The following is a 133169-nucleotide window of genomic DNA, read 5'->3' as shown; positions in this document are numbered from 1 at the left end:
TGGTTGCTTTCTTTATATTTAATTTGTAAATTGACTTTGACTTTATAGCTGCACAAGAGGTGTAAGCTTGAGGAACTTATGTCTTTTTTAATCATAATTTATGCCTTGTTTAATAGTTTAAAAAACAACTTAAGTCAACACTGGGAAAACAAAGCAATTTAAATTTTTTTTATTTTAAAAAAGGACCATCATTCCATGATTGGTGGAGGCAAGGAGATAAAGGGATTTCTCCTAAGAAAGGCTACTACCTTTTGGGAAAGTGACCTACCATACAGTTCTAGACTGCAGAGATAAAGCAACAATAGGTAAATAATATTCACTACGGTGTTGTCTGGAGTGAAGGAAGGGAGGTAGTGAACCACTCAAGTTTCTACCTGGTCTACAAAGATACTTTATTTAGCTTGCAGTATATTTAAATATTTTTTAGTTACCAAGTTGAAAAGTATAGAGCGGTACTGTCCAAAAGAACTTTCTGTGCTGATGGAAATTTTCTAAACCTGCACTTTCTGATATGATAGTCACTAGCCACATATAGCTGCTGAGCACTTAGAAATGTAGCTAGTATCACTGAAGGCACTAAACTCTTTATTTAATTTTAATTAAATTGAAACAGCTACGAATGGTTAATGACTACCACACTGGATTGTAAATCTAGAGATTTCTCATTAAAGTTAGGCTTTCCAACTCCTATTTGAAATTTTGGGGCTGGTCCCATGGCTCGCTCGGGAGAGTGTGGTGCTGGTAGCGAGCGCCGAGGCCGCGGGTTCAGATCCTATATAGGGATGGCCGGTGCGGACGACACTGTGCCGAGGGTCGTGATCCCTTTACCGGTCAAATAAATAAATAAAATTTTGAAAGAAAAAAAATCTGAGGATCTGTCAACACTGAGTCCACATTCCTGCAAAGCAACAATTGGCTGGAGCTGAGAAGCTATAGCTACCTTTAGACAGGCATGCAATTCTCCAATCTGTCACAATCCCTACCATTCCCTATTCTTTCATACCCTCCCACCTTACTCATTTATATGCCCTCCCAGGCGCCTGAAGGCATCTGAGTTTATAAGCATGGCAAGTGCAGTTTCCCTTAACCAAACCCTGTTAACTCAGCTCTACCAAATGAAACGCTTCGAAATCAGGCCTAAATGCCATCTCCAATGTAGACAACACTCCCAACAGAACAAAGTCTGAGATTATTTCTCCCTCCTCTGAACTCTATTAAGCATTCGTCTTATCCACTTAAGGTTTATCCTAAATAGCCTCAGAGGTTAATTATTTTTCAGATTTTTCTGTTTTCCCCAGACTACAAACTCTAGGATGGTTGGAACTCTGCCTAATGCATCTATAATTCTCACAGCATCTTGCTTGGTGCAGAACTTTGATCACAGAAGGCTCTCTGCCCCCTTTTCTTGATGAGGGACAGGATTCCATTGTGCCACTTCTTTGAAAAGCTCCAACGTGTTGTTCTATCAGCCTTTTTGTTTTGTTTTGTTCTGTTTTTTCCCAAGCACCACCTTCACATTTTCCTCTCTGCATCCATATTACCAGGGAGAAAGGTGATCAAGTCCGAGTAATATCAAGTTGTTGAGCTGAGAGACAGGAACTGAGAGACGAGAGACTTGAAGCTTTTATCCTAGCTATGCAATTCTTTCCTTATTTTACAACTCCAAATATTATTATAAACCATTTTGTTTGGCCCATTTTGTTTGGCCTATACAGTGTTTTTACAAATTGAATTAGTCACCAACATTCTTTAAAAATGGGGAGATTTCACCTAAATATATAGATTTCTGGCTTCTATTGGAAATTGTTAGATTTGATATTCTCTGACAGGTAACAACAGGATAGAGCTGAGGGGCAAATGTCATCTCCGGTTAGGGCTTATGGCTTCCAGTTCCCACAGTCCTCACTTATTTTCCTGCCCAGGCCTTATAATAATCATTATAATAGTAATAACAATAATAGCAGCAAACATTTATTGAGGCTTTATTACATGCCAGGTACTACTGTAATCCCTTACATATCATCTTATGTAATTTCCATAGCACCTCTTTGAGGCATATACTATATTATTAACCCTATTTCACGAATGAAGTAAAGTCCAGAGAAGTTAAGTAACTGGCTCAAAATCAGAGTTAGGATTCAACCCTACATAATCTGATTTCAAAGCCTTTACACTTAGCTCCACTATGGTATTATTACACACTCGAGGTTTAAACTCCTGCCCTACAATTTGCACCTATTTTTAAATTGAACAAACAAGGAAGATACCCTCCTCTAGCCATGTAACCAATATATAATTTTAACCAGAAGGTTAACTCATTTCCTCTGATTGCTCATTGAAAGAATGGATGTAAAAGCTTACATTGAGAAAGAGAAACACATGGAGGAATTATAAGGATATTTACAAAGGAAAATTCTTACATAGAGTTAACTAAAAGAGAAAAAGAGACATCAAAGTTTCCCAAAAGCTGATACTAGCAGAAAATGCAAATAAGCATTAAAATCTAGAATAGTGATTTTCATAGTGAAGTGGATGGGGGGTACCCACCGGCATCCTTAAAACTCTTTCAGGGAGTCTGCGAGGTAGAAACTATTTTCATTATACTATTCAGACACTATCTGTCTTTTTCATTCTCTGTGAAGTTTTCCAGAAGTTTCAAGACATACACCTCAAGAGGCTGAATGCAGAAGCAAATATGCGAATCCAGATAACTGTAAAAATGTAAATCAATGCTACTCTTCTCACTAAATTTTTCTCACATATTTTTAATAAAAAATATGTCAATTTGGCTCATGTGTAATGGGTTTATCATTATTTTAAAATCAATTAATAAATACTTTGAAATTTTATTTCAAAAGTTTAAACTTCTAACACAGCAAATATCAGCAGATACAGTTCACATAAAAATTAGATTTTTAAGTGTAAAGCAGTCTTAAAAGTTTGAGAACTGCTGCTCTAAAGAGAAAAAGTCCTGCATGTACACTTGCGTGTATACATGTGTGCTCAAGTGGGTGTGTATCTAACACAAAAAGAACCCTAAACCAAAAATTCCAAACTGGTAGCCAGCAGACATGTTTTGTAAGGCCCCCACATTGTCTTATTTAATTCTTAAATTATTAAATTTGTTGCCAGCATTTAAAAATCAGAAGGGTTCTTTTGCTTCTGCCGTTTCACCACGTGATATCCTGCTTAGCTGGAGTCACCACCAAGAACAAGGCCCTCAGAGAGAGAGAGAGACTCTCCTCTCTCTTCTTTTAAAGCCCTCAGAACCACACCCTTGACCACCATTTTTTAATCCATTCACTACAGCATGGTCCTACAATCTAATCATCTCTTCAAGGCCCCACTTTTTAATTACCAGAATAATATTTCCCACCCTTCCAACAGTCACAGTGGGGACCAAGTTTCTAATACATAAAACTTGGGGGACACAATTTAAGCTTCAATTAGTTTTGAGGGGCCATAATTCAATCCTCTACAACATCAATGAAACAACGTCAATCTAGTAAATGCCTGCATTCATCCAAAGAGGTCAACATGCATGGTAACAACACTTTTCCTTATCTGCCTTCCCAAAGAAGCAACTTGTATGGTCTCACCATTGGTACAGAGACTCTTGGATTGATTAGAAGAAACCCTTCTGAGAAAGGGATCCATCTGTCAAAGTAAGTCTCTGGACAAGTGCAAAGGAAGGAAACTCACCAGGAGAATAGCTGGTGAATGAATCTCGAGGCAACAGACAGGCCCAGTTTAGGCCCCACAGGGAGGGGGTTCAGGTGACAATCAGACTATTGGTATTTCCTCCTGGAACGCTGGGTGGTAAATTCAGGAAATTCATCCAATTTCTTTTGCCCTGAAAGCAGGCAGCGGAAAGGAAGGGGCAGTGAGAACTTAGGTCCCCAAAGAAACAAGGACACAGATGTGAAATTGGGGGAGAGGGCCAATTTTTGGACGAAGAAAGCAATATTAAACTGGGGCGATCTAGGTGGGAGAAAATGGGTTTTGTTGGTAAGAGGAAATTATTTTTCTTTCTTTCATTATTTCCACCCCCCCCACCGGAAGAGCCCTAGAGAGTTTTGCTGGAAGAAGCCTAATTGGGGTTGAATGAGTGATGAAAAGGGACTTTTGTTAGAAAGATGGGGTGAAGGATTGGAAAAATAAATACTAGATGAGAGAGAAACTGGAAGGACTGATTTGGTTTCTTGTAAGTGGGAAGATGTTCCAAAAAGGGAGACTCTAGGTGGGAAGAAAAAACTTTTGCTGGAAAGTGATCCTAATGGGGGAAAATCTGGGTAAAAAAAAATATTTAGCTAGAGGAAGTTCCTAAAAGGGAGAGGGGCGTAACCAAGGAAGATAGGAAAGATTTTGTTTTTGCTGGAAGATCCTAAAAAGAGACAAATCTGGGACCCCCAAAAAGAGACTAAGGGATGGAAGGGGGATTTTTAGCAGAAGGGGCCTGGAAGAGGGCGCAGAGTGCAAGGCCGAGATGCAGAGAGCGTGGAGGTCGGGTAGGGCCCACGGCGGCGCGAGCTGGCGGGCGCGAGCTGGCGGGCTACGAAGGGGCAGTTGGGGCCTGCGGGGCGGGGTAATAAAGAAAAGGGGGTGCAGCGGGTCAGGAGCCCCTGAGGAGAGTCTTCTCCAAGGGGGGAGGGGCTGTGGGGGTGCAGCGGGGTCGGGAGCTGTTGGGATGCAGAAGGTGCGTGCGTGACGCGGAATGAGGGGCGCCCACGACGCTTGCTGCGCCTCTCGAAAGGGAGATGGATCCCCTAAAAAACAGAGAAACGAACGAGATTGTAAAAGAGGGGAGGGGTTGAAAAAAGAGGAAGGGGCGCGAAAAGGGGGTATGGAGGAAGGTGAGGGGGTAGGGGCATCAGCACTGGGTTTTACCCGCCCCCGGGGGCTCCCGCGCCGGGCCTAGCGCCTTGCGTCTCCCGGGGATGCCAGCGACCCCCCGCTTCCACAAAGCCTCCTGCCCACCCAGCGCGCACGCGCAGCCCGGCTTGTCCTCGGAGTGCTTCGCTCACCCGCGCCGCGTACCCGCGCGCGCGCGTGCGGGGCCGCGGGAAGCCTCGCGCCGCCCAGAGCGGCCTCGCGATCGCCTCGCGCCGCCTAGGTTCCCGGCGCGTGCGGTTCAGCGGCGGAGTCTTAGCGGCTTGCGCAAGGGGTGGGGCTTCTGCGGTCAGCTGACACGCCGCGGGCGGGAAAGGAGGCGGTTGGTCGCCATTTTGGGGGGAGGGAGGTGGAGGGTGGGCGAGTGTGAAGGCGGAGCCAGGGAAGGGACTGTCGGGAGAGTGGCTGGGAGCGGGGAACGGGGCGGGCCCTGGGTCCCCCACCACCAGCCCTCGGGACCGAGAGTGCTGTGGTCTGGCCATTGTTCCTGGAGGGCGGTGTTAGAACGCAGCGGCGGTGGCTCCCTGCGGGCCGCCCTGAGGTCCTGCGGTGGGGGGAGCCGCGCTCACAGTGTGGAGGTGCCCCAGGAAAGCCGCCCCGAGTATTCCCGAGCAGGCTGTGGCGGGGGTGGGAGTCACAGAGACCGGCCCTGCCCCGGGGATGGGGGAGATGAGGCTCGAGAGCCAGGAGAGCGGACTCGAGCTGCTGCTCGTCCGCCTGTGGGCCCAGCTCTGTCCTGCGGCTATGGGGAAGCGCAGTGGACACGGGGTGCCGACTGGTCCAGCAGCTGAGAAGGGGAATTCATTCCTTAGAAATTGAACGCTGAAGATCTGTAGAAGCTAAAAGCAGATTCGTGGTAGCTGGGGGTGGGAATGGGCATTAACTGTTAACGAGCACGAGGGATCTTATTGGGGTGATGGTTGTACGACTCGATAAATTTACTGAAAATCGTTGAATTATACACGTAAAATGGGTGACTTACATAAATTATACCTCAATAAAACTTAACAAAAAATTATCCCTAGGGGAGACAACAGAGAGGAAAAGAGAGACTGGCATTCTGCTTTTGGATTCCTTCATTTAGCAAATACTTACTGAGTTCTGTTTTAGGTGCTGAGATACAGCAGTGTCTTGGTCCTGCCCTCAGGGAGCTCATGTGTTAGAGCAGCACTGCCCAATGGAAGTGTAATACAGTGTCCAAGCGCCAGCCACTTATGTAGTTCTACATTTTCTAGTAGCCATGTTAAAGGGAGAGGGGGAGATGAAATTAATCTTAATGACATATTTCACCAAAATATTATTTTACATATTATTGATACAAAAATTTTTGATAAAATAATTTATACTTTTTGGACTAAGTCTAAAATTGGTGTATATTTTACATTCACAGGACATCTCAATTCAGACCAGCCATCTTTCAAGGGCTCCCACTTAGCTAGTGGCGCTGATACTGTGGACAGCATAACTCTGCATGAGGGACAAACAAATAATTTGTAATACAATGTGGTTGTACTTTTTTGAAAAAGGAAAGAGAATAGAGAGTATCAATGATTGCTATTTTATACAGGTTAGTAAAGGACTCTCTGGAAAGATTACATTAAGCAGAGACCTGAAGGAAATGAGGAAGGGATCTATGAAAATATCTGGGAGAAGCTGAGAGGGAACAGAAAGCGCAAAGGCCCTGAGGCGGGAGATGTGGAAAATACAACAGAGACCAATGTGGTTAGAACCATGTGAGTAAAGGAGAGAAGAAACTAGGGGCAGATCACGTAGGGCCTTGTTGGTCACGCTAAGTCAGGAATTAAACACCTAGGAACAATTTAAGAGGGATTCTTATTTATTTAGCACACATTTTAAAAATACTTAATTTCAGCCATGTAATCTATCTCCTTGATGGAGGAAATAGTGACCGTAGCTGCTGAATAGATGAGAGTTTAGTTAAGAACTTAAGCTCCTGAAATAAATTAGCATCTTTTGTCCTTTGATAAACATTGAACACTTTATGAACGGAGACAGAAGATATTTGCAGCACATAACACGAAGAATTAGCATTCAGAATTTATTTTTAAAGCCAAATGAATGAGACAACCTAATTAAAAAAGATTAAAAGATATGAAGATGCACTTCATACAGGAGGAAACATATGAAATGAGGGCTAACCACAATAACAAGGAAATGCAAATTAAAACCACAGATACTGTGGAACACCCACCAGTTTAGTAAATTTAAAATTTTTTCTATCAGGTTGAGCAAGGGAAACTCAGGCACTACTGGTAACAGGTAAAATTGGTACTGCCACTGAAGAATAATTTTGTCAAATAAAATTAAAGATGTAACATGTCCCATGCCTCAGCAAATCCCACACCAAGGAATTGACTCTAGAGAAATTCTTAAGCATGTGATGTGCACCAGGAAATGTACACGAGAACAGTCATAAGCAGCAATATTTGTAATAGAAAAAAAAAAAAAATCCTGGATTGGATGATCCTAGAACAGAAAAAAAAGGATGTTAGAGGAAACCCAGTGAAATCTCAACGAAGAATGGAATTTAGTTAATAGTAATGTATCCATGTTGTTTTTGTAGTTTTGACAAGTTTACTATGATAATGTAAGATGCTAACATCAGGGAAAATTAGGTGAAGAGAGTGTGGAAACTCTGAACCACCTTTCCAACTTTCCTATAAATCTAAAATTATTCCAAAATAAAAAGTTTGGGGGCAGAGAGAAAGAAAAAGAAAAGAAAATGCCCACCTATAGGACACTAGATAAATTGTGGTATATTTATTCAATAGAATTTTATACAACAGTGAAAATTAGTCAATTTCTGTTACATATTAACAACACAGATGGGTTCTCATTTACTTATAAAGTTTCAAAACACAGGTAAAACTAAATAATATACAGTTTAGGGAAACAAATATGGGTGGAGTTTTGTGTGTGGTTTTTTGTTTGTTTTATAAGTAAGGGAAAACATAAAAACAAAGTTTAGCAAAGTCATTATCTCTGAAGGATGAGAGAAGGGAGTGAGATGGAGAGGGCCCACAGGGGACTTCAAAGAAAATAGAAAAAAATATTTTTCTTAAATTGAGTGATGAAACCAACAGGTGTTCGTTTTGTTCTTATTCTTATACCTTATGTATAGTTAATTTTTTGAAATTTATACTCCATATTAAAAACAAAAGTTTCTTTTAGAGAGAAATAAGAGTTTAGCTGGGGAAGCAACACTTTGGCCTCTGTAACAATTCAAGTAGTTCCTCTGTCCCTTCCCAAACCTTGAACGTCTTCTAGGTACTGTTCTTTGAGGATGACAGCAAAAAAAAAAAAAAGAAGAAGGAACACTGATCACAGGAAGATGGTGGTCCAGTTAGACAGGCAGGATTTTGACCATGGGAACAATTTTTAAAAGCATTTGTTCCTTCCGATATTTAACAAACTTTAAGAAATACTGAGACTCTCCCTGTGTGCCACACCTGAGCTGGGACAGATTAAAAAATAAGGAGAAGGGACCCTGGCCGAGGAGAAATAGGACTTAGCCCCTGAGATGATTCAAAAACTGAGCCACTACTTCTTCCCTTTACCAAACATTGACTGTCTGCTTTGTGCCCAGCCTAGTGATACTCTTTTATGTCAAAGGGCCAACACTAAGGCAGGAGGGGCCCCTGGACTAGGGAGATGCGGTTCACTTAGGCAGATGGGACTGAAACCCTGGTAATGAATTAACAAGGACTTATTTTCAAGGTTTTTGTGTGTAAGAGTGTTTCCCATCAAGACAGCCCTTATGGATAAGAAGTGCCTCAAAAACCTGTTAGTACTAATCATAATAGCCAAAAGGTGAAAACAACCCAAATGCTCATCAGTGGTTGAATGGATAAACCAAAGTGGTCTGTCCATACAATGGAATATTATTTAGCCATAAAAAGGAATGAAGTACTGATACTTGCTACAATATGGATGAACCTTGAAAGCATGATGCCAAGAGAAGAAGCCAGTCACAAAAGACCACATACTGTTTGATTCCACTTATGTGAAATATTCAGAATAGATGAATCCATAGAGACAGAAAACGGATTAGTGGTCAACACGGGGTGGGGGACAGGGAATGAGGAGTGACTGGGTATGGGCATGAGGTTTATTTTCAGGGTAATGAAAATGTTCTGAAACTAGATAGAGGTAATAGTTGTACAACATTGTGAATGTACTTAGTGCCACTGAGTTGTATAGTTTAAAATGGTGAATTTTTTTATGTTAGGTGAATTAACTTTAATAAAAAATAAGCTTTAAAAACCCTCAGTATTTTTTCAATTTATGAAACTTATTGAACTTACTAAACCTATGAAGGTGAGCACGGTGCTTCTCAAAACAAAGCCTACGTCAGATTCACCTGATGTAGTGAAGGCTGACTCAGGAGGTCTGGAATGGGGCCAGAGAATTTGCATTTCTAATGAGTTCGCAGGTGATGTGGCTGCTACTGGACTGGAGACCACACTGATAATATCACTGTGTCTTATACTGACAGCCCACTAAAGTTTTGGGGTACTCTGTTAGACTCTTTGAAAGGAAGGGGGTAGTCCCCCCATCCCCAACTCAGCGCTGCACTCAGAACATAGCACAGGTTCCCATTTGTACAATGACTGATTCAGTGGGGTGATTGTCTACATAACAAAAATTACTGGCCAGCTTCCAAAAAAAAAAAAAAAAAGGAATTATTACTGGCTGTCCCCCTACCCTGAAATACAATTTCTGGAGATATTGGCTAGATGTTTCCAGTGGAAATTAGGACTTGTGCAACCATGATACCAAGAAGAAAAAAAGAAAAAAGAAAGAAAGAAGCTCTGCTTCTTAATATTTGGGTGTGAAAATGCCAAGCCTGCAGAAGTGGAATACTATTTCCCTGGCTCAATAAGCAAACTGTAACTGGTGGCAATTATAGAGGCAAAAAGGAAATGGAACAGCATCTTTGACTGGATAAACACTGAGGCCTCTCACAGCATTATTCCATTTGTGCCTTATGATTTTGCAAGTTACTCAATAAATGCCTTTTCACTGTCTGCTGTGAGCAAAACACTATTTGGGGGCAGTGTATGAGAATAACAGCACTCTGTCTCCTACGGAATGTATGAGGGTACTTTGAAAAGTTAGAATTAAAGACAATACAAATCTTTCCATGAAATTTTTGAAGTCCCCTCATATTTATATTTAGAGGAATCTTTCTAACTATTCTATATGTTATAAAATATATTTCATACATTCTATTTTCTATCCTGGGTTACTTTTGTAATTCTTTTACTTCTCCTGCCAGACTATATGCTCCCTGAGAGTTTCATATGCTCTCATTCAACAGTGTATCCCACATTGCACTTAGCAAGACATTATCTTTAATAATAATACATACTATTATTAATAATATATATCAGGATGACCAGCTGATCCCAGTTCTCCCAGAACTTTACCAGTTTTAGCACTGAAAATTCCATGTCTCCAGAAACTCCTCAATCCCAGGCAAACCTGGACAATTTGCCATGCCAATTATATAATATTATAAATAGCTAACATATGTAGAACTCTACATGTATTAATTCACTCCTCACAACATCCTGGTGAAATAGGAATATTATCATCACCCCAATTTTCCAGATGAGGAAATCAACTCAGAGAGATTAAGTAACTTTCTCAAGGCTACACAGCTAGGAAAGGCAGTGGGGGAAAGAGCCCATCCTTTTGATGACCCACTTATATCACCTCTCCAGGCCACATGGGACTTGAGTAAATATTTGTTGATTGAATGAGTGGATTAAGAATTCTGGGGCAAGAGAGCACTCTCAGGGTCCCAGGCAAGGAGCCAAGGGCAGTACACCCTGCCCAAAGCAGGCAAGAGAGCATGCTGAAAACACCACTTCATGTGGGTGGCCCACCACAGTCACCACCACAGCCATTGCTGCCAAAAAAACGGCCCAATAACACAGCAGCAGCCACAGCCACCATGCAGGTGGCCCACTGGACACTCACCTGCATTGAAACAAAGAGTCACCAGTGGAGATCAAAAAAAGAAGAGGACATCTCTCTCCTCAAAACTCACTCCAGAGTAATAGAAGAAGCAACTGCTCTACCAGATGATCAGACATCAACATAGAGATACTAGAAATATGAAAATCCAAGAAAATATGACACCACTAAAAGAATATAATTCTCAAATACCAGACCCTGTAGAGCAGGAAACCCTTGAAATGACTGAAAAGGAATTCTGAGCATCAATCTTAAGGAAACTCACCGAGATACAAGAAGACTCTGTTAGACAACATAATGAAATGGGAAAAAAAAAAAATCCAGGATATGAAGGAAGAAATATACAAAGAGATTAATACCTTAAAAAAGAATGCTGCAGAACTCATGGAACTGAAAGATTTACTCACATAAAAAACACAAATGATAGCTTAAGCAGAAGGCTAGAACAAGCAGATGAAAGAATTTCTGATCTTGAAGATAGTCTTTTCAAAATAACCAAGGTGGACAAAAAGAGGGAAAAAACTATTTTGAAAAATGAAGAAAACCTAAGAGAGCTAGCAGACAACCTTAAGCACACAAACATTTGCATCATGGGTGTTCTAGAAGGGGAGGGAGAAAGGAAAAGGCATGGAAAACCTGTTCAACAAAATAATAATGGAAAACCTCCCAGGTAGAGGGAGAGACATGGACCTTCAGATCCAGGAGGCTCAAAGATCCCCCAACAGATTCAACCCAAAAAGTTTGAATTATATAATGTGTCTCTCCAAGACACATTTTATAATCAAACTGGCAAAACTCAAAGATGCATAGAGAATCTAAAAGAAGCAAGAGGAAAGTGACAAGTGACATATAAGGGAGCCTCTATCAGACTAACAGCAGACATGTCAACAGAAACTCTACAGCCCAGAAGAAAATGGGATGATATATTCAGAATACTGAAAGAAAAAAACTGCCAGCCAAGAATACTGTAGCCAGCAAGGCTATCCGTCAGAAATGAGGGAAAAATAGTGTATTTTCCAGACAAACAAAAGCTGCGGGAGTTCACTACCACATGACCAGTCCTACAAGAAATCCTCAAGGAAGTCCTGCATCTGGAATCTGAAAAATGATAATCACTACCACGAATACACAAGAAAGAACAAAACCCCCTGGTAGAACAAAAATGCAAACAAGAAAGAGAAAGAATTGGGCCAAGCCCGTGGCACACTCGGGAGAGTGAGCTGCTGGGAGAGCAGTGACGCTCCCGCCTCAGGTTCGGATCCTATATAGGAATGGCCTGTGCGCTCACTGGCTGAGTACCGGTCACGAAAAAGGCAAAAAAAAAAAAAAAAAAAGAGAAAGAATTAAATCTTACCCAAATAAAAAGCCATAGTGACAATGTAATAATATCCCTACTTTATTTCTTATTTTAGTGATTTTGATCTTCTCTCTTTTTTCTTGGTCAGTCTAGAGAAAGGTTTGCAAATTTTTGTGGCCTTTTTAAAGAATAAACTTTTGGTTTTGTTGATTTTTCTCTATTGCTTTTTAATTCCCTGTTTCATATATTTCTGTTTTAATTTTTGTTATTTCCTACTTATATTTGCTTTTGGTTTAGTTTGCTCTACTTTATCTATTTTCTTAAGGTAGAAGTTTACATTACTGATTCAAGATTTTTCTTATTTTTAATATAGGTGTTTACAAGCATAAATTCTCCTCTAAGCACTGCATGAGCCCTGCATCTTATAAATTTTGATATGTTGCACTTTTATCTTTATCTCAAAGTACTCTCTAATTTCACTGTGATTTTTCTTTTTACTCATTGTTTATGTAGGAGAGTATTGTTTAACTTCCACACGTTTGTGAATTTTCTAAATTTCCTTCTGTTATTGTGGTCAGAGATGGTATTTTCTATGATCTCACTCTTTAGAAAAAAAAAAGGAAAAATTTAAAGAAACAAAAAACCAAAAAGTTCATGGAAAGAGTTCCATTATCTTTCAATCCTATTTTTCCACAAACTTTTTGAAGTGCCCTTCTGTTTATATTCTGTTTTATTGATTTTTAAATGCAATTTATGTAGCTAAATTTAGATATTTAGTTTCTGTTCTTGATTTCTTTTTATTAAGTGGACTTGTTGATTTGTTTAGAAACTAATTTGCCTTTGAAAAGTTTATTCATCTTCCTCTGTTGAAATCAGTTTGATATTTGCATGATTCTGGAAGACTTTAAAGAGCTATTTCAAAAAATTGTAGAGATTACAAAATGAAATACATGAATTTTAATAAGTTTTACATCTCCAGTTTTGTGAAAATTTGAAGCCCTACTGTCTACAGAGTATTCTGTTATTCAGCTATTATTCAGTTTATGTATTTGTTATTTAAACAAATAAATGTACATTTATTTATTATTTTGTTAAAAAAAAATCCTTTGTACCTTACTCTCTGACCACACAATTTAGCTTAAGAAGGATGCTCTCTTACTCATCTTTGTATCTCTCATTATCTAGGAGGGTCTGGCATAGAGTAGGTCAATGCTGTGAAGTCACACATCTCCAAACATTCGAGGAGCAAGACCAGCAAGCCTTGATTAACTACCAAAAGAGGAATTTACTTCCATGGACTATGGGACAGAGGAGAAGTTTATAAGGACTAGAGCAGATTTTTAAAAAGTCTTTGGATCTAATCTGCATCTTAAAGGGCTGGTGATTATGGATTTAGTTGACCCAATAGCAATCAGTTGCTTCCCATGTGCAAGACACTTAGCTACAAAGTATCACCAAAGCTGGGTCGGACAAAGGGTACAAAGGAGGAAATGAGCCTGGTAAAGTCAAGAGGGGTCAACCTCAGCTCTCAGTGCAGCAGATTGAGGCTCCAAGAATGTAAGGGACAATAATAATAACAACAACAATAATAATAGCAGCAGTAGCAACCAAAATAGGAAATACTTCAACAGTGTTCATCATGCACCAAGTCCAAACATTCTGTATGTATAATCTCAATCCTCACAACAACCCAATGACAGGAGTACTATTGCTCATCTCATTTCAGGGAAGATGATACTTTTAACAAAATGTGGCAGGTAGAGGAGTTTTAGACTTTGTTCAGTAGGCCATGGAGAGTCCCCAGAGCAGGGTTTTTCAACCTCCACACTATTGACATTTGGGGTCAGATAATTCTTTGTTGTGGGGCTGTCCTGTGAACTGTGAGTGTCTAGCAGCATCCTTGATCTCTACCCACCTGATGCCATTAACACTGCTTCTCCCCCCTCACCATGTGACAAACAAAATGTCTGCAGACATTGCCAAGTGTGCCCTTTGGGGGAAGATTGTTCCTAATTAAGAACAACTGCAGTAGTCATTTTTGAACAGTGGAGGGATATGCTATATGCTTGGGTCTGGTGGTATTTTTCTAGGGGCCCAGAAAGACAGGTCTGATATGTGACCCTCAGCACTGGGATCTCAGGACTCTGCCGCCCACACTTCATTTATCACTTGCTCAAAACTCCGACCTTCGGCCACGCCAGCTCAAGGCTTTTAAAACAAGAATCAGTGTTGAGTCCCGAGTGTAAACGAGTTTTCAAATTTTCTTCTTCTATCTTGGATAAAGGGGAGGTGAGACCCTGAGGGCACTGGGCTTTCTCACAGGGCATGGAGAAGGTGGTTTGGCAGGGTGGGCAGGCGTGACTGGGAAGGGATGACACAGTATGTTAAGGACCGCAGTTCAGGAGTTCCCAAGACCATGCTCAGGTTCAAGGATTTGCTAGAAGACTCACAGAACTCAGCAAAGCTGTAATACAGTTATGGTCTATTATGGCAAAAGGATACAGATTAAAATCATCAACAGAAAAAGGTGCATGGAGCAGAGGCCAGAAGAGACCTGGTCCAAGCTTCCAGTTGTCCCCTTTTAGTGGAGTTATATAGACAGTTTTTACTTCTCCCAGGAATGATGTATGACAACAGGCAGGGAATACTGCCAACCAGGGAAGCTCACTTGAGCCTCAGGGTCCATGGTTTTTATTGGAGGTCAGTCACATAGACATGACTGATTGCCTGTGTGCTTGACCTTACTTTCCAGCACCTCCAGAGGTCAAACTGCTACTGAGTGGGCCAAGACCCCATCATAAATTACACTGTTAGCACAGACTATCTGGTGTGGCTCAAGGCCTCAGGTAAACAAAAACACTTGTTAGTTGGAACATTTCAAGGGCTTAAAGGTTTTGCCTCCTAGAAGCCAGGGCTAAGGCCAAACTTTTCTTTGGAATATACAGGGTGTGGACAACCGAGACTAGCTAATTTAATCCTATACTACACAAGAGCAGAGCCAGGTTTAGAACCCAGGTCTCTGCTCTTCTAATTCAAGTTCTTTCCTCTCTAGGCCCCTGCCCGCATGAATAGAAGTAATTTCAGAAGCAGAATTTGAAAACACACCTACATCTCAACTTCTGTTCCTTTTCCAGTATCTTTGACAGCTGTAATGACACCAGATTAATTCAGCACTCCCATGGCAGTGAGTGAGATGCCTGGTCCCCAGATGGAGCTCAGGTAAGTGAATATTCTGAAGCTCTTAATTAATCTGTAGCCTCACGCATCTATCACTCTTTGGACTTTGGCTCACTCAACCATGGTATATTGAGTATCCCCTGGTCAGCAGGCCTATGGTAGGACCAGGAATTTTAAAGATGAATGATATATCATGCCTGTCTCCAAAAAACTTTTCAAGATCCATCATCTCCTGTTATGTAAGAATATGGATCTGAGTATGTCAGTCTCACCTGTTTAAAAAAAACCCAGTAATGCCCACACAAAAACCTGTACACAAATGTTCCTAGTAGCATTATTCATCATAGACAAAAGGTGGAAACATCACAAATGTCCATAAACTAATGCATGGATAAACAAATGTGGTATGTCTATAGACTGGAATTTTATTCAACCATAAAAAGGAATGAAGTACAGATGCCTCTCTACTTATGCTGGGGCTATGTCCCTATAAACCTGTTATAAGTTGAAAATATTGTAAGTCAGAAATGCATTTAACACACCTAACCTACAGAACATCACAGCTTAGCCTAGCCTACTTTAAATGTGCTCAGAACACTTACATCAGCCTACAGTTGGGCAAAAGCATCAAACACAAAATGTATTTTATAACAAAGGGTTGAATATTTCATGTAATTTACTGATGTTCTACTGAATGTATATCACTTTTGCACCATTATAAAGTTGAAAAATCACAAGTTGAACCATTGTAAGTCAGGATTGTCTGTATTTATTGACACATGCTTCAACATGAATGGACCTTGAAAACAATAAGTTGTTTCTGCCTTTTGGCTATGATGAATAATGCTGCTATGAAAATATATGTGCCAAGTTTTTCTTTGAATATCTGTATTCAGTCTTTTGGGCATATACCTAGGAGTGGATTGCTGGGTCATATGGCAATTATTTTTAACTTGTTGAGGAAGACTGATTTTGAAGGAAGAAGATTTGCAGAGGAGAGAGAATGAGATGAGTCAATGATGATTCCAGAATTTGAGCCAAGAAACTGGGTGAGTGCCATTCACAGAGATGGGAACATCAGAGGTGTGTAAGGAACAGATGACAGAGTGGGGACAATCATGAGCTCAGTTTTAGACTTGTTTGGACCCAATGAACCAGGTCCTAGAGGTATGTACAACTGAGTATGTCAGGTTCTGCCCACATGGTCCATAGGGGACTATCTTAGTCTGTCTGTGATATTATAAAAAAAAATGCCCGAGACTGGGTACTTTATGAAGTGTGGGTATTTATCTTTCACAGTTCTGGAGAATGGGAAGTCCAAGAACAAGATGCCAGCAGGTTCAGTGTCCGGTGAGGGCTGCTCTCTGCTTCCAAGATAGTGCCTTGTACCTTGTGTCCTCTAGAAGGGAAGAATGCTGTGTTCTTACATGACTAGGCAGAAGGGCAAAAAGGGACAAACTCCCTCTGTCAAAAACCCTTTTATAATTGCATTAATCCATTCATGAAGGCTGAACCCTCATGACCCAAATGCTTCCCAAAAGGCCCCACCTCCCAACACTGTTACATTGGGGATTAAGTTTCCAACACATGAATTTTTTGGGACACATTTAGACCATAGCAGAGAGACAGACATTAAACAACCATGCAACTGATGTTGGTGACAAGCGCTACAAAGCAGAAATTGAGGGCCAATGAGAGTATGCCATGAGAATCTGATCAGAACTGGATGGGGCATGAAAGGCTTGCTTAGCAAGGGATGTTTGAGCCAAGACTTGAAGGATGAGTAGGAGTTACCCAGTGTTCCGATTGTTATACAATGAACTGCCTGACTTAAACAAGGTCATTCATTTTGTCACAAACCTGGGAGTTTACTGGGCTCAGCCTCTCTCGGGCAGTTGTAGTCAGATGATGGCTTGGCTGGAGTCATCTAAAAGGCTTCTTTACTTAATATCCAGAGGTTAATTCTGGCTATCAGCCAGGACCTCAGCTGGGGCTGTTGGCCAGAACACTAACATGTGGCCTCTCCATGTGCTCTGGGCTTCCTTCCAACATGGCGGCCTCAGGGCCCTGGAACTTCTTGCATGGAAACTCAGGGCTCCAAAGGTGAATATCCATCCCAAGAGAGCTAAACAGAAACCATATTGCCTTTTTATGACCTTGCTTCAGAAGTCACATGTGTCACTTGACAAGGATACATTTTGAGAAACATGTTGTTAGGCAATTTTGTTGTGCAAACATCACAGAGTGTATTTATACAAACCTAAGTGGTATAGTCTACTACACACCCAGGCTATATGGTATAGCCTATTGCTCCTATGTAAGTAATGCATTGCTCTACAACATTACAATGACTATGATGTCAGTAGGTGATAAAAATTTTTTAGCTCCACTATAACCTTATGGATCCCATGATATATGTGGTCCATTGTTGACTGAAACATTGTTATGTGGTGCAAGATTGTATTAGTTTCCTAGGGCTGGCATAACAAAGTACCACTTTGTTTCTTAAACAACAGAATTTTATTGTCTCACAATTCTGGAGGTTAGAAGTCTGAGATCGAGGTGTTGGCAGGGTTGTTCTTTCTGAGGGCTGTGAGGGAGAATCATTTCCAGGACATTCTCCTAGCTCTGGTGATTTGCTGGCAGTCTTTGGTAGTCCTTGACTTATAGAAGCATCACCCTGATCTCTGCCTTCATCTTCACATGGCATTCTCCCTAAGTGCATGTTTTTGTCCAAATTTCCCCTTTTTATAAGGACACCAGTCATATTGGATTAGAGGCCCACCCGATTCCAGGATGATGTCATCTTAACTAAACTTAACTGCAACAACTTTATTCCAGCTGACCAGTTAGCTCCGTTAGAGCACAGTGTTTTAATACCAAAACCAAGGCTTCAGATCCCCATATAGGCCAGCCACAAAACAGAAACAAAAAATGTTATTTTCAAATAAGGTCAAATTCTGAGGCACTGAGGGCTAGGACTTCAACATAAAAATTGGGGAGGGGGGCATAATTCAACCCATAACAAGTCACCTCAGCTATAATCACAGGCTTTCCCTAGATTCAAGGGGGAAGGAACATAGAACCCCAATCTTAATAGAAGACATGTCACACAGTAAAAAAAATCACGTGGAATGGAGGTAGCATTGTGCCTATATTTGGAAAATACAAATGTGGGGTAGAGGTAGGCATTTCTGGACTACAGGCCTGCTTAGCAGCCCTGAAATCATACTATATCCACAAGGATGAGTTTGTCTATAAGAAAAAAGAACACCCAACTAACAAGAGCTGGAGGTCAGTGGCTCAGGGCTGGTTCTGCAACCTGGCCATGTCATCAGCTTTTCATATCCTTCTGCCCTGCCACTGCAGCTCCAGTGGTCACATATTTGCTCCGCTATCCCAAGTAGAAAAGCAGGAAAGCAATGGAAAAAGGCTTTGTCTCGATATTTTTATCCAGAAAGAAAAGTCTGAGATAGCAAGTAACTGGCAAGAGGAATGAAATGGATCTGATTGGCTTGGGCCAATCATAATCGATCTCCTAGGGTTGGTCATGTGACCACCTCAAATGAAACTGAGGTTCTGTTAGCAAGGACAAGGTGGGGGGTGGCTGTGGGTAGGCAGCCAGCAGTACCTGTCATCATAATGACTGAAGATACTATTTATATTATGGGGGGGCTAGACGTATGCAAATGCATATAACAGGCCATCAGGGGACCCAGAAGAAAGGTGGTTCCTTCTGGGGAGGGGACTAGAATGGGAGATGGGTGAAGGAGGACCTCAGCATTATCAGTAAAGGTTTTAATTTTCCACAGATTTAAAATTTAAATAAAAATATATCAAATAAATTAAAATACAGTAATTAAAATTAAATTAAAATGTACTAAAATTAAATTGAGATATATTAATTAAATGAAAACATATTGATTAAAATTAAATAAAAATTATTGATTAAAATTACATTAAGATGTATTAATATAGGGGCCAGCCCGTGGCTCACTCGGAAGAGTGTGGTGCTGATAACACCAAGGCCACGGGTTCAGATCCCATATAGGGATGGCCCGTGGCTCACTTGGGAGAGCGTGGCGCTGACAACACCAAGTCAAGGGTTAAGATCCCCTTACCGGTCATCTTTGAAAAAAAAAAAAAAAAGATGTATTAATATAAATGTGTTGATTGAAATTAAACTAAAATTAATTAAATTAAACATTTTCTACAGATTATGTTCTATAATTAGAATTCTATGATGAAAGGAATTCACACAACATATATGTGAAAATACCAAATACAGTGCCTGGCACACAGGCGATGCTCAGATGGGTAAGTGATGAGGTTGGACCTGAGCTCTGCATTGGAGGGTGAGGGAAGACCAATGTCTTGCCAGAGATCACATGTCGTGGTAGAGAAAACTTGAGATCCAAAATCAGACATTTAACAGCAGTAGCAGCATCACCCCTACTGTGCACCAGGCACTGTTTTAAGCACTTTACATATTTTAACTCTTTGAATCCTTATAAGCATCCTAGGGGTCAGATACCATTATTACCTCCATTTTCTAGACGACTTAACTAAGGCAGAGACGAAGCTGGTAAATGGAAGAGCCAGGATCCAAAGACCTAGATTTGAATCCTAGCTCCCAACTCATTAGATGTAGGGCCTCAGATGAGTCAGTCAATTTCTTCTGAACCTCATTCTCTGTACCACAGATTGAGGACAATGACCCATCTGACTGGGAGACCACAAAGAGAAAATGGGAAGACTTTCAAGAAAACCCTAACTGAATCAAGAACTGCTGAGCATATGTCACTGAATAAACAGCTGGGAGGGAGGCCAACAGTCCTTGCAGGGAGGACAGTATGAGCAAAGGCCCTGAGGAGGCAAGGCCAATGCTGCCGTGCTGCAAGTTGCTGTGGGAGATGGGGAGTGTGATGTGTTTGACTCTGAATCCTGGATGCCTCCTGGATCAGCCTTTTTCCTTCTGGTCTTTAGTACATGTTCCATGACTTGGGGGCTACAGGGCAAGGCACTCCTCTGGAAGTCCTGGCTCACTCAAGAGGGGGCAGTGTGGCTCTGAAGGAGTTGGCTTTCTGAGTCAGGACTTCCCACCCTGAGGACATGTTCTGTTATTTCCAGTAGAGTCTTAGAAGCCCTCAAATCCCCTAGAGAAAGCTCATCTCAATTTAGGAAAGTGAAACAGGATGCTGGAATGTGAGGAGCTGCCCGAAATCGCCATTACAAGATGGCGCTGATTTCCGGTGGAGGGCAGGGCTGCTCGGTAACACGCCTGGGCCGATTAGGCAGCCACCAATAAGGTAGGAGCACGTCCTAGGCAGGAGCAGTCTCTATATAAAGGGCGCGGGTTCCCTCGCTCGGGGTCTCCATTTTTGGCAAGCTTATGCTCTCCCTCTCAAGATGCATTAAAGCTGATCTGCAGAAGGATCCTTTGTGTGCCGCGTCGTTCTTGCTGGCGAGACGGTAGCGCGGGACATCTGGTGCCGAAACCCGGGAAGACTTGTGACATCGTCAGCACCTTCGGAGACCCCCTGGTGACAGGGAGGATTCAGAACTGCAGGAGGGTAAGTTCAGAGAGGTGTGTCTGTTCTTGGTCTGGGGTTAATCAGGTTGGTTTAAAAGGTTTTGAAATCGCCCGTTGGTGTGGTCAGACTGACGTAGATAAGCAGCTGCACCTGAGACCTGTGTGAGCCTCTAGTACGTAAGGGAACGGCGCGTCTCACAGCGCCTCCCACGGAGTGGGGCGCGTTATGGGTTCCACTCAGTCCATGGTTACCGCGTTAGAGGCCGTGCTGAGACAACGTGATATAAAGGTAGGGGGCCGTGTGCTCAAAAATTTTGTAAAAGAGGTAGATCGTGTAGCGCCGTGGTTTGCTTGTTCCGGCTCCTTGACTTTGAGCTCTTGGAACAAACTAGGCAGAGACCTTGACCGCAAGTACGCGGAGGGAGACCTCCGTCAGGGCACCAAGACCATTTGGAAGTTTATTAAAAATTGCTTAGAAGATGAGGGCTGTAAACCGGTAGTGATAGTAGGGCAAAATACATTAGAGGAGGTCCAAGACAGCATGTCAGAAACTGAACGGAGTGAGAGGATGGGTACCCGCAGGAGGAGAGACGTCTCCCATAAGAAAAAGGGCCCTCCCGGTAAGTCTACGGACGAGGGAGAGATTCTAAAACAACAAAGTGACACTCCCGGCACATCTGCCGGTAAAGGAGGGATTTCAAAACCCAGACAAAAGTTGGAAGGGAAAGAAGGAGGCCTCTACCCTATGCAAGAGCTGGGGGCCTTAAAACAAGAATTAGAAGATTTAAATCTGGATGAGTCCGACTCCGATCCCCTCAGCCCTAGTGAGGAATCCGATTTGGAGGAGGAAGCTGCCAGGTACGAGGAGGAGAGATATCATCCCGACAGGCGGCGGAGACCACTCGGGGAGTGGAAATGCCGGCCGCCCCCAGTGGCCCCCGCACGGCCTGCGCCTTCGGCGCCTCCTCCTTACGTGCAGTCTTCTAATCCCTTCTCATTCCTCTCTGATAAAGTGAGGAAAAAGGTTCAAGCTGCCTTCCCAGTTTTTGAGGTTGAGGGCGGAGGGAGAGTCCATGCCCCCGTCGAGTACACCCAAATTAAGGATCTAGCAGAGGCGGTTAGAAAATATGGTGTAAATGCCAATTTTACTCTAGTAATGCTAGAAAGGTTTGCTGGTGTGGCTATGACACCCGCTGACTGGCAAATGTTGGCTAAGGCAGCGCTCCCTACCATGGGTCAATACATGGAATGGAAGGCGCTATGGCATGAGGCTGCACAAGCTCAAGCCAGGGCAAACGCTGCTGCACTGACCCCCGAGCAGCGAGATTGGACCTTTGATATGTTAACAGGCCAGGGCCCATTTGCTGCTGATCAGACGGCTTTCCGTTCCAACCCATTTGATGTTTGGCTGTTGTGTGGGGTAAATGGCAGCTGCACGGACCTTTCACCGTTTGCCTTTTCAAAAGGCGGTGGTTGGGGAAATGCCTCTTTTGAGTGGAATGTGACTGAGTCCTTTGAATCCACTGTGTCCATAAAACAGCTTGGAACAAATTACTCTGTCCCGCCAACACCAGTTTGCCTTTATCCTCCTTTCATGTTTATTTTAACTAATATTAGTGATGAGAGGAGTCAGATTGCTTGTGATAACTATACTTGCTTTTATGCACAGTGCTGGAATGCTACGCTGTTCAATTTGGCCATAGTTGCTCGAATGCCTAGATGGATTCCTGTCCCAGTAGAAGCTCCCAATACTATGGTCTTGTTCAGGCAGAGGAGAGATTTTGGTCTCACTGCGGCAATAGTCGCCGCCGTATCCCTGGCGGCGGGTGCAGCCACAGCTGCTGCCGTCTCCTTGACTACCACGGTACAGACTGCCACCACGTTGAATAATTTGTCCTCCGCGGTAACACAGGCCCTAGAAACACAGACTGCGCTAAACGCTCAGCTGAAGGGAGGATTAATGGTGGTTAACCAGCGGGTGGATCTTGTGCAGGAACAAATAGACGTTTTATGGCAAATTGCTCAATTGGGGTGTCAATGGAAATATTCAGGGTTATGTGTCACCAGTATCCAATATAAAAAGTATACCAAAGCTGCAAATTTGTCTAAACAATTATCCCAGCATCTTTCAACAGGTTGGACGAGAGAATTTGACAACCTGATAAACCAGCTGCGCATGGCCGTTGTGTCCGTGAATTCAACAAGAGTGGATGTCTCCTTCGCAGCCGGACTGTCCTCATGGATTAAAACGGCCGTGTCCCACTTCAAGGAGTGGGCAGGAGTGATTGGGGTTGGCATGTTCTTATGTGGGGGAACTGTGCTCCTACTATGGTTGGTCTGCAGATTAAAAGCCCAGACCCAGAGAGACAGGGTAGTCATCGCCCAGGCATTTCTAGCCCTGGAACAGGGGGCCAACCCTGACGTTTGGCTGTCCATGCTTAAGGATTAGCCTGCTCTGACTCCCCTTCCCCCTTCCTGTTGGCTGGCCTCCCTGAAGCTTGTTCAGAGGAGTTCGCCCTTGCTCAAACAGGTCTATGTGTAACAACAGGCTCCAGTGTGTCCAGAGACGGGCAACTTCCCCCAGACTTGAACCAACCTAAGACATGGTGCCCGGTGGCGATAGGGTCAACCTATGACGGGTAAGGTCAAAGTCTGTGGAGGGACGACCTAGGACAGGAACGCTGGCTAATTTGTCCGCGACCGCCGAGCTTGTACCAGCCGCTTTAAATGATAAAAAAGGGGGAGATGTGAGGAGCTGCCCGAAATCGCCATTACAAGATGGCGCTGATTTCCGGTGGAGGGCAGGGCTGCTCGGTAACACGCCTGGTCCGATTAGGCAGCCACCAATAAGGTAGCAGCACGTCCTAGGCGAGGAGCAGTCTCTATATAAAGGGCGCGGGTTCCCTCGCTCGGGGTCTCCATTTTTGGCAAGCTTATGCTCTCCCTCTCAAGATGCATTAAAGCTGATCTGCAGAAGGATCCTTTGTGTGCCGCGTCGTTCTTGCTGGCGAGACGGTAGCGCGGGACACTGGAATTGTAAAGGACCAGCAATGTCATGTGGTCCAACTCTCGCAGTGTGTACGCATCTGGAAATTGAGGCCCAGAGAGGGCAAAGGACTTGCCCAAGGTAACACAGCAAGTCGGTGGCAGAAACAAGGCCAAATAGAACTATCCTGACTTCCAGACCTGTGCTTTTTATTCTCTCCGAGGGTTTGGGTATGAGGGGATCTGGGTGATTGTATGAGTTGGGCAGGTTGGTGGGAGAGGAGGCTGCCAGCCATATTGCACTAAAGGAGGATTAGGCGGTGCTTGCCTTGACAATGAACAAACACTACTAGGCTATTAAATTTATTTTCTTTTTTAAAGATGACTGGTAAGGGGATCTTAACCCTTGTCTTTGTGTTGTCAGCACCACACTCTCCCAAGTGAGCTAACTGGCCATCCCTATATAGGGATCCCTGGCCTTGGTGTTATCAGCATCACACTCTCCCACGTGAGCCATGGGCCAGCCCTAAGTTTTTTTTTTTTAAAGTTTGATGTTCAGCCAAAACATTAAACATTCTGCATTAAACATTTTAAACATTAAAATGTTCAGTCATTTTTATAAATAAATGATTCAACTAAGTAAGTCTCCACTATGTCTCCAATGATGTGCTAAGCCTGCTGGACCTGGTAAGGAGTCTGGATAATAAAAGAAGGCGGTGGAATCCACTATACAGTCATATGCAGGGGAGGGACATAATCAGATTGACATTTACCCAATCATCCCTCTGGGCCTGTTACAGCTTCGTATTGTCACAACTTAGCTAAGCCAGAAACATCTTTCTCAGAACTCCCTTCCATGTATGGTTCCCAGTTAGGCTTGGCCAGAAGAGAAATCCACATAACATTAAGATTCATTCAGTAATTTTTATGTAATATACAGTCTATATTCAGATTTCCCCTATTGTTCCCCAAATGTCTCACCTTAATAATATTCTGGGTGACCTTTAGAGCTGTCTGGAGGTTGATTATCTGTAATCACAAAGAAAGAGACTCTGTTAAGATAGCAGACTCACCATCTTCCAATAGCTTCTGCTCTCGCTGTGACCAAATTTTACACAACATTTCTACCAAACATAATGGTGTGGTAGAAAGTGCACCCTCTGAGGGCCAGCCAGCCCAGTCTCATGCCTGGAGATTCTGAATTATTTGATCAGGCATGTGACCTGGGCATTGTTTTGCTTTTCGTGTGTAGCGAGATTTTGGAATCACCGCTCTGGCCGTGGGAAAACCTTCCCACTCCAAAGTAGTGGAGTGGGCAGGTTTTCTTTGCTGTCCCTGGGACAATGGAAGATGAAGCTGTCCTCTCCGCCTCCCCTCCCCCACCTTCCGCATGCAGACTACCTGAGCTTTTCCAACAGGTTGAAATGCTGCTGCTCACACTGAGCTCACCTTCCTGGGGGCCTGGAAACTTTCTCTGAGCAGTTTTTTGTTTTTTTTAAAAGGATGACCGGTAAGGGGGTCTTAACCCTTGACTTGGTGTTGTCAGCACCACGCTCTCCTGCTGAGTTAACCGGACATCCCTACATGGGATCCGAACCTGTGGCCTTGGTATTATCCGCACCACACTCTCCTGAGTGAGCCATGGGCCGGCCCATCTGAGCATTTTTTTAACTGAGAAATTTATCCATGGTCACGTCCATGACTTGGGAAGTCTGGCAGAAAAGGAAAGGCACAGGTGTCCCAGGTTTGCACTTTAAGAAGCATAGGCGTTTGAGGAGAAGTAAACCAGTGAGGACACTGAAAGAGAGGAACCAGGGAAGTGGAAGGAAAACCAATAAAAGGGAAGCCCCGGCGAAGCTAAGGGAGCAGGTGCTCTGCAGGAGAGGGGTTCACCCTGGCCTCCAGGTCTTCCTCTCTGCCACCCTTTCATGTCATCTTCACCTATTCGCTTTGCTCCATCCTACTTTCCGTGATTTGTCTTTGTATCACTTCCTCCGAGCACTCTCAGACTCCTCGCCCCTCTCATCCTCCAGAGTTCTCACCTGGCCCGACTCCAGCCATCGGCCAGCTGAACGCGGCAGGAGGGAAGCACCTAGCCAGCCCTACGGTTTTACCTGAATCGGAGAAATCGCAGACCTCAAACAGGCACAAGGCAATGCCTCTGCATCTCTAGTGTTCTGCATTTCCCCCACCGGCCCTCCGGCTGATGACCAGGTCCCACACTTGCTTGTGTAAAGAGAAGCCATCAGATGGGCACTCCCTTTTCAACAATCCCCCAGCACTGTCGTGCCCCCGCCCCCCAGTCTTCTTCCCTTTCATTGCCCCTTGCCAGATTCTCCAACCCTTGGGGTACATCCCCTCACTCAAGGATTGAGGTTATCGCCTTCCCTTCTTTCCTTCCTTCCTTGCTTTCTTCCTTCCTTCCTCCCTCCCTTCTCTTCTACCTCCTTCCTTCCCCTCGGTTGCTGCTTTTCCCCTCCCTCTCCCGACTGCCCCTTTCCCCGCTTGCCCTCCTCCTCCTCTGCTGCCTCCTCTGCCTCCCCAGGTAATGTTAACAATGCAGCCAAGAGTTGGGAGTGCTGGGGGAGGCTGGCAATTTAGCTAGTTGGTTAGATTGTGGCACTAATAACACCAAGGTCCAGAGGTCCATCCCTGTACCCACCAGCCACGAAAAACAAAGTAAAACAAAAGAGGTGGCAACCACCGGCCTAGGTGAAGTATCTCATTCATGGATTTATTTAATAAATATTTATTTAGCACTTATGCTGTGCTAGGTACTGTGCTAAGGTGCTAGAGTTACAAGCTCCTCCATTTTAAAACAAGCAAACAAGAACCTTTCAGCCCATTGAGGCTTCAAGCCATCGTCTCTCTCCTCCCTTTCACAGCTAAAATTCTCAAGATTTGTCTCTACACACATGGTCCTCATTTGCTCCTTCTCTTAAGCTCCTCAACCCACTGTGATCTGGTCTGGGTTGTGTCCCCAGCACACTTGTGGCACTGCTCATGGGAAAATCATCTGCGGCTTCTTTGATGTGTGACACTCTGTGGGGATGCTTACCTGATTTGACTTCTCTGAAGCAATCACCATCTTCTTCTAAAACCCCTCTCTCTGTCTTAGAGCAATCTCCTCTGCCCTTTGAGATACACTCCTGGTTTTTCTCTGCTCTCCTGGGCTCCTCCATCTTGGTCTCATTTTGGATGGCTCCTCCTCCTCTCACTGCCCTTTAGTGATGGGCTTCCATACAGCTCTAGATCCTTGTCCTTGTCATCCTCTAGGCCACAGTGGCTGGAGGGCTGTGAATGGGGTGGAGTGAATTGTGGCTTTTACTTCCAGTGAGGTAGGAGCCATGGGAACGGTTTTAAGTAGAGAAGAAATTTGATCTAAATTTTATAAAAGGATTTTAATATTCCCCCAGCTCCTTATTTTGAAAATTTTCAAGCCTACAGAAAAGTTGAGATATACAACGAATATCCATATATCCACCTAGATTCACAAATTATTGGCATTTTGCCATATTTGCTTTGTCTTTCTTTCTTTAGATGTATTTCACGTGCTGAATCACTTGGAGCAAGTTGCAGACATAATGACACGTCACCCCTAAATATATCAGCATGTATGTCCTAAAAGTAAAGACGTGCTACATAAAGTAGTCCCTCCTTATCTGCAGTAGATATGTTCCAAGACCCTCAGTGGATGCCTGAAACCGTGGTTAGTACCGAACCCTATGTACACTGTTTTTTTCTATACATACATACCCATGATAAAGTTTAATTTATAAATTAACACAGTAAGAGATTAACAACAACTAATGATGAAATATAACAATCATAACAATATGCCAGCATCACTACTCTTGCACTTTGGGACCATTATTAAGTAAAATACGGGTTACTTGACCACAAACACTGCGATACTGTCATAGTCGATCTGATAATGGGGCACTACTGTAACCATAACATAACCTTTGTCCACCTGAAGAACCAGAGAATTTATCGCTAAGGTAATGATATTATCTAATATATTGTCTATATTGAAATTTCCCTGTTTCCCAGCATTATCTTTTATAACTGTTTTAAAATATATATACATACTGGTTACATATTGCATTTGGCATTCATTTCTCTTTGGTCTACTTTAATCTAAGATGCTCTCCCTGATACCGTTTTTTTTTTTTTGGCTGGGGGAGGGTACTGGAGAGGGGACATTGTCATTTTATGACATTAACATTATGAAGAGCCCAGTTGGTTATCCATGTAGAATGTCCCATAATCTAGATTCGTCTCATTGTTTCCTTATGATTTAATTTGGACTATGCTTTATTTTCAGGAATAACACAGATGTGATGTTTTGTTCTATTCTGTTCATGACATCAGAAGGTGTGTGATGTCAGTTTGCTGTTCCATTGCTTAAGACGCTGTCATTGAAGGTGGTTAAAGTGGTGTTCTTAATATCTATTGCTATGCAACAAACCATCCCCAGCTTAGTAGCTTAAAATGACAATTTATTATGATCTCTCATGGTTCTGGGGTTGGGGATGAGGTCATCTGAAGGCTTCTTCACTAGCATGTAGTGCCTGGGCTGGTCAGATACCTGTCTCTCCACACAGCCTCTCCGTGTGGCTAGCGTGGGCTTCCTCCAAGCACGGCAGACTTGGAGTAGTAGAACTTCTAATACAGTGCCTGACTTTTCCCAGGGTGAATGTTCTGAGACTCCTAGTGGAAGCTGCAAGGCTCCTTATGACCAAGCTTTGGAATTTCCAGGATGCCACTTCTGTCCTATTCTCTTGGTGAAGCAAGTCACTAAGGCCAGCCCAGATCCAAGGGGATGGAAAAGAGACTCTGCCTCTCCGAGGGGAGAAGAGCAAAAAATTTGCAGACATATTTAGGGTACTGGAGGTGGTGACCATTAGCTTTCTCCATTGCAAACATACCTCTTCCCCTTTGCAGCAAGCAGTCTGAGAGATGACACTTTGAGACTGTGTGAGTATCCTGCTCTGCACCAACATGCTCCCAGTGATTTTAGTATCTGATACTGATCCTTGCCTGGAAGTTTTCACTGCAGTTACCATGTCAGAGATGACAACGACCTGGACTCAAATAGTAGAGATGGAGATGGTGAGAGGTGCTTGGATTCTGGACTTAATTGTAATTAAGTCACTTACTGTGTAACTACACTCGTCCCTTGGTATCCCCTGGGGATTGGTTCCAGGACCCGCCTGAGGATACCAAAATCAACAGATGCTCAAGTCCCTGATATAAAATGGCATAGTATTTGCATATAATCTATACACATCCTTCTGTGTACTCTAAATCATCTCTATATTACTTATAATACCTAATACAATACAAATGCTATATAAATAGTTGTTATACTGTATTATTTTAAAATTTGTATTATTTTTTATTGTTGTACTGTTATTATGATTATTTTCTGAATATTTTCTATCTGCAATTGGTTGAATCCAGAGATGCAGAACCCATGGACATGGAGAGCTGACTGCAGTTGTTTAATATATGTCTCCTCTCCTTCTTCCATGAGGGTGGGGGGGCCAAGTTTATTTTGGTCACTGTGTCCCCAACACCTACCAGAGCCTTCCAGTAATAATAAAATAAAAGCAACAGGCACTGTTCTAAGCCCTTCACATTGAGGGAAGAGGATTGCTGCTAAGCCCATTGTACAGATGAGGAAACTGAGGCACAGAAAGGTGACTAACTTGCCCAAGGCACACAGCCAGTAGGTGGCAGAGCCAGTACACAAACCTGGAGGCCTCTTTCCAGAGTACTCTTTCTCACTGTATTCAGGCCTCAGAAGGAAGCCACAATAAATACCTGTTGAAGGAGTTAGTGCTGGGGAGGATAATGCTACAGACCATTTCAGAACCCTCCACTTAAAATCCTCTTGGGGGAATTTCTGGTGGTTTTTTGTTTTGTTTTGTTGTTTTACTGTGACAGTGAATGTTCAAGCCCTTGAAGGATGGATTTTCTGAGCACAAGCAGCATCAGCCTAGCCCTGGTAAGTGGGGTCAATGCACTGATACGGCACATCCTTTCAGGGCACAAGTCTCAAAGATTCTGAAGTACAGCTTCTTCCTTGAAGAAAACAAAACCCACGTGTGTCTTGTATCTGAGGAAACCCAGGATATTCATTTTCCTGAGAATTTATCAAGTAAACAGGATCCAGGTTCACAGTTATCCCTGTTCCTTACCAGAGGTCTCCCTGCATGTTGTCCAGAAAAGAAGAAAGGATGGAACAACGTGATGTGGGCCAAAGCCATCTTAGTGTAGGTAACTTGGGAGGCTGAGGTTGGTGCAGCTCTCTTTTCCACCTGTACCTATCATCTTTTTCTGAATTTCAGCAAGATCAGCGATTTCTCTAAAATTATGCTCAGTGTTCCTTTACTTAAATGATAATATTAGCTCCCAGATAATAAATGGCTCAAGCTCCAAAGTTGTTACTCTTTTGCCATGCAATTCTCCCTTTCTTAGAGCATTAATTCAGCATCGCTAGAAAGGGGATATATTATGTTATTTGCAGCAAGCTGCGATCTGAATCTTAGAATAAGAGTTTAAAGGAAGAGAGGGTAAAGAAAGGGTCAGAGAGAATTCTGGATTTCCTTTGTCATTCAATAAGTACTAAAGTACTAGGTGTTGGGGTGCCCACACTTCTATCTCTGATCTTAGTCTTTCCTTTGTATCAGTTAGCTACAACTGTGTAACAAACCATCCTAAAAATTAATGGCATAACACAACAACCCTTTTTTTTTTTTTTCACATGTATTTGGGTCATCAGGACAGGCCTGCTGATCTGGGCCAGGCTCAGCCAACCTTGGCTGGCCTCACTCATGGATCTGTGGTCCCTGGTAGGTTAAGCAGAGGCTGACTGGTTTAGAATGGCTTCATCTGGATGACTCAGTTCTTCTCTACATTCCTCTCACATCCCTCCAGCAAGCTAGCCCAGGCATGTTCTCATGAGGAAAGCAGAGGAGCAAGAACAAGAAGAGAAATAGACAAAGCCTGAGGCCTTGTCTTAGAGCTGGTACAGTCTCACCTCTGCTGTATTCTACTAGGCAGAGTGAAGCTGGCCCCAGTTCAGGGGATGGAGAAATAGATTCCATCTCTTGATGGGAGGAGCAGCAAAGGGCCTGCCTGTAGGGAGAGGTGGAAAAGGTGGCCATTTTTACAGCCACTCCACCATATCCACATGCAGGGTAGTAGTGACGCTTGCTATTTCTGGTCTCTTTCCCATTCACTAGTGAAAGACAGCTCCGTTGGCCACCGCTGCCTCATCTGCTCAACATTCCTAGTTTCCAACTTTGACCTGTTTCTTGCTGCTTTCTGTGGGTCCCTTTGGCATCTTTTGGGGACTCTCTATCCCATTCCTCTGGACTCTCCACGCCCCTGGTTCCACTTTCACCATTTCAGAGGCTCATGACCCCCTCCTACTTCAGCGTGAGGCCTATTCCAGCTTCTCTGCCTAGTCTTTGCTCCTTCCGGCTCCTGCGAGAAAGCGTTTCTTCTCAAGTGTCACGAGGGTTTGGACCTGGACTCCTGCATTCTCACGCTCCTTCCTGGTCAGTCACCATTCCACCTTTCTGTAGGTCAGTCTTCCCGTCTCCATCCCCACATCTCCATTCTGGTCCAGGCCACCATCACCTCTCACCTAGACCAACAAGGACGATGAAACATAAGGGCAGGGGTTGGGGACGCCCTTGGTTGCAGCGCTGGTTCTGCTGTGTACTAGCTGGGTGGCCACAGGGGAGTGACTTTATTTCTCTGTGCCTCAGCACATCACTGTTCTCACAGCAACCCTAGAGGTTAGTCTCATTTTGCTGGTGAGACAACTGAAGCTCAGAGAGGTTCAGTCATATGCCCAAGGCCACAGTTCCTGAGTAATTGGGCCAAGATTTGAACAGAGCTCAATCTGACTCCTAAGTTTCTTTCCAGTTGTGAGCACCAGCTTTCTCCCTGCTTCCCTCTTATTTCCCCTCCAATCTCTTCTCTCCCCGTATCAGCCAAGGGATGTGAGGAATAGGTAAGGCTGATTAAGTTTTCCCCTTCCTAAAATCCTTTGTTAATTTGGACCCAGGGCAATGATTCTGGATTGAAACATGGACTGGGGAAAACATTGCTATAAAGGACTTTATTGAGACAAACAGATTTGAATTAGTGGATTAAACAATAGTATAATTGTATCAGTGTTATACTTCCTGATTTTGATACTTGTCCTGGGTTTTTGAAGAGAATGTCTTTGTTCTTAGTGGTTCCACGCTGAAGGACTTAGGGATTAAGGGACAGGATGTCTTCAACTGCTTCTCAAATGTTCAGACAAGAATAAAATACAGCAAACGTGGCCAAATGTTATCGACTGGTGAATCAAGAAAGGGAGTTCTTTTCACTCTTCTTGCTAGTTTTCTGTCACTTAAAAATTATTGCTGGTGAAAATCAAAACAACAAAATAATCCTTCATTCCACCCCTAGGTAGATACCTAAGAGAAATGAAAACATATTGTTAACCTAGAAAAAACACACTAGAGAAAACTCTCTCCAAATGTGTTGAGTTTATTCGGGAATAGAAAATAGGATTATAATCCAGAAGGCATACCATGGCAAGCCATGAATGCACTCTGAGAGGGAAGGGCAAGAGAAAACTTCTATTGGCAAAAAAGGGGAGAGGTTCACATAAGCTGCTTGGAAACAGAGTTCATTGGTTTTAGAGGCTCAAAGTCAGATTTGTCATCGGTTCATTGGTTGAGATGCTGTTACTGGGCAGTTTCTTCTCACAGCATTTTATCTGAATTACTGAAGTTTTAAAGAATGTCTAGTGATAAACCTTGTCACAGAAACATGCATGTACAGACAAAGCAGGAGATGCATGAAGGACATGTAAAGGGATTTCTGATGGGGTTTTAAAAGATCCTTGGAAACAGTTCTTATCTCAGACAGGCAAGCATGAGCCCCTCCTTTGTGCCTTTCCGAGCTCTATTTTGTCTGAATCTGACAAAAAGTGATCTCATTAACTTTCACAATATGTTCACACAAAAACCTGTACATGCATGTTCATAGTAGCATTAATCATCATAGCCAAAAAAAGCAGAAACAACCTAAATGCCCATCAATGGATGACTGGATAAACACAATGTGGTAGGTCTATGCAAAGGAATATTATTCAGCCATGAAACAGAACGAAGTAGTGATAAGTTCTACAGCATGGATGAACTTTAAAACATTATGCTGCACGTAAGAAGCTAGATACAAAAGGCCACATGTTAGGCTGGCCAGTTAGCTCGGCTAGAGTGCAATGCTATAACACCAAGGGCAAAGGTTTGGATACCTGTACTGGCCAGCTGCAAAAAAACCCCAAAAAACAAAAGGCCATATATTAGATGAATTTATTTATATAAAATATCCAGAATGGGTAAGTCCATTGAGACAGATTAGTGGTTGCCTAGGAAAGGGGCAGGGGTAGGAGATAGTTAGTGACTGACTGCTAATGGGTACAGGGTTTCTTGTTGAGGTGGTAAAATGTTCTGAAAATACGTAGTGGTTATGGTTGCACAACATTGTGAATATATGAAAAATCACTGAATTACAAACTGTAAAATAGTGAGTTTTATGGTATGTGAATTATATTGCAATTAAAAACCAACTATGGGGCCGGCCTGTGGCTCACTCGGGAGAGTGCGGTGCTGATAACACCAGGGCCACGGGTTCGGATCCTATATAGGGATGGCCGGTTGGCTCACTGGCTGAGCGCGGTGCTGACAACACCAAGTCAAGGGTTAAGATCCCCTTACCGGTCATCTTTTTTTAAAAAAAAAAACCAACTATGATGACAACAGCAAATTCTTTAATGACTGTGTATTGCCTTTGGGGTCAACCCCCAAATACCCAGCATACCAGGCCCCTCCCAGCCAAGCCGCCAACATTCCAGCCACCTGGCCTTCCTTCCTTCTTTCCCTGATGCTGCCACCACTGGGCCTTTGCACCTGCTCTTCCCTTCCACCCTTGTATGACTAACACTATTCATCTTGCAAGTCTTAGCTCACAATTGACTTCCTTTAGGAAGCTCCCCCCAACCTCCAGAGTCTAGGACATTGGTTCTCAAGGTAGTATTTGAGATAATTTTCAGGCAGCTTACATTAATTGTTGTGTGTTTATTTTAATGCATCTTAGCAAAAAAGGTAACGAGCCCATCACACCTATGATTTCATGGTTCTTGTTGCTTAGGATGAACCTAAGGTAATCCACAGGAACTCATTTAAGGGAAAAAAAAGTTGGTTGAAGGAACAAATTAAAGCTAGAGGCAGTAATAAAAGCAATACTCTGCAAAAATTACAAAATAATCCTTTAGGAATAATAAAAGTGTGGAAGCCCAAGGGATGGGGTTACCTCTGCCTGACCTCCCATAGCAGCTACTGGGCTTGTAACTATCACAGGGGAGTGATTTGTTTTATATCTGTCTCCCCATCCTGGGGTATGAGCTCCAAGAGGGCAGGGCTGGGCCGGTCTTGGTCACCACTGTGTCCCCAGCACTACCCTTATAGGAAGGCACATAGCAAGTGCCCAGGACATATGTGTTAAATGAACAGATGCCAAGCTACCACGTTTGGACTTTCCCCTAAGGGCACTGGGGAGCTATAAGAGGAGATTAATCACGGGGAGTGTCAAGGTTGGTCTGTGCTTTAGAAACTTCAGGTCTCTCTCTACTCTGGGCCTGGAAAATACACTCCTTCTGTGATATTGTGAAATATGTATTTGGTTGGCCCTGTTTCCTGGCATACAACTCCTTAAATCTTGGAATCTCCACAGTAATAAATGCTAATGAGTTGACTAGTGGCTGGCAGCCCCTAGGTAGCTTCAAGGTGGGGGCTGCTCACTGAAATCCAAGGCAGGATTAGAGGGTTGGGACTTTCAGCCCTACCTCCCAATATCCAGGGAAGGGAGAGAAGCTCAAGGTTAAGTTGATCACCAATAGCCAATGATTTAATCAATCATGCCTAAATAATGAAACTTCCATAAAAACCCAAAAGGACTGGGTTCTGAAAGCTTCCACTTAAGAGAAAGTGGAGGACCCTGGAGGGTGGTGGACCTGGAGGGTATGGAAGCTCTGCGCCTCTTCCCCCATACCTCACTCTATGCATTTCTTCATTTGCATCCTTTGTAATATCCTTTATAATCAACTGGTAAAAGTAAGTAGATGTTTCCCTGAGTTCTGTGAGCCACTCTAGCAAATTATTCAAGCCCGAGGAGTGGGTGTTGGGAGCCCTTATACATAGCCAGTCGATCAGAAGCACAAGTAGAACAACCTGGGGCTTGGGATTGGCATTGGAAGTGGGGGGCAGTTTTGTGGGACTGAGCCCTCAACCTGCGGGACCTAACACTAACTCCGGGTGGATGGCGTCAGAACTGAATTGAATTAGAGAATTCAATTCACTGCAGAATTGATTGCTTCCTTGCTTGATGTGTGGGGAAAACCACACAGAAGCATGTTGGTGTCAGAAGCATGTTGTGAGAGTATAGAGGGAAAAACTGAATTTGTTTATTCTCAGATCTCCCCACACTACCCTTTCCTATCAAACTCCTGTTCATTCTTCTCCTCTTCCAGGAAGACTTCCAGAACTCCAGTCTGGGTCGGGTGCCTGCTCTGGGCTCCCGCAGCCCCTTGACTCCGCTATCCCAGCCTTGTCCACTCTGGGGACAGGTCTGTAACCCCTACAGACTTGTGATCTTCACGAGGTAGGCCCTAGGGTCTCTCAGTAACCCCCACAGAGAAAGCGCTAAGAAACATTGATTGCACTGAACAGACCTCTCTCTACCTTCATCTCTCCATTCTTGCCCTCTGCCAGCCCCTCCCCAGCTATTTTTGGCTCCTTTTCTTGAATACACTGCCATATGTATTATTTTTTAAATCATATATACTCAACATCTCTACTTTTTCACCACCTTTGTAAAAAAATTATTTAAATTGTGATAAGATACACATAGAATTTACTATTTTAACTATTTTGTGTGTGTGACCGGTAAGGGGATTGCAACCCTTGGCTTGGTGTTACCTGCATGGTGCTCAGCCAGTGAGCACACCGGCCATCCCTGTATAGGATCCGAACCGGCGGCCTCGGCGCTCCCGGCGCCACACTCTCCTGAGTGAGCCACGGGCCGGGCCACCCCCATTTCAACTATTTTACAGTGTACAATTCAGTGGCACTAGTACTTTCCCAGTGCTGTCCAACCACCACTACTATCTAATTCCAGACTTTTTTCATCACTCCAAGAGGAAATCCTGTACCTGTTAAGCAGTTACTCCACAACCTCCCCTCCTCCCAGTCCCCGGCAACCACTAATCTCAATTCTGTCTTTCCTGATTGGCCTATTCTGGACATTTCATATCAATGGAATCATACAATATGTGGCCTTTTGTGTCTGGCTTTTTTCACTCAGCATAACGTTTTCAAGGTTTACCATGTTGTAGCACGTACCAGTACCTCATTCCTTTTTGTGGCTAAATACTATTCCCATTGTATGTATATACCGTATTTCATTTATCCATTTATTTCGTGATGGTCATTTTGGTTGTTTCCAACTTTTGGCTATTGTGAATCGTGTTGCTATGAACATTTGTGTACAAGTTACAGCACGAACACCTGTTTTCGTTTATTTTGAGTATATACCTAGGAGTGGTCATATGGTAATTCTATGTGCAACTTACTGAGGACCCACCAAAAACTTTTCCACAGCAGCTGCACCATTTTACATTTCCACTAGCAGTGAATGAGGGATCTGATTTTTCCACATTCTGGTTAACACTAGTTATTTTTCCCTTTTTTGATTCTGGTCATCCTGGTGGTTGCGAAGTGGTATCTCATTGTGGTTTTGACTTGCATTTCCCTAATGACTAAAAACTTGGGACATCTTTTCATGTGCTTGTTGGCCATTTTATCACCGGTATCCTTTGGGAAGCTAACCTCAGTCCCCACCACCTCACTGAACCAACATTTCCATGTTCAACAATCCAGTAGTTTATCTTAATTCTCATTCTCTCTCTCTCTCTCTCAGCAACTTTGGGCATCTTCCTCCCTCTCCAGTCATTCTTGGTCTTCTTCTTCCTTTTCTGAAGAGAAATGTGGGAACTTAGGCCAGTTATTTAACTTTTCTGTGCCTCAATTTCTTCATCTGTGAAATGAAGATGATAGTTTCTATTTAAAGACTGTTATGAAGATTCAATGACCTAATGTATATAAAGGGCTTGGAAGTGTTTCTGGAACACAGTAAGTACCAGATAAGTGTTTAATGGGGAGAGGGGTAGGAGGGCCAAGAGCAAAACTTGCTTTGTGAAAGGTACTTAAAAAAGTTAAAACATTTTCCCTGGTGTAAAATTTTAGGAAAAACCATCAGAAATTCTTTTATTTTATTTTTGAAATTAAAAAAAAAGATTTATTCTTCGACACATATTGAGTATGCATATTTATGGGGTACAATGTTATATTTCAGTACATGTATACAATGCCTGATGATCAAATCAAAGTAATTAGCATATTCATCATCGCAAAAATTTATCATTTCTTTGTGATGAGAACACTTGAACTCCTCTCTTCTAGCCATCTTTGGAATTTCTTTTATTAAAAAACAAAACAAACTCTCTGCTGCAGAAAGTAGATATGAAATTCCTCACCTTCATTAAGAATCTGCCTCTGGAGCTTTTAAAACAATACATCAAAAGAAAAGTTTTCAGGTAGGAGTGTAATGTGGTAGTTAAGAGTATGAATTTTGCAGCAGGACTGCCTGGGTTCCAACCCCTGTGGTGCCTGATACTGACAATTTTGTAACCTCTCTGTGACTCAGTTTCCACACCTGTAAAGCAAAGATGACATTAGCACCTCCTACCTGCTAGGTGTGTTGGGGGATTCAGTGAGTGAATCCATGTAGGTGGCCAGCAGGCCGACTCTGCTAAGCCTTATTTATAACTACATCTTCTTGTGGCGGGGCAAATTTTCACCTTAGTCATGGGTGACTTTCACAGCCATCTACACAGTGTTTTACAAGCCCTGTAGGAAACTCATAGTGGGGGGAGGGGGTGTCCTTACAAGTGAGATATGTAACAGACCAAAAATCCTGACAGTCTCATTGGCGGCAGGCAGTCGTCTCATTCCGTCCTCGAGAGATCTCCGGGAACAGAGAGTAATAATAAAAGTCAAAGCCCGGCCAACTCCTGCCTCTGCCGGTCGCGTTGACCGGCAGAGGCCGGCTTCCCTTCTTAAAGGGGCCTCTCCTCGTTGTGACTCTTTCCTATGGGGGCCTGGCGCGTTTCTCCTCCCCGTCCCCCAAGCATCGCCAAGTAAGTGCCCCCTCCTGCACAGTTGGAATGTTAAATCCCACACTGATTACTGAGAGAAACAAATAAATAAGCCACTCTGTTTGTTGGGTCTGGGTATCCATCTGGTGTTGCATGAGTAATAATGCCCATAAATGAAGAAACTCTGTCCCAGCGTGTCCCCAGCCCCTTACACCACTGCGGGGCGTCCGTGGCCTCTATAGCCAAGTCAAGAGTTTTCTTAGGGGCAGGAAGCAGCAAGGCACTTGGATGCAAAGGTAGAGTTTACAGAACTTAATTTTTAAAATTTGCATTTTGTGTATTTCTTTGAATAGATGATACAAAGTTAAAACTTTACAGAAGGGGCCGGCCCGTGGCTCACTCGGGAGAGTGTGGTGCTGATAACACCAAGGCCCCGGGTTCGGATCCCATATAGGGATGGCCAGTTGGCTCATTGGGTGAGCATGGTGCTGACAACACCAAGTCAAGGGTTAAGATCCCCTTACCTTTGTAAAGTTTTGTTTGTTTGTTTGTTTGTTTAAAAGATGACGGGTAAGGGGATCTTAACCCTTGACTTGGTGTTTTCAGCACCTCGCTCTCCCATGTGAGCGAACCGGCCATCCCTATGTAGGGATCCGAACCTTGGCCTTGGTGTTATCAGCACCTCATTCTCCCAAGTGAGCCACGAGCCGGTCCCTATAAAATAGCTTGTATTTTTTCACCCCCACCTTTTAAATTTTTGTACATTGTGCTCCCTTATTTGCTTTTCCCCCTTGTCTTGAGACATAGCTCGTTCCGTGTCAGTTCACATACCACTTCCTCATTTTACGGCTACTTCTGGTCCCATTGTGGGCCAGACCACAGTTTATTTAATATAGAGTCCCCCATCACTGGACAACCAGATTGTTTCCTGTCTTTTTGGTTTCCTTTGCGCATTTTTACGAAAACAAACAAAAACCATGCTACTTACCCCCACCCCTTTATTAGCGTTTATCAAAAAACGGGCCCCCCTACCTACCCTCCCACCGCAGCATCCTCCGAGGGTACCCCTATTTCTAGGGTCGCAGTGCTATGGGCGGCGCGTCCCACGGAGGCCCCACCTCCCCGAAGCTGTCAGGCGTCGGCCCGGGCCCTCTGGAGCCCCGCCCCGCGGCCCGCCCTCAGTCGGCTCAATTCAAATGCAGCCAATGGCAGCGTGTAAACAAACCCGGGCCCCGCCCCCTGATGAATAATCATCCCAGCCGGCCCTAGGCCCATTTAAACGGGCGAGGAACTGAGGGCGGGACGGAGCCGTGGTCCCACCCTATGCTTGGGCCAATAAGCGGCCAGACTCCGCCCTCCGCACTTGCCGCGCTGAGGACCCGAGGCCGGGCTGGGCTCGCGTCTGCCTGATTTAGTCATGGCTCGTGGGCCAGCAGGGCAGGGAGCTGGGGCAGCGCACTCCGCTGTATCAGCCGCATATAAAGGGCGCGGTCAGAGGGCAAAGATCGCCCGAGAATCAATACCTTCTGATTCCCCTCTCCTTCTGCCGCCCGAAGGCTAAAATCTGGATCCCGGAAAGGTCTTTGATGGAAACTTTCTCCGCTCATCCCCATTTAACGAAACCTGGACGGGCCGCAGGGGTGTTTTAGATTTGGGCAAGGCTTTTCGGTCGTTTCTCCGTGTTACTGAAGTGTTGCATACAAACGGAAAAATGCACGTGTCGTGTGTGCTGCTCGACTGAAAACTAAAACTAACTGTGGTACCAGCATCAGCCTCCCAGATACAGAAACAACTTAGGTTAGCAAAGTTTTCAACTTTACAGCCGCGGGGGGGCGGGGGAGGACCCGCGAAAGGGATTGTTTGGACTTAAAGAAGCACAAACCACTTGTTTAAAAAAAAAAGAAAAACCACACCTTTCTGTAGAGAGATGTCGATCAGGCCTGACATTGAACAGGGTCGTGCTGAGTAGGAGCTGGGCTGTTGGGCGGTTGAGGTGCAGGGCTCAGGTAGGGATGAAGGGAATTAGGACCTGGTTGGGAGAGCTTGGGGAAAGAGCTGGAAATGTGAGTGGGCTCGATGTAGGACAGGGCATTAGAGAAGGGGGTTTCCTGTCGATTTCAGGAAACTATTTTTTTTCCAGCTGCACCTTTATAATTAAAACTATCCATTAAACGTTGAGGTGAGGGGCCCAGAAATCCAAGCACATGTTGGGACCATGGGATTATATCAACCCCAAATTCAATGTCTAGGGCCATGACTAGTGTTGAGTGGTTTCAGGGGCCTATAGGAGAAGCCATTTGCTTCGCAGCAATCTCTTTTGGACCCTTTATTCATTTAGCAAACATTTGTGAGGTGTTCTTCACCTGCCCCATCTTGTGTCAGAAGAGAGGAAATATAGTTACCCTGATGGGATTAAGTCCCACACTGTCATACAAGGACCCTGTGCCAGGAGCCCAGCTGAACAAAGGGCTGCAACATTTTTGCTGGTGGAGAAAGAGTAGGTGTGTTTTCTCTAGTCCTAATTTTCTCACATCTCTATACTGCTTTGTCCCTGTCCCACAAGAGCCTCAATGTCCAGTGTCCCGGTTCATCCTGTCATAAAGTCTGGACTCTGGGGACAGACAGACCTGGGCTTGCATCTCCTGGCTGTGTGACCTTGACGTAGTTCCTTACCATCTCTGAACCTCAGTTTCTTCTTCACAAAATGGGAACAAGGGTAGAATTGAGGTTTAAATGAGAACCAGAGCCTGGCTCAAGGGTTTATTATTACAGTTGTCTGAGAGTTTATCAGAGCTGGAAGTTACAAGTACCTGCAGGGTTAATGATATGCATGTGCCTACCTGTTCAGGGAGGTAAACAGATGTCTGCAACTTACTTTGAAACACGTCAAAAAATAAGATAGATTTGGCGGATGGATAAATGCAGATATGTGATAAAGCCAATGTCAAATCTAGGTGGTTAGTATTTAGGTGTTCACTATAATATTTCTTCTGCCTTTCCATGTTTGAAAATTTCCATAATAAAACGTTTGGAGCTGGGGACAGATTTTAGTTTCTGATTACACACTTCCATTGAACATAGGAGAAAATGAGGAGCTGGAGAAGTGACTTGCCCTTGGTTTATCTAGTGACTCAGGGATAGAACGCCTGGGTGTGTTGGATTAGTCCCCACCCTGCTTGGGTAGCCCTGGGGCTAGTCACTAAACCTGTCTGGGTCTCTGCCCTCTTTTTTTTTTTTTTCTTTTGGTGGCTGGCCAGTACAGAGATCAAAACTTGGACCGTGGTGTTATAACACCATGCTCTAACCAACTGAGCTAACTGGCCAGCCCTCCTAACTCAATTCCTAACCTGGGACTCACAACTTGCATCTAATTTTCAAAGGGAGAGGGTATGTCACCCCCAAAGGACAGCAGGTCTCTTTCCATCTGGGCCCACATTGACCCTGACACTGGCCTTTGGCCATCTCTTTTGCTGCCCCTGACCATAGGGCATTTTTCTGAACTTGCCCACTGTTTCTAGAGCAGTGTGGACAACACCCATCAACTCTGAAGCTTGGACAAGTTAACAAGGATGATAGGAGCCAGAGCAGAAAAGATGGAAGTTTGATCTCCCAGGACTTTGTCAGCCATGGTTAGGTTTGGGGCTGGTCTTTTGCTGGTTTCCTCCACACCCAGCCAGGCCCATTCCAAGTGGCAGGGCATCAAGTCCATCTCTCTAAAACGTGAGGAGTGTGCCTGGGGTGGGTTTGGCAAACATTTCTTGAGCACTTACTAAGTGCTGGGCACCATTCTGGAGGTGGGGGGATATACCACAATGTACCAAAGAAACCTGGGACCTGCCAAAGAGGGCATGACTGAGGGGGGAAACTGAGGCTGAGAAGCTTATTTGCTTACTTGCTCATTGTGTCTGTGTTGCCTAATAGGCTGTGAGCTGTGTGGGAGGCAGGAACCAGGGTGGTCTTGGTCATCATTGTATCCTTGGAACACATTAGATATTCAAAAATATTTCTTGTATGAATAAATAAACTCAAAGTCACCCCGATGCGTCAAGCCTGCTAACCTTGAGCCAGTCAGCCCCCAGCTTCTGGCAGTTATGACAGATACACAAGTGCTGCCCACTTCAGGTCCCACAGATGAGGGAGTGTTGTACAGTGAAGTCTTCGGACAAGCGTTGGTTCCCACTTCCTGGTTGCATGACCTTGGGTAAAACACTTCCTCTCTTGGAGTCAATTTAATTTTCTACTCTGTAAGATAGTAGTAACTAAAGGTCTCTAGATGGGGATAACTAAAAGTCTCTCCCTTGCGGGCAGCTCAGATTAGAAACATTGAGCTCATCACCCAATTAACACTCAAGGTGTAGCATAAACAAGGGCGGCAAATGGATGTGTATAGTTGGGAAGGGACAGACTACACAAAAATAGAGTCTAAGTGTGTATATTGCTGTTTCCCAGAGGGGTCCATATACCTCCAGTAGACCATGAATGACTACCGTGTAAGTTATAGATCTACTGCTCTCATGTTTGGGGCAGTCCATGTGTTCACATTGACAGTTTTCTTTTTACATAATAATCATCAATAATAGTAACAGCCAGCACTTACCTGGCACTTCCTGTCAGGTGCTGCTCTCCCTTTCTCATTTCCTTCTAATGACCCAGTGAAGTGGGGACTATTATTATCAGCATTTTAGAGATGAGGAAATGGAGGCACAGAAAAGTTATGTAATTTGCCCAAAGTCACACAGCAAGAAGTGGCAGAGATGGGATATGAACAAAAGGCTGGCTGGCTTGAATCAGAATCCTTAACTTCTGTGGTCTCTCAAAATTATATTTTTAAAAAAGACAGAAAGAAAAAATATATCTGCGTAAGTAATATTATGGATATTATCTCCAAGAGACTAGCATAAATGCTAATGATTAAAGAACACAGATACGAGCATGTTTCAATCACTCATTTATTCAACACACACTTATTGGACACCTACTGTGTGCACGAGTTTTTCTAGGGTACTGGGAAGACAGGAGAATAAGAGACCAGAATATAAGTCCCCCTGGCCTGTGTGCCCCGGGAGGGCAGGCCCGGGCAGTCTGGGTCCCCCCAGGAACCCCTAGCACGACGCAGGGCACACAGTGGGCGCTCACCAAGCATTCTCTGAGTGAACGTATGAACCTAAGTGTCCCGCCGGCAAAGCGTTCAAGGCTTGATGGGCCGGAAACGGACCCGACACCACCGAGGAGTCCTGGGGCTTCTGGGAATCCCATCAGCGCAGTCCGAGAGGCCCGGAGGAGGCCCTGAGGTAGGATCTACCGGCGTCCCCGGCGCCGCCGCGGCTCAGCAAAGACAGGCTGGGGTGAGTGATTCAGCCACGCCCGGGGTCTCGGCCTGTCGCCCCGAAGTGCCTGCTGCCTTTCACCCTTTCGGCTCCGACTCCGGCTTCCTGCGCAGTGCCACCTCCGGGGGACTGCTCTCCTTCCATCCTCGACTACCGCTATCTTTTCGAACCTTGGCCGCTCCCCATGAGCGCGTCCACCCGCCGGGCGACTGTCCCCCACCTCGGAGGCTCGCCCGGGGCGCACGGCGACCCCTCCCCAGTGGGGCGGGGTGCTGGGGGTCTAGGGGGGCGAACCCTTTTAGCTTCACCCCTACCCCACTCGGAGTACAGCTCGAGGTAGTCGACAGACTGCGCTGGAGCCTCGGCAAGCGCGCCCCCAAACCCCCGGACTGGGACTGGGGGAGGGGGCGGCGCTGGTGCGGAGGGCATCCTCCCCGGGCGTCAGCAGCCTCCGATTCGCTCCCGGGCCCGCCGCTCGGCCCGGCCCGGCCAGGGCTGGTTCGCCGAGGTGCTGGGCGGGGCCTCCCCAAGCCCATCCCTCGGCGAGGGCGGAGGGACGAGGAGGAGGAGGAAGAGGAGGGGGGGCGGAACACAAAACCTGCAAGATTTTTTTTTTTCTTTTGCATTTAATTAAAAAAAAAAATTTTTTTTTTTTTGCACACCCGAGGGGCGCTCCCCGGAGCGGGCGCGGGCCCGGGGCGCGCGGGCCACGGCGCGGGGCGGCGGCAGGGGCCCGGCGGCGGCTGCCGAGCGGCCGCCATGCGATCAGGCAGTGCGCTGACCGGCCCGGCCGGTCGGCCCCTTCTGGGTCCTCCCTGTGCAGCCCGTGCGGGGCCGTCTCGGAGACCCCGCGCCGACGGCTGCTCAAACATCAGGGTGAGTTTCTCACAATGTAGCAATTTCTCTTTAAATCTCTTAACTCTCTCTACCTGCGAGTCGGGGCTGTGACAGGGCGCAAAAGCGAGGGGGGAGTGGGGGTTGGCGGCGAGGGTGTGTGTGGGGGGAGCTGGAGCCGCGGCCGAACCCACCCCCCCGACACTCACACAGCCCCCCAGCCGGGGCGCAGCACCCGCTGCCTCCCTTTTTTTTTTTGCTCGGCGCCCACCACCACCGGCACCCCCCCCACCCCGCGTCTCTCTCACCATCACCGCCGCCCCGATCCTGCGGGGATCCCCCCCTCCGGTTTCCCTGCCCAAACCCAGTGCCCGGTGCCTTCCCGGCCCTCCCGCCGGCTGCCGGGGATACAATGGAGCGGCGGAAAAACGAGACCTAACGTTCCACGGGGGGAGGGGCGAGGAGACCTCCCCCCCGGCCTCGAGGCCCCCTCCCCTCGCCTTGCTCCCCGCCTTTCGGGGAAAGACGAGGGCAGTGGTGTGGCGGGTGGTGATTTCCCGGACGGAGGCGGCGAGTCTTCATCTCCCTCTCTCGCCCGTCCCCTGCGCCCCCTCCCCAAATCCCTCTCTGGGGTGTCGGGGAGAAACCAGGTCTCAGGCAATCAGGGGAGGGATGGATGGGGAAGAAGACTACCAGGTCTCCCCCTCGCCACCGCCCCTAAACAATGAAAGGAGCTGACTTGGCCCCCACCCCCAGCGGTGAAAGGACTTGACCCCTTGCTCCGGCCCCGCACCCCAGCTGGCTAGTCCTGGAGGGGGCCGTTGCGGGGGGAGGGCGAGGGCGTAGGTGAGCCTTACTCCTGTCACCTCCCGAGATCTGGGGCGGCCCCCCATCTCCACCCCCTCGGTCTGGGAATGGGAGGCACCAGGCCCAGCCCGGGCACCGCGCTCGGGTGGTGACCTTTAGACAAAGGCAACACTTTCCCTGGGGTGAGCTCGGACTAGCTGGGCCCGCGGCCTCCCCGGGCCCCTGCTGAAGGCGGCCAGGCCGCGGGCACCGGGAGGGAGGGATGGTGGAGGAGGGAGGAGGGATAGAGCCATCTGGTTTTCCCATCCCTGGCTGCCCCTCGGCTGCTTCTCCGACTCCTGTCACGAGCGCCCGCGGGGACAAGGGACCAGGGGCTGCTCAGGCTTTGGTCCGCCGCCAGCCGAAGAACCGGGTGGAGAACCGGGCGAGGAGACGCGGGAGGGCTCGGGCGCCAGCGGTGATTTGAAGGCACCTTGGCTTCCGCCTCTCCGCGCCCCTTTGTTTTGCTTTGTGGTTCTGAGCAGCTGAACTTCCCGGGAGGTGGGGTCAGAGGCCGCCCTGTCAGCTCTCGGAGTTGGGGGGGGCGGGGAGGTCCGGGTGACAGGTCCCAGTCTTCTGGTGTCCCCAGCCTGTGGGCTGCAGCCTGTGCCCAGCCCCATGTCCATCATCCCCTTTTGCCACCCCCCGCCCCCCTGCCCCTCCCCCTGCCCCTCCCCCCGGTATAATAAAAATCCGGGGATGTATTGAGTGTGTGCATTTTCCTTACACCTCCTTTCAGAAGGCACTTGTCAGGGAAACTGAATAAACACCCAAGACTCCAAAACCTGAGATTTGTGATAAGCTCTCTGTGCTTTCAACCTCTGGGGTGATGGGAAAGCAAGGGAGATGGACAGCTCAGGAACCACTGCCTCCCATGCACCAGTGGGACTTCAGTGGGACTTAAGACACGTTTACCTCCCCTGCCTTCCCCATACCTTCCCCCTCCAATCCGGAAATAATAATATCTCCCTACCCTGGAAGCATTATGAATTGGCTGCTGCTAAGTGCGTTACACACTGGCCACAAGCTGAGGAGGAAGTAGGGACAGTTGTTATTCCCATTTTCTAGACAGCTTAATGGAGGGAGGCTCAGAGAGGTTAAGTGGCTTGCCCAGGGTCACACAGCCCAGGGCCACACAGAGCTCCAATTTGTTACCACCTGGAGTTTCTCCAGCTCATCTCAGAACTATTAGGCTCTTTTGTCCCTTTCTTTGGTACTTTGTCTTGTTGACTTTAGTTGGTCTAGGTCTCAAATATAGATAATACCTGGAAGGAGCGGCCAGATTTTTTCTCTGAGAACTGGTTTTGGGAAGGGGTAAGGAGGATCTGGAAGCTGGCTGAGGGTTAGAAGTGTGTGAATCAGGGGAGGAGGAACCCCCGCCTGGCTGGGTGGGGTATGGGGTGGGGTATGGGGTGGGGGGGTGCTGTGAGCTGGCCCCACTGTCATCCTCCCCTTTCTCCACCTGAGTAGGGACTTCGCCCACCTTGCTGCTGTTTAGCTTCGATGGGGGAGAAGCTAAAGTGTTTGAGACTGTTGTTGTCATTGTTGTTCCTGTTCCTCTGCCCTGTGACCCACCGTGGCACTCTGATGTAGCTGGCAGAGAACTTCCCTGCCCATTCTTCCCTTGGCCTTGGTCTCAGACCTACTGTTCCGCTCTGTAACCTTAGGCAGGTCATTGAACTCACTAGTCCTCAGTTTCCACATCTGAAAATGGGGATAATTTTAGTTCCTTTAACTGACCTCCAGATGGTGAAAATAGTATCCAAAGGTGTTATTTACATTTATCATTCAGCAGACAGGATATGGAGTGCATGTAGGCATGGGGAAAGAATGCTGGGCATTTAAGGGTGAGTACCAAAAGGCTTTGCCCCAGAAAAATTCCCTGTGGGGGGAAGGCAGAGTGTAAATAAACAATTCCACTTCAGGGCCGAGCCCGTGGCGCACTCGGTAGAGTGCGTAGCGCGGCAACGCTCCCGCCGCGGGTTCGGATCCTATATAGGAATGACTGGTGCACTCACTGGCTGAGTGCCGGTCACGAAAAAACGACAAAAAAAAAAAAAAAAAAAAACAACAACAACAACAAAAAAACAATTCCACTTCAGTGACATTCCGTCTTTGAGCTCTGGGGACTGGGACCCCACTCCTTCAGCACTTATTGGTACTGGATAAACATCATAGTGCTGTGAGCTGAGGGAGAAAGCCCAGCTCCCCCAGTAAAGAAGGTACTATACAGGTGATCTTGCCATTTTACAGATGAGGAAACTGAGGCCAGGGGAAGTGACATTTTTTTTTTTTAAAGATGACTGGTAAGGGGATTTTAACCCTTGACTTGGTGTTGTCAGCACCACGCTCTCCCAAGTGAGCCACGGGCCAGCCCTGGGGGGAAATGTCTTCTGTGGCTGAAATAGGCTCTATGTTTGTCAAGGTTGACAGTGCCTCCTAGGGTCTCTGATCTCAGGGGCTTTGAGAGGGCCCCTGCTCCCCCTAGCCACCATCCTCTCCTTGATACGCAATATCTTCCTTGGTGAGATGACAGGCATAAGTCATAATGATTCTTGGGAGTGGCGGCAGGAGGAGAGGGTCTGTAGAAAATACACATCTCTCAAGATTGAGAGTCTCCTGAAAATAGGTATTGTTCTTTTGGTGAGGGAGGTGGGAGAAGCCTGAGTAAGGCCCCAGAGGGGCACTTATGTGCTTTGCCCCTCTCTCTGCTGACTTCCTTCCCAGTGGCCTCTGGGGCCTTCCCCAACCTTCCCTCAGGATGTGGAGGGTCTGCAGAAAGGCTGTGGAAGTACGAGTGGGTCAGTGCCATGTCCTGGGACCATTGGCAGGTGGGGAGAGAGGAGGTCCTGGAGTGTATGTGTGTGTGTGTGTGTGTGTGGGGGGGGGTTACGCAGGTTCCTGGGGGCCACCTTTTAGCTCTAGGTCCAGCCATCAGCCCAGTTCCCCCACCAGCCTTCCCAGCGCCGCCCGCCACCCCCTCACCCCCGGCTGCCTTGACTGGTCTCAAGAATGCAGAGGGCTACTGGTGGGGGGAAGTTAATTGGAAACAGGAAAACATGGCATTCCTTTCTAGCCGGCCTGGGCTTGGAAAGCAGTGAGGGGCTGCAGGGGCTGCAGTTTCTTCTCTCCTGCCCTCCCGGGGAGAGGAGTGGGGGACATGGTTATCTTGTCCTGCTCTTTTTGGATCTTCTCCCCCTGCCAGGCACCCTTACTCTAAATGAGAACAGCAACAGTCACCCGAGCAGAATGAATTGTTTCCCTCTCCACCCCCCTTATTCACCCCTTCACATCCCTCTCTTTTTTGGTGCCATCTTTTGCCTGAGTTAGCTCCCTGGTGGGGTACTCTTTATGCCTCACCAGAGACTCATGGGAATTGGTTGAATGGTCCCCAGGGATTCCCTCCTGGTTCCTTCCCTAGCATTCTCTCCTGCCTGGAGTACCACCATTAGAGTTTTTTCCCAGTTGACTGAAGCCTTTGTGTCTCAGTGACATGCAAGTTCCCCTGATGGAGAGGGAGGGTTTTCTCAGGCAGTTCTAGTTTGGTGACAATTAGTTTTGTGTATGAGTGTATGTATTCATGGAGGGGGTGGCTGTTGGCAGGGGAAGCAGAGAGTGCCTTTGTTTCTTTTATTGTTCCCAATTAAACTTCCTTAGGGCCTACTGTGTGCCAGGGCCCTGGGGATCAGTTATGATATTGGGATCCAGTCCAAGAAGAGGAAGAGAGAAGTGTTGGATTAGCTGTTGTGGGATTTGATTAATTCTTTCTGGGTGGTCTAAGAATGCTCCAAGGAGGGAACAACTTTCTCTCTCTCTTTGCTTCTCTTGTTTTTTTTTTTTTCTAAGTGATACATGCACATGGGACAAATTCAAAACACCAAAGATAATAAGTCACCCCTCCCTCCACCTAGCTGTCTTTCCCAGGGGAGCTCCTCCATTCTGATGTTGTGTGCATGCACATTTATATACATGTGTATGTCTTTATTTTACACAGGTGGCAGTACATTCTTCCTGTTGTTCTGTGTGTTGCTTTTTTTTACTGTGTCTCCCTGGGCAGCCCTACATGTAGGTAGGTCTTTCTCCATCTTTTTCTTGGCTACGTGGTACTCTGCTGTGTGGGCGAATCCTCATTTACTATAATGGACATGGAGTTGTTTCCAAACGTTTCTGTGTGCAGAGTGGGAAGGCATATGTCCTGGGAAATGGGTATGCCTGGGGAATGGACTCTTGGAAGGGGGATTGCCAGAACAGGGGCCTGAGATTTGTCTTTTGATAGTTCTTAGGAGGTACCTTTGATGCCTCTCAAAGAAAGTTGTTCTCCCTCCCTGTTCAAACTCATCCAACCTGTCTGCCAGGCTGCGTCTCTAGGCCATGGGTGTCTTTGCCTCTGGGGACCTCCCTGCCTCTTCCTCCTGCCCAGGGCCTGCATTGTGTGCTTGCCACTTGATGTGGAGGTCAGGAGCATGGTCGCTGGAACCCAGCCATTGGTTCAAATCCTGGCTCTGCCACTTGCTGGCCGAATGACTGTGAGCAAGGGACTTGCTAGCTCTGGGCCTTGGTTTCCTCCTCTCTTAAATGGGTTCATCTCAGTACCTACTTTATAAGGTTGTGTGAGGGTTAAATAACAGCCTTGTCAGTCATTATTGGTGTTATCTGTCATTCTTAGGCAGCTCTTTCTCCTGGGGTCCTTTTCAACCCAGCTGGTCCCTAACTCCCTGATCAACAGGCATGGGATGGAATGCTGGCTTTTCCACTTAATTTCATCGTGACCCTGGACAAGTGTTCCCTTTTCTGGTCTCAGTATCCTTGTCTATAAAACAGGCGCATGGTACTCCCCTGTAGGGTATACTGTGAGGGTTGGACAAAGCAATGCTCTCCCAAGCCAGGCATGCAGTAGGTTTTCAGGAGCTAGCAAATGATGTTGCTCTTATTTTCGCTATGATTACTGTTCTCCCAGGGGACCCATGCTAGGTCCTTCACTCTGAAAGTTCCCCATTGTCTTCCTGAAAGGCACATGAGGAACAATTTTGGCATTCTAAACTGCACAGCAGCAGAGAGTATGCAGCAGGCTGCTCTGGCATCAGGCACAGGCAGGGCTTCTCTACTCTGTGCCTCAGTTTTCTCAGCTAGAAAATGGGCATGAGATTAGACCCATGTCAGGCATGGTCACAGATGTTCAGTGCTTAACAAAATGTTTGGCACATAGCAAGTGCTCAAAAGATGTTACTGGCTGTGATTATAATTAAGTAGCACAGTCTCCCATGGGATCAGATACCCAAGTCCCTATTGCTTTCCCCCAGAACCCTGGGCAATCAGTGTTGGCATTTTTAATGGAGAGCAACATTCAAGGCAATCAGATAGTCTTTGGGACTCAGTTTCCTCTTCTGTAAGAGAACTTCTCTCATTGGGACCTTGTGAAACTTAAATGAGTAATGATGTGGAAAACTTTTAGAATAGGGCCTGGCTCGAAAGAGTGTTCAGTGAAGATTCGCTTTGTTTATTATTATTGCTTTAACTTTTTATTATGAAATTTTTACAGCGTCCACCAAGAGTTGAGAGAATAGCATAACCACCCTCGTATAACTGTCACCAGCTTCTGTAATTTTCTGCTGATCTTCAATTTTTATCTGTTAAGCCCTCCTCCACCCCACAATGGAATATTTTTAAGCAAATTCTAGAAATATTATTTCAACCATGTTTTTATTGTTATTAATGGTGTTGTTATTTCTGGAATCCAGAATCTGTTTCACCACCCTGAGAGACTGTCCTGTTCTGTGAAGGCGTTGTCATTAAGCCCATCTTACAGATTGGGGAAACTGAGGCAGCCTGGAGCAGGCTTTGGCCAGGTTGTCCTTTCTCTGTGTTCCCCTCTTTGGAACCTTGGTGAATTCCCTATCTTGGCCATACCAGGCCTTGCACCCTGGGGGCTGTTTCTGATTGCACAGGTTTGGGGGTTCACTCCTGGATGCATGCAGTGTGGGTTCTGCTCTTCTGTGCATGAGTTCTGCTGTTCTGTGTGGAAATCATACCCACAAAGGGGGAATTGGAGAAGTGGGGCCAGTGGCAGGGGGATGGATCAATGGATGACCCTGGAGGTGAGAGGTGAGCAGTAACTGGGTCACATGCCTGGGTTCGAATGCTATATCTGCCCTTTCTTGACTTGGTGGCAGGTTATTTCCCTTCTTTAAGCCCAGGGTAGAGAACTGAAGTATGGGAACAATAATAGATGCTTCTTTCAAGAACCTTACTATTAAATAACGTCTTGCATGGAAAAGTGTTTTGTAAATGCCTGGCACAGAGCTAAATGCTCAGCACACTGTAGCAGTCATTGTTAGTGTTGTTAGTTACTGCTTCTGTGTGTGCTCCCAAGGTGGGGGACAAAGATGCTCTTTCTAGGGTTTAAGAAGGTCAGAGGGCCAAAGGAAGGGTTGATGCCCCTGGAGCTCCCCAGCCAGACTCAGCTGCCTTCATTTTTTCCCCTTGCCCACCCTATCCTCCCACACTTTCCCTTCTTCTTTTTTTTTTTTTTTTTGGTGGCTGACTGATAAGGGGATCCGAACACTTGACCTTGGTCTTACAACACCACACTCTAACCAGCTGAGCTAACTGGCCAGCCCCTCACACTCTCCCTTCTAAGTGCTTCCTGTGCTTAGAGGAGGCTGCTGACTTCTGAATGACCTCCTTCCAGCCTCTTTTTTCCCCTGTGTCCCAGCCTGGTAGTCTAGTGAGCCGAGTGAACGAGAATGTCTGTCTGAGGCTGTGGACCCCGATTAATGACTACTGGGACCCTTGAGGGATCCCCTGGTGGCCTCTGAAGCCTCTTGTCCACTGCGTGATGTGGAGCAGGCAGCTGCCCACTGCTCCTGCCTCACAGGGTGGTTGTGTCAATTCGCTGGACCTCTCTCTTGCCCTTCACTCGGCATGCATGCCTTCTCACCTATCCTCGAGCACCCAGCCCCCAGCTTAGATGAGGGGGGTCTTAAGGGGAGAGTTCATAGCTCTTTAGTGTCTCATGCTGGGCTCCCCTCAGCTTAATTAGCACTTGCTGCACTGGCCTGATTTCTCTCCCTAGAATATGCCCAATTACCTCCTACTTTTATGTGCACATTCCCCTTTCGTGGAAAGTTTTACGTATATATATTATTTTTCTCCCAATCGTTTCTCATTGAGTTATAATTTAGATACAATAAAATGCACAATTTAAGCATGCCTTTGAATGAGTCCTGACAAACATGCGCACCTGGGTAACTCACACCCCTATCAAGATTACAGCCTGTTCACATCACCCTTGAAAATTTCCCTTGTGCCCCTTCCCAGTCAACACCCTTCCCCAGAAGCTATCCCTGACCTGCTCTGTCATTGTGGATCAGCATTGCCTATTCTAGAATTTCACAGATGTGGAATCCTACTGTGCATGATCCTTTGGGTTGAGCATCTTTGGCTCAGCATCATTCTTTTGAGATTCAGCCTTATTGTTGTGTGTATCAGGAGTGCCTTCCTTCCTTCATGAACTTCTCTCTCCTTCCACCCCTCTATCTTAGCACTCCTCCCCTGGGAATCCTTCCCAGACCCTCAACCCCCTTGTCTAGACAGGGTCTCCCAGTTCACTGACCAACTCCTTGTAGCCCCGTTGTGATGTAGTAAGTCTTTTTGCAAGACTGGTTTTCTCACTGGACTCTAAACTGTAGAAGATGAGAAACAGGGGCTGTGTTCCCTGTGTTCTCAGCTCCTGGTGCACAGTAGGAGCTCTGTAGATGCTTGTTAAATGAATAAATGGACGAATGAATAATGGGCAAGTCACAGGGCTGGAGAAAGGGGAGTAGAAAACTTGTGTTTGGAGTCCCTATCTGTTTCCCAAAAAGTGACCCATCTGTTTCCAAATGACCACAGATGTTTGTTAAAAATGACCATCCCCAGGCCCTGCCCAGACCTCTTTCCTGGGAATCAGTGTGTGGACCCAGGAATCAGCATTTTATCAAGCCCCCTCCTTGAGTAGTTCTTTTGAACAGGCAGCCCACACCTCAAGTCCTAGGCCTTTGCTTATAGCAGCAAAGGTCCCCAGCAGCAAAGGTCCCCTTACCCTGTAAAGGCAGCCATGGGTCTTGGAGTAGCACTTGACCCTTTGTCCAAGAATATTGCCCATCCTGACCTTGGCTTTCTCCCCCGTGCCTGGGTGTGAGCCAGGTGTCCAGTACTCGCTCCCTAGGTGCTGTTCAAAGAGCAAATGAATTGGAGCCAATGGAGCAGGTCAGGATTGTTGGCCTGCCCACTGCTCAGTGGGGTTCAGGTGCTGCCCTCACAATTCAGTCAGGAGACAGACCACATTTCATTGAATCTAAGCAGTCGTAAGTTGTAAGAGGTGTCTCCCTTTTCAGAGATGGTAAAATGTGAAAAATGTGCATCTCGGAGTAGATAAAATGCAGCAAAAGTCTTTATCTTTACTTTCTGGTTTCTGTGGCCCTTCTGGGCTACCTGAAGTTTGCCACATAAATCTCCAGGCTGTTTTGTGCAGGGCTGATTTTTCTTTGTCAAATTTCTGTGTCCTTAGCTGGACCAACAGAATTCTCTGACATCTGCCCAGCCCTTTGTCCCTTCCTGAGCATGTCCCTTGCCGTGGTCCTGTTTTTTATGTAGATTTTTAAGAAGCAAGGAGTCATGACTTCATTTGTCATGGGAGGTCACTGAGCCAACTTCTGGGCCTAAAGAGCCCCTGGTCAGACCCTGTAGCAAAATTGGAAGATTTATTTAACTCAGTTTCTAGCAAAAGTCTGCTTTAAAAAAAAAAGTATATGTGTAGGGGCCTGCCCGTGGCTCACTCGGGAGAGTGCGGTGTTGAGGACACCAAGGCCCCGGGTTTGGATCCCATATAGGGATGGCCGGTTGGCTCACTGGCTGAGCATGGTGCTGACAACACCAAGTCAAGGGTTAAGATCCTCTTACCGCTCATCTTTAAAAAAAAAAAAAAAAGTATATGTGTATACACTCACACATGTATTATACATTATATAATTTAATAATATATAATAAAAATATAATACACTATACATATATATAAAAAATATACTTATATTTATAAAATTCTCTTTTGTTTTCATCTCCTCCCCATCAGTGACCTCCTGACGTATTTAGTGTGTATCGTTTTGTTCTCCTGTGCTCTGGCAAATTGTGTGCCTTGTGGGGTGGGTTTTTGCTTTATATGAAGGATTCTGCTTACAGTTTTCCGGTTTCTTCACCCAGTGTGGTGTTTTTAGGTGCTGCCATTGTTGCTACTTGTCGTCTGCTCTGTCCTTCTCCCTGCTATGGTGCTCCATGGGGTGGAGTCAGCAGTTTACTTAAAATTCTCCCCAGGGCCAGAGCCGCAGGTTTCTACCATCTCCCTGTCACAAAGTCAGAGAAGTAAAGTGACTTGCCCAATGTTCCCAGCCTAAGCTGGGATTGTATCGTACTGATTAATTCAGACTCACACTGAGGCCTCCTTCTGACTTACCTGTGGCCTATGGCCTGTGTTCTCCCTCCAGGTAAATAGCCAGAGCTCTGTCCTCAGGGACAGGGGAGGGAAATAAGCCAGAAGCACACCCATCTTTCTGCAAGGTGAGATCAGTATTTTCAGATTGCCAGCTGAGCTGGTATAGGTCGGGGAGGAAACATTGGTTTTGGGGTATATTGGGGCATCAGGGCAGGCTTTGGGATCAAGGCCATTCCTAGCAGAGAGATCATGTGGAGCCTGAGATGCTTCATGGGGAAGGTGGGCCTGAGACATGGGGGCTGGGACCTGGAGGGCTGTGGTTTTGTTAATGGGGGATGGGTAAGAGAAGAAGGGAGTCTAGCATAATCTTAGGTCATTGGCCTGAGCATTGGGCGGATGGAGGTGCTCTTTCTTGAGGTGGGTAGAGGTGTTATAATGTGGGGAACATAAACCCCAGAGAGTAAAGCTCTAACACTCTGGGCTGGCAGAGAGATGTAGAAATGAAAAAGAGGAGGAATGAGTGAACTGTAGGGGTCATGAGTGAGAGGTGGTGGCACTGAGTGATAACTGAAGTCCCAGGGCCTAGATGATTCCCCAGGGAGAGGACTCAGAAAGGGATGGGAGCTGGACTGGAATATGGTGAGGAGCCATGGAGAAGGGGAAGGATAGCTTTATGGGTAGAGGAAAGGAAGGCAAGAGTTAGCCAGGGATTTAAAAAAAAACTATCTTGCTACCCTCTGTGGCTCCTTAGTGCCCTTGGGTAAAAACCCTTCACCTCCCCCTACAAAGTCAGCACCTCTGGCCTTATCCTACCCTTTTCATCTTGCCACTCCTCACACCAAACTTGTTACTGCCTCCTCACCTAGGTGATCCTGGCTTTGCCCTCTGCCTGGAGTCATCTTCCCCAACTAAGTACTTCCCACCTCCACACTCCTCATCTTGCAGGTCTGTGCTTAAGTGTCCCCTCAGGAAAACTGTCCTTGACTGTGCTGTCCAATTTCCTTCCCTTCACTTAATTTATTTCCATCTTAGGATTCATCCCCAGGATCTGATGCAGAATAAGCCCATAATTGACATTTATTGAATGAATAAGGGGCTGGATAGCCTTTACACAGATCAGGAGAAAAGAAGCACATTGGATTGGTTTTTTAAGGATCTGAGCAGGCTTTGAAGCTTAGGAGAGAAAAGGAAAGAGGGTGAGGGAAGGTTCTAGAAGAGGCAGGAGCATGTGGTACTGGATTTGGCTCAGGAGTGAAGTTTCCTCGCAGGTCAGGAGGCGAGGAGGAAAAGGATGTGAAGACAGAAGAAAGACATTTGTGCAGTTGAGAAGGTGTTTAGGAGGCCAGTGTGGATGGAGAGAGAGGGGGATCAGGTTTTTTAGGAATCTGCTCAGAGGCCACAGACCTTTCCCCAGGGAAACAACACACTTGGCTCTACATCCCAAAATGTGGTGAAGGATTTCAGGGGGTTTTGGATCCAGTTAAGAGTAACTGTAATGATCATAGCCAGCCCTTACCTTGGCTCAACCTGGCCCAGGCACTGGTCTAGGCCCCTTACAAGTATTGACTCAGTTACTCACAGAAGAACGTTAAGAGGCAGGCTCAGTAAGCATCCCCATTTTACAGACAAGGAAACTGAGGCACAGAGTGGTTAAGTGACTTGCTCAGAGTCCCACAGCTGCTAAGTGGCAGAGTGGAGATTCCCCTCGTGGTCTGGCCCTGGAGCCCAGAAGAGAAAGCTCCCTTTCTTCTGTTCCCTGCCTGTTGCCCCATAGCCAACCTGGGTTGCTGCTGAACAATTGGATGCTGAGGCTCAGCTCCCTCCTCCTTCCCTTTTTACCCTCTGTGGTGTCTTTCTTAACATAACCATGTCTTCCCCCCACCCCCAGCTTCCTCCAGACAGCAGATATGTTATACGCTTGTGAGCTAGCCAGGATGGGTGACAAGCTGGTGTGAGTCAGCAAGGCCCACAGGGGACAGAGGCAGATTTGTCTTGGGGACAGCTATGGGACTTGGAGCAAGGCCCCCACCTCTCCCAGCCTCAGTTTCCCCATCAGCTACAGAGGCCCAGTGCCTTCTTGGTGGTTAGACTGATGATGTACATGTGTCAATGGAAGTACTGCATTTATGGCAGTAACTGGTACTGTAGATGTTTCGAAATTGAGACTATTTCAGATTGGAGCATATATGGGATGATGTGGAACACCCTCAGCAAGGTGGAGCAGATCACCATGGACAAATATACTAGTCTCTGCAGCAAATGAGATTTCTGCCACTAATATATCTGTGCCTGTTGACACCAAGAAGGACACCTAAAGACAGTCATTGCAGCTCAACTTTGCCCCCAAATGAGTAAGGGACAATAACAACAAAAAAGGATGGCTTCTAGAGATTTTTGAAGGTTGGAATTGCAGATTGGGGGCCACAGAGCTAAAACACCTACCTGGTGGGATGGTTGTGGAGTTTAATTGAGATAATGTATCATCAGGTGACTGGCACATAATAAGGACTTTGTAAATGCTAGTTGCCATTACTGTCCACTGTTGTTATCACTAGCCAGCCTTCAGTCTCCACAAGCTGGTATAGACAGGTTGGGCTGTGCTATAGATCAGCAATTTCTCAAACTTTAATGTGCATATGAATTCCTTGGGAGTATTGCTAAAAATCGAGTTCTGATTCGGTCAGTGCCTGAGACTCTGCATTTCTTACTAGCTCCCAGGTGAGGCCCCTGTGATTGGGGGACTACACTTTGAGTAGCAAGATGTTGAGTGGTTTTCCGGTCATTTCTGAGTTACTTCAAGGATTCTGCAAATGGAATGGAGGAATTGGATGCTGAGGCTTAAATCAGATTCCTTAGCTCTTAGCTTTTGGGTTTGCCAATTTGGGGGTATTATTATACATGGAAAAAAGTCATATAACACTTACTGTGAAAGTCTTTTACTGTCCCCACTTCCTTTCTTCTCTAAAGATGACCTCTATGAGGAGTTTGGGGTACATTCTTTAGCCTACCATTTCTTCTCCTACATTTTTTTCCTCTTGATCACAAAATTATACTATACAAATTCTTCTACACCTTGCTTGTTATTACTTTTTATTTTTTATTTCTATTTTTTTGCAGCTGGCCAGTATGGGGATCCAAACCCTTGACCTTGGTATTACCAGCACCACGCTTTAACCAACTGAGTTAACTGGACAGCCCAATGCCTTGCTTCTTAAATTGAGCCAATGTTTTAGAATTAGTTCCATGACAGCAACCTAGAACCCCATTCTTTTAGCAGCTAAGGAGTATTCCACAATTTATTTAACCACCACCCTATGGGTTTTTTTTAGGTTTAGCTCCAGTTTTTGCTATGAACCTATATGTCTTTTTTTTTTTTTTTTTGGAGTTGATAAAAAGCACATAATATAAAATTTACCATCTTGGGCCAGCCTGTGGTTCACCTGGGAGAGTGTGGTGCTGATAACACCAAGGCCACAGGTTTGGATCCCTATGGATGGCCACATCCCTATGGATGGCCGGTTAGCTCACTGGGTGAACGTGGTGCTGACAACACCAACTCAAGGGTTAAGATCCCCTTACTGGTCATGTTTAAAAAAAAAAAAAATTACCATCTTAACCATTTTTAAGTGTGCAATTCAGTAGTATTAAGCACATTCATAACATTGTGTAAGAGATCTTCAGAACTTCTCATCTTGTAAAACTGAAACTATACACATTAAACAACAGCTCTCCATTTTCCTCTCCCCCGTCTCCTGATAACCACCTTTCTACTTTCTGTCTCTGAATTTGACTACTTTAGATATCTCATATAAGTGGAATCATACAGTATTTGTCTTATTGTGAATGGCTTCTTTCACTTAGTATAGTGTCCTTAAGGTTAATACATGGTGTAGCGTGTGACAGAATTTCCTTCTTTTTTTAAAGCTGAATAGTATTCCATTGTATGTATAGATCACATGTTGCTTATCCATTCATTCGTCAGTGGACACTGGGTTGCTTACACATCTCGGCTATTGTGAATAATGCTGCTTTGAACATGGGTGTGCAAATGTCTCAGTGAGATACTGACTTCAATTCTTTTGGACATATACCCCGAAGTGGGATTGCTGGATCATATGACAATTCTATTTTTAATTTTTCAAGGAACCACCATGCTGTTTTACATAGCGGTTGCACTATTTTTCATTCTCACCAACAGTGCACAAGGGTTCCAATTTCTCCACATTCTCACCAACACTCGTTAATTTTTGTTGTTTTTAATTGTAGTCTATGTGTCTTTATATTTAAAGTGGGTTTATATTTCAAGTGTGTTTCTTACAGATAGCAAATAGTCTGATGATCTCTTTCTGGTAATTGTAATATTGAGACTAGAGCTGTCTGATAGAAATAAAACTGCAGCCACTTATATGTTATTTTAAATTTTCCAGTAGGCACAGTAAAAAAAGGCAGGGAAAATGTTAATATATTTTATGTAACCCAATATCTAAAGTACTATCATTTCAACATATAATCAATATAGAAATCATTGAGATGTTTTACAGTCTGTTTTCGTTACGGTAAAATACACATAACATAAAATTTACTGTTTTAACTGTTTTTCAGTGTACAATTCAATGGAATTAAATACATTCACAATGTTGTGCAACCATCACCACTGTACATTCCCAGAACTTGTTCACCATTCCAAACAAATTCTGTACCTATTAAATGATAACGCCCCATTCTCCCTTCCCCACCCCCTAGTAACCTTTATTCTACTTTCTGTCTCTATGGGTTAGTCTATTCTAGGTGCCTCTTATAAGTGGGATCACTTATAAGTTCGTCCTTTTGTGTCTGGCTGATTTCACTTAGCGTAATGTCTTCAGAGTTCATTCATGTTGTAGTATGTATCAGAATTTCTTTCTTTTTTATGGTTGAATAATATTCCATTGGATGGATAGACCACATTTGGTTTAGCACTTCATCTGTCAATGGACACTTGGGTTGTGTCAATCTTTTGGCTATTGTGAACAGTGCTGCTATGAACATTGGCATACAAGTATCTGTTTGAGTCCTTGCCTTCAGTTTGTTTGGGTATATACCTTGGAGTGGAATTCTGATCACATGGTAAATCTGTTTAACTTTTTGAGGAACCACCATACTGATTTCCACAGTGGCTGTACCATTTTACATTCCCACCAGCAATGCACATGGGTTCCAATTTCTCTACATCCTTGCCAACACTTCTTATACAGTCTTTACACACACACACACACACACACACACACACACACACACACACACGAGAGTCTTTTTTTTCTTTTCACATTAAGTTTTCGAAATCTGGTGTGTGTTTTACATTCACTGCACATCTCAGTTAGGACCCACTATATTTCAAATGCTCAAATGTCACCTGAGGCTGCTTGTGGTGGACAGCACAGGTTAGATGATTTATGTTTACTGTACTTATTGATGTGGTTGGATTCAAATCTTCCATCTCTCTGTTTTCTGTTTATCTCCTACATTTTTTGTTCCTTTTTTTTCTTTTTTCCTGCCTCTGTTAGATTATTTTAGTATTCTATTTTATTTCCACTGTTAGTGCCATCTCTTTGTTGCTCTAGAGTTTCCATTCTGCATCTTTGACTAAGACTTTGGCTTTGATTCGGAGTGGGAGCCACAGAAGGGTTTTGAGCTGGGGAGTGACCTGACCTGACATTTTTGTATCCCTCTTGGCTTGCTTATGCAAGAGTGTTCCTACCGGCCAGATTCCTGGAAGAGGAATTGTAAGGCAGAGGGGAGCATGCATTTAGCTTTTGGTAGGCCCTGCCAAACTACATTCCAGAAAGGCCTCACCGTTCTCACCCCTTGAAGACAGTGGACAGAGAGTTTGAATGGCTGCTTGATGCCAGGCCTATGCTGGACTCTGGGAACACTGGCAGAATCAGCCTGGGTCCAGCTGCTTAATAACTCTTAGTCCTTGAGGCCTACCTCTGATCTGGAAAAAAGGTGAGGGTTTCAGAGGGGCCAAAAAAAGGAGAAGCAAGAAGATATTATTCTATCCTGAGTGGTCTGAAAGTTGTCTAGGTGCCATGGTTTCACTGCAGGGAGCGTGATCAGGAGGCAGGTTGTGTTGGTCTGGGGTCCACACCTGTGGGCTCCCATCACTGTGGGACATTGTCTGGGTGCTGTTGAAGGGTAAAATAATAGTACCTCCCTCAGGGGCCTTGTTCAGGAGGATTCAACAAAAGGGCAAAGAGCACATGGTGAGAACTTAAGGATCAGGGTTTATTTGGCTAAATATCACCATCATGGGAGGGGGTCATCTTTAGGAACAGATTGACCCAGCTTAAGGGCAGGATTGACCCATGTTTTGGACAGTGTTGAAGGCCTGTGTCAAGTAAACCTGGGCTTAGATCCCCAGTTCTCTCCTTCCTCAGGCATGTTATCTTCTGTTAAATGAGGATCAATAACAGCAGAGTCTGCCTCCCAGGAGTGGTATGAGGGTTCAACTCAATGAGATGATGACCGTCATTGAACTTAGCATTCTTCCTGGACCACAGCAAGAGTTGATACAGGATAGCTGCTCTTATTATGATTACTGTTCTTTTGTTGTTGTCATTATTATTAATTTCAGGCCTGTAAGCAACAGCCACTTCCTCCTCCTTCATCCCCTAAGACTGAGGCCCTTGAGAGGTGAGGGCAGTTGCTCAGGGCTGGGAAATAGCAGAGTAGGGATTTGAAACCAGGTTTGTCTGATCCAGAGTTCGTGGGCTTTACCATTCTGGGCCTTTAGGGAGCTTGCAGACTTAGTGAACAAAGATTCTTTCCCTGTTATAACAGCTAGTGAACAGACATCATATCAGAACACCACCATCAATGATAACAGCAACTTACCCTCAGTGACTCATCAGGCAGCAAGACCTGACCTGAAGCCAGGCTATTTATAGTCTTTATTTTTAATGAAGCTCCATGTGAATATTCATACGTTTGGCTGCAGAAATCTTAATGTTTAATTGCTGAGTGCTTTCTCAGAGCCCGCCAGGGGTGTTCTGTAATAGACACGCACACACCATATCACCTTGCAAAATCTGAAAAAATCTGCATTTCGGAACTCATCTTACCTTGAGGGTTTTGAATAAAGGACCTGTGTGAATATAAATTCTATTTCCCCACCTTGGTACACCCCAGTTTGCATGTTGCACACACCATTTGGCGTCTTCCAGTGCTGTATTTTGTTGTATTTACTACTCAGTTCTCCAGTCCTTGCCAGATGATTCAGAATGAGCAGTGGCGTCATTCCGTGATGGGATGTGTAGGGTGGGCAGTAGGAGTGGGCAGTGCAGCTTCTGGAAGCTTGTTCTCCAAAGGCTCAGAGCCTGGAGTCTGACTGATGAGGAGGAAAGGGGAATGTGATGGTGGGCTAGCCCAGGGCCTGCCCTTGACATAGGATGTTCCTTGTGGGGCCCCGAGTAAGCTACTTTGGCCAGACCCAGTTTGGTGGGAGGAGAGAGAGACTAGGCCTTGTAAGTGGTCCAGTAGAGGAATTCAGGAAGAGTATGCCAAGGAGGGGATTTCATTCACTACCCCCCTTGGTTACTTGTACATTGTCTCCAGTATGCACTGCTTTGCTGAACTCTCTACTGGGTTGTCTGATAGACACCTTGAACTTAATGTGTTCGACACCGAGCTCCTGATTTGCCCCTTCCCCTACAAAAAACACAAAAAACAAAAACACAAAGTCTGCTCCCTTCTAGGTCGTCACCATCTCAGTAAACGGCAGCTCCACCCTCCCAGCCACCTGGGCCACATACTTTGGTGTCATCCCTGACTCGTCTTCTCTCTCTCTTTTTGAATTTAAATTTTATATTTTTTATTGTGGTAAAAAACACATAAAATTTTCCATCTTAAACGTTTTTAAGTATACAGTTAAGTTGTACTAAGTATATTCACATTGTTGCGTTTGCCTCTTTTTCTCTCATCCCCTACACTCTATCAGTCCGGCAGTGTATCCTGTCAGCTCTGCCTTCAGGATATTTCTGGAATCTATCCTGTCTCCCCACTTCCACTGCCTCACCTCGTCTAGCCACTGTCACCTTCCACTTGGACCACTGCAGTCTCCTTCTCACAGGGCTCCCTCCACCACATGCACCCCCTGTCTTACCTCCCAGCCCTCCTCTGCTCAGAGTCCTCCGTTGGCCCCTGTCAAAGTCCAGAACTCTGCTGTCCAATGTGGTTGCCTTGAGCACTGGAATGTGGTTAGTCCAAATTGAGATACGCTCTGTGTGTAAAATACATACTGGATTTTGAAGACTTAGAATGAAAAAAAAATAAATTATCTCATTAATAATATTTTTATGTTAATTACATATTGAAATGATCACATTTTGTATATATCAGGTTACTTAAAATATATTATTAAAATTAATTTTACTTGTTTCTTTTCATTAGAAAATTTAAAATGACATATGTGGCTCATATAATATTTCTTTTGGGCAGCGCTGATCTAGAAGATTCCTCCTCTGTGGAGTTGTTGGAGGAGCAAAAGAGTTACATATATAAAACTTTTAGAAGAGTGCCTGATACATGAAATGCAACATAAATGTTAGCCTTTATTATTATTTTCTTATTGTGGTACAACATATGTAACATAAAATTTACCATTTTAACCAGTGTAAAGAGTATAGATTCATGGCACTACGTACACTCACGTGTTGTACAACTTTTACCACTATCCATTTCAGAATTTTTTCAAACAGAAACTCTGTACCCATTAAATCATAACTCCCATCCTCCCCTCTCTCCAGCTCCTGCACCACTAGTCATTCTTTTTTTTCTTCTGACCCTGCCTCCCTTCCACTATTCTATATCCTATCTCTGAGTCTACCTTTTCCTATAGTACCTCATATAGGTAGAATCATTCAGTATCTGTCCTTTTGTGTCTGAAATATTTCACTTAGCATAATTTTTTTTCTTTTACTTTTACTTGCATTTATTTTATGCTGAATTCATTCTTGTGCCATTAGTTTTTGTTTCTTTAGTTTCTTATGGGATTTCTTTTCTTTCTGTGCAACTTCCTTTTCTGGTTTAGGAACAATTTTTGTTCCTTTTCATTAAGAATCATCTCGATGTGGCAGGGGGAACTCATGTGTGGATTAATCTGAGTGTGGTGGCATAGCCTGCTTGCTTCGTTCACCAGGATATGCTCAGTGACCAGAGAATCCACCTCTAAAACCTTAAGTTCAGCATTACTCTGCATTTTTAAGCATGTTCAGCAAAATTCAGTACTCTTTTTGGGCCACCGACCTTGTGTCCAGCCCTACCTATAGGCCTGGGCACCCCTACCAACTCCACCGTTGTAATTCCAGAATGGTACACATTGCTTTTGAGAAGTGACATTTTTCAGAAACTTGGTGGCTTTTCGGATATGCATACCCTTGATGGCCCAGGCAGTTTCATGGGTGTTCTTAAAATGAACACAAAGATTTGAACATCTCGATTTGCATGATTTTGGGGGGTTTTCTGGGTCAAATGAATAAATAGCAAACCATTTTCACAGATCACCTGAGGCTGCTTAGGGGAAGAGTAGCAGGGAAGAGCAGCATAATGTTTTCAAGGCTCTTCAGTGTTATAACGTATCAGAATTTCATTCCTTTCTGAGGCTGCATAATATTCCATTTTGTGGATATACCACAGTTTATCCATTTTTCTGCTGATGGCACTTGGATTGTTTCAGTCTTCTAACTAAATAATTTATTATTTCTATTTTTACTTTTTTCTCTCTATGTTATTATTTTTAATATACAATTTGGCCCCTGACTTTCCCTCTCACCTATCTCCCACAGAGTCCTTTCCCCTCACTCACTCTGTTTTAGTCTCACTGGCCTCCTTCCTCAAGCAAGACACATATCCCACCTCAGGGACTTTGCACTTGCTGCTCCCCTGCTCATTGGCTGCCTCCCTCCTGTCCTTAACCAAGCCAGCTCTTATCATCCTAGGTAAAGTTGTAGATCCCTTGCCCTTTTCTCTCACTGCTTTTCCTTCATAGCACTTGTATTAATCTGTTTCTGTTGCTTGTAACAAAACACATGGAACTGGGTATTTTATTTTTCAATTTTTAATTTTTTTAAATTTTAATTTTTATTGAATCAAGATTGATTATACATATTTTTGGGTTTCAACATTGAGAGATGTTGATCAAATCAATATTATGAGCATATGTATTATTACAAATTGTAATTATGCTTTATGCCCCTTGTCCAATCCCTCCTCATTCCCCTTTCTCTCCTCTCTCCCCACTCTAATCGCCCTAGATTTCTTCTCTTCCTCTGAAAGAATCATGGTTACTCTGTTGATTTGCTGCCCAATGATCTGTCCAATGCTGAGAGGCATGATCAGGTCCCCCAATACTATCATAGAGCAGATGTCTCTTCCATCACTATGAAATGGGCTCTGTGGAGACAGATATCCTACTCCTTTCTTTATCTCTGCTGGTGACTCTCCTGTGTCAACTCACTCCAGTGGCTGGCAGACCATCTGTGTGGTGGTTGTGGCATCTAGCTGCCTTTGAGGCATCCATGGTTATTGTAGTGGCTGTGGTGGGCCACCCACATGGAGGAGATGTTTTTGGCCTGCTCTGTGGTGCTGGCAGTGTGCCTGGTTGTGGAGAGTGTCTGATCCCTGGTTCCATGCCCCGGGTCACCGAGTGGGTCCCAAGGCACTGGCATGGTGTGCCTGGTTGTGGGAGGGGGGGCTCCAGTCCCAGGCTCCATACCCCAGGTGGGCCCTGAGGTGCTGGCATGGGGTGCCTGGTTGTGGGAGGGGGGGTCTGGTCCCCTTCTCCATGCCTCAAGTCCACAGGCAGACCTGAGGCACTGGCATGGTGTGCCTGGTTGTGGGAGGGGGGTCCAGTCCCCTTCTCCATGCCCCAGATCCCCAGGTGGGCCCCAAGGCACTGGCATGGGGTGCCTGGTTGTGGGAGGGGGGGCTCCGGTCCCAGGCTCCATACCCCGGGTGGGCCCTGAGGTGCTGGCATGGGGTGCCTGGTTGTGGGAGAGGAGTCTGGTCCCCTTCTCCATGCCTCAGGTCCACAGGCAGACCTGAGGCACTGGTGCAGTGTGCCTGGTTGTGGGAGGGGGATCTGGTTGTGGGAGGAAGGTCCCATCCCCTTCTCCATGCCCTGGGTCCCAGGGAAGGCCCTGAGGCACTGTCGGGGGGTGCTTGGTTGTGGGAGGGGGGGGTCTGGTCCTCGGCTCCATACCCTGGGTCCCTAGGTGAACTGGGTATTTTATAAAGAATGAAATTTATTGCTTACAGTTTTGGAGGCTAAGAAGTCCAAAGTCCAGGGAGCACATCTGGTGAGGGTCTTGGTGGTGGCGATTGTGGCCTGGGGTGTCATGTGGATCAGAGAGAAACTAACTTCCCCATTCATTGTCCTTTTAAAGCCCTGGAAGCCACGCCCCTGACCACCATTATTAGTCCATTCACTACTGCACGGTCCTACAGTCCAATCACCTCTTCAAGGCCCCACCTTTCAATCACCATAACAGGATTTGCCACCCTCTTAACACTGTCACAGTGGGGGTCAAGTTTTGGAGGACACTCAAGCCAAGGCAGCACTTAATAATTGTTGACATACCACCTATTATTTATATTGATTTTACATATAACCATATTCTATAGTATTTATAGACATTTTAATATTTATATAAATTAATTTCTATATAGCCTAAAATTATGAATATAAATAATAATATATTTCATTTTTATTCAGTTGATATAAATTAAATGCATGTAAATTAAATATTTGTAAATACTTAATATAATGTGTTATATTATTGTTCTTTTCTGTCTGCCCTCTTACCTTCCTCAAAATGTAAGCTCTAAATGAACAGGATCTTTGTTTTATTCACAGCTATCCCCTCAGCTTCTAGAAGAGAGCCTGGCATGTAGCACATGCCTCAGTACATAATTGCTGAACGTGTGAATATTTATTGAATTAGGAACTTAGGAGAGTTTGAGTGAGCCCAAAGAAAGTGTGTTGAGGGTAGAGAGAGGAGTTGGGAATATCAGAAGAAAAGGCCCAGAGGCTTATAAAAGCTGGGGCTGGTCTGCCTCTAGGTGGATGTGAGGGGCTCTAGGGTGAATGGGGGCTTAGATCTTGACTGAAACCTGGCTTCCTTACTCATTTCCTGGGTGACCTGGAATCAGTGACATATCCTCTCTGATCATCGTTGACTCATCTGTAAAAAGGGAAAAAAACAACAATTTGTTTATTTATTCAACAAATATTTATTGCATACAGTGCCAGGCACTGTGCAGATGAGATAGGCAACATGCTTGCCCCCATTGAGCTTCTATTCTGGGTTCCCTCCTCCTGTGGCTGATGAGTGAGTGGAATGTCCAGCAGTGCTGAACTGCAGTTCTCATTCTTAGGGCAGCTGTTTTGGCCTCAGCTTTCCTCATTCGTAAGATCAGGATAAAAGTACTTACTGTGCAGGGCTCTCCTGAAAAGATTATTAAAGTGCCTGGCCTGGCTCCTCGTTTATGGAAATGGTGGTTTATAAATGGGGCTCCTATTATTGATGTGCAATTGGGTTGGAGACACAGGTCAGGCCTTGACGTGGAACTTCCATTTCTTTTCAAGATACAAATTTGATGTGGCCTAGAACATTTTGTGGACACTAAATCATTGCAGGCTCTTCTGAGTTTGGCACTCCTGTTGTACCTTGAGGTGTGCAGAAACTCAGTATCTTCTTTTCTCTTCTCTTTCTGGAACTTCTGTAAAAAATTTTCCATTCATCCAGCTGTTGACTCTTCCAGCCTTCATCTGGCAACTTCTGTGAGCACAGGTCATGCTAGCTGCTATAACAGATAAGCTCAGTGGCTTAGCATGGTGAAAGTCTTTTTCTTGCATATGTCATAGACCAGTGAGGTGTTCCCAGTTGGGCAGCCTCCTGAGAACTCATTGAGGGAGCTAGACTCCTTCTCTTTTGTGGCTCTACCCTCCTTAAGACTGTGGAGTCCTCTGTAGGAGAGGAAAGAGCAGGGAGGAATGAGTGGAGGAACATTTTATGTGCCAGGCCTGGAAAGTGTGTAAATCACTTCCACCTACATTCCACTGGCCAAAAGGTAGTCATGTGACCATCTCCCAACTGTAAGGGATGCTGAGAGAGGTAGTCCAGACATGTGTCCCGCAAGAAAAGGTTTTGGGGCAAACACACAACACTTCCCCACAGGTGACATGTGTTTGTAAACGTTACATGCATGGCCAGTGGGGTGGGTGGGAAGGACTTAGTTCTGGGTGGGGGTGGGGCTCGGGCTTCTGGATTGGCTGTTTTTCCTGACTTTTTGATTTGTAATCCCCAATAAGACATACATTTTACACCATGACCCAGCATGGATGACACATACACACCTGATGAAAGTTTTGTGGGATACTTAACCTGACCACCTTTGAGTCATTCAGTGAAACCTTTTTCAAATGTTAGTCCACTCTTTTGCCTTTGTTCGTTTAAATGATGTGTGAGAACCACTACATTGATTTCATTATCCCTCAAAGGTTGCAACCCACAGTTTGAAAAACACTGAGAACAGAAATGGAAATATGAGAAAATTTGAACCACATGGGCAACTTTTAGATTCCTGAGAGTACAACCTCAATTCCCTTAGGGTCTCCACCCCAGTTTGAGAAGCGTGTTGGAGGCATTGAGGCAATACTGAAGGTTAGATCACAGAACAGAGTCCACTTGTCTTGCCATGGGCTTTGCCCGCACTTTCCCGGTGCACACTGCTTGTCTGACATTGTTTCCAACCCTCTCCACTGATCTCACAGTGATCTAGTTGTTCTTGGAGTCATCCAGGGACATTCCTGCCTTAGGGCCTTTGTACTCACAGTGCCCTTTGCCTGGGATGCTTTCCGGCAACATGTTTGCTTGCTTCCCTCACTTCATTCCGGTCTCTGCTTCAATGTCACTTTTGCTGAGAGACTTTCCCTGACCACCCTCTTTAAAATTTAAACATCCCCTTCCCATCATTTCCTTATCCTGCATTATATTCTCCTTACCGCTTACCACTACCCAACATTATATTCTAGATTAATTTGTTTCCTGATTTATGGTTTGCTTCTTTCACAAGAATTTAGCTCCATGAGCGGTTTCCCAAGGGCTTGGGACCTAATACTTGTTCACTAAGTATTTGTTGAGTGAATGAATCAAAATTTTTTGTTTATTTCCTGCGCACCTGGAAAACAGTCTCCTCAAGTCAGCATTTTGGGAAGGTGAATTGTATATGAGGTGTTGTACTGGGCAGGATGGAGCTGGGGTGGAAGAGAGAAAAACTGGAACCAGGAAAGCCCTTCCTGGGAATTCTATGGAGTTAATAACTTGGTTGCTTGAAAGCGAGAACATATGTCCGTGGATTATTATTTTTTAAAAGAATTGCTTAGGAACAATGTGAATTTTTATCTCTTCCCTGCTTAATACCAGTCCTAAATCTCACCTTGTGATCAACTTAACCTGCTGAGGGACCACAAAGCACAGTGCAGGGACGCTCTTCTATCCTTTTCCTTGTGTCCCTCAAGTCTGGTTGTCTGCGTGTGTATGTGTGTGTTTACTTATTACTGAAATATAAATGTTTCTTTTTTATTTTATTTTTTGAAATGGAAAGGTGTCTAAGCTTCTGCAGTCAGCACTTTACACACTTAGGAAATTCTGCAAACCTAGGATCTTTTACATGTGGTTTCTACGTCTTCTTACTGGGCTCTTTTTTGGCTTGGGGTCAGAGTTGGGGGGCTTGGTGGGTGGAACATGAGGCCAAAGCTTCGTGACCTCATCTCATTGCCCTTAGCTAGTGGTGGGTACAGAAGGAGACACCCCAGGATGAGCTGGGGACCCACCTGAATCATGTAGGGACACCCAGGAAGTACAGCCAGGACTGGAGGCAGGGGGTCCTGGTTCTGCCTGTTATAAGGTCTCTGCGTATTTGGGGATGGAGGGCACGGCTTGTGGGGGATGTGCTGGGGGAGATGCTTTGAATTGAGTGAATTTGCAGCCTGGGAAGTGCAGGTTGGAATGAAGAGTCAAGGTGGGGGTGGGGGGACCATGTGGCCAGTTTCTTTCTTTTTTTCTTTTTTCCTTGCTTAAATTTTTTAAACAGCTTTATTGACATGTAATTCACATACCATAAAATTCACTCATCTAAAGCGTACCTTTCATTGGTTCTTAGAATATCCGCAGAGTTGTGTAACCATCACCATTATCTTGTTCTAGAACATTTTCATCACTCCAAAAGGAAACCCTATACCCACTAAGCAGTTACTCCTCATTCTTTCCTCCCTCTGTTTCCTGGAAACCATTAATCTGTTTTCTGTCTCTATGGATTTGGCCATTCTGGATATTTTATATAAATATGATTATACAATATGTGGCCTTCAGTGTCTGGCTTCTTTTACTCATCACAATATTTTCAAGGTCCATCCATGTTTGTACCATGTTTCATTCCTTTTTATGGTTTGTACTATGCTTCATTCCTTTTTATGGCTGAATAATATTCCACTGGATGGATAGACCAGATTTTGTTTATCCATTCATCAGTGGATAGTCAAAGGGGAAACAACCCAAAAGTCTATTGTGAATAAAGTTGCACGGTGGCCATTTCTTCAGCCAAGGTAGAAGATGGCATTTCCCGCCCCCCCTGCCCAGGCCTGTTCTTTCATTGTGTTCTTGCAGGCACGAAAACACATACAGGCCTCCTCCCTCCCCCTCTCTTCCCTCTTTCGGCTCTTTTTTTGTGTATCTCCCCCTCCCCCAGCCTGAGCCAGGAAAGTTGGAGTCTGGAAGTAATTTCCAGGAAGCCCTGGGCAGGCCCTCTGGGCATCTCTGCTCTCCCTGCAGGGAAATCTCAGCCTTCCCTGCCGCCCATCTCAGAGGAGGGAGCAGAAGGGACAACCTGATGCTTCTTATCCAGCCCCAGGGGAGGTGTGGGGACAAGGCCAGACTTAGGAAACAGCTTTTCTTTGAGGCTTTAAAAATTTTATGCATTTATTTTGTTTTTTTGGAATAGGGAACACATGTCCAAGTACAAAACTCAGACGGTACCAAAGATTTCTAGTGAAAAGTCTCCTCCCTCCCCGAGTCCCAGAGGCAACATGCTCAACTCGGTTAGAATTTTTAGGCCTCCTTCCAAAGAGATGTTCTATGCATATATAAGCATCTCTCTCTCTGTCTCACACACACATACTTTTTGAGGCATTAATGGCAAGATACTTTAACACCATTCTGCCCTTTGCCTTTTCCTTGTGATAATATATCGGGGAGGTTCTAATTTATCAAACCCAGTCTCTTTCGCAGCTGTATAGTATTCCATTGGAAGGCCTTAACTTATTGAACCAATCCCACTCACTGGACACTTAGGTTAGCTCTATTATAAATGAAGCTATAATGAGTAACTGTGTACAACTGCTGATTTGCACAAATGGGAGTAGAGCTGTAAGTTAAAATCCCAGAAGTAGAATTGCTGGGACAAAGAGTGTGTTACATTAAAAAAAGGTATTACAAAAATTTTCAAATGTACACGAGAGTAGGGAGAACACAGCATAATGAACCCCCATTACTCATCCCCAGTTTTCACATACATCAAAATTTGGCCACACTTGCTTTATTGATCCCTTTTTTGTTGTTAAAGTTTTCAAAGCAAATCCCAGGTGTTCTGCTACGTACTTAAGTATGTATTTAAAAAACAAAAATAAACGTTTTCTTATATACCCACAACTACGTTATCAAATCTAATAAAAGTAACGATTGTTTGGTATTATCAAGGGATGTGCTTCTTTCATTTTTAAAATTAAGATACAATTCCCATACCATACATAAAATTCACCCACCGAAAGTGGATAAATCCAATTCATTGGATTTTTAGTATACTCACAGAGTTGTGCAACCCTCGTCATTTTCTGATTTCAGAATATTTTCGATTCCCCCCCAAAAACCCTGTACGTGTTAGCAGTCACTCCTCATTTCTCCCTAAACCTCCCTCCACACTACAAGCCTCTGGCAACCAACCACTAATCCATTTTCTGTCTCTATGGATTTGTCTATTCTGGACATCTCATATAAATGGAATCATACAATATTTAGCCTCTTGTGTGTGGCTTCTTTCATTTAGCATAATATGTTTTCCGGGTTCATCAGTGTTGTAGCATGTGTCAGTACTTCTGTTCTTTTTATGGTTGAGTAATATTCCATTGTATGGATAGACCACATTTTATTTATTCATTCATCAGCTGGTGGACATTCTGGTTATTTCCACTTTGTGTTTTTATGAATAATGCTACTGTGAGCATAAGCACAAGCTTTTGTGTGGACACATTTTCATTTCTCTTGTGTATGCATGTAGGAGTGGAATTGCTGGGTCATATGTAACTCTATGTTTGACTTTTTGAGGAACTGTCAAATAGGTTTCCACAGCAGATGTGTTGGTTTACATTTCCACCAGCAATGCATGAGGGCTCCAGTTTCTCTATCTTTTTTATTATAACCATCCTGGTGGGTGTGAAATGGTATCTTACTGATGGCTAGTAATGTTCGGCATCTCTTCATGTGGGAATGTGCATTTTAAATTTTCATCTCTGCTTCCCAATGGGATGGGACCACTGTTCTTGACTGCCCTGTTGTTAGTCTGTCCCCCAAACACTCTCCTTCCCTGACTGTTTTCTCTGGCCCTGGTTTCTAAGTCTCTTAGTTTTCAGTCTCAACCAAGTAGTTTTCCTATATGGGGACCCCCAATCCTTCTTGTGCCCTATTATTTAGGGGATGAAGCCTGGGTATCCTTGTGATCTGCAGCTCATGCCCTTCCTTGTGACAGTGTACAGTGAGCAGTGCAAGTAGTTGATGTCATTGTTAAGAGTGAGGGCTGCGGTATCAAATGCCCATTAGATACCCTAGTTCTCGCCTTGCTTTCTGTGTGACTTAGGGCCAGTGCCTTCACCTCTCTGAGACTCAGTTCCTTCACAGGGTGGTCATGAAGTCCATTTGTTTCAGTCTTTCCTTGGGTTTTCTCCCTCCTTCATCTAGACATTATTGAGCATCTCTGCAATTCATATCCAAAAATGGGAGTCACATATATCCCTTTGTTTAGTTATTTCACAGTTATGTGCTGAGTTCCTATTGTGTGTCAGGCTCTATTTTAGGAGTGGGAATATGACATGAACAAGACAAAGATCCCTGTCTTCAGGGAACTGACCTGATGGTGGGGGAGACCCATGATAGGACTTATCAGACTGTGTTGAGTGCTGTGGAGAAAAAGGGGGTGGAGAGAGCTGGCAGGAGTAGTCATTTTCACTAGCCCTTGCTGAAAAGGTGACATTCAAGCAAAGACCCAAAGGGGAGCTTAGGGAGCAAGGCCGGTGAGTATCAACAGGAAGGATGTTCCTGGCAGAGGACAGCAAGTGTAAAGGCTCTGAGGCACAGAAGTGAAGACACTGTGATGTACAACATCACAGCCAGTAAGTGGTGGAGCTGGGAGTTGAATTGGGCAGTCTGGAGTCAGAGTTGGGGTTTGTTTTTTTTAAGTGAACTTTACTTAGGTGTAATTTATGTACACTGTGATATATCCATTGTTGGATACAGTTTGATAAATGTGTACCATTGTATAACCATCACCACAATAAAGATACGGAATAATTCCTTCACCCAAAAAAGATCCCTAATGACCTTTCGCAATCAATCCTCCTTACCCTTTGGTCCATAGTTGTTTTCTGTAACTATAGATTCAATTTCTCTCTGCTAATAAATGAACTAAGGGAGTGTGATGCCTCCAGCTTTATTCTATCTTCTCAAAATTGCTTTGGCTATTTGGGGTCTTTTTGTGGTTATGTACAAATTTTAGGATTTTTTTTTCTATTTCTGTGAAAAATGCCATCGGAATTTTGATAGGGATTGCATTGAATCTGTAGAACACTATGGATAATGTAGACATTGTAACAATATTAAGTCCTCCAATCCATGAACATGGAACATCTTTTATTTATTTGTGTGTGTTCTACAATTTCTTTCATCAATGTGTTACAGTTTACAGCGTACAGATCTTTCACTTCCTTGTTAAATTTATCGCTGGGTATTTTTTTCTTTTTGATGTTATTGTAAATGAGATTGTTTCTTAATTTCTTTTTCAAATAGTTCATTGTTAGTATATAGAAATACAACTGATTTTACGTTGATTTGATATCCTGCAACTTCACTGAATTTCGATCAGTCTTTTCTAGAGTTTGATATAAATAGAATCACACAGTATGTAGCCTTTTGTGTCTGGCTTCTATCACTCAGCATAATGATTTTGAGATTCAGCCACGTTGTATGTACCAGTGGTTCATTCCTTCTTATTGCTAAGCAATATTCCGTTGTGTAGATGTATCACAATTTGTTTATCCGTTCACCTGTTGATGGGCCTTTGGGTTTTTTCCAGTGTTTGACGGTTGCAAATGACATTGCTGTGACTATTTATGTGCAAGTCTTTGTGTGGACGTATGCTATCATTTCTCTTGGATAAATACTTAGGAGTGCAATGGCAAGGTTGAATGATAGGATATGTTTAACTTTGTTAGAAAACAGACTGTTTTTCAAAGTGGTTGTAAGGTTTTATATTAACACCAGCAAAGTAAAAGCGCTCCAGTTGCTCTGCATCCTCCACACCACTTGCCATGATCAGCCTTTTTAATTTTAGACATTCTGAAGGGTAAATAGTGGTATCTCATTATGGTCTTAATTTTAATTTCTCTGATGACTAAAGATGTTGGACATCTCATTGGCTGTGGGCCATGTGCATATCTCTTTTTGCTCATCAAAAATTGGGTTGTTTGTGTCTTCATATCAAGTTATAGGATTTCTTTATATATTCTGGATATATATCTTGTCTGACATGTGTTGTGAACATTTTCTCCCCAACCTGTGGTATGCCTATTTACAGTATTTACTCATTAATTATAGTAGGTGTGTTCTATAAAGTTGCAAAGGCACCACACTGGGGCCTTTCTGGGGATCCTGCTGGTTATCCCAAGTGGCGGGCAGCAACTGAGGCCCCAGCTAACATTGGGTTGCCTTGATCCCCAGCTTCCAGCCTGTGTCCAAACCCAGCCATCTCTTAATGCCACCCAGTTTCTTCCTTGCTCTCACCTTCTTCCTGCTCTGATGCTTTTTAAAAAATGGCTTTATTGAGATATAATTCACATACCACATGGTTCACTCATTCGAAGTGTGCAATTCAATGGTTTTCATATATTCACAGAGTTGTGCAACCATCATCACAATTTTAGAACATTTTCATTACCCCAAAAAGAAACTGCACACTCCTTTAGCCATCACTCCCAAATCCTCTCCCCCAGCCCCACCAGCCACTGACAACCACTAATCTACTTTCTGTCTCTATGGATCTACCTATTCTTGACATTTCATATAAATGGAATCATATGATATGTGGCCTTTTGTGTCTGGCTTCCTTCACTTAGCAGCATGTTTCCAAGGGTCATCCACATTGTAGTATGTACTTCACCTCTTTATGGCTGAATAATATTCCATTGTATGGATGTACTACATATTGTTCATCCATTCATACATTGGTGGACATTTGATTGCTCCTGTGCTGTTGGGGGCTCTGATCTTATAAAGTGATATTAGAGCCTTGACCCCTTTCTCTTTCTAGACATAAAACTTGACTCCATACACCATGGGGTGGGGGCTTGTGGTGCCACCTCTGCACCAGCTGCTTCCCATTGGATGGTCTAGTTTTATCCTCATCAACCATGCAAGGGTTCAGGTGCAACTGACCTGCTTTCCAGATGAGAAAACAGACTCTCAGGCAGAAAACCATCAGCTCAAGATGCCATAGTTGAGCAGAAAGTGAGAGCCCATGACCCAGATGCTCCTAGGACCCAGACCAGACACAAATAGACCAGGCTGGGTGTAGTGTGAATGCTCAGGCTCTGAGAGTGGGGACACTGAGGGCAGCCAGAGAGCCCCCTTCCTGTCAAAAGGAGTCAGTTACTGATCGGTTCTTATTGTGGGCCAGATATTCCAGTTTTTCAAGAAAAGCCAGAAATCTGGGTTCTTTTTAAAAAACATTTTTCCTGGTTTCTAAAAATTGGCCCACAAAAATGACTTTATGTAAACCGATCCAAATACATGTGGGGTTTGCTTCCTCTGACAAAGTGATGGATTTGAATGTGGCTCTTTCTGCCTGATAGTGGCTCAGTCCATTCCCTGGAGGGGCATCCATTGTCTGTGACATCTGGCCCTGCTGAATGTCCCCAGCATCTGGCCATGGGCCACCCCTCCTCATGCCAGAGTTGTTCACAGTGCTATCACTGAGGTTCCTGGCATCAAATAGGCTGTGATGAAGGACTGGGGAATCCAGCCTCCTGTTGGGTGTCTGTGGACAGACAAGCTCAGTAGAAGCCACGTTCTCTGGCTTTGAGCAGCCTGTACATTAGCTGGGAAAATGAGGCATAAATTTTCATGGTTTTGGTTTCCTCATAGTGGTAATAACAGTTAACATTGATTGAGCATTTTCCTTATCAGGCTTTGACTCATTAATCCCAAACAGCCCTGTAAGCAGGGGCAATGTTGAGAATATTTAAGTGCCCAGAGCCCTGTTAGAACCCAGGTTGGCTGTGAAACACCCACATGCATGTTCAGGCAGAACACCACCAGCCTGGGAGGTAGTTAGTCTCATTCCGAGACCTGTGTTACAGTCCTAGAAACTGAGGCACAGAGAGGGAAGGAACTCACTCCAGGTTGCACAACCAGGACCAGAGCTGACTGACTTGTACATTTTGAAATAATTTCAAGTGTCTAGAAAAGTGGCAAAAATAATATAGAGAAAACTTACACCAAATTCACCAACTTTTAACATTTTGCCACATTTATTTTGTTTATTCCATCTCTTTTTCTTTCTCCGGGCCAGTAGAACAAAAAGGTTTTCTGTCTGCGAGTCTCAGTTGACTCACATGGAAAATGGGCCAGTTACCACTAAGCTCTACACACTCACACTCTTTCTCTCTCCCTTTTTTATTTCTCCTAAACCATCTGAGAGTAGAAAGTGTACTGCATGCTTTTTTTTTTTTTTGCCCCTTGACACTTTAGTGTGTATTTCTGAAAACTTTTCTCTTATGTGACCACAGGACAGTTATCCAGTGCACTTCGATGAACATTGACACGTTACAGTTATCTGGTCTACTCGTCATATCCCAGATTTGTCAGTTGCTTTAGAGCTGTATCTCCCTTCTCCTCAATGTAGGATGCAGTTGAGATCACACATGTTGCTTTTAGTTGTCCTGTCTCTTTTGTTTCTTCAGTCTGGAGTGTTTTCTTAGCCTTTCTTTGTGTTTCTTGACAATGACATTTTAGAAAGGTCCAGGCCAGTTATTTTGTAGAAGGTCCCTCTGGGTTTGTCTGATGTTTCCCCTCAATGAGTTTCAGGTTTCCATCCCTGGTTGGAGTTTTCAGAGCCTGCATTCTTAACTACCCTGAATTCTTCCTTTAAAAGGAACATTCTGGCGGGCAGGCCGGTCATCTTGTTCTTGTTCTGGTGGCTGGTGTGTTCAGTCTGTGGCAATCCGTTTTACTTATAATGTGCATTTTGGGGGCATGTAATTTCAAGAAAAAGTTAAAGAAAAACACAGTCTGTTAAAGTAAAAAAAAGTCATACAAGATAATTAGAAGGAACTAAGGGAAAGGGGGGCTGGAGAAATTGGAATATACAAAGTTCCAAAAATGCATACAACACAAAAGTGACTTGTAATTCTGTCACCCCTTGGGTAGAGTAACCTTATTAATGTTTTGGCATATTTCCTCCTTATCGATTTGCTCTCCCCCTTGCCCTCGGGCATTGATTCTTGCATGGTTGACAAGAGAGACATATTTTGAGAGCTGAAGACAAGATAAAAACTCAAGGAAGGTGTAGCTCAGCCAGTAGCATTCTAGGAGCTAGCCAGGTGGGTGTGTTGAGGGTGGGGAATGCTCTGCCCACTAAGAATTTGTGTCCCTGGAGTTGAGGTTTCTGCCTTACTGTGTGGACACCAATGTCCCCACCCGTGGGGAAGGACATGGCCTCCCGGGTCCTCAGGTGAGCAGTGCTGGGTCCTTGCTGGAAACATCCCTAGATCTCTAGACCTCCAAAAATCTCCAGAAATCACTGGGCCTTGGTGAGCTCAGCTTGGAGACTCTCAATCAACTCCGAGAGGTTGGCTAAGCCCAAGACACATATGTTCGCACACACGAAACACATTGTGCTTAAGAACATTTTATCCATGTCTTTTACTTTTTAAAGCCTGAGCCTGGGGATTTGAGAATAACAGCTACTACAGATAATAGTGCAGGCTTCCCTAGCTACATCCTGTCAGCCCCAGGACATGTACTTCACCCCTGTTAATTCATTTCATCCTCCTGACAGTCCTATGAAGGTGATCCAGTTACTGTTAGAAGAGGAAACTGAGGCGGAGTAAGGTGGAGTAACTTGCCCAGAGTCACAGAGGCGTTTAGTATCAGAGTAGGATTTGAACCTCAGAAGTCTGGCAGCATGTGGCAGACATTTTGGCTGTGTCTAAAGAAACAGTTTGCCTATTTATTTAACCGGGGCAGCCACGAGCCCATGTGGCACTTTTATGGAATTAAAAACAGATGTCCCTTTCTCACCACCCTTTACTGCCATCTGCCAGAAAGTTGTGGTCATCTATATACACAGATTTACAGTGTCCTTAGATGGGAATGCCCTCTCCAGGGTTGTGCAGTGTACCTGCACAGCTGTGCATGGTTACCCAATGTTGAGCAGGTATTTCCCAAGCATCTACTTCAGAGACGTATAATAAACAAGATAAATCAGTAAAATATTTACTATGTCAGATGTTGGTAAGTGTTCAAGACAAAGATAAAGCAGGATAAGTGTGATCAAGGTGCAGGGGGTTGGGGCTGCACGTTGAACTAGGGTGGTTAGAGATGGCCTCAGTGAAGAGGTGACATTTGAGTAGAGACCTGAAGGAGATAAGGGAATGGGCTGTGCGGTGTATGGGGAAGAACATTCTAGGCAGAGGGAACAGCCAGCCAGTACGAGAGTCCTGAGACAAGTTTGAGCCTGGTCTGTTTGAAGTGTGGCTGGAGCTGAGTGAGCGAGGGGAGGAGGGCAGAGGGAATAGGGGCAGATCACGTGGGGCCTTGTGGGCCATGTTGGGAACTTTGCTTTTCTTCTGAGTGAGATGGGAGCTACGAGAGGGTTCTAAGCCAAGGGGGGACATAATTTGACTCAGGTTCTAACTGGACTAAGATTAGACTGGGAGTGGGGGGCAGGGTACCAGTGAGGAGGCTGGTGAAGAAATTCAGGTATAATGTGGGTTTGGGAAATACTTATTACTTTTGGATGAATGAGTGAATGATTTCATTGAAGCAGAAAGAGGTGTTTGCTGCAGCGGAGGGGCAGGGGAGAGAGCTGGCAGGGGTGTCCGGCTGCCCAGGATGCCTGGAACCCATAGCAGGTTGCAGGGTGTTGCCTACAGTGGAGGTGAGGGTGGTACTGTGATGGGCCCTGAGCAGGGCAATGTGGTGCCACAGGAGGCCCTGGCACTGAGTGCCTCTCTATTGAGACCATGGTCTGTCCCAGCCACCCCCACAGCGCTGTGCTTCCTGCTTCTGCCTCCCAGAATGAGGTAGGGTCTTGGGAGGACTCAAACACATAGCAGCTGAGAGCCCAGCTTCTGGGCAGACCTGCTCTGTGATGTAGGGTTTGCTCAGGAGGTTTTGCCTCAGTTTTCAGTCTATAAAAATGGGGATAATCGAGTGCTTTGGTGTGGCCAGTACATATTCACAACATTTCCTCTTTTTTATTATGAAAAAAAGATTCATACAGAAAAGTATAAAGTCATATATGTTCCATCTAGTAATTATAACACTCATACACAGTTACTCTTTTTTTAAACAGCTTTATCGAGATACAATTCACATACTGTACAATTCACACATTTAAACTATGCATTTCCATGGTTTATAGTATGTTTGCAGAGTTGTAACCATCACCATAGTCAATTTTAGAATATTTTCATCACCTCTAAAAGAAAGCCTGCAACCATCCGATCCTCCCTTCTCCCTGGGCCCTGGCGAATGTGAACCTCCTTTCTGTCTCTGTGGATTTGCCTGTTCTGGACATTTCATATAAATGGAATCACACAGTATGTGACCTTTTGTGTCTGGCTTCTTTCATTTAGCATAACATTTTCAAGGCTCATCCATGTTGGACTGTGTATCAGTACTTCATTCTTTTTTATGGCCCAGTGATATTCCATTGTTTGGATATACTATATTTTGTTTATCTGTTCATCAGTTGATGGACATTTGGCTTGTTTCCACTTTTGGCTTTTATAATGTTGCTGAGAACATTCGTGTACAGGCTTTTGTGTAGACATGCGTTTTCATTTCTCCTGGGTGTCTACCTAGGATTGGAGCTACTGGGTCCTCGGGTAATCCCATGTGAGCTTACTGAAGAACTGCCAGATTTTTTTTCCACAGCAGCTACACCATTTTGCATTCCCACCAGTAATTCCTGAGAGCTCCACAATTTCTCTATCTTTTTCATTATTCATGCATTCTCCTATTGATGGGCATCTGGGTTGTTTCTAGTTTGGGGGTGCTATGAACATTCTAGAACATGTCTTGTGGGCCACATCTGCCCCGTTATTCATAAGGGTGGAATTACATAGAGAGCATCCGAGGCTGTGGGTGGTGCTAGGTAAAAGTTATCCTCAGGCTCCCCTCCCTTCTCGACATGTGTGTGGCCCACATTGCAAGTTCTAGAATCCTTCTTCTGGATGAAGATGGGAAGTCATTATTGCAGCCCCTGCTGCTGGTTTTAGCTCTTTAACCCTTGCTCTGTGGACCTGAGAAACTTACTCTTCCATGGTGCCTGCAAACGAGATGTCCATGTCATTAGTCCAGACTTGGTGGTGGCTGCACTGTGCCATGTCCTCATCCACACTGCTTAGGGGTCCCATCTGTTGTTTGGAGGTGTCCTATGGGCTCGAGTGTCTAGACATGAATACCATGGTGTACAGGGCATGGTGTTGCCCCCTAGGGGGCATTTTGGGCTATTTTCTTTACTGGGAGGCACTCCTGGCATTTAGCTGGAACCACTGGTGTAGACTGACTGGCTTAATTTGGGTTGGTGTGCAGGGTGGGGGTGCACAGGTAAGTCCCTGTAGAGCATCCTGTGGATGCGCCCGCTTTTGCTCTGTCTCCTTGTTTTCCTGTTTCTCTCTCTCTGAACTTCTTTTTCCCTCATGGTGTCTCTGGCTGCCAGCCCTGCTGTTCAGCTCCCCTTTCTCCTCTGATCTGACTCCTGCACTGATGCCCACTTTCACTGCTCTCCCTTGCAGGTTGGGCTTCTCTAACGCTGCAGTGGCTGCCCTGGCTGCGACCCGCCCCTGTGACCTTTGACTTTCTCTCCCATGTGTAGCTGATAAGTTCCCTTTGGGTCCCTTGGGCCTTTCTCCCATCCAAGTGGCCAGTCCCCCATTCTGAGCCTGGCCCCCTGAGCCTCTGGTCAGCCTGCAGATGCACCCTCCCCCAACCCCAGTCAGTCTTAGGTCAGGTGCCTACACTGTTCAGCATCAGCTGGGGCCACTGAGAATTTTCCTCCTCAGCCATTCAGTCAATATTTATACAACATGAACAAAACAGACCGAAATCTTGAGCTCGCCCCCTCATGGGAGAGACAGGCAGGAGCTATAAGATAAATCACATTTATGGCATGTCAGATAGCAATCAGTGCTTTGAAGAAAAGAAAAGCAAAGCAGGAGGGGGGATGGAAGTACTGGGTGGGGGTTAGAGATTGTAATTGTAGATAGAATTGGGTTGAGCCTCATTGACCTGATGACAATTGAAAAAGGAAAGAAAGGCAAAAGCATACTAGATAGAAGGAATGGCATGTGCAAAGTTCCTGAGACAGGGGTGTGCCTGGTGTGTGGGAAGAGCATCAAAGAGGCTGATGTAGCTGGAGGGGAGAGAATGAAGGGGAGAGGGTTGGACATGAGGACAGAGAAGGGATGGGGGCAGATCATGCAGGGCCCGTGGCTGTGGTGAGGACTTGGGCTTTTACTCTGAGTGAGATGTGAACCATGGGAGCGCTCTGAGCAGAGGAAGAAACTGAGCAGACTTGGGTTTTAACAGGATCTCTTTGGCTGCTGTGTGGGGATGAGATTGCAGGAGAACAAGGGCAGAATCAGGGAGACAGAGGGGACAGAACCTTGCAGGCCTACACAGGAAGGTCGGGGGCTGCGTGGCCTTGTCTTGGAGCCATGTAGGGCAGGCAGACCCCTGAGATGTGTCTGTTCTGGCTGAGCGCCACTCAGGATGCAGCAAATCAAAGCTATGTCTCCAGTACTTTTTTTCTTTAGGTTCATCGAAGACTGTTGAGTTTGTTTTTTTAAATAAAGTTTTTATTTATTTATTTTTTTTTTCTTTTTTTTTTTTTTTTTTTTTTGTCGTTTTTTTTTTTTTTTTTTTTTTTTCGTGACCGGCACTCAGCCAGTGAGTGCACAGGTCAGTCCTATATAGGATCCGAACCCGCGGCGGGAGCGTCGCCGCGCTGCCAGCGCAGCACTCTACCAAGTGCGCCACGGGCTCGGCCCTAAAGTTTTTATTTTGGAGTAATTTTAGGTCTACAGAAAAGTGTCAAAGATAGCATGGGCTTCTCGTATACCCTGCACCCAGTTTTCCCTAATAATCTTACATTACCATGGTACATTTGTCTCAACTAAGAGACCAACATGGTATGTTACTGTTGGCCAAACTCTAGAATTTAGTCAGATTTCCTGAGTTTTTCATAATGTCCTTTTTTTTGTTCTAAGATCCCATCCAGGATACCAATGTACATTTAATCATTATGTTTCCTTAGGTCCCTCCTGTGTGTGACAGTTTCTCAAACTTTCCTTATTTTTGATGACCTTGACAGTTTTGAGGAGTACTGGTCAGGTATTTTAAAGAATGTGCCCCAGTTGGGAGTTGTTGAATGTTTTCCTCCTGATTAGACTGGGGTTATATATGGGTTTTGGAGAAGAAGACCACAGAGGTAAAGTGCCCTTCTCATCATATCATATCAAAGGTACACACTGTCACCATGACTTATTACTGTTGACGCTGACCTTCTTCAATTTGCTGAGGAGACAACACCTTTGATTCTGGCAGTAAAAGTGGTGAGTATGTTCCCTAATAAATGTATCTATAAAGATAGATACATAGATCAATTCATTTTAATTCTCACCACCCTATAAGGTGGGCACTACTTTTAATTCCATTTCATAGAGAAGGAAACTGAGGCACAGGGAGGTAGAGTGGCTTGCCCAAGGCCACACATCAATTAAGTGGCAGTGGTGAGATTTGAACCTAGGGAGTCTGGTTTCAAAATCCAGACTCTTCACTATCACCCATTTATTGTAAACTACATACATACATGACCATACTTACATGTGTTATAAAACATTTATACAAATGTAAAATTAAAACTAGTGAGGACGACAAAAAGTCAAACATTTAAAATGACATTCTATTTATCAATGGCCATCACTGATGATAAGAACTAAAGTCTATATTTTGAATAATGTTTTTGCTAATTAAAAAGGTTTTGGCCAATTCTTTGCCAGTTCTGTTGAAAACATCACTGTTTTTACTTTGTTATGTTGTTTTTAAAAAGCTCAGTTAGAAATAGAACCATTAGCTTTATATTTTTAAAATCAGTCAATCAATCAATCAATCTAGGATGTTTTCATCACCCAAAAGAAAGCCCCATACCCATTAAGCAGTCTCTTCCCATTTCTTCTACCCCCACAACCCCCGGCAACCACAAATCTGCTTTCTGTCTTTCAGATTTACCTTTTCTGGATATTTCATATAAATGGAACCATACAATATGTGACATTTTGTGTCTGTACATTATTAATATTATCTTTTTTTCTTTGAAAGATGACCACTAAGGGATCTTATCCCTTGACTTGGTGTCAGCACCACGCTCTCCCAAGTGAGCCATGGGCTGGCCCTATTAATATTACCTTTAATCTTTTGGTTTATTTGTGAGCACTGTTACATGCCCTGTTTCTCTTTTGTGAGGATTAATTTAGCTAAAAGTTGATGGTATAACGTATAAGTCAACTTAATTGGACATTCAGAAAACAGGAATGTGTTGTCAAGGAAAGGCACATCACTATCTCTGCCCTGGGGATCTTGTGCCCTTCCTGGGGATGTCTCACTTCCCTGTTGTTTTAGTCTGTTTTGTGTTGCTATAACAGAATACCTGACACTGGGTAATTTATAAAGAAGAGAGGTTTATTTGGCTTATGATTCTGGGACAGCTGCATCTGGCACGGGCCTCAGGCTGCTTTTACTTATGGCAGAAAAGTGGCAGGCAGCCAGTGGGTACAAGCAGATCACATGGCGAGAGGAAGCAAGAGAGAGAGAGAAGGTGCCAGGATCTTTTTAAGCAATGAACTCTCATGTCAACTAATAGAGGAGAACTCACTCATTAATCTTCCCTCCCCCAGGGAGAGCATTAATCCATTCATGAGAGATCTGCCCCCATGACTCAATCAGTTTCCAACACTGCCACATTGGAGATCAAATTTCCGCATGAGTTTTGGAGGGGACAACACATCCAAACTCCATCACCTGTCCACCCATGATCTTCTGCCCAGCATCAATCCATATATTGATTACTTGTCCAGTTGAATTTGTTCTCTCTGAGATTAGGGAATAAATAGAAATTGACATTCTGCAATGGAATAGAACAGAGAGCCACAAATGAGAGCTAGGCAGTATGGATGTCTGGTATGAAGTCTAAGTGCCTGCTGATCAGATCCGTGGGGAAATGAGAGACTCATAATAAACAGAGGTGGGGACAAAAAGTAAAAAGGTGACCCAAATGGAAGGAGATGAAACTAGATCCCTACCTCATACCATACACCAAAACCAACTCCAAGATTGTTTAAGGATTCAAAATCAAATATAAACCTGGAAACTCTGTTTAGGCTTTGTGGTAAAGGGACAGGTTCTGAAACAAAATATGATAAATGTTGCTCTGAGAGGAAGGTGGAGGTCTTGCCCATCACTGCCATCTCTTTGAGGCTCTGTGCTGTCCTCCCTGCTTTGCTTTGGGCCGGGAGACAGGTGTGACCCCTCTCTTAATAAGGTATTTAGTAGCTTTGGGACCATCAGAATATATTAGAGAGGAATGACCTTAACTGAAGAAGATGATGGATAACAGGAGGGAGCTGGTGTGAAGGGGTGTGAGTGCCTCACATCCTGACCGTCAGTGCTCTGCCCTCTGTTCCTCTCAAATACTGGAGGGGTCTCAGCTCTGCTCTTCCTTGCAACCCTTGGCCAGCCCATCTGCAAACACTGTTGCTCTGCCAGTTTATCCAGAATCCGACCACTTCTCACCACCTTCCCTGCCACCTTCGTCATCTCCTTCCTGGACCATTACAGTTGTCTCCTCTCTCTGCTCCCTGTTCTGTCCTCACTTCCTATAATCCATTCTCCACTGAGTGGCCAGAAGGATCCTGTGAAAAGCCAAGTCAGATCACATCCCTGCTCTGTTCAGACTCCTGCCAAGGCTCTGGACTCACTCGGAATAAAAGCTTAAGTCCTCCCAAGGCCCACCAGGCCCTCACTATCTGCCTGACCTCAACTTCCGCTTGCCTCCTCACCCTCTCTTCACCTGCTTGCTGTTCCTCAAGCACCCCCAGCATGTTTCTGCCTCAGGGCCTTTGCACTGCTGCTCCTACTCCCTGAAACACCTTTTCCTTGGGTGTCCACGTTGCTCCTCCCTTTACCTCCTGCACATCTCTGCTCAAACTCATCTTCTCCATGAGGCCATCCTGACCACTTCAGCTAAAAATACATCCCCATCCCCTTCCCTATGCCACCTTTCTCTGTGTCCTTGCCATCGACTGCTCTTCAGTGTGTTGTCTTTCTTTGTTCATGTTCTGACTCCCATCAGCAGCTCTAGGAGGGCAGAGTTGTCTATTTTCCTCGCTGCTGTCTCCTCAGCACTGCCAGTAAAGCATTTGGCTTTCATTAGCGGGGTAGTAAGGAGCCAGTGAACTATCTTGAGAAGGGGAATGACACGACTTTAAATAAAATAGGTCTCTTTGGCTGCCGAGTGGGGAACTGAGTTTAAAAGGGACAGAAGAGGAAGCAGGCCAGTTGGGAGTCCCTGTACCCTCTAGGCAGCGAGCAAGAGAGGGTTAGGCAGATGATGCTGGTTCTAAGACCTAGAGGTATGTGGGAGTGATTAAGTAACAGGAGGAAGCGTAGCATCTGGGAGCCACCAGAGTTGGCTAATTCCCACACGTGGCCACCCCTGGCTCTGATGAGATTGCAAACCCAAGACTCACTCAGGACCTACCTTGGACGGGGATGTGTGAGCTGCACCAGATCCACATCTTCAGGTGTTTGCTCTAAGAAGACCAAAGCCTGGGACTCTTTGCCAGCCAACTCACTGCCAGCTCCTGGGGCAGACGGACATTGGCCTGCTCTTCCTTCTCTGGACTCTCAGGTTTTTCTGCCCTTTGTGGCATGTGAAAGAAACTGGGCAGTGATTAGAAAGGCTCATGCTGACTCCAGGAAGAAAGCCACGGAAGAGTGGAGGGACAGAAGGTCATCTTAATGCCAGCAAGAGCTCAGTTTTCCAGAGTTTATATATGCATCAGAAATGAGTCCATGGAGTGCCTTGGAAAGCACTCAAGGCTTTGGTGTTTATGAAATCTGGGTTCTAATCCCAGCACTTCCTCTTACCACTGAGTGGCTTTTTAGTTCAGTGTATTCAACTGCAAGCAACAGTTTACCTGACTACGGATGGCTTAAATAATACTCTTATTTTTTTCAGTGATTTTTTTTTTTTTTTTTTTTTTTTTTTTTTGCAGCTGGCAGGTATGGGGATCTGAGCCCTTGACCTTGGTGTTACAAACAGTGAATTTTTTAAAATTTACTTTTTGAAGTAGCTAATACATTCACATGGCTGAAAAGCCAAAAATTATTTTGAAAAATACACAGCGGAACATCTCCCTCCCATCTTTGTTCCCATCTTCCAGGTCCCCTCATAGTTACTCAGTGCTTAGTGTCATACAGATCCTCCAGAAGTTCTTTAGACATATAAAATCATTTAGAATACTTAGTCTTCTTTCTCCTTCACCCTCTTTTTAAGCATGTGGTAATGTTTTATACACGTTGTTCTGGATTTTACTTTTCCATGTAACAATAGCCTGGGAGATCTTTCCCTATTAGTATACAGAGAACATCCTTGTTTTTTTTTTAATAACATCTTTATTGACATATACTTCACATATCATAAAATTCACTCATCTAAAGAATACAGTTCAGTGGTTTTTAGTATATTCATAGAGTTGTGTAACATCACTACAGTCAGTTTTAGAACATTTTCATCACCCCAAAAAGAAATTCTGTACCCACGAGCAGTCGCTCCAAATTCCTCCCTCCCTCATAGTCTTTGGCCACCCCTAATCTACTTTCTGAGTCTATGGATTTGTCTATTCTGGACATTTCATATAAATGGAGTCATACAATATGTGGCCTTTTGTGTCTGGCTTCTTTTACGTAACATGTTTTCATCTATGTTGTAGCATGTTTCAGAACTTAATTCCTTTTTATGTTCTGTTGTATGGATATACCATATATTGTTCATCCGTTCCTCTGTTGATGGACATTTGGGTTGTTTTCACCTTTTTGCTGTTATGAATAATGCTGCTGTGGACATTATTTTTTTCTGCTGGCCAGCACAGGGAGCAAACCCTGGACTTTGGTGTTATTATGCTCTAACCAACTGAACTAACTAGCCTGTGTTTACCTTTTAGAGGAACTGCCAGAAAGACAGGTTTCCACAGTGGCTGCACCATTTTACATTCCCACCAACAGTGTGTGAGGATTCCAGTTCCTCCACATCTTCACTAACACTTGTTATTGTCTGTCTTTTTTATTCTAACCATCCTAATGGGTATGAAGTGGTATCTCATTGTGGTTTTGGTTTGTATTTCCCTGATGGCTGACGGCGTTGCCTATCTTTTCATGTGCTTACTGGCCATTTATGTACCTCATTCTTTTTCTTACAGCAGCATAGTAGTTCCCCAGTTTAGGTGGACTGTAGGTTATTTAACCTGTTCACTACTGATGGCTAGTGGATCGTTTCCATTTTCTTGCTATTATAAACATTGCTGTAAAACCTCCCAAATGTATAATTTTAGGTACATTGAATTGTACCTGTACACTCCCATTAGTGAAGAAGCTAAGTAAAGGGTAAATGCTTTATAATCTTGGTAGATATTGCCATATGCTGTGGATCTTCATTATTCAAGGATGCCATATTTGTGAATCCGTCTTCTCACTAAAATTTATTTATAACCCCAAAATCTATACTTCCAGTTCTTTCCTGGTCATTTACAGACTTGCGCAGAATGGCAAAGAATTTGAGTCTCTCGATGCACACATTCCCAGCTGAGGTCAAACAAGGCGACACTCTGCCTTCTTACATCTCATCCTATAAATGAGTGCCCTTTTCGACGTGTTTTTAGTGCCGCATTTTTCACATTTTTGTGCTTAGTTGGTGATTTAGCTGTTTAAAATATCCCCAGCATAGTGCTGAAGTGCTGTCTAGTGTTCTCAAGCTCAAGAGGCTGTGATGTAGCTTATAGAGAAAATATATGTGTTAGATAAGCTTTGTTTAGGCATAAGTTATCATGCTGTTGTGGCCATGAGTTCGGTGTGAATGAATCAGCAATGTATACTAAATAGGGTGTTCTTAAACAGAAACACACGTAAAACAAGGTTATATATTGATCAGTTGATAACAGTGTTGTGACCAGAGGCTCACAGGAACCTAACCCTGTATCCCCCCAGGGGCAATGGCTTTTTATTTGCTAATTCAGTGTTCAAGGAGACTTACAGAACAAAACTACCACAAATAATGAGAATCAACTGCACAGACTGTTTTTTACATGCTCGCCATGCTTTACTGGGATATAATTTATGTACAATAAAACACACAAATCTTAAGTGCACAGCCTGATGAATTTTGACAAATATTACCTGCGTAAGCATCACCCAGATTTAGATCCAGAGAGTTTCCATCATCCTGGAAGGTTCCCTTCCTGGTCACTATTCTCCTCCCCTCCCTTAAGGTGACCACACCTCCGATTTTTTTCTCCACCGTAAATTTGTTTCACCTGTTCTAGGACTTTACATAAATGGCCTCAGCGTGCAGTCTTGTGTTTATGGCTTCCTTTGCTCAGCATGGTCCATTTGAGATTCACTTGTGTTGTATGTAGCACTAGTTCATTTCCTCTTATTACTGAATCATAGTCCATCATGTGGATATAGCCGAGTTTGTTTATCTGTTTACTAGTTGATACATATCTGGGCTTTTCCCAGTATGGGGCTTTTATGAATAAAAAGGGCTGCTATGCAAATTTTTGTACAAGTGTTTTTGTGGACATACTTTTCACTTCTGTTAAGTAAATAGCTTGGGATAGAATTGTTGGTTCAGAGTCATTGTGACTTTGACTTTAGTTAATCCAGGCTTTTAATTCTCTTCTGGAACAAGACGTCTAGTAGAAGGCCATTCCAGGGATGTTTGGCAGCCAAAGATTGCCAGGCCACTGGGTCAGTATCTCTCTGATTCTCTCGACCTTCCTCTTTGGGAGTGCAAAATGGCTACTGTGACACACCGGTCATTGTCATCATGCTCACAACAATCTTTCATGCAAGAGGAAGGAGAAGGGCAAACAGTCTTTTCAAGGCAAGGCTCTGCCTTTTTAATCCAAATGTGAAAAATCTTTCCCATGTTCACACTTAGCTAGCTGCAAAGGAGTCTGAGGAAGGAGGTTTCTGTCAAAGGGGCAGGGGCCTACAGTCGTGATTCATCCTCTTGGGTGGGCATGTTGCTGAATGAAACCAAATCTGGGTTCTGTTTACTAGGATGTCAGGTTTGGGAGTGGTTATTGGACCCTGGACAGCTTCTTTAGCCTTCCCGAGTCTGGGAAATGACTCTATGAGGCTACTTTGTCAGGGGCCTGGACATTGGCCAGGAACTGATGGTTTGTGTTTAATACAAGACCAAGAACCTCAGAAGGAAAACTACAGAGACAGAAACTTCTAGAGCAGTGGTTCTCCAAGTATGGACTGTGTGCCAGCAGTATCAACATTACCTGGAAATTGTTAGAAATGCAGTCTCAGGCCTCACCTAGACCTGCTGATTCTGAAGTCTAATCTGTATTTTAAAACCCCTCCAAGTGATTCTGGTGCAGGCTCAAGTTTAGGAACCAGTGGTCCACAAACACATGGTGGGGGGGTGGGGGGGTGGGGCAGGGGGCGTGTCTTCAGGGCTTTTGTTTCCCCTTTGCTTCTCTTAGCTCCATTTTTTCCCTGAACTCAAAGTCTTCTCTGTTGCCTGATAACAGGGAGATCCTGTGTCCTGTCAACGTAATCATTGCTTTTGTATTCCCTTCACCCATCCCATTGCCTGTTTTACCCTTTCTCAGAGTTTGCCCTGTTTCTCATAAGCCAGCATTAAGAGAAAAATCCAAAACCTGTTGAAATACCTGGTTTTCCTGTCAAGCATGCAGCTTCATAGCTGTATTTAGAACATCATCAAGTGGCAAAAAGGGAAAAGAGAAAATGCATGATACATTTCTAGTGTGTAACTACTTGTATAAACTATGCTTTTAGGAGCTAGACACCAGTTGCTTTATGAGCAATCCAGGCTTTATGGGGAACACGCTTTTAGGTTGTTAAACTAATTCCATGGTTATATTACTCTAAAGGTCACTAAAAGTAAAGATGGTGTAGATTTTAATTGCTCTTCAAATTGCTCTTTCTCTGTCTTTCCCAGAAGGGGTGGGGGTGGATAAGGAATCAACATGTTTTCCTTTTTTGGCTTTGAAATAGACACATCATGCTAGTGGCTACATGTCTAGACCCCAGCTAGCACTTACTAGGCTTTTGCATAGAATTGAAAAGGTGCTTCCTCCAAGAGGGCACAACTCTGTGGAGTCTCCTTTGTGTGAGTTAGGAAAGGGGACTCCGGTTCTCCAGGGAGAAACCACTCTTCTCTGGGGCTCACAGGTGTGAGCAGAACCCGGACTGGGTCTGAGGCTCCACGTACATCTCTGTGCAGTGAACAATGAACAACCTGTACAATTGTACATTGTGGCACATATATATGAGGGTACTTCAGAAAGTTTATGGAAATACTCATATTAACTTTAATTCTATTTTTTCGTGAACTTTTCAAAGTACTGCCTTGTATATATCATTGACCCTTGAACAATGCGGGGGTTTGGGATGCCAACCCCCACACAGCCGAAAATCCACATATAACTTCCCCCTGGTTGAGGTTGTGCTGCACTGTGTACCCTGAGGCCTGTGGTTGTTACTTAAGTTGTACTTAACTAGTTCTTAACTACTCATAGCCTACTCATAGCCTACTAGTAGCCTACTGTTAGGTAGGCTACTTAACTGGTTAGGTATGTCATGCATTCATGATATACTTGACCAAAAATTTTTCAAGATATTTATTGAAAAAAATTTGCATGTAAGTGGACCCATGCAATTCAGACCTGTGTTGTTCAAGGGCTTGCTCTGTATGTGTGTGTGTATGTGTGTTCTATACCCAGTACAAATTATGTGCTTCTATCTTGTGCTATATTATATTAGTTTCCTGTAGCTGTTGTAACAAATACCACAAACATGCTGTTGTGAAACAGAAGGTTATTCCCTTATAGTTCTAGAGGCCAGAAGTCCTAAATCAATATGTTAGCAGGGCCACCAGGGTAGTCAGAGCCTCCTCTAATAGGACTGTCCACCAGAGCTCCTGCTCATCTCTCCATGTGGCTACCTTAAGCTTCCCCATTGCATGGTGACCTCAGAGTAGTCAGATTTCTAGGATAGTGGCTGCAGGCTTCCAAAGTAAATGTCTTGGTGGCCAGGCAGAAGCTAAATTTGAATTGCCTCTAGTTACCTAGCCTCGGAAGTCACATAGTGGCACTTCTGTTGCATTATTCTGGTTGAAGTAGTCACAAACTCTCCTCGATTCAAGGGAAGTAGCAAGATCACATCGTGGAAGGTCATGTGGTATTGAAGATATGGTCACAGACATCTTTGGAAAATACAATCTGCCACAGCACCTGTCAAGCTAGGGCTGGGTCTGGAGCTCACAGACCCCTCAAGCCCGTTGTCCAAATTGGGTCACAAACCTTTCAAACACAGGTCTATGAGCTAGGTAACCAGCAAAAGGGTCCTTGGAGCTGTAGGTTTGAAAGAGTGGCCATGCAGGCAGATGCCTGAGGCAGTCAATGCCAGCCAGGTCATGGCACCGCCATGCGCACTAACTCCACCCACACACAACTTGCTTACAAAGAATGCACCGCACCACCCCCAACTGGACCTAAGGGGAGGGGGTGTGATTAAATTATTCTATTTTCCCAACAGCACCTTAAAACAAAACCATGATCCTAATGGTTAGAATTTGGACTGGGCATAACTGGGTACTTCTGGTCTTGGCTGGGTATCTGTGGTCAGCCATATGTCAGCTAGATGGCTCTGCTTCTAAGGGCTTGGCTGGCTGTTAGTTGGGATGATGGGTGTGATGGGCATGTGTCTCTCATCCTCCAGCAGGCTAGCCTGGGCTTCTCCATGTGGCAGCTGGGCAAAGAGTGGAAGTGTGCCAGATTCAGAAACACACACCATTACTCCCACCCCATTGTGTTGGCCAAAGCAAGTCAAGAGGCCAGCCCAGGCCCCATTTCTTGAAAGCAGGAGCTGCATGGAGTGTCGAACTAGGGTAGAGAGAAATTTCTGGCCATTTTTGCAATCAACCACAGTGGTCTTTGTTTCAGATCCCCTTTCCTCCAGCCCTCTCCTATGTTGCTGGGCCTTCTCAATCAGTGATTCATGAAGTATGGTCCTTGACCCATGGTAGGTTGTGTAGTCCTTGTCGTAGGTTACAAAGATATCTAGAAACACAACTTCTTTTGTGTCAGTTTGAGTTTGGCTGCAAATAATGAGAAGCCAAACAGTGGCTTGAGCTATAAGGATTAAGAAATTTGGAAGCAGGCAGTGCTCCAAATTTGGAGAAGTTATTAAGAACTCAGTCTTTCTCTCTCCTCCCAGCAGCCATCCTCTGCAGGTGGACTTATCAGCCTCAGGTTTGTTGCCTTGTGATTGCAAAATGGTTGCCACAGTTTCAGTCATCTCAATCGTATTCAAAACTGGAAGCAGGACACAAAAGACTCTTCCTGGAGAAGCTCTGTCTTTGAGTTATGGACAAAAGGTTTCCCAAAGTCTCACAGAGTCTTCCCCAAAAGTCTCATTGATCAGTGAGAGTTTATACACTTTGCTTTATTTTATTTTTTTTGGCAGCTGGCTAGTTTGGAGATCTGGACCCTAGACCTTGGGGTCATAACACTAAACTTTAACCAACTGAGCTAATGCACTTTGATTTTTACTATTTGCAGAACCATGGCTACTCTAGCCACAAAGAAGGCTGAGAAAGTGAATGTCTGATAAAGTAGATAGGAGTGCCTCTGGCTTAGTCCAATTATTTTAAGGCCATTTTGACCACAGTTCACAGTACAGAATATGTTTGTATGTGACTCAGTACACACTTATAGACACACATAATTGAAACCGGTTTCACAAACTAATGCTTACCCTTACTATGTGTGATGCATTTTAATATTTTCTATTCTATTCCATCCTATTTTACTCTATACTATTTAATTTTTAAAAGAAATTCCTGGTCACAATCTGCTAATTTGATTTCACAATCTTCAAAGGCGTGACCCACAGTTTGAAAAAGATTGGCTCAGAACAGTCTTTGTTTACATCTTGGAGTTGGCAAGTGTTATCCAGAGCAGCATCAGGCTTGTGTGAGCAAGGAAGGAGGAGAGGTGGGGAAGTGGTGTTTGGAAAAGCAACAGACTTTGCCACATCCTCTTCACTTCCTACCAGCAACTGATACAGTTCTGTAGAGTTTCATTTTTATTACTTGCAAGTAACCTGAGGGTAACTAAAATTCGTACTGGGAAGTTAAAATTAGCCTGTTTTGGGAGCTTAGCACAGACTTTTAATTCCATATCCTGCTAGGCAGTCTGGCTTCCGCAGAACTCCTGATGACAGCGCAAAACTCCAATTGCATTACAAGTGGAGGAGGAATTCACACGATTTTCTGGAAGGACACTTTGTCATTGTTGCGTCATCTCTGTTCTCTCAAGCTGGTTGTGGTTGTCAGGCCCAGCCTTTCCTGCTTTTTATAGCATGGTGGTGAAGATGGAGGTCTTCAGAATCACAGGGTCTGAGTTCAAATTCTGACCCCACAGTGTGATTTGGGGCAAGTGTCCTAACCCCCTTTGAGTCTCTGTTTCCTATAAAAAGTGAGTCAGCATTGTTCCTACCTCCCTTGGGATTGGGAAGAATCAGTGGGTATGGAGTTAGCACAAGGCCTGATATGCAGGAAGCATTCAGGCATTGTGGGCTCTTCCAGTGGTACCAGTCACCTTAAGCTGAGTGATGCTGCAGTAAGGAGTGTGCCCAGCTCTCAGTGGCTCACAGTGACAGAGGCTCATTTTTTGCTCATGTGCACGCCCATCGATTGGTTGTGGCTCTGTCCACATGTCTGTGCTGTTCTGGGACTCAGGCGGAACCATGTGAGGCCTCTTAAATCTTCTGCTCTGGAGGGACACAATATGCCCAGTCCCATTTCATTCTAGTTACCCACAGGAAGGGGTGGTGAACACATTTTCAAGAGTCCTGTCTTCCACATCACCGCTCATCAAAGGTGTGCTGTTGACAATTTGGGTGTGGCACCTATGCACACTATTTGTCCGTCCTTCCCCCTGCCGCTGGCTCTTTTTCAAAAGGCTTTGAGTATGTACATGGGTGGAGGAGGGGTGTCCAGTGCCACCCCTGGTTGAGGACCACAGGCCGTGCTCCCCAAGGCCAAGGATTGGGCTTGCTTTTGCTCTTTATGGTATTGTCATCTCTCTCCCCATGGTGGACACACAATAGGTACCTAATAAATGCCCTTTTCACCAGCCTGCCCCTTGAATGAATGAATGGATTTGTTTAACTTCCTCTGCATATCCATTTGTTCATTACACAAATATTTATTGAGCTCCTACTGTGTGCTGCACACTCTGTAGGCTCTGAGGATTCACAGGGCACAAAACAGGCAAAGGTCTCTGCCCTGGTGAAGCCGACATTTTGGTGGGAGAGACAGATAGTAAACAAACCATCGGAAAAACATGATATTTGATATTAAAATATTTTTAATTAAAAAATTTTCATTATGGAAAATGACAAATGTACACAAAATAGAATAGTAAAACACATATCTCCACCCCACCACGACTAACTCGCACAGTGTAAAGTTTTCCACTGCTCTTACAGACCAGTGCTGCCCAATAGAAAGAACTTCCTGCCCCAATGAAAATGTTCCAGATCTATGCCATGCCATACATTAGCTACCAGCCACATGCGGCCAGTGAGCACTTGAATTTGATAACTGTAGGTACTTCATGTAAGTAGGATCATATGTGATATTTGTCTTGCTGTGACTGGCTTATTTTACTTAGCATAATGTCCTCAAGTTTCATCCATGTTGTAGTGTATATCAGAATTTCTTTAATATTCCACTGTGTGTCTATATCACATGTTGTTTATCCAGTCATCTACTGACGGACACTTGGGCTACTTCCACCCTGTAGCTATTGTGAATCATGCTGCTGTGAACATGGGTGTACAAATATCTCTTTGAGACCCTGCTTTAAATTCTTTAGGGTATATACCTGGAAGTAGAATTGCTGGATCACGTGGAATTCTATTTTTAATTTTTTGAGGAACCGCTGAAGTATTTTCCACAGTGGCTGTGTCGTTTTACATTCCCAACAGTGTACAAGTGTTCCATTTTCTCCACATCTTCACCAACACTTATTTCTTTTATTTTTCCTTATAGTAGCCGTCCTAATGGATGTGAGGTGGTATCTCATTGTAGTTTTGATTGCGTTTTGGTTAATGATTAGTGATGTTCAGCGTCTTTTCATGTGCTTATTGGCCATTTGTATGTCTTCTTTGGAGAGATGTCTATTCAAGTGCTTTGCTCTAATTTTATTTAATTTTAATTAACTTTAACTTAAACGTACATAGCCACATGTGACTGACTAGTGGCAACCATATTGGACAGCGCAAGTCTATATGGCCCCCTAAGTACCACAACTGGATTATTGTACAGTAAATTGCAAGCATTCTATAATTTCATCCCTAAATATTTCAGGATGTAGCTCTTAAAGGTAAGAACTGCTTAAAGAAAAAAAAAATGATGCTGTTAGTACACCTGTAATCCTGATCATGATTCCTTAGTATTATCAAATATCCAGGCAGCATTCAAACTCTGTCTTTCAACAGTTGGTGGGTTCATTTGCATCTTTAAAGGCTCCCTCTGCCTGCTGGGTTGAGAGCTGCAGGGACACTTGGCTAGCTGGAAGTGGGTGGGCAAGCAGTGTGCACTTCATAGTTTCCCAGTAACCACCCTTTTCAGCTTCTTTTGTCTCATCTAGAAAATGGGGTTAATACCAGGATGTTTGGAAGGATTCAAGGAGACTAGGTGACTGGTGGTTTCAGTAGGACTGTGTCCATAACCCTTGGCTAAAACAGATGATCCATAAACCCTTCCGAATGTACTCAAGGGCATCACGCTGCAAATGGAAGTGGGTAGAAAGCTTTGGAGTTACCACACTGGATAATATTAGCCATGGCAGTTAAAATGATTACGACTAGTATATTTATTGCTTACAAAATACTTTAAGACCTGTAAGGTTAAAAGATGTTAATATGTAACGACCCTACGGGGAACATACTGTTCTCATCCACATTTTCCAGATGGGGAAACTGAGGCACAGATGGGCACACCGCTGGGAAGTGGCAGCCCTGGGATGGTAACGAAGGACACCCAGCTGCAGAAATGGTTGAGGTGACTTGATTCCCACTGTGAGCGCTGGCAGGCAGCATCGGCACTTCGGAAATGTCAGCTGCACTGGAATTGGGGTAGGGGGTTGTTAAAAAAGCTGCAACAACGGCCCCTTCTGATTTCTGACCTTCTAGGTCCAGGACAGATCCAAAGAATCAGTGTGAGACTGTGTGGAGGCAAGATGGGGGGAGGTGCGAGGGTGGAAGCTATAAGCCTCTGCACCTTTAACTTTTTCTCATTAGCTGGCGACATTTAATAATCCTCACAAGTAGCATCTATAGCAGTAACATCCATCACAGCATCTGCTGTGCACTAACACAGGTCAGACCCTGTGCTTCGTGCTGTTCCAGAGGTGGGGACTGGTTATACCCTCTTTGCAGATGAGGACACTGAGGCTGGAGAGACAATGTCACTTGCTCAGGGTCACCCAGCCTGTTCATGGGGGACTGGGGATTTGAGGCCTGGACTCTGACACCAGAACCCGTGCTGCTCCCCACGCTTGCGCCTCTTGGTGTCAACCAGATGGTATACATAGATGCACAGGCATCTGAACTGGAGAGGGGAACATCTCAGAGGAGCCCCAGACCTGCCTGTTATTGGCATATTTTTTCCTTTATTATGGAAACTTTCCAAAATATACCAAGTAGGTGGAATAGTATACGGAAGCCCCCAGGTACACATTGGCCAGTTTAACAGCTACCAACATCCTGCCAGTCTTGTTTCACCTCCACTTCCACTCACTACCACTACATGATTATTACTTATTTTTTACAGTTTTCTGAAGTAAAATTTACTTGCATTGAAATGTACAAATCTGAGCCATTAAATTTTGAACACTTATGTAATCCACATCCCAATCACAGTGCAGAACATTGCCCTTTCCCCAGGAAATTCCACATTCATCTCTGTAACGTTACATTGGAATGAAAACACCGGAATGAAAAATTCTCACAGAGAATTCTGGAGCCTTCCTCTTGAACTTTAACCTTGGACCCCATTTGGAGAAGCCCCATTCAGGAAACGCCCACCTCCTGTCTCTAATTCTGCTGGTATGAAGTTTATAGTGATCAGGACACATCTAAAACTAGAGCCAGGGAGGAAAGAAGAACGAATGTGAAGCCACCTTGAAGGTTTATGAGCCCCTCCAGGCCAGGAGCAGGGCACCTGGTTCCACATGGAAAGGATCCCGTGTTCCAGGCATCTTTCCGGGATCTGGGGCCTGAGAGGAAGAGGGGAAGCCGCTCAGTGCCCCTGCCCTTCCTCTCTCTTCCACACCACTCTCTGTTGCTTTTTCAAATCTGAAATATCCCAAGGATTCTTAAAATGATAACAAAGACATGCACACCCCTGTCAGCCGGCCTTGTGATGTTATCTTAACATTTTTGCCATATTTGCTTTAGATCTTAAAAGAGAAATAGCATGATGGAGAGGGTCATCTGTGGGGTATTGTTAAGTAGGGGGGACCCTGGAGTGAGCCTGCCTTGGCTCAAATCCCAGCCTGGCCACTTACTGGGCATGGGGTCTTGGACACATTACTAACCTCTCTGAGCCTCAGTTTCCCAATCTGTGAGTAGAGATAGTAAAAGCACCTGCCTCGTGGGGATTTAGAGAAGATGAAGTAAGTTAATACACGTAGAATCCTTAAACCACTGCCTGGGCCCGCAATCAGTGTGATTTGTCACCATTATTACAGTCACTCCTTGTTATTCACAGATTCCTTATTTGTGAGTTTGCCTGCCTACTTGTTAATACTTGAAACTCCAAAATGGCACCTTCCCAGTCATTTACAGAAATTTGAGTCACCCAATTCACACGGTCCCAGTGGAGGTTAAACAAGGCAACACTCTGCCTTCTCATTTCAGCTCATGTTGTAAACTAGTGTCCTTCTCACAATCTATTTAGTGCTCGGTGATTTTGCTGTTCAAACTGTCCCCCAAGCATAGTGCTGAAATGCCGTCTAGTGGTCCCGAGTGCAAGGAGGCTCAGAAACTGCGTGCATCAGATAAGCTGCGTTCAGGTGTGAGTTATAGTGCTGTTGGCTGTGAGTTCAATGTGAGTGAATCAACACTATATATTAAGTAAGGTGTCTTTCACAGAAACACACATAAACCGGTGTTAAGTATTGATCGAAGAGAATGTGGCCAGAGGCTTACGGGAACCTAGCCCAGCATTTCCCCCAGGAGCAGTGCTTCAGTATTTGCTGACTGAGTGTTCACAGTGACTATGGAACCTGACCACTGCAAACAGCAAGAATTGGCTGTATTTTATTAGATTGAAGTGCCAATAAATAATACAGTATAATGTCATGCTATAGTGTGGTGCATCTACACTATATGCATAGTCCATATGATAATGTATAGTGTGTTTTGTGTGATTTAAAAATGGTACTTGTCCTCTCCTTTCTCACTTTCTTTTTTTTTTTTTTTTTTTTTTTCCTGAACGGTAAGGGGATCGCAGCCCTCGGCATGGTGTGGTCTGCACCACGCTCAGCTCTCCATCACACCGACCATCCCTACATAGGATCCAAACCCGCGGCCTCGGCGCTACCAGCGCCGCACTCTCCCGAGTGAGCCACGGGCCGGCCCGATTTCTCACTTCCTTTTGACATCACCTTTTGACCCTCTCTCTTGCTCTTCTGTCCTCCCCCTCCCCTTAGTCCTTCCCTCTCTCTCCCACAAACTCACCCCCATATCTCTGCTTGTCTGTCTGTCTCGGACTGCATCTTGTTTACTAGCTTTCTCACTCACAGCCTCTCTCTCATTCTGTCTCCACAGCTGGCCCCCGAAAGGACACTCTCCAAGTCCCCAGCTGGGGCCCCTGCATAGACCTGGAGTGGACATCCCCTCCTTCCCTTCATGATTCGTTTGTAGCACAGGTAACCAGGGAAGAATCCCAGTTTACTCCCAGGGGGGCAGTTGTCCCTCATTCCACTTACCCAGGCCCACTTGGCCCCTGGAAGAGAATGGAATGTTCCATCTTGGCAGAGCTGGCTTAGCCACATCCTTCAGTTCTTCCCTATCCAGGCTGGGCCCACTGGGCCATCTGGGCCATCTGCCTCCATGCCAGCTGCAGGCAGGACCTTCCTCCCCACTTTCTCCTTTTCTCCAGATTCTTTGCAGATCTTGCCTTTTCATGACCCCCCATGAGCTGGTTGGAGAGGGCAGGGGTGCATAGGCCACAGACCTGGAAACACAGGGAGAAGAAGGAAGCATAGGTGGGCTGGGATTGGGGGAGCAGAGAGCATGTCCTCACCACCTCCAAATGCATCAAGAGCCGAGGAGTGGCCTCTCTCGGGACAGTCCCCAGGGCCAGCTCTGATAGGGATGGTAATTGGTGTGTGAGGCTCAGAGGATGCGTGTATTTTTGTCTGTGCTGCATGGTGTGGAGGGAATCTGTGAATCCTGGGAAAGTATGTGGAACATTCTTTGCCCACATGCATGTTTCTGGCAAGAGGATCTTTAGGTGTCATCAGGTTCCCCAAGGCACTGTTCAGAGAAGACCCCCAACCTACCAGGGAGGACCCTGTCTGAGATTCTTCACTATGTCACAGAGCACTTGAGGATAGGGGAAGTTGGAGGTGCCAATTAGGAAGTCACTGGGGAATTCAGAGAATGCTGCTGGGGTGAGGGGTTATGAACCAGCTGAGGGCGCATGTAAGATTTTGTGTGGGGGGGGTTTTTTGGGAGTAGGAAGGGGTAATCCGTGACAGTCACCACATCCTCATGCCCCATGCCCCCCACCCACCAAAAGGGAGGGTAAGAACTCTATGATCCTGAGGTGTAAATTTGCATCATTCAGGGATTGTGTCTTCTTTCTTCTCACATACTGTCTGTGTTATTGGAAAGGAAGGATGGCAGAAGGGTGTGTGGGGCCATGGAAGGATGAGTCAGTGGAAGGATGGGTTGGTTTGGTTGTGAGGAAGAAGGGAAAGATGAGTGATTGGATGGAAGCTTGAAAGGTGGAGGGATAGGTGTTTGGAGGGATAGATGGATGGGTGGGCAGATTGATGGTTGGGGGATGAGGGGATGGGTGGATGTGTGGAGGGATGGAAAGCTAGATGGGCGGGAGGGCAGATAGGCAAATGCAGAGAGCATCAGTCTCCCTGTGTTAAATGGGACTCGCATCCCTTCCGCATGGGGCTTGAACAAGCTAACATCTGTGAAGTGCTTGGACAGTGCCTGGTGCATGCCAAGTGCTTGACAAACACTAGCCATCCTCATCGTCCTCGCTCTGACAGTGGGGGTCAGCCTCACGCCAGCGGCTTCCCTTGCGTAGGTGGAGTGCCCATTGCTGTGAGTCCCTCTCCCTTTCTTCTGCTTTGGTTCTCCTGTCAGCCTTCCCTTCCTGAGAACCACACTGTATATGTCTGCAAGGGGGACGCAGAGCCTTGGGCCACAAGGCCCTTCCTGTTGCCTCCGTTCACTCTCTCATTCACTCTTTCACCCATTCATGCATAGGATGAACCCCTGCCACGCACGTGCTGGGCCAGGCCCTGTGTTCAAGGGGGCAGGAAAGCATGGTGGTGAGGAGCACAGGCTTGGGAGCTGGGTTCTGGGTTCAAGGCGTGGCTCTGCCACTTCTCAGTGGGAGACAGGGAATGGTGGCCTCAGTGCCTCCAGTTCCTCAGCTGGAATATGTGTGGGAGGTCCCCCTCATGGGACACTGTGATAGTCATTGAGCTGAATGTGTGTGAAGCACTTAGTAGAGGACCTGCAGGGCTCACTTAGTCTTGGTTGATATCATCATCATCATCATCAGGTGCTGGGAGAGTTCGGGGGAGGGGAGTGGATGGAGGGAAGGAGGCTGTCTCTGGCTAGGAGGAGACCTGGGAGGTGCTTGCTCCCCACCCCCACCTATCCTCATGGACTGAAGAGAACAGACCCTCTGACCCTTCCAGGGGGCTCCCCTGAAGGGAGGGGGCCGGGCAAGCTGCCAAAATCTAACCTTGTCTCCTTGCCCTCTTCCTGACCCCACCCCATCCAGTGGCGATGGATGATGAGGATGGGAGATGCTTACTAGACGTAATTTGGTGAGTAACGGGCTGCCCACCCCCTGCCCTCTGTCTTGAACGTCCCCTTCCCCCTTCCGTCCCCAGCTCCTCACCTCCTCATCTCCTCGGTATCTCTTGCTCTTCTCTCTTTCAGTGACCCTCAGGCCCTCAATGACTTCTTGCATGGATCTGAGAAGGTAAGTACTAGGGCAGGGAGAGGCGTTCCCTGGCTAGGGGACTGTAGAATTGGGAGCGAGAGACAGTGAGAGATATGTCCCCTTGATTCAGTAAACATCTGGCTTGTGCCTTCTATGAGCTGTCTCATATGAGCAAAACAGACGGCAAATCCCTTCTCTCACACCATATACGTCTTAGTAAACACAGAAACGAATAACTTAATGAAGGTGATGGTGGAAAGCACTATGCAGAGTATGATAAAAAGTAATAATGTCACTTGCACAACAAAAGTGGTTTAAAAGAAAACGGATGGGGTTCGGGGGCTTCTTTAGCTAGAGTAGTAGATAGGGTCACTCTAAGGAGAGGACATTGAAGGTGAGATCTGAAGGGTCAAAGGGTGGTGACTGTGGTGCTTCTAGGAGGGGAAAGAGCAGGTACAAAGGTAAGAAAGTGCTTGGCATGTTTGAGGAAAAGAAAGAAGGCCGGGGGGGCTGAACTAAAGGGGAAACTAATAGGAGGCAAGACTGGAGTAGACAAACGTCACCAGGCTATGCAGTCCTAGAGGACTCTGATAGAGGTGTTTTGACTTTTATTCTGAATGTGACAGGCAGCTCTGGTGGGATACTAAAAAGAAAAATGCTGTATTTTATGTGCGCCCCAGAGAATGGAACACAGTGGGGAAGAGTGGAAGTCTGTTGAGCCATGAGAAGCCATATTAGTTATCTATGGCTGTGTAACAAATGTTCCCATCATGTCACCACTTAAAACATTTGTTAGAGCTCTTGTAGGTTTGGATGGTCAGGAATCTGAGAGCAGCTTAGCTGGGTGGTTGTGGCTCAGGGACTCTCATGAGGTTGCAGTCAGGATGTTGACTGGGGCTGTTGTCATTTGAAGGCTTGTCCAGGGCTGGTGGATGTGCTGCCTCAAGGGCTCATTCCTGTGGCTGATGGCAGGAGACCTCAATATCTCACCACATAGGCCTCTCCATATTGCTCCTGAGTGTCCCTACAACACGGCAGCTGTCTTCCCCCAGAGCGAGTGATCTGAGAGACAGCAAGGAGGAAGCTACCGTGCCTTTAATGTCCTAGTCTCCAAAGGCACACACTGTCATTCCCGTCACATTGTATTCACTAGAAGCAAGTCACTAAGTCCAGCTCACACTCAGGGAGGGGAATTGAGCTCCACCTCTTGAAAGGAGAAGTATCAAATAATTTGTGGAGAGGAGGTGAGTGTGATAGGAAGGTGGGGACCTGGGCCACAGTGCAGGCAGTGCAAGAGGTGCCAGGCACTGGATTTGGGATCTGTTTGGGAGGTGGAATCAGCTAGACCTGCAGGTAGATTAGGTGTCAAGGGAGAAAGACTGTCTGGAAAGACCCCTGGATTTTGCTTGAACAGCTGAGTAGATTGCAGTACTGTTTTCTGAGATTGGGAGTTTGGGGTAGATTCCAGAAGTCCAGGTCGGGCTGTTGGATATACAAGTTTGAGTTCTGCAGAAACATCTACTTGGAGAGAGAAATTAGGGAGGCCTCAGCTGGGGACAAACATTCACCAGGTACTTATGTGGATGCCAGGGCCTGTTCTGGGTGCTAAAGATGCCCCTGGCAATCAGAGCAGGTCCCTGCTCCCCCAGAGATGGGCACAGCATAGTATGTTAGGTGTCCAGATGGTGGGACGTGCCTGGGCTTCTCAGAGAAGGGAGTGACTTAGAAAGAAGGATGGGCGGTTGTTGGGAGGAGGTGGCATGTGTGACAGAGAAACCAAGGGGCAAAAGGTAGGGGGCACAGCTTGGACAAAGGCATAGAGGCAGGAGTCTCAAGTTCAAGGCAGCATGTCAGGAGAGCTTCAGAGGACAGGCTCGGGGCCTCAGAGTGGGGGCGCCTTGGGTTTTAAGCATGCAGCCAGGCCCTTTTCTTTGGGGCCTTTTTGCTGGAGTATCCTGTACCTCTTGCCAACCCCCTCACCTCACTCCTCATCTTTTTGTCCTGAGTAACCCTAAATTGGTTTCAACTGTAGCATACGGGCCTGCCACCACTGACCTTTGACATTGGGTGGGGGCGGGTCTTGTTGCAGCTCGACAGTGATGACCTCCTGGATAATCCTGGGGAGGCCCAAAGTGCCTTCTATGAGGGTCCTGGGGTAAGTAGCTGTGGCTCCCAGTCATCTATCAAATTGCTAGGATGGCAGCCAGCAGGAGGGAAGCCCCAAGGGCAGGAGGGGAGGCTTGGGCTCATCTCTCTGAGGGGCCTTGATAGGAGGAGGGTAGGAGTTCAGTGTGGGGTAACGCTGGCCATGACCTGTAGACCCTTTGGAGAAGGAGCTGAGGGTCCTCAAGGCCTTGGTACGGAGTGGTTCTGGGGAACTGAGGCAGATGCTGCTCTGGGGTTCACGGGGAGACACTCCTCTGGAGAGTGAGATGTTGGGGAGGCTTGGGGTCCTGCCCTGGCTCAGCTATGGGTGTGTTTGTGACCTGCGGGGAGAGGTCTCCTCACCTGCAGACCTCAGTCTCCACCCGGACAGTGAAGGCCCTCTATGTGGATTAACTCAAGAGTCTTTCAAACTACAGGTTTTGATGTATTTTCTGGTGAGGTATCAGTGGAGGTTACAGATTATGGGCATAGTATTGCTTGTGGAGCTTTGCCCAGATGTGCATACATATATTTATACATGAGTGTCCTGGATCGCGGTCCAGGACAGCATGAAAAGTATTTAAGAAACGTTGAACTCACAGTGCAGTTGGTACACAGGCTCATAAATGGTAGCTGCTGCTGTTGCTCCTGTGAGCTTTACAACCTTTTATTGGAAACCTTTGGGGCCAGGAATGTTTCAGAATTCAGAATTTTTCAGATTTGGAAAGGTGATGTGGTATGTAGGCCATGGATAACATCACACATTGGCCTTTCTGCAGCCAAACTTTTGAAGTCACATTATTTGGGTAAATGTGTTTCACCAAAAGCACCCTATCTGTTCTGGTCAGGTTTTGCTGCCAAGAGTAATGAAACCACTCTTGGTTTTCAGAGCTTTTTAGGATTGGGAATCACAGATAAGTATTGTGGGCCTGCGCAACTACTTAAAACACTGTTTTTATTATGTTCTGCTGATGGGTACAAATAGGGAAACTGAGGTCAGATTAAGCAAGCCCCAGATTGCACAGCTAAGTCCTGATAAAGCTGGGATTTACTCCCAGGTCCAGCCTCTTTCAGACAGAATGTTCTTTCTTGAACGTTGCTACCTTGACACCTGAGCATCTTTTGCTGCAGCCATGGCCAGGACTTGGCCCTTGCTAACCCCGGCTCTTTCTTTCCCACCTTTCCCGGCCTCTAGCTCCACGTGCAAGAAGCTTCCGGCAACCACCTGAACCCGGAGCCCAGCCAACCAACCCCCAGCGTGGACCTAGACTTCCTGGAAGATGATATTCTGGGCTCACCTGCAACAGGGGGCGGTGGCGGGGGTGGCGGGGGCACTGACCAGCCCTGTGACATCCTTCAGCAGAGCCTCCAGGAAGCCAACATCACTGAGCAGACTCTCGAGGCTGAGGCTGAGCTGGACCTGGGCCCCTTCCAGCTGCCCACACTGCAGCCGGCAGATGGCGGGGCAGGCCCAGCGGGAGCTGCAGGGGCGGCTGTGGCCGCAGGGCCCCAGGCCCTCTTCCCAGGTGGCACTGACCTGCTGGGGCTACAGGCCCCACCCACTGTGCTGACCCACCAGGCCCTGGTGCCACCCCAGGACATGGTCAACAAGGCACTGAGTGTCCAGCCCTTCCTGCAGCCCGTGGGCCTGGGCAATGTGACCCTGCAGCCCATCCCGGGCCTCCAGGGCTTGCCCAATGGCAGCCCTGGGGGTGCCACAGCGGCCACCCTTGGGCTGGCACCTATCCAGGTGGTGGGCCAGCCCGTCATGGCACTCAACCCACCCACTTCCCAGCTCCTGGCCAAGCAGGTGCCTGTCAGCGGCTACCTAGCCTCTGCAGCTGGTCCCTCGGAACCAGTGACCCTGGCATCAGCTGGTGTCTCCCCCCAGGGGGCCGGACTTGTCATCCAGAAGAACCTCCCAGCCGCTGTGGCCACCACACTCAATGGGAACTCTGTGTTTGGAGGGGCGGGGGCTGCCACAGCAGTGGCCAGTGGGGCGCCCTCAGGACAGCCGCTGGCAGTGGCCCCAGGCCTCGGCACGTCACCGCTGGTTCCAGCGCCCAATGTGATCCTGCACCGCACACCCACACCCATCCAGCCCAAGCCCGCTGGCGTGCTGCCCCCCAAGCTCTACCAGCTGACACCCAAACCATTCGCCCCCACAGGCACCACACTCACCATTCAGGGCGAACCAGGGGGCCTCCCACAGCAGCCCAAGGCCCCTCAGAACCTGACTTTCATGGCTGCAGGCAAGGCAGGCCAGAATGTGGTGCTGTCGGGCTTCCCAGCACCTGCCCTGCAGGCGAATGTCTTCAAGCAGCCACCTGCCACCACCACGGGAGTGGCCCCACCACAGCCCCCTGGGACCCTGAGCAAGCCCATGAGTGTTCACCTCTTGAATCAAGGCAGCAGCATTGTCATCCCTGCACAGCACATGTTACCTGGCCAGAACCAGTTCCTGCTGCCTGGCACGCCTGCAGTCCAGCTCCCTCAGCCGCTCTCAGCCCTGCCGGCCAGCGTGGGAGGACAGATCCTGGCAGCCGCAGCCCCCCACGCAGGTGGACAGCTGATTGCAAACCCCATCCTCACCAACCAGAACCTGGCAGGCCCTCTGAGCCTGGGCCCTGTGCTGGCTCCCCATTCGGGGGCCCACAGTGCCGCCCACATCCTCTCGGCCGCCCCCATCCAGGTGGGCCAGCCAGCACTCTTCCAGATGCCTGTGTCTCTGGCTGCAGGCAGCCTGCCCACACAGAGCCAGCCGGCCCCCGCTGGCCCTGCTGCCACTACCGTCCTCCAGGGGGTCACCCTGCCCCCCAGCGCTGTAGCCATGCTCAACACCCCTGATGGCCTGGTGCAGCCTGCCACCCCTGCTGCTGCCCCTGGTGAGGCCGCGCCTGTCCTCACGGTGCAGCCCACCCCCCAGGTACCCCCAGTGGTCAGCACGCCACTGCCTTTGGGACTCCAGCAGCCACAGGCGCAGCAGCCTCCACAAGCTCCCACCCCTCAGGCTGCCGCCACACCTCAGGCCACCACCCCTCAGCCTAGCCCAGGCCTGGCATCCAGCCCGGAGAAGATCGTCCTGGGGCAGCCACCCTCTGCCACAGCCACCGCCATCCTCACTCAGGACTCCCTGCAGATGTTCCTGCCCCAGGTAACCCGCACTGGGCTGGGGCAGGGAAGCAGGGGCTGGAGGTGGGAGAGGAGTTTTGGGGGAGCTGAAATGGGATGCAGCTGAGGCAGCCTGTGGGAGGGTCTTGTGGGCTGGCGAGAGCATCTCAGTGCTGGCACAGGTGCTCCAGACACAGGGGCCCCTAGGAGAGGCCTGAAGGATAGGGTCCCAGCTGAGTTGCAGGGGGACAGATTGGCAGGCTGGCTGGCTGACAGACAGACAAGGGGAGGGGCAGACTGACAAAAACTGACAGACAAGGAGAGGGATCTCAAAGAGGGAGTGGGTAAGACATGGATGGACGGACAGATGGGCAGGAGAGAGGGAGGGTGAGATAGAACTGGCAGACAGGCTGACGGGAGCTGAGATTGCAAGAGCTGCCCGCGTTGCAGCTTCCCAGCCTCCCAGGGCCCCACCCACCTGGCTGCCCACCACCCCCTTCTCTGGAGGCCTGGGAGCATCACTGGGGGTGGGGATCTGGGGGTGGGGGAGGCGGAGGTTTCATAGGGGTGGCCTTCTGACATTGTGCGGGCCGCCCGTTGCAGGAGAGGAGCCAGCAGCCCCTCTCCGCAGAGGGGCCCCACCTCTCCGTGCCTGCCTCGGTCATAGTCAGCGCCCCGCCTCCCACCCAAGACCCAGCCCCAGCCACCCCTGTCGCCAAAGGAGCTGGCCTCAGCCCTCAGGCCCCTGACAGCCAGGCTTCCCCGGCTCCAGGCCCCCAGGTAGATGAACCGCAGCAGCCTCTGTCCTCAGCGCAGACCCAGCCTCGCCCCCTCCTGCCTGCTCTCCTTGCTCTGCCCTGCCTGCCTCTCTGTCTTGCTGACTTGGGAAATGGCACCGCCCACCCCCATATTTCCCAAGTGTCTCCTGACAGTCATGGATGCTTGAGAACAGGGCCCGCCCTGGAGGAGCCCACACTCTAGACAGTATTCAAGCAAGATACACACAGCAAGAAATGTGTTATTTTCTAAAATTATAATTTCACATCTGAGTAAGTAATAAATTCAGATAGTTCACATTTCAAAACATATAAAGAGGTATATAAGGGTCTTTCAAAAAGTCTGTGGAAAAATAGAATTAAAAGATAACACGAATCTTTCCATGAACTTTTAAACAACCCCTCATGTGGTGAAAAGCCCCCTCTCCTCAACCTTTGCCTCCTTAGGTGCCTCCCCAAGGTGGTTTCTGCATTTCTTTTCTGTGCGTAGATAAACAAAATCACATAGATATTCTTTTCCTTCCATTTCTACAAAAATTATAGCATACTCTGCCTGCAGTTTTTATTTTTTGGGGGGGAGGTGTGGAGTGGCAGCTAGCCAGTATGGGGATCCAAATGCTTGACCTTGGTGTCATCAGCACCAGCTCTAACCAATTGAGGTGACCAGCCATCCCCTTTGTGTGCAGTTTTGCACATTGCTTTTATCATTTAAAAGTCGATCTTACAGAGATTTTTCTTCATTCTTTATATGACTTCATAGTATTTCATTGTATGGATGCAGTCATTTATTTAGCCAGTCCTTGCTGGGCTTTTTAGTCACTGCTGACCTTTAGCTATTATGATCAAAGCTACAAAGAATAACTTTGCATGAATGTCATTTTGTAGGATAAGTTCTTTTTTTTTTTTTTTTTTTTTTTTGTGACCGGTAAGGTGATCGCAACCCTTGGCTTGGTGTTGCCCTCACTGCGCTCAGCCAGTGAGCGCACCAGCCATCCCTATATAGGATCCGAACCCGCGGCGGGAGCACCGCTTCGCTCCCAAGCGCTGTACTCTCCCAAGTGCGCCACGGGGCCGGCCCTAGGATAAGTTCTTAAAAGAGAAATTGCTGGGTCTGAAGGCATATGTGTTTGTATTTTGACAGGTATTGCTAAATTGCCCTCCATGGAGTAAAGATGGGTTTAACCTTTGTCAGCAACATATGATTTGTACCTATTTTCCCACAGCCTCACCAGTGTATTGAATCTGGTCAGTCTTATAGGTCAAAAGAGTACCTTGTTTTGTTTTAATCTGTGTTTCCTTTATTGTGGCCGGGGTCAGGCAAGAGTTTCACAGATTGAGCTATTTGTATGTTCTGTTCTATGAAATTATCTGTTCATACCCTTTGCCATTTTAAAATTTTGGGTCACTGGTCATTTTCTTGTTTCTTTGTAGAAACTCTTTACATATTAGGAAAATTGCCTTTTGTCTTATGAGTCATAAGCACACGAGAGGTTGGGAAGGTCTACCTTTTTGTTCTGGAGGAGTGGATATTGTATCCATTCAAAAAGGACCAGTGGATAGGTAGAAAGTAGAGGGAGTAACATTAGCAAGGGCCAGTGTGGCAGAAGTCAGCCTGGGCTCTGGCCGTGAACAGCCATGATTTCACTTTTAGGCTCTGCTCCTTACTGTATAACCTTGAGCAACCAGTTTCTTCCTTCCATCAGCAGATGTTTAGGGGGGTGGTGTAGCACTTAGTGGAGTAAATGAGTTAATATATGCTTAGCACAGAGTAAGCACTTGATAAATGTTTGCTATTTTTTTTTTTTTTTTTTTTTGCTATTGTTGTTATGCAGTAGGGCATGGGGCCAGTCCAGAGTTGCCATCCAGAGGGACATGGGGCCAAGATGGCTCCTGATCATTTCTATATGCAGAGGAAAGACAAGCAGGAGTTGGGGGTGGGGTGACGAGGGGCGAGGAGCCTCCTGGCCTCTGAGAGACTCAAGATGGAAGCACTGTTTGTAGAACGAGTCAGACACAGGCCTGGGTCCCCCCCCCCCAGCTAGTGACTTCCTCTCTGTAATCCTCCTCCTGTCCTCAGCTGTGACATAGGGGTGGTATGGGTCCCTTCCTCAGCAGTGTGGTTGAGACCCTGTTGAGAGTGCATTTGTACTCTTACCATTTCAAAGTTGTACCTTCAACAGATATTTGTCAAGCACCTACTCTGTGCCAGATACTTTTCTAGACTCACTGCTAAGGTAACCAATTGTCCCAGGTTACCCAGACTGAAGGGGTTCTTGGGATGCAGGACTTTCCATTTTAAAACTGAGACAGTTTGGATAGACTGAGATGAGTTGGTCACACTATTTATTCCCTCTGGCCTTTTCCAGCCATTTCATCTCAAATTGCAGCCCCAGCCCTCTTCCTGCTATGTATTTCTCCATAGTACTTGCCACCGACTGACCCGCTGTGTGTGTTCCTTTTTACTGTCTCGTTCTCCCCACCATAATGTAAACCCCAGCAGGGCAGGGAGTTTTGTCTGTTCTGTCCCTGCTGCACCTGGCACATAGCGGGCACCCAGTGAATGTTAATTGAATAAATGAATGAAGAAATGAACCCAGCCACACATATGTGCCCATTGTGTGCTGGCTCTGTGACGAGTATGTCACAGTGAAATCAGAGGGGAGGAGACGCGATTCACCCACAGGACAACAGTCCAAGGAATGCAAATAAGGTGGAGGGAGGGCGGGAGATAGGGCCAGAGAAATCATTAGAGCCCTGTGGACCACAAGAATTTGCACCTGGAACCAGTGGAAAATTTCAAGCTAGGCCGTCACATGATCTAATTAAATGATTTTATGTGATCCCTCTGGTTGCCATTGGAAAATGGTTTGGTTGGAGGCAAAAGTGCAAGTCTGGAGACCATGAGGTAGCTGTTGTAGACCTCTAGGGACAAGATGGTAGTGGCTCAAAGACCAGGGTGGTAGCAGTGATGATGGAGCAAAGCTGAAGTTGGAATGGGTAGTTTGGAACTTGCTTAAGGATTGGAGGCATGAGGAAGAGGGGATTATGGGAAGAACTTCATGAACAGTAACATTTCTACTGTTTCTAGGTGCTGTTCTAAGCATTTTACAAGCATTCTCTCACAACGAACTCCATCAGGTTGGTGGTAGTATTCTCATTTTACAGATGAGGAAACAGAGGCACAAGGAGATTAATTAGCTTGCCAAGGTTACCCAGTTGGTAAATGGATTCAAACCCTCAGAATTTATTGCTAGAGACACCTAAGGTCTTGAGAAAGACCTGGGCGTGCATCCCAGCTGTACTTAATCGACCTCTCTGAGGCAGGGTTTACTTATCTGTAAAATTGGAATAAGGCCACCAGCCTCACACGATGGCTCTGCACAGAGCCAGCACTCAACGAACAGACACTTGTCATTAGCAGTGAGAGTAATGATGCTGTGGATGATCTTTGAGAAAGAAGGTCATTGTGCAAAGGCAGGTACGCACACGATCTGGTTCTTAGTCACACACACGCAGGCCAGTGCCGGGCGAGGCTCAGAGAGGACTCTGTGCAGCAGTTGCACCTGCAACAGTGCCTGGTGTGACAGAAGGTTCCTGATGAATGTGCGTTGGCTGAGCAAGTGGATGGATGGATGGATGGGTATGTGGTTGGCTGGGTGGATGAGTGGTCAGCCAAGTGTCCCCTTGGGGGTGGGGGACAGAATCACCCAGATTGTGAACCTCTGTTCTGTGCATATGCAGGAATCCCTCACTGTCTGAACTCTGCGAACTCTGGACCCAAATAAATTTAACAGCCGTGTGTGTGTGTGTGTGTGTGTGTGTGTGTGTGTGTACATGCATTTTTCCTTTGTGTTTTCACAAACAGAAGCACAGTGGCTGTGTTGTTCTGCATCTTGCTTTGCTTGTTTAACAATATACCTTGGAGCACTGGCTTTCAGACTGTTTTTTGACCCACCACCCAGGATTCTTATTCCATTTTAGGTCAACACCCAGGACACACATACGTATATGTGTGTGTATATATGTATGAGTGTGTATGTGTGTGTGGGTGTGTGTGTATATACACATATGTACACATGCATCATTGAAACAAAAGTTTTGTGAAATGATACCTATCATTACTATGTGTGATACACACCAATATTTTCTATTGTTTCCTCTGTTGTTTTTGAATGCTGGTCACAGCCCTCTAAAACGACTTGAGCTGTAACTAATGGGCACTATGTGCAGTTTGCAAATCACTGTCCAGGAGAATTGTAGTGTGGGAGATAGGAACAGGACTCTGAAATCCCAAGGCTATCTCTTACAGGCTCTGTGACCTAAGTTGCTTACCTCTTTGTGCCTCAGTTTCCTTACCTGTAAAACGAAGATGATAAGGCAGCACTTTATAGAATTAGGAGGGTTAAATAAATTAATATATGTAAAGATATATTAATATTAAAATATGTTAATGATATGTCAAAACATGTTAATATTAATATATGTTAGAACCTGGATGGGCATGTTGAAAGAGCTACGAAGCAAAAGAGGCTGGGCAGACTTCCTATGTGTTATCTTATTTATTTTTCTAGGTAAACCTTCTATAAAGAGCCAATAGTAAACATTTTAGGCTTTGCGGGCCATACAGCCTCTGTCATAGTGCAAAAGCAGTTATAGACAATGCGTAAATGAATGAGCACAGGTATGTTCCAATAAAACTTTATAGACACTGAAATTTGAATTTCATATAATCTTCATAAGTCACAAAATTTAATTCTTCTTTTGATTGTTCTCCCCCAACCACTTAAAAATATAAAAACTATTCTTAACTTGTAGGCCATGCAAAATGTAGCAAAGTCAGATGGCAGACTGGACTTGGTCTCTTTCCTTTGATGTCTTTGCTGTATTTCATTATATGGATACACCATGACTTACTTACTCAGTTCCCTGTGCATGAACACTTATGGTGATTTCCCTGTCACTGTTTACAAACAACACTTCAATAAATTTCTTGTACCCACGCTTTCCACACACATGTGAAAGTACCTGTAGGGTAGATTTCTAGAAATAGAATTGCTGGATCCAGCACTTTCCAAAAATCTTAGAGAAAGTGCTAATACAATTGCTCCTCTACAAGGTTTGTGCCAGTGAAGGCTTCTTCCTGCTCTACTGACACCAGATTAGCACTGGTTTGCCCTTTGCCAGGCTGGAAAATATCACCCCACATGCACCCCTCACCCCCAGTGCTTTTCTCTAATTGTGTGTGAAGTTGAGCATCTTGCCACCTACACGTGGGCAATTGAAATCTCTTGGTAAACAATCCACTCATATGGGAGTTAAAAAAAAAGATTATAAAAGTAATTTCATTCTCATTTAGAAAATACAGAACAGAGCAAAGAAGAAAAATAAATCACCTGTAATTAGTAACATTTTAGTATGGAGAGGTTTTTTTAGCCTTCTTTCCTCCCCACCCCCCAATTCCGTTAAAATGTTTTTAATTTCTAGTTAGATATTTTATTCACATGGTTCTCTCTTCAAAAAGTATTTTGGAGTACAGGGAAAAGTGATCTACCCCCCATCAGCCCACTACTGCCTCATTGCTATGCCGCCTCCAGGTAACCACAGGAACTTTTTTTTGTATGTATGTCCTTCCAGTTCTTTGTGCATGTATAACCTAGTGCAAATACACATTTGCAATTCTCTCCCATTTGTACCCAGAAGATATAACATTATACACTTAGAGAATTTCCTTGCTCTTCTGTTACAGTCTTGAAGATATTCCTCTGTACAAATGGACTGTAATTCATTTCCCCAGGAAATGCCTCACTGATGCACACTTGGCTGCATCCAGGCTTTGGCCCTGCACACGGACCTGCAGTAAACAACTCATTCATCTGCTGTTTCCCATACGTGCCGGGTGTATTTGGTCACTTCTGGAAAGCTGGATCAAAGCAAATGTGCATTTATAATTTGGATAGCTACCGCTGAATTGCATTCCTTTTGAGTTGTAGCAAATTGTGTCAGTTGAGACCCCCAACGGCAATATATATGAATGTCTTTACTAGCCATGTGGCTTATTCCTAATGTGGTGGGTGAAAAATGGTACGCTAAGGTGCTTTTGATGTGCGTTTCTATTTTTACAAGTGAGGTTGACCATCTCTTGAAATACTCAAGCCTTTTGAATTTCCTTTTCTGTGCACTGTCTGATCATATCCTTTGCCCCCTTTTTCTCACCAGGTGTTATTATTGTTTTCTAGAGGCTCTTTATATATGAGAGAGATGAGCTTTGTCTGTACTATGAATTGCAGATATTTCCCCTAGTATGTCATTTGACCTGTGATGTAGTTTGTGGAGTATGTGTGTGGGTGTGTGTCTGAAATTTTAATGAGAATGATGTAAAATTTTGGGGGGTATTTTTAAACTTTTCATTTTAAGATAATTTAAAACATATAGAAAAGTTTCAGGAATAGTACAAAGAACTCATGGGAGTTCTTTACTCTTTAACTAGATGTATTAGCTATCTATTGCTATGTAATAAATCACCCCCAAAATTTGGCAGTTTAAAACAACAAGCATTAATGTATCTCACATTTTCTAAGGATCAGGAATCTGGAAGCAGCTTAGCTGGGTGGTCTGGCTTGGGATCTCTCATGAGGTTATAGTTAAGATGTCAGCCAGGGATGCAGTATTTTGAAGGCTTGACTAGGCTGGAGAATCAGCTTTCAAGCTCACTTATGTGGCTGTTGGCATGAGGTCTCAGTTCCTCCCTGTGTGGGCCTCTCCAAAGGGCGGCTCATAACACACCACAGTTGGCTGCCCCCAAAGTGAATGATCCAATAGAAAGAGAGTGAGAATGCTTAGGATGGGAGCTGCAGTCTTTATTTATTTATTTATTTATTTCATTTATTTTATTTATTTTATTTGTTGAATCAAAATTGATTATACATATTTTGGGGGTTCAACATTGAGATGTGTTGATCAAATCAATATTACTAGCACATATATAGCACAATATAGTATATTGTTACAAATCGTAATTATTCTTTATGCCCCTTGTCCAATCTCTCCTCATCCCCCTCTCCTTCCCCCTCCCCCTCCCCCTTTAATTACCCTAGATTTCTTCTCCTTCTGAAAGAATAATGGTTACTCTGTTGATTTCTTGCCTAGATGATCTGTCCAATGCTGAGAGGTGTGATCAGAACCCCCAATATTATCATAGAGCAGATGCTTCTTCTGTCACTCTGAAATGGGCTTTGTGGAGAGAGATATCCTCTTTTCTTTATCTCTACTGGTGACTCTCCTTGTGTCAATTCACTCCAGTGGTTGGCAGACCATCTGCGTGGTGGTTGTGGCATCTAGCCACTTTTGCAGCAGCCGTGGTTATTGTGGTGGCTGTGGTGGGCCACCCACATGGAGGTGATTTTTTTGGCATGCTCCTTGGTGCTGGCAGTGTGCCTGGTTGTGGGGTGTGTCTGGTCCCCTTCCCCATGCCTCGGGTCCCCGGGTGGGCCCTGTGGTGCTGGCATGGTGTGCCTGGTTGTGGGGGGGGGTTCCAGTCCCTTGATCCATGCTCCAGGCCCCCGGGTGGGGCCCCAGAGTACTGGCAGTGTACCTGGATGTGGGAGTGAGGTCCAGTCACCTTCTCAATGCCTCAGGTCTCTGGGCAGGCCCTGAGGCACTGGTGTGGTGTGCCTGGTTGTGGGAAGGGGGTCTGGTCCCTGGCTCCATGCCTCAGGTCAATGGGCAGGTCTTGAGGTGCTGGCATGGTGTGCCTGGTTGTGGGTGGGGTGTCCAGTCCTCTGCTGCATGCCCCAGGTCCCCAGGTTCACTGGTGGTGTGCCTGGGCTGGAACTAATTTATTGTCCTTTGCTTACTTCTAAAACGAGGGAACTTCCTGTGTGGACTAGTACTTAAGCTGTGTCATTGAGCTAAATTGCTGCTTTGCTGCTGTTTCCTTAGGGAAGGCTTTTTGTGCAGCTCAGGGTTTAAAGGTTAACCTTAATAGGTACTTCTGGCTCTCCAGAGACCTGGTGCACTTGGGTTGTGTAGAAACTCTGATCTGGGCCTGAGTTTTTTCATCAAACTGCCCCGCATGCAATTCTGCATTCCTCACCAGTCACCTCTAAGTGGTCCTGTGCTGATTGGGGGGTGGGTTGGCTGTCCTTGCTGTGTCCCAGTGTTTTCCCTGTGGGCCCATCTCCCCCACCACCTATGCTCCAAACACTTCCCATTGGATGGGCCCTGTGCTGGTCTCTTGCGATGACTCACCGGCCTCTGAATGGCTCCCTTTTTTCAGTTGTGGCTCCTCGCTCCTGTGTGGGTCCACAGGAACCCTATTAGTGGTCTTGCTGTCCTGGGGGTTGCCAAGGCCCTCTTCTCCCCTGCCGCCTCCAAGCAACTCCATCTGAAGGGCACAGCTGCAGCTTCTGCAGGCTCCTGCTGCATGTGCTCTGCGGTTCCAGCATTAAAGCGTCCATGGCCCGAAACGCTCAGAGCAGTTTTTTCTTTCTCTAATCGTGGCTTCTCCCACCTTCATGAACTCCATAGGTCTCTCCTCTTCTTCCCCTGAGCTCCAGGGGCGCCAGCTCGGCTGTTACATTTTTATTGATGTAAATTGGTTGATTTGTGGGAGAGTGACACTGGGGACTGTCTATTCTACCATCTTGACTGGAACCTGCAGTCTTTTTCATAACCTAATCTCAGAAGGGACATATTAGCACTTCTGCCAACTTCTGTTGGTCACAGAGACTCACCCTGGTACAGTGTGGGAGGGGACTGAACACGAGGCGGAATCACCCAGGGCCATCTTGGAGGCCGGCCATCATAGCACATTTACCCATCACTGTAAACCTTTTGCTATGCTTGTTTTATCCTTAGTTCTCTCAATATGCTTACTTTTTGTTTTTTTCCTGAATCATTTGAGAGTTAGTTGTAGACATCACACCCCTTTCATTCCTTAATATTTTAGTATAGTATTTCAGCCCTTGAGAACAAGGACCTAAGACTTACTTAACCCTTGTACAGTTATAGAATTCAGTGATTTGACATTGACACAGTACTATTATCTAATGCACTATAATCAAATGTAACCAGTTGCCCAGCAATCGTGTAATGTATTATTCTACCATCACACTTAACACTGGAGCACCGCTGTGTGGCCACCGCACTAAGCCCTTGGAAGCATGTTTAGGGTAGTGTCGAGTGGGCTGCTCTGTCCTTACTCACTTATAGCTCCTCACCTGCCCTCGGCCATTTGGGTTGTTTTTCCTTTTTCTTTTGTAAATACTCCTACAGTGGATATCCTCACGAACAAGTGCCTTATGGTTCTTTATTACAGATTCCTGGAGGGGGAATTACCAGGTTAATGATGGTGGCTCTTTTAAAGTCCCCAGACCAAACTGGTTTCCAGAGGGGTTATCCAGGGGACATTTCCACCAGCCACGTATGAGACCAAGGGCCACCCCCTTTGACCTCTCCTTAGAGGTGATACCTTTGGGGATGTCTGGATCGATCGATTGACCAATTGGGTTGTTTTTGGTTTTGTTTTGTGTGTGTGTGTTTTTTTTTAAAGATGACCGGTAAGGGGATCTTAACCCTTGACTTGGTGTTGTCAGCACCACGCTCTCTCAAGTGAGCCACAGGCCAGCCCTTGTTTTGTTTTTTAATGGCTAGAAGTTATCCAGGGCCAAGCTTGGAAGGGATGCTGGAAGGGTCCTGGGACTTGGGGGCTAAAGCTAGTGGTAACTCTAAAATCTGAATCAGCCTACTCTGGAAGCTCAAAGGAGCACAGCTTTGGAGGTTGGCAGCACTGGGTGGCTTTGGGCAGGTCCTCTGAGCCCTCTGTGCCCGGGTCCTCCTCAGTCAGCTTTGAGAATCAGCTAGAAGTCGCTGCGTGGTAGGAAGCAGGGCACGATGAGCGCAAACTTAGGCTCCAGGCCCAGCTCTGCCTCTCCTTGTCTGGAGACTGGGCCAGTCATTTTAGCTCCTTGGCCTCAGTTTCTCACTTGTGAAGTGGGTCCAGTGTTATCACTGCCCTCAGGGCCATAAAGAGATCACATGAGTTGGTGCAGGTGGCAGCCGTCCGTGCTGGATCAGCATGAGCTGTTACTGGGATGCAGATTCTGTGACAGTGAACGTGAAGGTGCCATCCTAGTTTGGGGGAAACAGCTGGTGCTCACTGATTACAAAGTGGTTACGATTCTTGAGGAGAGTTTAAAGGAGTAAGATGCCTGGGCTGAGGCGTGTTTTAGGTGAGGTCACCTTGGGTTGTTGTAGAACTAGCGCCTGGGTCACGCACACTTGCAGACACAGCCTTGGCCAGAGTCTAATCTGCGCCCACACGCGCATGCCTGAACCTGCAAGCTCATGTGGTCCCAGGGTAGGTCTGCAGTCACAGCCACACAGGCACACAGAGGCAGGGCCCCTGGACACCTAGAAGGAGGCCCGGGACTCAGGTGCCAGTGTCCAGAGTTCCCCACCTTCCATGGCTGTGAACTCAGGCCTGCCCCTGCCCCCTCAGTTGCCCTTCTTGTCCTTTCTCCCCTGGGTCCCCCAGCACACAGCTGTGGGCAGGCATGCCGGTGTCTGTTTGCCTCTACTTAGCCGGACAGGCAGGCAGGGGCTGGCAGTGGAGATGCTGCCCTGCCCTCCCTCTTCCCCCTGCTGCTGTGCTCGCTGCTCCCAGGCCCTCCCGCCTTCACGCTGGGCAGCTGGTGTGCCACCCCTCCTGCCGCTTCCTCCGCTGCTGCCAATCCCCCCAACCCTGCAGGGCTTGCCTTCATTTGGGCGGGGGGAGGTGGGTTGAGGGACTGGCAAATGGGGCAGAAGAGGGGGATGAGATCAGAGCACACAGAAATGTAGAGGAGATGGGGTGAGGGGACAAGGTGGAGGGGATGAGGTGGGAGAGACAGATGGGGGACAGGTGGAGGGAATAAAGTGGGGGCACAGGTGGGATAGGTGGAGGGGATGAGGTGGGGGAACAGGTGTAGGCGATGAGATAAGACAGGTGGGGGACAGGTAGGGGAACAGGTGGAGGCAGTCAGGTGGGGAGGACATATGGAGGAACAGGTGAAGGGGCTGAGGTGGGACAGGTGGGGGGACAGGTGTAGGGGATGAGGTAGGAGGATAGAGGGGTGGAGATGAAGAGGGGGGATGTGGGACAGAGGTGGGAGATAGGTGGAGGGGATGTGATGGGGAGTTGGGAAGTGAGAGGAGGCGAGGGTAGCCATGGTGGAGTCCTTTCTAGGACAGGGGTTGGGCTAAGAAGGGAATTTTTGGCGGGGGGTGGCCAGGGTCCCAGTTTCTTGGAGCAATGGGAGCCAAGGTTCTGACCCTGTCCCCTCCCCTCTCCCTCCTTCCCCGACCAGATCCCAGCAGCAGCTCCACTGAAGGGCCCAGGCCCCTCCTCATCCCCGTCACTACCTCACCAGGCCCCTCTGGGGGACAGCCCCCACATGCCCTCCCCACACCCTGCCCAGCCCCCTTCTCGCCCCCCCTCCCGCCCCCACTCCCGCCCTCCCTCCCAGCCCCAGAGCATGTCCCGCCCACCCTCAGAGCCAGCCCTGCACCCTTGCCCCCCACCCCAGGTCCCCCCAACTCTGCCTGGCATCTTTGTCATCCAGAACCAGCTGGGTGTCCCCCCACCCGCCAGCACCCCAGCCACCACTGCCCCAGGCCCACCCCAGCCCCCTCTGCGCCCTCCATCCCAGCCGCCAGAGGGGTTGCTGCCCCCAGCACCTCACCTCCCTCCGGCCTCCACCTCCTCCGTCGTGGCCTCCTCCTCTGAGACGTCCACCAGGTTGCCAGCCCCTACGCCGTCCGACTTCCAGCTCCAGTTCCCGCCCAGCCAGGGGACCCACAAGTCCCCCACCCCCCCGCCGACCCTCCACCTGGTCCCCGAGCCCACAGCGCCCCCCCCACTGCCTCCTCGGACCTTCCAGATGGTGACCACCCCCTTCCCGGCGCTGCCCCAGCCGAAGGCTCTTCTCGAGAGATTTCACCAGGTAATCGGAGCAGGGACTGCCTGGCTATCCCCGCTCTCTCCACGAGCCCCTGCCCCCCGCCCCAGTCTGATCGGAGTCCCTCATGTTTATGGCTTTCTGTTCATTCCCAGCCCTGGTGCATCTGGCTGCCCCCACTCCTAGCTTGTGCCCCCCCACCCCTCAACCACCTGTCCCCTCCTCAGGTGCCGTCCGGAATCATTCTCCAGAACAAGGCCGGGGGGGCCCCAGCCACCCCGCAGACCTCCGCCAGCCTGGGGCCCCTCGCCAGCCCCACTGCCTCTGTGCTGGTCAGCGGGCAGGCCCCATCCGGGACCCCCACCGCCCTCAGCCATACCCCTGCCCCGGCACCCATGGCCACCACAGGTAGGGGAGAGGTAGCCCATGCAGGAGAGGCAGGGGGCCTGGAGGTGGGTGGATGGGGGCCTGAGAGACAGGGAGGATGGGCTGGGGCAGAGCTATGGCGTATGTGAGCCCAGAGCATCTCCCAGACCTTCCAGCCCAAGGAAAGGTGGAGGAGGCAGGGCTGGCTTCCCAAATCTGAGGGGGCACTGCAGGACTGATGTGGCTGCTAAGGCCAAAGGACCAGGAGGAGAGTGGTGGGGATACAGGATTGGGGCTTATGTTTGAGGAAGGGGCCTTCATACCAGTGACCCTGGGCCCTATCTTCCCCACCCTGGCCCCATCCCCAGGCCTCCCTCCTCTGCTTCCTGCTGAGAGCAAAGCCTTTGCCAGCAACCTTCCGACCCTGAGTGTGGCCAAGGTTGCTTCATCCGGGCCAGGGAAGTCCTCCGGGCTGCAGGTAAGAGGCCCTCAGAGCAGGGGGTTAAGGCAGGACTGGGATGTTGTCAGAGAACTGGGGAACAGGGCCAGTAGGGACAGGGAAAAACCAAGAAGGATGGGACAGGATGAAACTAGGACCACTGGACAGAGGCAGCTAAGACACCGGAAACAGCTGGGCAGGGACGGAAGGGGCAGGTGAGACCCACAGACATGTGGTCAGAGATGGGGGAGAAGCATTGAGACAGTGGGACAGGGACAGGCATCAAGATGACTTGGTGACAGCATGAGAAATGGACCAAATGAGAGCCTGAGATGGTTGCTGGGGGTGGGAGCAGGTGACAGAGACAGGAGGAGGGACAGGGTTGAGACTGTAAGATGGTAAGCTCAGGACAGGAGAGTCAGCGACAGGATGAGACTCTAGACAGACAGGGTGGGTAAGGGTGAGTCCTGGGACGGCTGGACCGAGAGCGGAGGGCAGGAGGCCAGGGGGAGATGGAGGCAGAGACCACCTGTCAGAAACGGGAAGACAAGTCTAAGAGCAGCGGGTTGGAGGGACCAGGACCCGAGTTTGGGAGAGACTCAGACGGAGGTGACAGAGGGAAAGCCAGATTCACCAGAGACTGAGAGGGGAGACTGGATATGAGGGAGGGTCAAGGTGAAGAGATGTGGGGCAAACTGAGAGGAGCTGTGGTGGGGGGAGAGGGATCCTGCAAGTCAGAGGAGCAGACACCGGCCAGTGATGCTATGTGGTGATGGAGAGGGAAACACATGAGATACCAGAAGACAGACAAAGGCCGTGAGACCAGCCCTAGGCAAGGGACGGAGGGGACCCAGGTGCAGAGTGCCAAGGGCTTGGGCTTGCTTATCACTCTAACCGCTGCATTCCCAGCTGTGGTCTGGCCCAGCTCTCCGTTGAAGGTTTAGCTTGATGGATGGGGCTCCCCAGCCGGTGCGATGCTGGCCCCTGCCTCATCTTTGTCCCAGGCTGGAGGGAGAAAGTGGGCTAAGGTGGAGGGAAGCCTTTCCCGTTGCAAGGCCTCACGGGCCTCCTCCCCACCCGTCTCCCTGCAGTACGACAGCAAGTTGAGCAGCCTGAAGAAGCCCCCTCTGCTCCAGCCCAGCAAGGAAGCCTGGTGAGTCCCAGCACCCTGTTCTCATGCACCCTTCACTCCGCACCTGTCCAGGGGGTGGGGCGTGGGGACCACCCTGCAGGAGTGGGGGCAGCGGGCCTGAGTTACAGTCCCACCTTCCCCTCTTGTTAGCTGTGTGGTTTCCCTTGTAGACCTTCAGTTTCCCCCTCTGGAAAGTGAGGTAGTAAGAGTGGGGATGACAGGGTGGTGTAGGTGAGGACTCACTGTGGCACCGCTAGGCTGCTTTTGTCTTGGTCATGGCGGTGCCCTCAGCATCTGAAACACAGTTGGGGCAAGGGCAGTGCTTAATTTCACTGGAGAGGTGGGTGGATGGACAGATGGGTGTTTGAGATAAGCAAGTGCATGTTGGGGCTACCGGATAAATGGACAAATGCATGTTTTGAGGGGGCAAAAATGAAAAGGTGGAGAGAAGGATGCCTGTTGGGTAGGTAGAGATGGATGCTGGACCATGGGTGCTGGGGGGATGCTGAACAGGTGTTTGGGTGGACAGATGTATGGGAGTCTGGGTGGGTGTGTGGCCGGACGTATGGATAAATGTTGCTACGTTCTGGCCTCCCTCCTCTTCTGCCCTCCTTCCACCACGAGTGTTCATTACGTGCTCACTCAGTGCCCAGGCCTGTGCTAGATGCTGGGAACACAACAGTAAACAAGACAGAGTCCCTGCCCCCATTGTGCATGGGAGCTGCTGGTCTTCAGCAAAGGGTGGGGATGGGCTTGTGTGGTGGGAGAGACAGTCACACAATAAAGAGACATAACCGACTGTAATGTGTGCTGTGGTAGAAAAAGACCAGTGAACCGAGGATCTTACCAACCAACCAACCTCGCTCCCTCCCTCCTGGAGTTTGCTCCTAGGCCAGAGGCCGGTGGAGACATAGTGACCCCAGGTGGAAGGAGACAGAATAGCAAGGAGGGTGAACTTTCAGGCACTGGCCTCTGACTCCCCAGTTCTGTCTCTTCCTCCTTTATGTGCTTTGGGGAACAGTGACTTCATTAACTTTACCTCTCTGGGCCTCAGATTCCTCTCCTGTAAAATGGGGATAATGATAGCACCTGCTTCCTTTGGTCATGGCTAGGGATTCAGCAAGACAAAACAACGTGTTTAGCACTTGTTAACATGCTTTCCAAGTATTCCTTTTCCCTTTGTTGTTGGGTTCACTTGTGTCTTGGGGCTGAGGGTCCAGGATGGGGTCTCTCTCCTGGCCCTCACTCCTGGCTCTGTGTGTGGTTCTCTCCACCAGCTTCCTGGAGCATTTGCACAAGCATCAGGGCTCCGTCCTGCACCCTGACTACAAGACAGCCTTCCCCTCCTTTGAGGACGCCCTGTATCGCCTCCTGCCCTACCACGTCTACCAGGGTGCCCTCCCCTCCCCCAATGACTACCACAAAGGTGAGGCCTCCCCAGGACTCTCCCTAAAGTGTCCCAAAGGGTCCCCAGCTCAGCCATCAGCCCTCATAGGGAGCCGGGGGGCTGCAAAGGGTGGAGAGAAGCATGCATGCTTCACTGTGGGAGCACCGTGCCAGGGCGTGCCCAGCCCCCTGTGCCTCTGCAGGTCTGCATGCCCCCAACATGTCTGCCCCTGCATCTCTTCTCTTCTTGCAGTGGACGAGGAATTTGAGACCGTCTCCACGCAGCTGCTGAAACGCACCCAGGCCATGCTCAATAAATATCGTCTCTTGCTCCTGGAGGAGTCCCGGGTAGGGTCAAAGTCTCCTTCCTCCCTACTGGGCTCCTCCCACTGGGACTGCCCTTTCCCATCTAGCCTCCAGAAGGAGGTTGGGAGGGAGGCATGTGATGAGATCACAAGGGCAATTTGGAATCTGCTTACGTCCTCCCGGGTCGATCTCGCTCTCCTCTCCTTCCTGATCCTTGCTTCTTCACCTGCCCACTTTTTCTCTCCCCGACCCCCACCGCCCCCAGAGGGTGAGCCCCTCAGCGGAGATGGTAATGATCGACCGAATGTTCATTCAGGAGGAGAAGACCACTCTTGCCTTGGATAAACAGCTGGCCAAGGAGAAGCCTGGTGAGAGGAGAGGGGAGGGAGAGGCGTCCCCTACTGCACCAGGCAGCAGAATTATATTTATGGCCCCCCCCAACCCCCCATTCTGGTGCGTAGCCTTACCTTATTCCACCACTAGGTGGTGCCCGAGCCCCACCTTCCTGCTATGGCTGGGTCTCCTGACCTCCAACCTGTGAAACTAGAGAGTGCTGCTTGCATCTTCCTTCATCGCTGTGTGTCCCTTTCACCCCCTGGTGAAGATCCTGGGATGGAGGAAATATTCTGCCACTCGTTGGAGGATACAAAAGCAGGAGAGCAGAGCCAGGACTGGGGCCCTCATCCTAGTCTCAAATCTGCAGGATAGGGTGCAGTCAAATACCAACCACCATTTTTTTCCAAAATATCCCATTAGCCCTTGCCCACATTCAATTCCAACCAACTCCAGTGCTTCCCTCAAGAAAAAAGTTGTCCCTGCTTTCTGCCCCCAGACCAGTGCCTTCATTCTGCTTTATCCTTGAGCCCTGGACCTTAATTTTTAAAGAGTAGTTATTGGTACTTGAAGGAGAAATTGGTGCGAGGGGGTGGCCATGGTGAAGGAGGGGTGGGGGCCATTCTTAAGTCTCAAGGTGGGAGAAGTAGGACCACTTGGAGGTTAGGGGTAGGATTCCAGAGTCAGAACCTCTGGTTCAAATCCCAGCTCTGCCACTTACTGAGTGTGACTTTGGGTGAGCTGCTTAACCTCTCTGTACCTCCACTTTCTCATCTGTAAAGTAGCGGTTGTGGTACCAGTGTATGGTCCCTTATCTGAAACCCTTGGGCCTAATATATTCTGGACTTTTTTTGCTTTTAGAAAGGTGATGATGAAGTATCTAGATAGTGTCTTTCAATTTATTCCCAGTGGGCTCTGGGGAAGCACTCTGTGGTCAAATACATAAATATTTCTGCAGTCAAACAGATGGGTGTCTGGACTAAATGGGATAAGTCAAAACCATAAATAACCTCATGTCATTTCAGACTAGATTTTGCCATCAAATGATATATACCTCCTACCCCCATTTTGGTTTTTTTAGATTATTTTTTTTTTGGATCAGTGCTGTCCAATACAACTTTCCGGGAGCCACCAGCCAATGTGGCCGTTGAGCATTTGAAATGTGGCAAGTGTGACTAGGGAACCGAACTTTTCGTTTTCCTTTCTTTTAATTAATTTAACTCCAAATAGCCCCATATGGTAATGGCCACCATGTTGGACAGTGTGGTTTCAGAGTTAGGGGAGTTTGAAGGTTGCTGACACAGGAGCGTGCATTGAGGACCTGATGAATAAGGGCTCAGCCTTGCACCTAGCAGATAGTAGGGACTCAGTGCCCACCTCTCCTCTTAGTTCTGCTCCCTGGAGACTCATGCTGTTCCTAACCCCTGTGCGTTTTCTTTGTCCCTCACCCTGTAGATGAGTACGTGTCTTCCTCACGGTCTCTCGGCCTCCCAGTCGCAGCCTCCTCTGAAGGTCACCGGCTCCCTGGCCATGGCCCACCGTCATCCTCAGTGCCCGGGGCCTCGGCCCAGCCCCCTCCACACTTGCCCACCAAGCTCGTGATCCGGCACGGCGGGGCAGGCGGCTCCCCTTCGGTGACCTGGGCCCGGGCATCCTCCTCCTTGTCGTCCTCTTCCTCCTCTTCTTCCTCCGCCGCCTCCTCCCTCGATGCCGACGAGGACGGCCCGATGCCCTCCCGCAACCGCCCGCCCATCAAGACCTACGAAGCCCGTAGCCGCATTGGCCTCAAGCTCAAGATCAAGCAGGAGGCCGGGCTCAGCAAGGTGGTCCACAACACGGCCCTGGATCCGGTGCATCAGCCCCCGCCGCCGCCCCCGGCCGCCCTCAAGGCCGCCGAGCCCCCGCCTCGGCCTCCGCCCCCGCCGCCCCCCACGGGCCAGATGAACGGCACCGTGGACCACCCGCCGCCCGCCGCCGCCGACCGCAGGCCGCTGCCTGGCCCGCACTGCCCCCGCCTGCCCCTGCGGAAGACCTACCGCGAGAACGTGGAGGCCTTGGGGGGCGCGGCCGCGGACGGGGCGGCCACGGGCAGAGCACGGGGCCCCAGCCCCGCCCCGCTTCCCACCAAAGTGGACGAAGCCACCAGCGGGCTCATCCGCGAGCTGGCCGCGGTGGAGGACGAGCTGTACCAGCGCGTGCTGAAGGCGGTCCCGCCGGAGCCCGCGGCCGGTGCCGGGCAGGGCGGCGGCAGTGGGGATCCAGGCTGGGAGGCAGCCCCGCCGCCTCCGGCCAAGCGGCGCAAGTCCGAGTCGCCTGACGTAGACCAGGCCAGCTTCTCCAGCGACAGCCCGCAGGATGACACGCTCACAGAACACCTTCAGAGCGCCATCGACAGCATCTTGAACCTCCAGCAGGCCCCTGGCCGGACGCCCGCGCCCCCCTACCCCCACGCCGGCCCCGCGGCTGTCACACCGGCCTCCCCGTCACCCCTGCACAGGCCCGAGGCATACCCCGCCTCCAGTCACAATGGTGGCCTCGGCGCCAGGACGTTGAACAGATAACACCGGGCTGCTCTTCCCTGTCCCTTAGCTCCACGGACGCCAGGGGCAGTTGTGCGTCCAACCTCAGCCTCCTGGGGGACACAAGTTAGGGATCCCTTGACAATTTTTCTTGCCTAAGTTATTTGAGTCTCAAAGGCCTCTCCCCCGATTCCTGCTTCAGCTGGGTGTTGGGGGTGGGGGCGGTGGCGTGGATTTAGGGGAGGGACTGAAATGTAAAATGTCCCCCTACCAAAGGAGGGGTAATCCTGGTGTGTCAGTTCCCGTTTGTTCCCACTTCCTGCCACACCCTGCCCCTCTGTCCGGGGACACGTGCGTGTGTTTGCTCATACCCGGCTACTGGTCTTGTCCGTGTGGTTTCGCAGATCACGCATGGAGGGCGCTCGCAGCTGGCAGCTCCTTCCAGACGCGCGGCCTCTCTACTGCTCCCGCAGGCTGTAAAAGCCAACCAGAAAAGGGCGGTGGGAGCCAGCGTCCAGGGCTGTGTGCCCGCAGGCGCCTGCCACGTCCGTGCGTGCATGTCCAGCCCTGCGACCTGCGTCCCCTGTGTGTGTGCGAGTGAGGGAGAGATTTCAAACGCTTCCGTCCCTCGACTTTGAAATCCTGAAATCCGAGCAAAACAGGAACCCGGGTCTTCCCCACCCCCTCCCTCCCCAGCCGGTCCTCCCTCCCCAGCCAGTCCTCCCTCTGTTCTTCCTGCCTCCAGCCGCTCGCACCACAATGTGGAATTTGGAGACAAAACTAGTACTGTAAGATAAATTTTTTTGTACTGTATTTATTGTGTATAACGATTTTTTTAAAGGAGAATTCTGTACATTTAGAACTCTTGTAAATTAAAAACTGAACCTTTTTTTAAAACTACTCATGCCCCTTCAGTCCCATTGTTTTTGGGTGTTTTGGGTGGGTTGTTTGGAGTTGGGTTGAGGCTAAACCTGTGAGGGCTTATTCCACATATATTTGTTGAGCATCTACTGAGTGCCAGGTACAGGGGTGCAGTATGAACAAAACAGTGAGGAAGACGACAGTCCCTGCCATGTTGGTAGGCCAGCTTGTTAATGGGGGAGAGGGACAGTAAACAGCTAAACCAAGTACGGTCAGCTTTTGTTATTCCCAGTAAGGTTCTGTGGACTTCGCGAACACTTCGTGAATTAGTGAATACTGAACCACTGCTCCTGGGGAATACAGGGTTAGGTTCCTGTGAGCCTCTGCTCACAATATTGGCACCGACTGATCAATATATAACCTTGTTTTATGTGTGTTATGGCTTAAAGACACCTTATTCAATATATATCATTGACCCATCAGCATGGAGCTCGGCCAGCAGCCCTATAACTCGTACCTGAACAAAGCTTATCTCACGCACATATTTCATATTTTCTCCATAAGGCACATCGCAGCCTTCATGTGCTTAGGAACACTAGACAGCACTTCACCTCTATGCTCAGTTTGTTTTAACAGTGAATTGCCAACAAAAAGCACAAAAATGGGAAAAACGTTCAGTTGGTAGAGCAGGGTGCTATGACACCAAGGTCAAGGGTTCGGATCTCATACCGGCCAGCCACCAAAAAAAAAAAAAAGCCTTGAAAAACATGGCACTAAATAGACTGAGAAAAGGACACTTGTTTACAATATGAACACTGAAACAAGAAGGCGGAGTGTCACCTTGTTCGGCTTCAGCTGGAAATGTGTTGGGTGACTTGTTACTTTGCTGCCCTGTGCACGTGTGCATGTCTTACAGAGGGGTTTTAGTGAAAAGATGAATTCGCAAGTATGCCATCTGCAACTGACAATTGACTGTGGATGTGTGTACAGTGTCAGAGGGTGCTATGAAGAAAAATCAAGTAGGGTGTATTAGTTTTGTATTAGTTTCCAAGGGCTGCTGTAAAAAAGTACCGCAAACTGGGTGGCTTAAAACAGCAGACATTCTCTCAGTCCTAGAGGCTTGAAATCTGAAAACAAGATGTAGTCAGGGCCACACTCCCTCCAGAGGCTCTAAGGGAGGATGCTTCCCTCCCTCTGTCAGTTTCTGGTAGCCCCAGGCATTCCTTGGCTTGTGACTGCCTCACTGCAATCTCTGGCATTTCTGTTCTCTTATAAGAACCACCAGCCATGCTGGGTTATAGCCTCTTCTACTCCAGTATGACTTGGTCTTAACTTCATTACATCTACAAAGACTCTATTTCTAAATAAGAACACATTCACAGGTACTACTAGAAGTTAGGACATCAGCCTATCTTTTGGGAGGACACAACCCAACCCTCAACGCAGGGTAAGGGGGTGGACAAGACGGCTGCTCGTCCCTAGGATGCCTTTGTGTGAACTAGAAAATGGCACCCTTTCTCCTGGACCTGGAATTTGGAGAGCAGAGTGTGAGCTGGATGCCTGCCCCCTCTCACCCATTCGGTGAGTGCCTTGTGCAGTGAACAACCTGACCGACTGCACATTAAGACCCTCAGGATCAGGTAAGTCCCTTAAGGAGATGACATTTGAGCAGAGTTATGCATGAAACGAGGGAGGGAGCGACAAGGATCTCTGGGGGGAGAACATCTGAGGCAGAGGAAAAACAGCCAGCGCAAAGGCCCCGAGGCAGGAGTTTGCCTGGAGCGTTTTGTCGAGGAACAATGAGGAGGCCAGTGTGGCTGGAGCCCAGTGAGCGAGGGGGAGAGGACGGGAGGTGAGGGCAGAAAGGGAACAAACAGAGCCTAATGGTGTAGGACATTGTGCTTCATGGGGATGACTTTGCTCTTACTCTGAATGAGGTGGGATCTACAGGAAGGTTCTGACCGCCGTGAGCTGACAACGCTTACTGGCGCCCTCTGGCGGCCGTGTGGGAACAGACACGGGGACTCGGGCGAAACGTGGCTCAGCGAGGAGGCGACTGCGCTTGTGCAGGTGGGTAGTGATGGCAGCTGGACCAGGGTAATGCGCCCTGTTTCTCTGCAGGCCCCTGGGGATGTTTGTGGGTGGGAAGCTGATATATGGGGGCTCAGGAGGATGGACCATCCCTCTTCCTAGCTCTCGACCTACATACTGCGCGTGCGTGATAAAGCACTGTAGCAGGGCAGTTCCTAACATCCTAGGATCAGAAAACTCCAGAAAGTCTCTGAAAGATCCCTGTGGCCACGCTCAAAGGTATGCCCATGATTTCCACAGGTTCTGGCCCTCAGTTCTGGAAGGCTGACCGCATGCAGCCCGAGCAGAGGAACAGCCACAACTAACGTTTATTGAACACAACCACGTGGGTTATCTTATTTGGTCCTCACAGCAGCCCCTGTGGGGATTGATAGCCTCATCTTGCAGGTGAGGAAACTGAGGCTGGAAAGATGCAGTAAGTGGCAGGCTGGGGTCTGGCTGCTAGCCTGCATTCTTTGCCTCTGTATCTCCTGCTTCCTGGTAGCTGGGCACCAAGAGCAAGGCCTTTCTAAGAGGACCACGGAGGAGCCAGAGACGGCCTCTCCTTTCCCAGCTCCTGAGAAGGAGACCACAACTGAGCTCAGCTCCTACAAAGCTGGCCCTCAAGACCAAGCTTCCCGCATACCTGCTCCCAGATCTTAGCAGCAGCTCAGTGTGTGGGGGTGGGGGCGGGGTGGGGTGAGTGCACCATTGCGCAATCTGGAAAAGAGGAGGACCCTGAATAGTAACCTCTTGACTCAAATCATCTGGGCACAGAGCAGAATTCAAACCCAAGACTGACAGATCCAAATTTCATCTATCAGACACACTGACGCTGGCTGCCTTCTCCTCTGTTTTTAAAAATTTATCTTTTAAAAATTGTAATAAAATATACATAGTGTAAAAGTTACCATTTTAACTATTTTCAAGTGTACAGTTCAGTGGCATTGAGTACCTTGACACTGTTGTGCAATCGTCACCATCATCCTTCTCCAGAACGTTCTCATTAAACACTAAGTCCCCACCCCACCCCCAGCCCCTGATAACAACCGTTCTACTTCCTTTTTTTCCAGGGAGAGGAGCTGCTGGCCAGTACAACACCATTCTACCTTCTGTCTCTATGAATTTCACTTCTCTAGGTACCACCGTATGAGTGGAGTTGTACAGTATTTGTCCTTTTGTGAAGGGCTTGTTTCACGTGGTATAACGTCTTCAACGTCTGTCCATGTTGCAGCATGTGTCAGAATTTTTCCGTTCAGTTTTGACAGATGGGGAAGGAGGGAGCTAGAAAAAGAATTAGATTGTGTCTTGGGGAGGGGACCCTAGAGACTGCAAGGGCATCAGAGGAGTTGGACAACAACCTGGGACAGATATGAGACTCCCTGATTCAGAGAGCAGAGAGACTGGGAGATGAAGCAGCAACGCAGTGATGAAGGGCTCAGACTGTGTTTAACGAGGCAGGGTAGTGTGGACTAGGGCTTTTTCACTCCATAGACCCCTTCCTAGAATGATGTCTTTAAATGCAGCATAAGATAAAACCCACAGGATTACAAAGGGAAACAATTATACTGAAATTTAGTTATCAATGTATTAAAAAACCAAATTTGTTACCTGGTGATAGGGGCTGCTGTGTCAATACATTAATTAGAAAGAGCTAGTGGTGGGTCTAATCAGAGGAGTGTAAAGGATTACTGGAAATCTCCACAACCACTGCACTGTGATGAAAATGTCAGTGATTCCTCTTGGTGACAGTGACACAGGTCCTACTGATGCTACTGTGCTTTGTTGCTCACATTCTTGGTTGTAGGGGACCCTAAATTTTGGTGAAAACTCCAAATGTCATTTTTTTCCCCATCCAACTTTATGGACCCTCCCAAATTTTTCATCGCAGGCTGAGAAGCCATGGGGTAGAAGTGAAAGCAGGATTTTTTTTTTTTAAAGATGACCGGTAAGGGGATCTTAACCCTTGACTTGGTGTTGTCAGCACCACGCTCTTCCAAGTGAGCTTACCGGCCATCCCTGTATGGGATCCGAACCCGTGGCCTTGGTGTTTATCAGCACCACACTCTCCCAAGTGAGCCACAGGCCGGCCCTGAAAGCAGGATTCTGCCATCAGTCATCTCAGGCTCGGCTCCTTGTTCTTCCACTCTTTGGGCAAGTGAGACTCTACTTCCCTGTACCTCAATTTCCCCATCTGAGAAATGGGAGTAACAACAGTAACAATAATCGTAACAGGACTTCCCCTCCTAGGGGGAAGGGAGATGATTCAGGTCAAGCTTTTAGAACAGGGCCTGTCTCCTGGCAGGAATAACCTTAAGGTTTGTTATCGCTAAGCTCCAGGCCTTTATATTTTTCATATGTATAGTTTTACATATATATAGTTTGAACTCCATGGTTCTACTTATAGATGAACCCCCATGAAAGGAGGGTTGACTTTTCGTGTGCTCAGGTTCCACAGGGCCAACTACTTAAATATTTAACTACTCAAGTAACAACATGGGGAAAGTTATACGTGGATTTTGTTTTTTTTGTTTTTCTGTTTTTTGGCAGCTGGCCGTTGCGGGGATCTGAACCTGCTGTCCCAATATACATGGGTTTTTGACTGCGTGGAAGGTGGGTGTCCCTAGCCCCCTGAGTTGTTCAAGGGTCAGCTATACATATCAGCCTTATTGAGATGTAATTTACAAGCCACACAATTCACCCATTTAAAATGGCTTTTAGTGAAATCACAGAGATGTGCAACCATCACGACAATCAATTTTAGAACAGTTTCATCACCCCAATTATGCACATTATTGCATTCAACCAATTAAATACTATTAAAATATTAAATTTAATATTGAATATTTTATTTATAAATTTAAATATTTTTATTAAAAATATTTATTTGATGTGTGTCAGGCACTGTTCTAGGCAGTGGGGTGACAACAGTAAACAAATCATACAAAATACCTGTCCTTGGGGAGCTGATATTCTAGCGGGGGGAGATTAAAAATAGGTAACATATATAGACTGGTCAATGGTGACAAGTGCTAAAATGAAAAATAAAGTGGGGACAGGATTGTCAAGGGGTTGGGTGGGGGTGTCAAGGTAGGCCTCACTGAGGAGGTACCATTCAAGCAAAGGTCTTGTGAAAAACAGTAACGGCCCATTTTACAGATGGGGAAACATAGGCACAGAGAGGCAAAGTCACTTCCCGGGGGTTCTCTAGCAAGCGCGTAGCAGGGCCAGGATTTGACCTGAGGCCTTGTGTGCTCTGAGTCCTGGAGGCACAGGGACCTGAAGAAAAACCCAGCAGCTGTGGATCTGGATAATAAGCACCTACTATGGGGACAGGTGCTAAGCCCTGAACATCTCTCTGGGTTTTCTTTTCTTTTTTGGGGGGTATCAAACTTGATCATCTGAAGAACTTTAACTCTGTTTGAAATCCAGCCTCTGCTCGAAGGGCTGTTTTGCTAGTTTTCTGCATGTTAACATTCCAGAGGGGTTTACATCTTCAAGGGATTACTTACTGGTTCCCTGGCTGGCAATGGAACCCAGGCTAGGAACAGAACCCCAAGTGGCCTGAATGAAAGTGGGGTCTCTGGGTTTTCTGAATTCCTTTCTCTGGGTTCCGTTGTCTCTTCTGGGACATTATGAGGATTCAATGAGAAAATACACGTAAAGAGCTTACAGCCGAGGCTGGCGAGTCAGCTCGGGTGTTTAGAGCACAGCCTGGCAACCCCAGGCTCCAGGGTTGGGGTCCCCACAGCGGTGCAGCGGGGTTGGCCGGGGTTGGGGTGGGGAAGCGAGTTAAAGCGGCCTCTGCACATGTGAAGTGCACGGTCAACGACAGGAATGCGTTCAACAAATATCTACTGAGCCCCTGTGGTCAGTCAGGCGCGGGCTCGGTGCTGAGGGCACAGCAGGGAACCCCTCCCCCACGGGGCTCGCGTTTCCCCGACGGCGACAGTCACTTCAGCA

General features: G+C 46.6%; 1 protein-coding gene across 3 annotated transcripts; it reads left to right on the top strand.

Annotated features, from left to right (window-relative positions):
* The first annotated feature begins 44290 nt into the window (after nt 1-44290).
* On the top strand, nt 44291-127148 carry BICRA (BRD4 interacting chromatin remodeling complex associated protein). 3 transcript variants are annotated; one of them, XM_063112319.1, is made up of 15 exons: nt 44291-44378; nt 99453-99553; nt 101662-101707; nt 101823-101865; nt 103916-103981; nt 105167-107125; nt 107686-107862; nt 119204-119839; nt 120022-120202; nt 120529-120638; nt 121691-121752; nt 123009-123157; nt 123371-123465; nt 123689-123791; nt 125212-127148. In XM_063112319.1, the coding sequence occupies exons 3-15, from the start codon at nt 101667-101669 to the stop codon at nt 126315-126317; spliced, it is 4728 nt and encodes a 1575-aa protein (XP_062968389.1). In that variant the 5' UTR covers nt 44291-44378; nt 99453-99553; nt 101662-101666; the 3' UTR covers nt 126318-127148. The 3 variants fall into 3 exon arrangements, with proteins under 3 accessions (XP_062968389.1, XP_062968391.1, XP_062968392.1); XM_063112321.1 differs by lacking the exon at nt 44291-44378 and adding an exon at nt 54700-54773; XM_063112322.1 differs by lacking the exons at nt 44291-44378; nt 99453-99553 and adding an exon at nt 99869-99892.
* Nucleotides 127149-133169: the final 6021 nt, after the last annotated feature.

The sequence above is a fragment of the Cynocephalus volans genome, chromosome 10, assembly GCF_027409185.1.
Source record: "Cynocephalus volans isolate mCynVol1 chromosome 10, mCynVol1.pri, whole genome shotgun sequence".
Lineage (NCBI taxonomy): Eukaryota > Metazoa > Chordata > Mammalia > Dermoptera > Cynocephalidae > Cynocephalus > Cynocephalus volans.
This window is presented reverse-complemented; position numbering and strand designations above follow the sequence as displayed.

What these genes read in the sequence shown, in the direction of transcription:
- BICRA (XM_063112319.1), top strand. Translation starts at nt 101,667, where the DNA reads ATGGATGATGAGGATGGGAGATGCTTACTAGACGTAATTTG. An exon ending in TGCAGATGTTCCTGCCCCAG is followed by an intron (nt 107,126 to 107,685) that starts GTAACCCGCACT and finishes CGCCCGTTGCAG; the next exon opens with GAGAGGAGCCAGCAGCCCCT. An exon ending in CCCCAATGACTACCACAAAG is followed by an intron (nt 123,158 to 123,370) that starts GTGAGGCCTCCC and finishes CTCTTCTTGCAG; the next exon opens with TGGACGAGGAATTTGAGACC.